Below are 142,582 nucleotides of genomic sequence, written 5' to 3' on the forward strand. Positions count from 1 at the left end.
CAAGCACAACACAAAACAGATTTTTAGACCCGAGTGCAAACTGAAAAACAGATGTATTGTTCAAAGTGCTATAAACAAAATGATGAAGAAAAAATACAGTTGGATGATTAACAAAAATAATTAATTTCATGTGTTCTAGCAAGACTGAGTATCTACAGCCTGTGAGGCTTCAATGAGGCTGAGTGGTGATTAGAGCTGAATATGGTACGGCAGGTATAATGCTCCAGCCCGTTGTCATACCAAATATCTCATTAAAACAGCAACGCGTTGTCGCGGCACTTAACGTCTGATATTGTGTCTAAATGAGACGCAAAGTCACTGCAATGTAAACCCACTCGCTGGCGTCCAGATAACCATGAGTGTGGCTAATGAAAATGATGCAAAGTATGGTTGTTTCTACGAAACGCTTCTTGTATGTGGCCCCACACAAATTTAGTAGCATTAAAAAAAGTAAAGATTAGAGGAAATACAATACCATTAAAGACACTATTTGAAATATATGTCAAAGTAGTCTCAAAAGAGAGGGGGGAGCTGCAGCAGTGGGAAAAGCTCAGTGAGGCTCTGATTTTCACTGAGAGCATGGAATTGAAAAGAGTCATTGTTTAGAGGATCCAAAGGGTTTTGGAGGTGGAATAGGGACTCGGGAGGTTTAAAATATAAACTGGTGGCAGTCCATGCATTGCTTTGACAGCAAGTAAAGGAAGATTCACTTTTGGATGAGCTGGAAGCGAAATAAGGCCAACTGACTGACACATACATTCACAGTAATTAAGTTACAAAGAGATAAAAGCATGTCAAAGGAAACACCTGCAGATCTCTATCGTCCTGTGTTCTGCATCACAGCCACCTGATAACATGCATCTTCACACAACAGCAAACACAGCCAGACAACCTCTGGATTACCCTGAAATCACTGCACCTCCTTCTCCTCCTCCTCTTCCTGCTCTTCCTCCTCCCCAGACTAAGATATGAGATGGCAGTAATTCCTGACATATTTTTATTCACCAACATGACGTAACATTCATCCCACCTTTAATTACACTAATGAACTGAAGCCCATTTAATGTCTTGGTGGTAGAATGAATTAAAAGCGCTGCTGGAAGTTGAGCCCAGTGGAGTGGAGAGATTACCAACACAAAACCTCAGACGGTTATTATTTCACCTCCAGTCTATTAGCTCCTGGATGGTGCAGGGAGAGAAGGAAGGCAAAGGGCTGTGGGGCCACAGGCTTTGTACTCTATGCTAATGTACAGTATGCATTATTATGCTTGGCACTGCATGGCTGAATATAAAAGCAGCAATAAGAGCAGCTGGACCTCTAATCCAGACTGTATATAGGGAGAAAGAGGAGGACAGAGGGAATAGATAGAGGACAGGAAGGAGGAGGGTAGGTATAATAAAGGAATGGTCAGAATCCACAGGGAGTGAGGTGAAGAGAGAGTGAGGGAGGGAACAGAGGAGGAGGAGGGAAAGAGGGAGGCAGGCAGGCAGAGAAGAAGGGTGATGTCACCTCTAACAGGCAGCCAATGAGAGTCAGGGAGGGGGAAAGAGAGCGGCCGGAGGAGGGTGTGTTTTCTATCACTGCAGCATCAGCAGAGAGGAGAGGGACGCAATCAATTTCATAGAGAAGAGGAAGAAAAGGCAGAAGTATATAAGGAAGAGAGGGGGGGAAAGACAAAAGGAGTTTCCAGAGACGGTAAGAGGATCTTTTTGTGATGAGGCGCACAGTTTGTCATGAACAGAATGAGAGCGGCAGAGAACTGGTTAGAGGATTAATTAGGATGTTAGGTGGAGGTGGCTTGTTATGGAATTGCACCGTTGCCTCATCTCCCACGAACAGTTAAAGATGACAGTCTTGTTCACGTAAATAACTTTAACAGCTATTTTTATACGTCTTCTCTCCGGCAATTTGACTTATTCCCATCAGGTGTGTTGATGTTGAGGAAAGTCTGAAATTACAGCTATTTCAACACACTTAGTTTGGAAAAAGAATAATTACACTGATTTTAAAACAAATCTTTATTGACGTGCTAGTGGGCGTTATGATTTATGATACCATACACTGCATCACTTGTAAAAAATAAATTGAGTGTCTTGAAGCCAGGTGTCATGGATAACCTGTTGGTACAGTTTATTTTTAAAGAACATGTTTTTGCTTTTGCTTTTCTGTATTTATGTTGCTGATTGAACATTCAGCGCATTGCATGCAACAGGGTCTCCTCGGACATTAATATTGAATATACAGCAGTGTTCTATGCTATTGTATCATGCCTTTGAATACTTTATCGGCCAGATTATACAATCACTTTACAATTTGTTGCTGTCTGATATCTCTAAAGTTGATATTTGTGTTTTTAGAAAACTGTATGTGATTTGGGTAAAAAAAAAAAAAGGATTTTTAGTTTGTGTTGTGGAATGAACGGCACTTTAAATCTGTTTAATATAGTTCTTCACACAGCCCTTCTTTACAATTTCCCACCAAATTTGAAAAATATATAATGCACTTTAAATCAGCTCCTTTGAAATGTATATTACACGTGCGGTTTTCTGCAAACTGATGGATATTTCTTAGGCAAATGATATGCCTTGGCTCTCCTGCTGCCATGCTACTTTAATTCATTTTCTCTCCACATTCCCCTCCCCCAGCTAATAGCTGAGTGGCTTAATTTTAAGTACTGCCCATGATTACAATGTACTGCTATGATTTTCCTTTATGTGGAGGAAGTAACTCAGACGTATGGTCAGCGACACAGCGGAGGACACAAGCATTTTCTCGTCTCCCTCCTGTAGCTGCAGTAGGTCTGTTTTTCCAAAGCAGAGTAACCTGAAACTATAGTGAAGAAAAACAATCATCTAAAAAAGAAAAGAAGAAAGATTGTGATGTCAACAGGAGACAGAATGAGTGAGATATTTATACGGGAGGAGATGTGAGGGGAAGGGGAAAAAAAGGGTGGGGCTGCGCTCGCAGCAGACTATGTGGAGGTGTGCCCATGAAAAGGAGACACTCACCTGGCTCAATGCCATGCAGCTGCCTGCTGTCACCCTCTGTGGCCTGTTACGCATCTGTTCTGGCCAAAAGCAGAAAATAGACGATGTTCCACCAGTTGTGTTAATGATGTAGAAAACTGAAGCGTCAAAAGCAGCCGCTAAAGCTGTGAGCTTGTTCCGTCTCTCGGTTATTTGTGTATGTCTGGGGTTTTGTTGTATACCTTTGTGCATTTGCTCCTGGCATGCACCCTATACTAAAGATATGACTATACACAAGTATGTCTGCTCATGTCATCTAAGTGCATGTGTGTGCTAGTGGTGCACTGAACCTAGAGTCTCCCTCCCTGCCTCCCCCCATGCTTCCATAGCCTGCAGCTTGTCCCAGATGAACCCAGCCAAGGGACTGGAGGGGAAGGAAGGCACTGCGCCTGACAATGACTTGTTACCATCTGTACGACATCCATAAACATACTGCACTGCACACATTCACACAATAGATCAAGATACAGCTGCTGCTGAAGAGGGCGTGTTGGAGTGAATGAGTATGTGTGCGTGTGTGTGCATCCTCTCCGTGGCAGCAGTGCCCCAGAGACCCACTGCTGGTCACATTACCATACTATTTAATGCAGGAGGGTTTGTATGGCACTGACAGCCCGATCTCTGCAATGTGTCGGGAGCTGCTGGTGTAGCAGGGATGTTGTTGACGGAGTAGCTGGCTAGACTTGGAGTGTACGATTACTCTCGCTACACTATGGTGCAGAATGTAATCTCCCCCTGGACACGGGGTGGTTAATTGAGCTGTTCCATCAAAGACTTGGATGGAAACGGGGATTTATATGAAGAGAGGACAGGGATCTGCAATGGAAAGAGAGAGAAAGGGCAGTGGAGGATGGTGTAAGCAACATAGAAAAGATAACAGAGAAAGAGAAGAAGGTGGACTTCCTTTTGAAATGCAAATCATTGCGTCCTTTAATGCATGTTCACTGCTCTAGGTATTGAAGAAAGTAGCGAGAGAGAGAAGGAGGGATCACATAAGGTATTGCAAAGGGCAAGGTCACAAGGGAGGATGGGCTGTTTCAAAAGAAAGGTGCGTAAGGGGAAAAGATAAAAAGGAGCATTCTGATTGACGGAAAATCTGAAGAGAAAAGCAATGTGCGGTCAGATATTTTTCTCTATACATTTTTTTCGGATGATAATGTCAGAGTCTGGCGTGTTTCCAAACGCCTTTAGTCCTGCAGTTGAGGTGGAGAGCTGGTGTTGTGTAGGAGGAGAAGAGTTATTTGCTCTCCATCTGTTAGGAGCAACTCCAGGGAAGAGCAGTGCTGTGCTAGCCCTTCACTCTTCAGCCACCTGTTATTGCCCCAGGGCACCTTTGCAAGTCATCCTGCTCGACAAACACGATGTATCAACACGCACACATAACCACATCTGAACAGGCACAACTTCTGCAACTCTCACAAAAAAAAAACTCTTCAAACACACGCTGCAGAGATCCTGTTGCAGTGCGCCAAATTAAAGATTCTGTAGTGTTGCCTACCCGGCCTGATTACTTAAACGTCTGCTACTGATCAAAGAGCACACTTTCCACTTTTGGGGATTCAGCCATTAAAGCAGCGGCGGGGTAAAATAAGGGTTAAGAGAGAGAAAACTATCTTTTCGACTAAAGTGTCAACAATAACTGTTTCATCTCTGGTTTCCTTCTCATCCTCCTTTGAGAATGAAGTTGTAAAGTTCCCCAACTCTAAATCGCAGATTCAAAGGCTTGTGAGCGAAACTCCCTCGACTCATCTTTCCGTGTGCGTACGCCTTTTTCAAGCCGTGCATGTGTGCGCGCACAGGGGTTGCATGTGCACCTTCAGGATGCTGTCAAGATGGAGAGTCAGTCCCCTCCCCAACCCCCCTGGTTGCAGCTTGGAGGCTGTTTGATTTAGACTGTGCAGATGGGAGTCAGCCCGCTGGGTGTCACGTAGGGGGGATCGTGTGGACATGGTGTCAGGTTTTGGTGGAGAATACATTGTGGCGATTTAGGGAGCTAAGGGTCAGATGGATTGACAGGTCAGCCACGGGTAAATGATTAGAGAATGGAGGAGGAGGGAAGGAGGCCGGCATAAACGGAGAATGAAATGGGCAGAGGGGAAATGAAGCAGGTAGGGAGGAACCCTAAAGGTGGAAAGGACTGATTTTAAAAGGCAGCAGGGTGGTACAGAGATTGTGGAAATATAAAGGCTGTTATGTAAGATGAGACAAAGTGGAAGAAGTCTGTCTCTGAACCACCTTGTTCCAGCTGTCATTTAGGAGCCCTGTTCTCTCTGCCCAGACAGCTACAGCAAACCTTTGAACCGAGGTAATCCATTTTGTCCTTTTACTTCCTCTGTATTCTTTCCCCGACTCGCCATGCAGCCTTTTGGTTTCACTTGTCATATCACTACTCATGGACCGGCGGACAGAGAAGCCCACATCAGGGTCTTAATCTAAATAGTGACTGAAGCTCCTGATTGTGTTCCCAGACACACAAAGACTCATAAATCCACCCCTATTATACAAATGAAGCTGTGATGAAGACTAGGGCACAAATAGAGGCGTCATGTATGGAAATTCATTTATTTTTGGCAGAGTAAATTACCTTATTACAGCTTTCAGAAGTGATGGCATGCGAGAGTAGAAATTGTAGATTTCCCATCTGTGACAAATATGATATTGGTGGTTAAAATTACAAAACTGGAACCCCAACTGGAACCCCACAGGGGATATTACTTGAAACCAGGACAGAAATTAATTACTGCCAAACCAGTAATGCAATTGAAGGCCCCAGGTATTGGAAAAATAAATCTCAAATTGAGGAAATAAAAGAAATGTATTAATTATTGATGTATTTTATTATTATGGAGCAAAAACAATGTTGAATGAAGGTACAAAACAGAACAAAATAGAAATACTTGATAACGATTATGAATTCGGGGAGATGTGAGACTCATGACTGTACTGGTCTTTCACTTTGTAATGTTGTCCTCATCCCTTTTCTGACAAAATCATGTCTTTGTTTCAGCGAAACTGAGAATTCCCCTTCGTGTCACTCCATCTGGACCACAGTCAGCTCCATCAGAAAGGCTTTTTTGTCCACATCAGTGACTATAATTGGACTAAATCGACCCTTTGTCCAGTGTGTGTCCCAACTACGTCTATGAAGTGTACTGTTGATTTTCAAAGATGTTTCTCTGCGCATTTGTGTGCGTGCATGACTCATCACCAACAGTGACCAGTATGAGATGACCTCAGGAATGAATTATCTAGCCATAAAATACCAAAGTTGGGTTATTGCCTTTCATTTGTGAAAGATGATATGAAGTATCTGATGGCCACATTGCTGAGATACAGTAAGTCTAAAGTTTAATCGCTTCTGGGTAAAATAGCTTCACCATTAGATTATGTTCTGCCATTTCTGGTTCACAAAATGTTATTAATGCTTTCGTTTTGCCTCTCAATATTTCTACGGTAAAGCTCTTTGTCCTTTAATTTAATCTAGAAGCTTATGTTCATTTGGTCTACAACATATCTTCATCTCAGATTGAGTTAGATGAAAAATGAATTACAAAAATAACCTTAATTTTTCTACCGCATATAAATGACATTTTAGTGAATTAGCGTGAATAGCGTCAATAACGTTATAAATGAATGTGTTTATTTGTTATATAAGCTGGTTTATTTGTTAAGCACAATTTGGATCATGACACCATTCTGGCTTTGATTACATGGGACAGGCTGTTTATTAACGGGACATGACAGCATTGGTTTACTGATTTATTGATTTGTTGCTAAGAGGCGAGCTGCATTTTTAATGAAACTTGGGGGCATGATGTATCTCAGAACTGTAGGAAACTTCTGCACTGTTGCTTTGCTCTAAGTTATATCATATTGTTCCACTAAACTTTTGTTTCTAATACTGCTAACTGTGCTCTGTTCCCCCTTGACAATGTTTCTCAATGTCCTTGGCACGACTTTCATTCGCGCTTAGAATGATTTTCCCTTTGCCAAAACTTAAGCTTTGGGGAGAAATATTTATTCTGTGAATATACGAATGGAAAAGCGATGATCGGCCACTCTTCCTATATACAGGTGCATCTTTTGCACAGGTATTTGACAGTTATCAAGTTAAGTCAAATGTATTTCTATAGCACATTTAAGTAAACAAGAGCTGACCATAACTTTACAACAGGAAGAATAAAGCAGGATTGTCTATTTCGTGGCATGGAAACAAGTCTCTGTTAACCAAAGTTGAGGAAGTTATCCTGACAGACATTTGCATTTTGGCACTGACACATTCAAATAGTTTACATGTTCCTTTATGTTCTCGGAAAGCCTGGACTGGGTGGAAACATTGAGGCTTATGCCAGAGCATATCCAGTAATTTGTAGCATCACAGAAGCACAGTCAAGAGTTTGCTGATCAAGATGATGTTCACACACACTTCTTCGTAGACGTCTACGAAAATGAGGTCTTTTGGAGAAAACATTGTCTTTAAATTGTACTGATGAGATGAGAAGCAATGTTTGCTATGTTTCTACCAGAAGACGCATTGCTGGCAGAAGAAACACACAACAACTGTGTTTTTGAGGCATTAGAGTTAGTGTGCTGAATTGAATGTGACTGCTATAGACATTGACTAAGTAGCACACGGTGTGGTTTGATCGTGTTCTGAATCCATCTAAACGCTTATTTATTTGGACTGTTTACGTTTATTGATTTTGTTTCACTTGTCTCTTACCCCACTCTATCGCTCCATGTCCTTTGGATTAACCATGAATGAAATAGATGGGGCATGAAACACAAGCACCCATACACACTTAAACAGACACAGTGGCCTCAAGTATTGTCTGCATCTGTGTCTGTGTGTGTTTCCATGATGTTGTGACTGTAGATTCTAACAGGCGCTTTATCTGCTGTGTCAGCCATGATATATTCATTAGGGTTGGATTACAGAGAGTGGGAGGGGATCAGGTTTTGAGTGGGTTGTAATCCCCCATACACTGGCCTAATTTAATCTCACCTACTGTGCCATCCTATTACACACTACGCCCACCACCATGCATACAGACGCCGGCTGAAGGAGAGCGGGTGAGGGGCACACCAGGTTAAAACAGGGTAATGCCAGACAAGAGCAGGCATGGAGACTAAGAGGGAGGATTGTAAGAGCAGATAAAGAATGAAATTGATTAAGAGCAGCAGGGGAGATTTATGCAGAAGTACTGAGAAACTGTAAATGTCAAGGAGTAAAGAAATGTCAGAGGCAAAGGTGTATACAGATAAGAGTTATAGAGGTGTGCTCTTTGAGATAGTTTTTATGTGTAACAGGAGTTGTGTTGCTTATTTCCCCTCTGGGCAGGCAGCTTCGTCTCTCAGAACGCCCTCATGACTTATTATATAGACTATAAATGCAAGAGACCGTGTGTCTCTAAATGTCTCAAGTTATTTATTTATCTTTTGGCATTTTAGCCTGTATTGAGAGTGACAGTAAAGATAGTCAAAAAACTCTCGGGAAGCGAGATGGAAAACACTTTCACCGTAAAGATCACGTGATTATTCAACCAATGCAGGACTGCATAAAGCCTCAGCTGCCGATGAAACAGAGATTATTATCGCCTCTTGCTTTCTCATCAACACTATCACAATTATAGTTATTGCCATTGCATGTGGTGTGTTCTATTTTACCTGTTTGGTTTTGTTTTTTTACTCAGTCTATATTTCACATATTCGTCATCGGGTTGAAACATTTTACATATTTCAGTTTGGATAACAAGATGCTTAATATATTTCGGGATGCCTCCCCATCTCATTATATTTATTTGGCCAAATTGCAAATAATTTGCATGTCAGGGAGACTGAACACAGTAAAGTAGGGGTTTATATAACCTATTATGCTGTTTTCTTTCCACTTCATGACCCACATCCCTCCTTATCCTTATCTGCTCATAGTCAGAATAAATCAGGCCATGCCAACCTGCTGCACACTCCACGCTACCTGAAGAGATGGATGTCTTTGAATCTGTTCTTGTTAGCCTCTTCTGAATGCAGACTTTTAAATCAGGTGGATGTTGGAGTTGTTTGAGTTTGCTCCCTGAATTGATCAGGGGTAATTGGGCATGGCGCTACAGAGAGAATCCCACAGTGCCCGAGCTGCAATAACGAGACTCTATATTTAGCTATAAAACTGTCTGTTTACATCAGCCACCGTGCTCTGCTGCACAGCGGGAAGAATCGAGCAATTGTGTTTTGTGGCCAAACTTGCAGGTCACACTTTATGTGTAGCAATTTTTGTAAATCATTTATTGAAATCTGTGCTGAAGAGAGGACCCATTGATGTAGCAGGAAGCGATAGGGAGACACGGGGTGAGGCGTCTTGTTAATACGAGGAAAAGATAAAAGGCCCAATCCCCAAGAGAAAACACAGAAGCAACAAGAAGGAAAAATAGATTTATTCAGAGGGCCAGATGTCACATCGGGGGAAGGCGGGAGATGAAGAGAGAGAGAAGACGAAGAGCAGAAAAAAGCCCACACGGAGATAGCAACAGGAGAGAAGAGACAGAACGCCTGGATATTGTTAACGAGCTTAATGAGGTAATAACACACATAAGAAAAGACCTCGCCCTCCAGGCCTAACATGGTAGGGTGGGGCCGGGGTTGCAGGAGAGAAGGTGTAATACTAAGAGAGCAAGAAAGGAAGTTTATCATCAGTAACCTTTAAATAAATGTTAATTTCACTGTTACGGTGTGATCCTGCTCAGGGCAACAAGCAGGATGTGTGAGAGTGTGGAGGTCAAGACGGGGGACAATGATGGAAGATAAAGAGAAGAAGATACAGGGAGCAGAGAGAGAGAGAGAGAGAGAGAGAGAGAGAGAGAGAGAGAGAGAGAGAGAGAGAGAGAGAGAGAGAGAGAGAGAGAGAGAGAGAGAGAGAGAGAGAGAGAGAGAGAGATGGGAGGGTAAGGGAGAGAGATCCTGTAGCGATTGAAATGTCAGCTTGTGCAGGCGGCAGATCCACACCTGCCAATCTCCCACGCACACGCACGCACGCACGCACACACACACACACACACACACACACAGACACACACACACACACCCTCAGGTAGCTCACCATAATCTTCTCAGGCTGTGTACAGAGTGACTCTGTGTCACATATTGAATGAGGAGCCTAATCCCAAACACAAATAGTAGGACTGAACTGACATGAGGAAATCAGCTGGTACGACTTCATTCTCAAGGTGGGCCATTTATCATTCATCTTTAACGTCTTTGTAACTTATTCTCTTCTTCATTCCCACCGTCTCTTCAGTCTTTCCATTTCCCACTACGTCTTCAACTCCTCCTCCATCTAGTACTCTAGAAAGTCTGTGTTTTATTTATGACTTTGGAGAGAACACTGCCTTGACCAACGCTTGGTTCAACAATCCAACAGTAAACGTTAGTGACAGGGCTGTTACTCGCCGTGCGGCCGTCAGACACACAGTTGCCTGTGTTTTGGCCCCTCAGCCGGTCTGTGGGGCCGTCCGCCTCCAGAAGTGACAGAAAAGCTGGTTCCTCCTTTCAGTTTGAATAAAAGGAAAAAACTCTGAGGTGTTTGAGAAATGTTATGGCGCAGAAGCTTTGTTTGTAGGCGAGCGCACGCTGGCTGGAGTTGCTGACACGCACTCGCTGTTCCTATAAAGGAACCTGCACGATCAGCAGGTTTTAAACCATGCTATCATGGGAAGGAAATGATTTAGATATATGCCACTATACAGTTTTTTTTTTATACAGCACATTTCAGCAACAAGACTATTCAAAGTGCTGGACATAAAACATTAAAAAGCCAAAATGCTAAAGAAACATATTATATATAGACATTTAAGCACAAGTTGTAAGCAGTCATTCAAAATTTAATAGTATAGAAAATATAAACAAGCTAAAATACAATAAATCATGCAAATTGCATTGCAGTGTAATAAGTTATTTAATAAAAGCAGCGGAAAACAGAAATAGTCTTCTGTCTATGATTTAGAAGAAAGGGAAGTTGCGGCTCTACTGCAGTTTTCTGAGAGTTTGTTCCAGATATATGGTGCATTAAAGCTGAACACTGCTTCTCCTTGTTTAGGTCTGACTCTCGGAGCAAACAGTCGGTCTCAGAAGAACTGAGATGTCTGCAGAGTTCCCGATGTAGCAGAAGATTATTTTAAATTATTTGACCAATAGGAAGCCAGTGTTTTATTCTGTGAAACACTTAGACTTGCTTTTACGTATAAAAGGAGCTATAAATAACATTACTATATTGTTATTCATATTCTTATTAATAAAACATATTTTTCTCACATATTTGACCGTGGGAGTATATTAGTATTAACAGCTGGCCGTGAGCATCTTTGTTTTGTTTGTGTCTACAGTATAGATGTGGATTGCCAGACCTTTGTTGGACTAACTCGATGGAAAGCTCATCAACCGGTTGTTTAGCCGCAGGGAAAGGTCACCACAGCTTCCTCGGCATCCCTGTGGCCACTCGCTCAGTTTCTATCCGCTTTTCTTTTCCCTCCCGCTCGCTGGAAATAGAGCCGAACCCTTTCTGTCATCTCTTATAACCGAAGCAAAACGGGAGGGAAAGTGAGATGAGAGAAAGCAGTGGACTTCTGGCCACACTGGGGCTTCATTGCACAGGGCAGTACCCCAGGAGGCAGAGGAGGGGGAAAGAAAAGCTGATGCAGGAGGAGGGGAGCGAGGAAGGAGAGATGCAGTGAAGCTCTGCAAAACAATATTAATAGAGCGGCGATATAACAGCTTCCTCACTTCTGTTTTTTTTTTGCTTATTCACTCTGCCTCCTTGAATAGATAATATAAAGACAGATTTACTTGTCACTCCCTATGATGACCTCCCTCCCTCATACACACACACACACGCACACACACGCACACAGACACGTGCAAACACAGACACGTGCAAACACGGGCGGGATGGAACAGGTCTGTTTGCTCTCTTTCATATTGCGCCTTGCTAAAAAAATTGCGGCGCGTTCTGTAAAATGTCACGTCCTTGATCTCTTTACCACTACACACTGGTGTGTGGAGGGGCTGGAGCTGTGTGGAGACACGGGGAGGGGAATCTGCAGAGACAGGGGTCTGCAGCAGAGACGGGTCTGCGCGCCTCAGATAACACTGCAGCCTTTGATGGAGCTCGGCCCTGCTCTGTCGGAGAGCACAAGCCGCCCTGCCTCAAATAGATCTCCGCTGCGGACTCCATTGGTAATGATTGGATTTAGTTACAGAGCAGAAATGGTTTGCTGATGATAATGATAACAGATGCGCTGGGAGTTAGTCAGCCACTTAGGGCCGAGGGACTGTATCGATGCTGCGCCAGGCTGCAAATTTCCCCTAAGACTGGACAGTCTCTCTCAGTCTTGATCCAAGTTGATGGCAGAGGTTGATAGAATGCTACCTGTAATTGTATTGTGTATGATGTCGGCCAGGAGGTTTTAATGAAGATGTAGTGCATCACGGATGGAAGGCAATGTCCCTTAAGCTTCTTTTATTAGGAAGGAGAAGAAGACTGGGAGCGAGGGGTCGGGTGAAAGAGTTCACGGTGAGAAAAAGGGAGTTTTATGTTGAGGAGTGAGAGGCAACCAGCAGGGAGCAGGGAATAGAGAACAGGAGTGAAGGAGATAGAAGAGTACAAATAACAGACAGACTTTCTGCAAAAATGACAGTCAGGAAGGAGGAACTCTTTCAAGAATGAGTAGCATGTAGACGTAGCAGGGGAACTCGAGAAAGCTAGTGATGAGGGAAGAGCAGGAGATGGAGACACAGGAGGCAGGCGATGAAGGTAGAGAGTATAAAGTACAGAGGGAGAGAGGGAGAGCGAGAGAGAGAGAAAGGGGGGGTGAGAAGGATGAACATGTAGGAGGGGGAGGGGAGAGAAATATTTTCTGTGTGGCTGAGCTGGAGTCAGGAGGTTGTCATGGTGATAAGGGGGTGAGGAAAGGAAAGAGAAGCAGGGGTATTCACACCTAGCTCTCTAGACACTGCACACACACACACACACAAACATGTTTTCATGACTTTGGGGACCATACATCGACTTACACTTATTTCCTGGACACTTGCCCTAACCATTACACTAACTTTAACCTGAACCTTACTTGAACTCAAAACCAAGTCTTCACTCTGAAATGTTATGATTGACATAATGAGGACGTGCAAGTCCCCACAATGTGACTGTAAACATATAGTTATGTCCCCACAAGATCAGTAAAACATGTGTGCTCTTACACACACACACACACACACACACACACACACACACACACACACACACACACACAATGACAGAGTCTACAACAAACAAAATGAGTCATGCATAACAATACTGACTCGTCACATCCTAAGTAAACGCACACACACACACACACACACGCACACACACACACACACCTTTGCTCACTAACCAGCAAACGCGCACACAGGTGCAAATAAGCTGAGCCCATGTATGAAGCCCAGGAGCCATTTCACCATGCAAACCCTGTTCCCCGTCCCTCTGCTGGCTTCAACCCTCACTCAGCCGTATTTGAATGTCAGGCAAATCCCTGTAAACTGACTTGTCTCGCCAGACAATTACCTAAACCAACCTTCAGACTGCTGCTGTGTGAATGTGTGTGTGTGTGTGCATGTTTGAGCGACGGTGTGTGTGAGTCTTCAAATATATGAGCTTTGTGTTTTTCCTCATGTGTGTTGATGACACCGAGAGATGAGAGGCAGAAACAAGCTGATGTAGAGACAATAAGCAGCTCCAGTGGGGCATTGTTTTCTAAGCCAGTGCACACACTTATATAATAATTTGTACTTGTATATCGCTTTTCTTAACAAAAAACTTGTGCTCAACAGAACTGCAGTAAAAAAAAAACACATCTCTTCACTGTATTACTGCTGAAAGAAATGTATACGCATCACTTCCCTACAACAGAGGATTTCCAAAGTGTTTAGAAAAGCAGACGTTTATATGAACTGAATAAAGGTTCATCGCTCTGGCCTATAGAGAACATGTTTACAGAGAAAAGTAATTCACTAACATTTGAACTTTTACAATATTAGAAGTTTTGCAAATCTGACTGACATTTTTTTTTATTCGCACTGGCACAATTGACGTGTGGTGAGAGGCTGGAAGCATACAAGAATACAGCCAACACAGCAAAAACAAGACAAATGATTATATTCTTGAACAACGAACAAATCAATAAAATGTCTCACTCTGAACATTGGCCCTTATATAAATTGTGGCTTTCGTTGTTTCCAAAACGAGTGCTGGAAGGTAGAGTTAGGTTATATGAATTCTACACAGTCTATAAAACTGTGATCAATTTTAATTTAGAGAGTTGGAATACTGAATCTGTTCTTCCTCTTCGCTCCTTTTTGTGTTCCTTCTCATCCACAGAAACCACCATCCTCTCTTTCCTCTCTGATTCTACTCGAAAAACATTTACTTGCTGTTTAGGGGCGTTACATCTTCTTCCCCAGCCCCAGAAGACCTTGTATTTGATTAGACAAGAAGCACTTAAGGGGAAGTGCTGCTTGTGCAACTTTTAACAAAGTTAATGGGATTGCCAAGAAGCCGATGTTTGAACTAGTTAATCGTTTTTAAAATGCAAATGGCCTGGTACTGTGAGCTGTCCTACTAAGACGGCATCACCTCCACCTCTAATGTAATCAATTAACCTGTGACATTTGATCGGTTTGCTGGTGCTATTTCAGCAGCTGTTTTGTTTGCTTTTGTTGTAAAGAATTTGCAAAATTATATATTTCTTAGTTAGCATTGCTTTGATTAACAAAGCTACTGTGGCAGTGCGGGTGTGTGTTGGTGCAGTCTGTGCATTGGTGTAAGTATGTGTGATGTATGTTTTTATTCAGAGACTTTGTAATGTTATGTGTGAAGTCAAGCATCAGGATTGGAAAAAAAATAAAACGATCAGCCCACAGTCGAGGTGCCACTAGGCTTCTTCCATGCAAATGTGTTAGCAGAGCACTGTGTGTGACCTTGGTCCGCCAGCAGCTCATTTCCCTGAAGTGGTCGAAAAGACAGGATTACATCCAACCGAAGGAGACCTTGACAAATGTTTCTGGCAACGTCTAAATCTTAGCAATGAGCTGTCTGCAGGAAAGCGCAGGGCAAAACACATATTGTAAAAAGCTGGTGATAAAAACCTGAGACAAATATATTTCTTCAAATCAAAACCATGTCACAATTTTGCATTGGTTAAATTTGTGACATGGTTTTCTTTTTTTCAAACATTTTTGTGGTGGAGGTTGTAGGTCATGTACACACTCCGCCCCTCTCATCGGGGTGTGGCGTGCCGGTTGTCCCTGCGGAGGCAGCCACGTGTGCTTGCGTGTCACACTGGTTGCTGGCAGCTGATTCCTTCAGCGCTGTACGAGCCACTTATCACCTGACCCGAGGGACCGCTCCCGCCTCCTCTCTGTCTGCCGAATGACTGACTGCGCAGCTCCTCCTCAGACATCACTACCTGCAACAGCCAACACCCACCTGCCCCCATCTGCACACTTGATGCAACCCATACACACACACACACACACACACACACACACATAAGGGCACACATATGCTCCCATTCACGCCCGAGGCTTGTTAGATAACCTTAGCGCCTCAGCCTTCTCTTTGATGCTCATGGCTTTCTCCTCAGCTGCTTAATCTTGTACTTAAGCGTGGCTGACTTAAATAACAATGTGACCTGTATGGAAAAACAAAGTAATGTGTTGTGTCCTTTCATGGTATAGTTATTCAAGACTGTGCTTCAGTGGCCCATTTCCCTCTGGTGTTGGTGCATACTGTTTGTGTTGTTCCAGCTGGTTTTTCATCTCCAACAGTGTTAAGCTGCTGCATCTGGTTTCTGGGCTAACACTGATAGATACTATACTGATGTCAGCTTCTTTTTTTACCAGCCTGCCTAGCTCCAGTTTGATCCCCAGAGGCTTTACAAGCACACACACATTACAATTGCCTTTCACATGTCTGATCTCCCTCTAAATTTTCTCTCTGAGGGATAAATGGCTTCATACAAACACCTTTACGGAAGGATCTCCACTGAGTTTCACTTCACACAAACAGCGTATTTCGTCACAGAGGTGAAGAAAAGGAAAAGAAAGTTGTCAGTGAAGGTCAAAATGCACATCAAATAAGAAAAACACAAGCCAGGCTGTTAGCTCCAGAGGAAGAGGAGAAAAGGGGAGAGGCTGACTGTGAGAGATAAAGAGAGAGAGAAAGAAAGAGCTGTCGGACCGAGTAGGAGGCATGAAAGGAAGCAGGGAGGGGAACAAGAGAAGGTCACTCCTAATTGTCCACGTAATTTCATAACACCATAATTGCCCCTATTTACTCAATGCCATTAACTATCCACATGCACTAAACCATTCAAGTATATTCGTAAGCTGTTCTTGGGCTTCATGTGTTGGCATGCTTCTATACTGCACATACGCACAGTGCATAACAATGTGCCTGTGAGGATGCGTTGGGTTCATGGCGGCGCTTGTGTGCATTGCATCTTATATATTCTGCCTGACACGGAGGGTGTGTCCGTAATTACTGCGCTTTGTGCTGCAGGCGCAGAATCTGACTGATGCTGGTGCTAATGAAGCAAATGACGCCCACAGGCAGCAGTGCAAGAAGACTGTGTGCTTGCGTGTGAATGTATGTATGTGAATATATAATACATGACTCTCATTTAGCGTACAGAAACGATTCTATTTGTTTCTTTGTTGTTGTCTATTTTTCTAGTGAGAGCAAGCAGTCTGTTTTCTTCTTTTATTTATTGAGATTACAGTTGAATTAAACACATATCCATATGCAGCACTGCCAACATGTGTGCATTTAAACTTCCTATACAAAAGACTAGTGTCATGATTTTGTCTACGCAAACACAAAAAAATACCATTCTGTTTATTTTCTCTTTTGGTTTATTGATAGCATATATCTCCATTTCCGGTGACTATATAAACTGACAGTAAGCCATAAGCATATTACCTTATCAGTTGTGGACATAAGTGAGCAGCAGCTAACATGCTAGAAGCAGAGAGAGAGCTTGAGGCGGTACTCCATCTGCAAGACCGGCTCCATTAGCTGACAGGAGAGATTAGCTGACCTGTTGACATACAGGCTGATCTTGACTGATACACACACACACACACACACACACACACACACACACACACATACACACACACGCGCATGCACACGCACGCGCACACACAGGGAATATGATACACTATTACATTAGGGGTAACACCCCTGTTTTTGATCGTTGCAGAGCTCTTTCTGGTCAGTGATCCCATAACCAGATCTCTCCCTTTCCACATCTGTCACTTTTTTCCTTTTTGTTTTTTCCATCCTACTTCCTTCTCTCTTTGTTTTCAATTCCTATGAATTTTTTAGACTTTTTGTTGTTGACTTTGTTGTCAATCCCCTGTTTGATCTCCCGCCGGTGATGCCCTTCTTTCTCTTTGTCAGTTTTCTTCCCTCCGTCCCTCGATCCACCTTTCCTCTCTTTCTCCAGCCCTCACGGATGTCTTAATGAGTTCACCGCTTTCTTGTTCAATTATTCACCACTTCTTTTATTCTACTATCCCCACTGTGTCTTTAGGGGGAAAAACATCAATAAATAAATCACGCCAGAGGTAGCTTCTTTTGTAGTCTTGGCATAGGAGGGATGCCGGTGTGCATGTTTTTGTGTACAAAAGAGAGGGACGGTAGAGATTTGTGGAAGACTTTGGAAGTCTTGTACTTCTATTTTGTACTTGAACTTTCAGTTGGATGAGTCAATAAATGATTTTACTTTATAAATCTTTGAGTATCTTAAATGTTATGTGTGTGCACATGGTATACATATGAAGACATCCAGTATTTGTACTTACACCTGTGTGAGTGAGGACGGGCCTGTCAGTGTGCAGCAGCAAGTGAGTGAGTGTGTCTACGTGCGTGTGCATATGTAAGTGATAGCGCAAACCCGTTGGTGTCCATGTGTGTGAATAACTGAATTTGTATGTACAAGGGGGGATGCTGTGTGGAGACCCAGTTGTCATGGCAACCAGGATAGAAAGAGAGAGAGAGAGAGAGTGGGCGGTTGCCCTCACGGCTCCTCTGACAACCTTTATTTTATCCAGCTTTGTGTCACTCCAACATTAACCCCTAACCCTTGACAGAACAGTGGGGGTGCGGCGGGGTCCTTGAAAGTGGTGCAGGCATTTTAAATGAGGAAAAGATGGCGTTTGGGGATCATCTATTGCAGCATTAAACTCTAGTGGGAGTAGCTATCTAACGGCCGAGCTTATGCTAATAGTGGTATTGATAAATGTGCTGTCTGTGTGCCCTGATTCCAGATAATATGTAGCGCTGCAGCTTTTTCTGCCCGTAAATTTCCATTTGCAATTGACCATGGATCATTGGTTTTGAAACACACTTTACTTGGCCTTTTAAACAAAGAGTACCACTATGAGGAAGATATTGGTTTCCCACTGTGCTGTAAGGCCCATTTTCTATTTAGGTTGCAAATATTAAATTAATCAGCCCCATTGACTAATGTGCAAGCCAGAGCGAAAGGTGTTGTATACAGTAAGAAGAGATGCAGAGTAAACGAAATGTACTGTGAAAAGTGATCGGAGGGGAATTGAAGAAAGCTTTTAGTGTCAGCTTCGCAGGGGGCTGAGAAGAAGACTGATAAAAAGGCGACAGGAAAATGGGCACTCATCCTTCTTGGACAGTTCCTATTATAGGGGTTCGCCTCCTAAGTAGAAAACGTGAGGAAGGCTTGTAAGAAATGCAATCTTCACTGCGGTGAATGATGAAAGACATGTCTGTGTTTCGAAGTGAATTGTGGAATCGAGCAGAAACAGGTAGCCAGTGTTATTTCACATGATTTGTGGTATTTTTCTGCTGTAGCGACAAAGTGGGTCTGAGACTTGTCTCACTGCAACAGGCTCATGCATTAAGTATGACCCTGCCAGAGAGAAGAAAGGGAGGGGAGAGAATCAGACGACCACAGACACCAGGTATAGATGGACAGCATCACTCAAGGGCAAAGCAAATGTATGGGGGTGCAAATTAATTATGAATTTGGGTGAATTTAGGGCAAATTGTGCCGACAGGAAGGGGATTTCTATGAATAATTCACTCGGTAGGGGGCCTTATCATCAACCCCCCACCAGCATCACCTTGTTTCTCAGACGTCCCTCATCACTTTTACCATCCATTGACCCTCATAATCTCTCACTGCCTTTCCCGTGTAATGCCTATCAGTCCATTTCTTCCAGTGAGTGCTTCCTTTTGATAAAGTCTAAATCACCCCATCTTCCGCCTGTTCCTCTGTTCGTCTCTTTTCAAGCTGACGCTTCTTCAGACAGACAAACCCTGGGGGGAATCGTAGGGGGTAAAGGGGGGCATGTTTTCATTTATTTTTCTGCCCCCCCCCCCCCCCCCCCCCCATCCCTCTCCCTCCCCTTCTTCAGTCCCTCATCCTCTCCCCCTACACATCTTCACAGCTGGAGGTAGTTAATATTTAAAAGCAAGGCATGACAGGACACAAGACCTGCACACATGTTTGAACATGCACAAACACACACACACACACACACACAGACACAGACACAGACACGCACACACACAAATCCAGTAGAAAAGCACATCTGATTTAAGTACAGAGAAGATTTCAGAATTAATAATTGCATGACTCACAGTGCTGAGAGACAATATACAACATAGTAGCTCCTCACGCGAATACATAAGGATATGAAGCAAACACTAAAAGTCTCTCATGTATATGTGGGTGGGCGGCACGATGGGAATTAGAATATGTGTGAATCTCAAAACACGTCTTGAGGTTTGATCTTGTGTGTGTGTTCTCCTCCTTCCACCAATACGAGAGCCTATTCAGCATTCAAAGTCCTTGGCAGCACCCAACATGTCTACTTAATGCTAATTACTACATTTTGCAGGGGAAGGAAGGGTGCAATTTTCTATCTAATAGATGACATGGGGGGGTACTCGCCACAATGGCGTACAGCAATTAAATTCTTTTAATGATAGCAACAGCCACAGCACAATACAAAATGTTTGGGTTATTTGTGTTTTTGTAAGCAAACCGCCTCAAAGCAAGAATTCATGAATAATTGAAGAAGTTGCAAAATTGACTAGTCGATTTGGCTCGTTTGATACATGGCCTGTTGGCGGCTAATTTTCTGCAGTCAGGTTTTCTTGTAGAAAAAAACGAAACGGCCACGCCCTGAAATCTCAACACAGCGCTGTTCTACAATCTTCCTCTGATTGAACGACTTCTGATGGCGCCTGTTGACATCCTAGCGGTGATAATAGTTTTTAAAAGCACTCTGGAACAGTGGGGGGGGTCATCTCAGCCCAGCTGCAAGCATTCATCCCAGGCATGACCTTTGACCCTGTCCAATGAAGCAGGTAACAGGGCTTGGATTGGATCATTGACAGCTGCACAGCAGAAGTGAAATCAGGCATCTGCTTCGATGTCAGTGACTCTCACCCCTGTGATAATGGAGCTCCACGAGGCTCCATGCCGTGCACACAAGTGTGCCTGTGTGTGTGTTTGTGTGTGTCAGGCCACATCAGTCTGTGCTATCAGCATGTCTGGGTTAGCCTTATTACATGGCAACCTTCCATGCCACTTCTCTCTTTCTGTCTGTCTCAGCCCCTCACTCACTCACAGTCCCTCCTTTGCACTCCCCTCCCAACCCATTATAGTGTTCCCCTTTACTGCTCCTTCTCAACATGACTGGAATATTCTTTGGCAAGGTCTACTTCCTGACTGAGCCACTGGACCGTGCCCTTTTTTCAGTCTGATCTCTTCTGTCAGACCACTCAAGGTGTGTGTCTGTCTCTGTCTGCCTCCCTTTCTGTCGGTCTATAGCAAGCTTCTTTGTTTTTATTTTACCCTCTGAGTGTGTACTCGATCACATGCTGATTTGTGATTGGCGGTATGAAAAGCGGCAGCACGACCACATCGTTAGTCAGCGTCCTGATTTGCTCCACTCGGCTCTCCCTCACCGTTGCTGTAGAAGGGCCACTGATAGGTAACTCCAATAGATCACATTAACACAAGTACTTATACCCTGACTAGCTCCGCTTCATTCACCTGCCTCTAATGGCATTTTGGAGAGGCTGGTTTAAGACTGGAACAATGTAATTGGCCTCCTGTCTCCAGAGAACCACAACCACTAAAGCAGTTGATAAAAGGACAGAAGAAAAGGGAGAAAGTGAACAAACGCTGCACACTGATTGGAAGCGCTAGCACATGTGTGTGTATGTGTGCAATTGAATGGATATATAGGATTAGCATCACAGCTGTCACCCTTTGTCATCCCTCCTCCTCTTCTCATTCCATATTCCTCCACTCCTCCCATCACCTCTCACCCTCCCTCCTCCACTCTGCCTCTCTCCTCCCATCAACTCTCACCCTCCCTCCTCCACTCTGCATCTCTCCTCCCTCACCTCCACTTCTCCTGTGTTCTCCTCTTTAAACCCACTTTTCATTTTTATCTTCTCCTTAAGTCCTCTACTTCACCCTTCCTTCTTCTGCCTCTTTATGTGCCTGTTGTAGAATTGTTCTGACAAAGCAAGCACGTTAACGTAATGGCTCATTTAATCCTAATGCTGTCGGTTTAAACTGCCTTATTACAGGCTCAGCTCTTGTTTGGTCTTTAATTTCATCTAATTTAGCTCTGTTGATGTACACAAATCCCATCTTCCTGTTGCTCTTTTTTAAAAATGTTTAATTTGATTTCTCACTGAGGGACATAGAAATCTCCCTTGCAATTAACTGGCCATCCATTTCCCACTAGATAACAGAAAATTAATAATGATTACATCTCTCCATCCTCCTCTCACCCACCACTCTTCTCCATCATCTTCATCCTCTCTCTTCTCTGACCTCCCCCTACTCTCCAAGGTCATCCATCACTCTGTTGTGACATTGCCAACAAACAGTGGAGAGCAGAGGCAGAACTCTTTCAATCAGGCTGCCATAACTGCAGAGCTGCCAAATAACCTTCCTTTCTTGTCGCCATTTTTCTTTTGTCTCACATCTTAATCATGGTGTGCAATAACAGTTCTTTGTGTGTGATACTGAGTAGTGTAAACAGTCAGCGGGCTGCGCCACGTGGTGTCGCGGGGGAGGACAGCCTGCATGTTGTGGCGCGGACCGGATCCAAGGGTACAGATGGAGAACGGATAGTATCCTAGCAGGGGTGGCTTGCCTCACTCACCACGACTGATAGCATCTTTATCGCACATTTATCACAGCACTATCACCCAAGCATACTATGGACTGTTCAGTTTGTGCAATGCAGCCTGGACCAGCCAACCTAATTATCAACTATTTGTTTGACTATCTCGCGTATTATCTAATTTGACACTTCATCAATCTGCATTGTCTGAGCCCATCTGGGTGATACGAGGCTCCGTACAGCTTCTTCTTGTAGTATTCTGTCCATCTGTCCATCTGACTATAGCTACATATGGGCCACTCTCATGTAATTAAATGGGAATTTTTGTTTGCAGCAACAGGTTCAGTGATAGGCATTGTTGGTGCTTTATGATGGGATGTATTGTTGCCCCTTGATTGGTGTGTTAACTCCATGTCGCGGCCTGTGTTCAGGTCTGACCACATGGTGCAGGGTAATTTTTCTCCCATCCTGACACATGGTCCCTCTCTGCCCCTCCCTCTTGCTTCTCCACTCCTCTCCTGCCCCCACCCTTTCATGTTACAGCGAGAAGACCAGCAGGAGGGCGTTGACCTGACTTATAGAAGAGAGCAAAAAGGAGTGAGGGGGAAAATAGAGAGAAGACCAGAGGGACATACGAGGCAAAGCCGAGGCCTCCTGAAAAAGAAACAAAGCCTCGCGCTCGCTCTGCACAAGTGTGTGTGTGTGCGTGTGTGAGAGAGAGGTTGACCTCCGTTTGCGTTTTACTGTACATTTGTGAGCAGGTGGGACTTTGATGGGACAGTGAGCAATGCCTCACACGCAGCGACAGCAGGTTGGCAGTAGGGGGCGGTGCTCCTCTCCCCTCCTCCCATTCCTCCTCTTCCTCTCTCTGGCTGCCCAGCCCAGCCAAGCAGCCATACACATACCCTCCAACTGTGAGTACAGATTCATATCGTACCATTCATGACAACGTAAGCTGAATGCTTCCATGAGGTTCAAAGATCTGTTTATTGTGTTAATTACATTGTTTAGTCATCAAAGCACGCTAATAATGACCTTTTATCCGGATTCATTTGTGCAAATGAGCAGAATGAACATGTATTTCTCTTTCAGTAATCTAAATATTCAGGGTTGGATTGCTCGATTATGCTCGAAATACCACACTGTCTGAGATTTCATTGGTTAGTGCGCATCTGTGCCTGTGGTGTGTCTAATTACTTTGTAATTGATCCCCTCATACAGCATTGATTAGTCCCACTATTGATTTGGTTTTCTTGGTGCAAACCAGAATCAGATTGGGGAGTAATTTAATCAACAATTGGGATATACAACAACAATCCAGCAAGTTTGTTTTTTTCCTCATTCACTCTTATTCCTTCCTCCTCCTCAATGCAATATGTGGACATTAGACATATAGCTGAGCTTGTGGCCCTGCAGGGAAATTGATCTTCATCTACTCTACTGCGCCAGCCTGGCCACAGAGCTGAGAGAGAGAGGGGGAGAGAGAGAGTGAGAGAGGAAGAGAGGGAGGGAGATAGATAGGCAGAGAGAGAGAGAGAGAGAGAGAGAGAGAGAGAGAGAGAGAGAGAGAGATAGATAGATAGATAGATAGGCAGAGCGAGAGAGAGATAGATAGGCAGAGCGAGAGATAGATAGGCAGAGCGAGAGAGAGAGAGAGAGAGAGAGAGAGAGAGAGAGAGAGAGAGAGAGAGAGAGAGAGAGAGAGAGAGAGAGAGAGAGAGAGAGAGAGAGAGAGAGAGAGAGAGAGAGAGAGATGTTTCCACTGCTGCTTTTGTTCACTCTTTATTTAAGACTATTGCAGTGAGCCACAGTCCTTCACCACCCACACAGACTTCAAAAGTGTGTGTACAAACAAGAGTTTGCACACGCCTGGACACACATGCCTGACCTGTAAAGGTTGATGAAATGCAGTGAATCTCCTGGTCTAATTCCCAAAGGCCGAATCGGTGACATAGAGGTGAGAGGGTTGAGGAGGATGAAGGCAGGATGATGAGGAGGACGATGAGGAGGAAGAATGAGCGGGGTCAAATATGTAAAAGGTCAAGGTGTCCCCTGCCTTTCAATTAGCGAGGCCCCTCCATGTCAATGAGAGTCACTTGGACAGTGATCAGGATCAATAAAGAAGATGTGTTCAAATCTGTGTAAAGGAGGTCGGGATTAAAGCTACGCTCAATTACAGGACATATTACACTGCTTTATCTACCGTGTTTTATAAATGTTGATCAATTATCAGTGTTCAACATCTCTCTGTCTGTCTCTCAGTCTGTCTGTGTGTTCGCTGTCTGTCTGTAATAACTATCTCTTTCTCCTTCTTGTTTACTGTAACTAAAATATTTTTCCCTCATTGCCTTTTCTCTGACCACCACTGGGGCGTTACAGACCACATAAGTGATCGTAAGTGCTTTTAACTTTATTGACTTCTATCTGTCTTAATGCAGGTGCAAATTGTATTGCGAACACTTTCAGAATGCCAGAGAGGTTATTTCCCATCCAGCACACTGAAAGTCCTGTAGGACTGTGCACTTTAATGAGTCAGGCATTAGTGTGCATTATGCTTATGTGTGTCCGTGTTCATGCTTCTGTATCATGCACGTGTGTTTGTATGTGAAGATGTATGTGTGTGTGTTGTACATGCGCCTGTTTCTGTATGCCTGTTTCTGTCTGTGGGTGCGTGTTTATCCTCATCGGCTTCCAGTAGGTGAGATCCCTCTAGGAGCAGGGAGGAGGAAGTGTGAGGAGCTGCTGTCTGTAAGAAGGCAGCAGGGTTGTCAGATCAAAGACACAGGGAAATAAAGAGGAGTTAAAGTACTAAGCACCGGCTCCTCTCCTCCTCCTCCTCCTCCTCTGCCAATAATGGAGCTGCGCCCGCAGCCCAAACTTCAATTTGATCAGCTGAGGAAATGGGCTTATTGCCTCTGTCAGTGGGAATTCTTTCATTAAATTCCCTCACTCTCCCATCCGTTTCTTTCTGAATCTCTGTGAGTCTACCTCTTGTTTGTTTTTTCCCCCTCTTCCCTCTGTCTCCATTTGCTCTGTTGCTGTGTGTGGGCTCTCTCTTTGCTGTACTTCCAACCATCTCCTCGGTCTGCTTTACTCTCCATCTCCTTCTTCCCCTCATCTCCCGCAACCCCCATCCATCCTGTGTGCTCCTTTACCCATTTACTGGGATAATATAAATTCATCTTGGGCTCTGTCTCTTTCCCTTGAAGCCACATTTTGTAAGACTCTACAAACTACTATCAAGCTTTGACCTCTATTTCACTGCAAACCGCCCAAAGTCACTGAGCTATGTGGAGAAAAAGATTTACATTTCTGTCTATAGGTATTGAAAAACAGAACATAAAAATACGACATGGGCCATAAAGCATGTGGAAAAATCGAACATGCTGGTTCAATACAGTATTCACAGCAAATCCCAGCATGTTGGTTTTTACGAGTCTCTTATTGAGGCATTGCTTTATGGCTGTTGTGATGGCCATTATGTTTTTTTCTCTTCAAAATCCCTGCTTCATTTCCCCGCAGACTCTTTCCCTTTCCCACAGGGAGCACTGTGCCAAATATCTCTTTTATACATGAACTTAAATTATGCTACAATAATTTCCTCTCATCTAAACGCATTTTCGCTGTCTGCTTCCTTTCTCTCACTTTTTTCCTCGGCCTACATTTCATCTCTTTCTATGAAGAGAATTTTTTAAAGTGATATTGACTGAATATACTTATCGACAGCTGTTAAACTAAGACAATTAGTGGTATCACAAGTTATTCTGTGCTGTTTGTTAAGCCATTGACCACAGCTATATAAAAATGTATGTTTCAATGGGATAATATATGTGTTTATGTCAGCGCTGGAGTTATTACAGCAGCATGCGGAATGAAAGCAGGTCATGCGAAAACTGACGCACTATTTGGACTGTGTGCATGTGTCTCTATCTATTTAAACCAATAGGTGTGTAGTAGCGCATACATGCCTGCGCTGTAACTGTTGTTGTGACAGCATTAACTCTCTTTCTGGCCGCTACAGTGAAGAGGCCTCCAATGATCATCACACAGCCGGAGTCTGTCACCGTCTTCAGTGTTGAAGACCTCGTCATGAGCTGTGAAGCCACTGGCAACCCTCAACCCATGTTAGTCAACACACACACACACACACACACACACACACACACACACACACACACACACACACACACACACACACACACACACACACACACACACACACACACACACACAGTCTGAAGATCTTATATTGGTTATTAGCGACTAGTTATCTTTTGAGACAGCTGAGAACATTGACCTTCCCTCTCCTTGTTCAGCTGACATCTATGCATTAGTATTACATGAGAGCACAGCTTTTCCCAGTCACAGTTCTCATTTCAACAAGGGATGAATGTCATTAAGCCCTCGAGCAATCTTTTCAGAGTGTCTTAGCAGCTCTGAAGTGGAAAACTGCTCCAATTGGCACGGAAAAGATGAATATCGCAATTACACAGCACACACTCATGAGTCCCACTGGGGCATCTCCTGTACATTTTGCATTAATTCATTCGTACCCTCAGATTCAGTGACATGGAAGGACATTTCGTGTGTGTTTAAAAACTGCTTTTTCAAAGGCGTGGGTTTTTTTTTCTGTGGCTTTGATTATTTGAGTGAATATTCTCCCATCATCAGCATTACTGTTTCATTTTTTCGTCGCTCAAGTTTCCGATGGACAAAGGATGGAGAGGAGTTCGACCCAGGCAGTGACCCGGAGCTGAAGGTTTCTGAGCGCTCTGGCTCATTTGCATTCTACACACTCAGTAACACCATGGAGAGCGTGAAGCAGTACCAAGCCAAATACATCTGCTATGCATCCAATGAGCTCGGGACAGCCGTCTCTAACGAGGCCCTCCTCAGCACTGATGGTAAGAACATGCTGTTTACTTCTAAAGCGACCACTGACCAGTGAACAAGAAAGAGTCATTCATTTTGATGGTGCATTTGAATATTCAAATCATGCTCCGTGAATATTTACGGGTTTGGTATCATTTGGCTTTCGCCTTGAGAGACAAATCGAATCACTTTAGTAAGTATTATCAAACTAGATGTGTTTTTAAAACAAACTGCGTCACGTTAGGAGAGTTATGCGTCTTTTATGGATGTCAGTTCCAGAGTTTGAGCACCTGTAAATGCCTTCAAAGTCCAGATTAGAGAAGCGAGACATGTGGATGGTTTTAATCAGAGATAACAGAGTGATTCACAAAGCCGCGAGCGGAGCCAACGCATAAACCTTTTCCTCGCCCGGCTTAACAGAGAGCCCATTTGTTAGCAGATGGAGGCTCACACCCAGAACATAACATAATAATCAGCATATACATGCACACACGCGCACACATGGGCCCTTGGGGCAAAAGTAAAGAGCACCTCCGTGTATCCATCCACCTGTGTGACTAGCTCTCTCCTGGGCGACCTCCTTCCATCACAGTTTCCCTGACAACGGTTTCCCCAGAAACGCTCTTGAGTTGATGTAATGTGAAGCGCTCTTCAGCAGCTCCTGCGGGGTTATCAACGATGGGCAAAAGGGAGATGGAGAGGAGACATGTGACTCACAAATCACATAATTTTACAAGGCAAAAGACAACTTGGCGCCTCCTCACACGCTGCTCCTCAGATTATGAAGTTTAAAAAAATGAATTGTGTGTTTTAAGTTGACTTGTGATATGGGTTGTCTCAGAAGATCTTCAAATGGCGCTGTAAATGTGTGTAAAGGTGTTTGTATGAACAGATGTGTGTTTCTTCACTGCTTGCCTTTAGTTCCCCCGACCCAGCAGAAAGAAAAGAAGGATCATGTGAAGGCTGATGAGGGGAACAGTATTGTTCTGAAGTGTAACCCCCCGCAGAGCTCCATGGAGCCTATTATTCACTGGATGGACTGGAGTGAGTACATTACCTTTCCATCGCTCCTTCCATTACATCCTTCCTGTTTCCTCAATACATCTGCTACTTTGTAAATCTATCTGTCCTTTGTGCTCCACTAGTGAGGTAGAGACGATTGTTCATTTCTGAAACAATATAACATTTTTTCCTATATTCGTCCACGATATCCTTTCATGCATTGATCTGTCCCTGGATGTTTTTTTTAATGTCTTCAGTACAGTTTCAAGGTGTCATTTTTACCCCTTTACTCAGACGTGTCTTCATATCATTTTTCTATTCCTCTCTTTGTCTCATTGTATCTCTATGCCTCCTTATTCTATTTCCGCTCTCTATTCGATCCTCTTGTTAAGCTCCTCATTCTCTCTCTCTTGTTTCCCATTCCCCCGCTGCCTCAATCTGTCATAAATCTTTCTCTCATATCCACTCTCTCTCTCTCCACAGGACTACACCATATCCAGCTAAGTGAACGGGTGGTTGTGGGGAAGGATGGCAACCTATACTTTGCCCATTTGACAACTGAGGACAGCAGGAATGACTACACCTGCAATGTCCAGTACCTGGCGACACGCACCATTCTGGCAAAGGAACCCATCACTCTGACAGTAAACCCTTGTGAGTTTTGGTCTGGATCAACTGACAGTAGACTGATCTGACCTAAACTGAGTTCCAGAAATGCATCTTTAAGCAAAGACTGTTTATATCTAAAGCAACAAAGTTTGATGGGCCATTTCACCATTTGCCATGAGAATCTCTCCACAAGTTGTTGAGATATCTCTGTCTGAAGCAAGTGGTGGATAAACCAACCATTCAACAGAGCAGCAATGCCATCCCCTGAGCCATGCTGCCAGTATGGCTAATATATATTATAATTTGGGTAAACAAACCTTTAAGATAATTTGTTTTGTAAAGTACTTTTATTTTGAAAGAAGGCTTGTACGGATTGTTGAAAACATCATCCTATTTTTTATACAGGAGAAATCTGTTACAGTAAAACACAGTATTTGAAAAGACCTCAAACTCAAACCAAAGTCATCTCACCCCCATGTGGTGGCATGTTGTGCTGACCAAAGCAGTGTCTTATCCAGTAGACGGTCCCAGAGCCGCCGGGGGGCCCTTCACCTCCTCAATCCAGTGGTAATGAGATGCAGCTCACACTGAGATGTGGCTGCCAGCATCTGTGTCCCAGTAGAGGTCAGAAAGATGAGCACATGTTAACACGAGACCTGTGTGTGTGTATGTGTGTGTGCGTGTGTAAAATCTAAGGTAAAGTCTTCTCCACATGATTCTAGACGCTGCATATGTTTGTGTTTGTGTGTGTCATATTCTCTAAAGTGGCTGCTGCGTTAGCACCACAGCAATTTTATAACTACCCATACATATGCATGACTCTTTTGTTCCGTCTTTATGTTTCCGCCTCTCTAGCAAACTCTCTACTGCGGAACAGGAGGCCCCACATGATGAGACCTACTGGTACCCAAAGCACTTACCATTCCCTCAAGGGCCAGACCGTAGAGCTTGAGTGCATCGTCCAAGGCCTGTGAGTGTCTGTGTGTGCACATATTTTTCCCACCATCATTCAGAAAACTTAAGCCGCACCTTTATATCAATCTTACCTAAGTCTCATCCGTTCCACTCCCCTCCTTGTACGTCCCATCTCTCTGTTCAATGCGTTGCTTCATCTGTTGCATCCCTCCATCCACATCCTGATTCCTGCTATCTCTTCTTTTCCTCTCTCCTCTCAAGTCCAACTCCCAAAGTTTCTTGGCTTAGGGCGGACGGCGAGATGTCTGAATCTCGGATCATTAAAGATATGTTTAACCGCCGCCTGCGCTTCAATAATATCTCAGAGAGTGATGCTGGCGAGTACCAGTGTATGGCTGAGAACTCCCAAGGGAAGGCCACACACACTTACACTGTGACTGTGGAAGGTATGACACACACACACACACACACGCACACGCACACGCACACGCACACACAGGCCGTGTCTACTACCGCGCACTTCTAGCACTGACTTTCAGTGCTTAGTGCGCCACACTGACAAAACCAGCAGAATTCAGTGCACTGAAAGTACCCGGATGGCGCACTGCAAACGGTCAAAAAATGTAGTGTAAAGTGATGGACACTACTCGCACTGAACGGGCGCCATCTTGGCTACGTGGCGGAAGAGGAGGAGCCATTTCGCCAGCTTTTTATTAATTTATTTATATCCTCCTGCCGCGATTGTGGAGGTGTCGCAGTTTCCACATAGGTTGGAGAAAGATTTGCGGACGTCACTTCCGGCTTAATTTTCGCGGGTGCCGCGAACAGATTTGCGTCCGTCACTTCCGCCAATTGGTTAACGTAAGTGTTCCATTTGATACAGCACTTATCAGCGTTATAGTGCACAGTATTGCAGTGTACTTCGTAAAGTGTTCGGTAGTAGACACACATACTATATATATATATATATATATATATATATATATATATATATATATATATATATATATATATATATATATATATATATATATATATTGATTGATTGATTGATTGATTGATTGATTGATTGATTGATTGATTGCTTGTGGGTGAAGGGTGATTTTAGCATACTATTATAACTACAATAATATATAATACCAGTTGGCATACTAGCTTCACCGTTAGCAATTGATTAAAAAAACATGATCTTCTAGTAATTTAGGAAAGAACTTTCATAAAGTTATGGTACTTTCAGTCCCTACTATGGTTCAAACTCCTGCACTTCACATGATTCCACCTGATAGTATCTTTCACTTGATCCCTGCCAAGTATTCACATCTTTTAAAGGACGTGCCCTTGTTTACAGGCTTTCTGTAAAATTATTGTTTTCCAAGCCCAAGCTAAGATACCTGGATGATAAGACTGTTACAACTGTTACAAACCAAGTAGTTCTTCCTATAAATGTACCTGCACTTTAAACAATGTGTTTCCTTTTAAGCTCAACAAAACAGTATGGCGATCAGTTGCTTCATTTTAGAGACTTGTTGGGTGTGACCTATCAATCTCAACCCATCCGTCTCACTGAGAGCTACCATGTGGAAAGGTTTGAAAATGTTTAACTGAAGAATGTAATGTTTTGCTTGTGCTGTGTGTAATTGATATATTGTGGCCCTTGTAGCGGCTCCCCACTGGGTCAAGGAGCCAGCCAGCCAGCTATACGCTCCAGGCGAGACTGTCAAGCTACACTGCCAGGCGGATGGCATCCCCACTCCTACTATCAGTTGGACCATCAATGGCATCGCCCTGTCAGGTCAGCGCATACACTCAACCGCGCTAGTACAGATTGTACTGGGGCTGGGCAAAGTTGAAATAATTTAACTGAATAATCGCAGTATTTTTCTGCGGTTAATCATATTATGCGCCAAATTCAATAATGAAGTAAAAAACTAGTGTATTGCGCGCTTTTATTTTAAAGTAATGTTATCAGAACAATATAACAGCACTGTGGAGAAACAGCAAGTTAACATACATACATACATACATACATGTATAAATCAGTTTTCCTTTTTTCTTTTCTTTTTTTACCAGAAAAAAACATTTGTTTTTAATCAGACTCCGGGGTCAGGAACTTTGCGCATGCGCGATTAACTTTCAATCTGGACGTGGAGCTTGCCACTAGAATTCATGCCTGTGAGTGTGTGTGAAGCGGCTCGTGACAGCACCGCTGCTCGCTGAGAACTGCAAGTCGTCAACACCGCCGGTCGGTGAGGCTACGGAAGCGCGCATACATAAATCACCTTCAAAGTAAAAGCAGTGTCGCTGTATTGCATTTATGGCGTGCAACTTATTTATTTATTATGTTTGATTGACCTCACACGGGCCGGACTGGGAGAGCTGTAAGACGCCCAGGTCTGAACTTCGCCATCTGGAGAGATTTAAAGTGCAGCACCTGTGTGTGTCGGCCATGAGACCCTCGCAATGCAAAAAAAAAATGAAGTTAAGGCATGATCAAATAGTTGACACCGTTAAAGGATTGCTGGATTCACGCTGCGTTAACGCGTTATCTTGCCCAGCCCTAAAACGTACCTCAACAAACAACTTTGTGCAATGTGGATGTGCTGACTGCATGTTTTTTAAATAGCAACCGACAAGGACCCCAGACGTTCTCTGAGCATGAGCGGATCTCTAGTACTACATGATGTCAACCTGGGAGACACTGCCATCTATCAGTGTCAGGCCTCCAACAAGCATGGAACCATCCTCACCAACACCAACGTCTATGTCATCGGTGAATGTTTGTTTTGTCACTTATAAAAAAGATATGTAGGTGTCGGTCTGTGTGTGTCTCATTTCTCTTTGTGTGCGTTGTTTCAGAGCTGCCTCCCCAGATCCTAACTGAGGATGGAATTACATACACATTTATAGAGGGCCACAAAGCTTTACTGGAGTGTGAGACCTTTGGCTCTCCTAAACCTAAAGTCACATGGTGAGGCAAATTACCTCCTTATTTCATTGTGTTTGAGAGCATTGTATTGTAAAATGAATTCTAATGTCTTGTCAGGCAGATTTTTATTTTCATAAATTTTGCGGAGGTGATATAATTGCGTAGGTAGTTTATATGCATAAATTAACAGCTAAATACTGTTACATCTGGGTTATTACTGTGAATTCTCTCAGTTTGGCAGCTGCCCAACAAGGCTTTGTTCTTTTGGTGAAATAGTGTCAATTAAACTGAATTCATTAGCCCCTGCGGGAGCTGAAAAGGTTTATTTGTTTCTCTGTTTGCAAGGTTTATAATGTGTGCTTTTGTGTGCACGTGTGTGACTTTTCCAGGGAGAGCAGCAGCACCTCCTCCCTTCTGGACGATCCCAGATTGAAGCCGCTCACCAACGGAGCGCTTGAGATCTCTAATGTCACACATGATGACGGGGGCTTCTACACATGCTCCGTACAGCACACCAACTTGTCTGTCAATGCCGAGCTGGAAGTGCTCAGTGAGTATATGCACACGGTGTCCCTTAGCAGCTGATGTCCTTTAGCATCTGATGTTAGTTGCACCTCTTGCGGGTTGTTTCAGCATTGTGTGTCTGCTTGCTTTTTCCTTCAGACAGGACAGTGATCCTGTCGCCTCCGCAGGCTCTGAAGGCGCTGCGTGGAGAAACAGCAATCTTCACTTGTCTGTCCCTTGTGGACCCAAAACTCGGCTTTCCACTCATTCAGTGGAGAAAGAACAATCAAAAGATCACTGAGTCCCACACTGACGGAAAGTAAGACCAAAGTGTATGCATTAGAGCTGAGCAAAATGAGAATAATGTTAGAAATGATTGCATTTGTTTAGTTGTTTTAAGCCAAATTAGGAACAGTAGATACACATTAGCTTTAGATAGATACCGTATAAACATTACATTTCTTTTCCCATATAATGTTTATCTGTATTGTTCCTGTTACATAAACAAACAAATAAATGGCTTATCATGTTGATGGTGGAGACATAAGACAAAGATAACAATGATGACATTAATTCTTCAGATACACAATGGATGGACCAGACCTGAAAATAACTAATGTGGAAGAAGATGATGAGGGTGTGTACACCTGTCAGGTCATCACTAAGCACGACATGGCTGAAGCCAGTGGCACCCTCACTTTATGGGGTAAGATCAATAAATATGTACTGTATGACTTCCAATGATTTTTTTATGTATATATATATATATATATATATATATATATATATATATATATATATATATATATATATATATATGTATATGTATATGTATATATATATATATATATGTATATGTATATATATATATGTATATGTATATATGTTAAAGCTTGTAATGTGTCGACAAGCAGTGTGCAGCATTGTAGTGATGACATTATTGTTGTCCCCCTCAGATCGTCCAGACCCTCCTGTCCTGCTCCAGATCCTTGATCCTAAGCATCGTTCAGTCACCCTCAGCTGGACTCCTGGAGACGACCACAACAGCGCTGTGCTAGGTTTGCAGACAAACATACACAGACACACGTGCTCCCGAGACGCATACACATATGCACACATCTGTCTCGTTCGTTCTCGGTTTTGCTTCTCTGCAATGCTATTTTTAAGCTATGCTTTTGTATGAATAGGGATTTAATTTTTGAGACTTGGGTGTCTTTAGAATATTTTCAATTGTGCCATCAAGTGAGGACATGCACTTACCATACTGCACACACACACACACACACACACACTCACACACACACACACACACACACACACACACACGGAAGCAGACATACAATTTTCATCTTGTCGAACTCCAACACTCCAGAACAACAAACCCATATCTTCATCTCCCCCCCGGCAAAATGAAAGGCTGCTTTGTTTTCATTACTTTGACAGGATTATCATTATTTGATCTGCAGCGTCAGACTTTTGTAAAGCTCAAAGTGTCTCGGTATGACTTCATCGCTACCGAGTGTTGATTTTATGTTTCGATTGCTTTCTTATTGTTTATATAATGTCTTTCTCCATCCCTCCTTGATTCTCTCTTTCTCACCCTGCAGAGTATATCATTGAGTTTGAGGACCAAGGTTCGCAAGAGAGAGGTTGGGAAGAGCTGAAGAGAGTAGCAGGAAACAAGACACGGGCTAGCCTCCCTCTGTGGCCCTACATGTCTTACCGTTTCCGGATCATTGCCATCAATTATGTGGGAAAGAGCATCTCCAGCAAGCCATCTGAAATCCACAATACAGCCGCTGATGGTGAGAGCCAGTGTATTAAAGCCACAAGTTGTCCCACTCAACGTGAACTCAGAATAAAACTATAATTAACTTGTTTCCAATCACAGCTCCAGACATTAACCCTGAAGATGTTAGAAGTGAGTCCAAAGACCCAGAGACTCTATACATCAGCTGGGAGGTACATTTGTTTCCTCAATGTCCTAATTATCTAAAGCAGCATCAAATGCATCGTCTGGAGAAACATCCATTACATTTTCTCTGCATCTGACTTTGCATGTTGCTGTAACTGCAGGAGCTAGACAAACGTGACTTCAATGGACCTGACTTCAAGTATCGGGTTCTGTGGAGGCAAGTGGTGGGCAGCGGACCCAGCTGGCACACCAACTACACAACAGCACCTCCCTTCATTGTCAATGACATTGGCGACTTTTGTGCCTTCGAAATCAAAGTTCAGGCTGTTAATGAGATGGGGGAGGCGCCTGAGCCTGATCCCGTCATCGGTTACTCAGGGGAAGATGGTAAAAAAATTCATATGAAATCAAAAGCTTTTCTTGTACTAGAAATATTTCTACTTTGTATTCATTCTCACCTTTCACCCTCCTGTCTGTTGTTGTTTCTCAGTTCCATTGGAGGCTCCAATGAATGTGGGTATTGATTTAATGAACAGCACTACCATCACAGTGAACTGGGCAGCAGTGAACAAAAACACGGTCAGAGGACACCTGCTCGGATACAAGGTACTGCTCCTGTATTCTCCTCTGTTGTTTCATATTCAGCCCTGTCCTCGTGAATAATACATATTTTGGGTTTACAGCGGAGGCAACCAGACCTTAGCTTGGCAAGGGCTTCAGAGTTCTCTTTAGTGTCAAGGTTGTGATGAGAAAAACATTTTTTTTTAGATATCTTTATAATGTATCACTGTAGTCACAAATGCTTCCCTTTTTCTCTTTTGGGTCTTTGGTGCACATCTATTTAATGTCATAAGAACATTTCTTGATATACGATTAATTAATTATAAGAAGGGTATGACATTTGTTTTATTTAAAATGTAACTCAAAAACTTATCCATGATTTCCTCATCCATCATTTCCCAATGACTGATTTTGTGACTCCAGGTCACCTTGACCAGAACTGGCTCCAGGAGCCACCACAGAGGCCGGAGGACCAGGGAGCCAGAGAGCACTTTGGTGGTGGAGACTGGGCCCAACGAGGAGGTGAAGGTGATCAGTAACCTCAGACCGTACTCCCACTACGTGCTGGTCGTCACTGTATTCAACCTCAAGGGAGAGGGACCGCCCTCTGAGCCGCTGTCCTTCAAGACTCAAGAAGGAGGTATGACTGAAAATGAGAGGAAGAATTGATAGTGGGAGAGGGAAGGTTATGGATAAAGTGGATTGACGTGATTTTAAATATAGACATGGAGAGGAATGAATAATGGATTTTAAAGAGGAAATTACACCGTATCCAGAGAGTGAGTGGGTGGAGGGTCATGAAGAGAAGGAGGGTGATTGATGCAGGGATTATTGCAGATATTATTGAGCAGGTAGTTGTTGGTAAATAGGTGACAGATCAAAATAGTATAACGGTCAATTTTACAGTAAACAAAGGGAATTTTAATCTGGTATGTTTGTGTTGCTGTTAGTTCCTGGTCCTCCTATGTCCCTGGTGCTGAACAGCCCATCAGAGACAGAAATGACCCTCCACTGGACGCCACCTGCTCAGCCCAATGGAGTCCTCATTGGATATCTACTACAGTACCAACAGAGTGAGTATTGTTTGCACACCTGTCTCACAAAAGAAACAACATCAGGCACATCAATTGTTTTGTTTAATAAGTGCTTCTTCTATGCTGCATTAAAAACGCCATGAATGTAATGATACAATACAATTCCAGCAAAATCAATATTACTGACAAATGTCAAATAACAGCCTGTTAATGATGCTCATCAGTCAGTCGATGTGTCACTCAAAACAATGTGTTGAAGATCAAATTGTGATTGAATGTTTTTTTCTGCTGGGATGTGGTCAGTTGTGGAGAGTGATGACAGCCCCATGCAGGTACAGATAATAGACGACCCCTTAGTCGCCCACCTCACCCTGAGGGCCCTGGACCCCCACAGCCAGTACCGCTTCTTCTTGAGGGGGCGCACCGCTGCAGGGGACGGAGAGCTCATCATGAGGGAGGGTGCCACCACACTGGATGGAGGTACAAAGCCGATTCACAGAGGTCTTCACACTCACAGATCTGTCACAAATAGGATCAGATTGTACTCGATTAAGAGTTTGATTCCTCTGCCTGAATGTTTGCAGCACCTCCTGCCACCATCGACATGTCTCCTGGTGAAAACTTCGTTAACCTCAGCTGGGTGGCCAAGAAGAGACACAGGAACGTTAGCTTCCAGATCTACTATCTCAACAAAAATGGTATATTTTCTAATAAGCACATCACACAAACCCTAATTATAGTCAACCTTTTAAAACTACAAATCTTGCTGGGGAATAGATTCACATTCCTAAATGAGAAAAAATAATTCAAAGTTCTTGTCATGTCTATGCAGGTGCCAATAAATGGGAGAAAACAGAGAAGGTGAACTCCTCCCAGTCTTTCTACCAGCTCCAGGGCCTGACTCCTGGCTCTCATTATCGTCTACGCTTTACCTACAGCAACAACACCTTTTTGGAGAAAAAGTTTGACACACTAGGAACAGGTACTATAAGTATTACCGTTACGCCTTCATTCATCCTCTTTTCTTTCATCTTCTCTGCTCTCTCCTGTGGGCTTCCCACATCTAAATATAAAGCCTGATCCTACAGAGAGTGCCTTGCAGTTCTCTCCACTGCCTGTGAAGTGCTTTCAAAGACTCTCATGAAAAGAAAGCTTGGTTAGCTATATGCAATGATCCATTACTTGTTTGTTTGGTGTATTGTGCTGTATTCTTTGGTTCCCGGGTGTGCAATGCCACCCTGTCAGACTACATATTGCTCTGACTCTTTCGCTCTAGATTCTTTCTCTTTTATCTTTGCTTCTCTTAGCGTTTTAATCCTTTCCACTCCTCTTGTACTTTCATCCAGTTTCCTCATAACAAACGTACACTCACTTCTCCCCACCTCACTCGTCTTTTCTCTCAGAAGAAGTAACTGAGGTGCAGCCCAGTTTTGCAACGCAAGGCTGGTTCATCGGTGTTGTGAGCGCCATCGTGCTGCTGCTGCTGATCCTGCTTATCCTCTGCTTCATCAAGAGGAGTAAAGGGGGGAAGTATTCAGGCAAGTGCAGCCTTGAGCAACTTACTTTTTTAAAGAATGCACTATATCCAGTCCATCATCTAAGTCTGTCTGTAAGAACAAAACAGTGTTAGACAACTGCTGTGTCAAACACTGAACAGTCTGCTGCAGCCATAAAGCTGTCTAATAATGACAGTGACATTGCGGTAGAAAAGAAGCCTAGCAGTCACAAGAATGCACCACAGTAAACAAGATCATTCTTACTGGAAAGAAAACAGTAAATTAAGATTGCACCATGTTTAAAATTCTTTGTGTGATCCTTACAGTGGCTCCGTATCTAAATAATTGACCGCTTCTTTTCACTTGGCCATCTTTTTTTCCTTGCAGCTTCCACATCGAACATGTAGTGAAACAGAGCTCTAAGCTTGCACTTCCTTACTGTGACAGTAAGAGGCTCTGAAAAGAACTGTGAAAAGATAATCACAAACCACTAGAGTAACTGCGACCTGCAGGCTACTGTCTGACTGGTCAAAGAAAAGCACCGGCCTTACATCCCTTTCCACATGAGGGAGAAACAAGTGGCTGGCTCCTTTTAAAGTAGACTTAATTGTCTCTGCTAAAAGCAAGGACTAATTGAATAATACATCCAACCATACCCTCTGGCATTATACTTCTGAGAGATTAATTATTTAAATTGTAACAGTAATATTCAGAGTGCTATCACTTATGCCTTAACATCAAACTTTAAACTCCATAAATACACCGATTCTGTGTACAGATAGTCCAAATCGTTTTGCTCCACAAACCTTTATTTCTTCACTGGGTGTTATCTTGTTGTGGGACAGAATGTCATTATCAATGTCTGAGGCAGTGGTTTAGAGAGAAACATGGATGAGATCTCACTGATAATAAAATCCAATAATCTCCTCCTCAGTGAAAGATAAAGAAGAGGGTCCGATGGACTCAGAAGCACGGCCTATGAAGGATGAGACTTTTGGAGAGTATAGGTTTGTCATCTGAATGCACATGCTTTCTTTTTTGGTGTTACATTATGCTTCTATACATCATTTAATATACATCATTTAAATTCTAACTCCCAGCCTTGATTGCCTCAGCACTGTTTGCTTTTCCTAACCCTGTGTGTTCCTTTCATTGTCCCTCTTCTCCCAAATGCCTGCTCCTACTATGCAGATCTCTAGAAAGGTATGCTGTGATGTGATTTGCGATGCCAAACCTGCTTTTTAGTTATCCCTGCCAATGCCTTACTTACCTAATAACTTCCCTGTAAAATTTGGTATAATCACAGTGTGTTGTCTTGTATATGGCCTGCAACTAACAATCATTTTACATTTTGTATAAATTGCTTAATCGTGTGATCTGTAAAATGTTAGAAAGCAGACCAAAATAACAATCCCAGAATGCTATGGCCCTGAGGGACTTCAATAAAAGTCTTCTTTTGTCCGTCCAACAGTCCCAAACTCCAAAATAAGAAATGTACTATACAGTAACACCAAGAAAAATTGCACATTTGCACATTTTAGAACCTAGAACTATAAACACGGGGTACTTTGGCTTATTGAAATGCTGAGTCGATCATCAACATAGTCAATCAACCAATCAATGAATTGACTCATGGTTTCAATTTGATGTATTTTCAGCTTGCATATTTCCTTTTACCGGCTATATGATAACATTTCTTGCTTTTACTTCTTCTGTGCTCTCACATGCTGTAGTGACCTCGAGGAGAAACGCACGGCCAGCCAGCCGTCCCTCGGCGAGGAGAGCAAGCTGTGCAGCGAGGACAACCTGGACTTCAACGGCAGCAGTGCCATAACTACCGAGCTCAACATGGATGAGTCTCTGGTTAGCCAGTTCAGTCGTCCCAGCGAGGGTCCGGAGGCGCTGCATGGCCTGCCAGACAACTCCCCACTCAATCCCAGCGCTGTCTCCCCCGCCACCAATGGCATGCCCAACTCGGTCACCATCCTCGATTAACCCCACACGTCCATCGGGGGCCATTCGACCAAAACATGTCAACCCATATGTGCCCATACATTCCTGTTCCCCACTGACTTGCTGATCTGTAGTTTAATGACTAATATACAATCAATGTATTGACTATTGAGATGTCCCTGGCAGTCATCTGATCGACTGGACTGTTTTGACCAAAGGAGTGTCCAAAGTAGTGGACAATGTGATACAAGTTTGACTGACCTGAAGATGTCGTTTGACCCCCCAACCCTGCTTTTATCTGTGTAGTTTACAACATATCTTAACGACTGAGATTCATTTCCCTACCTTTCTTCTCTTTCTTTCTCTCCTCAGACAACTTTGTAGAAAGCTAAAGAGAGAATGTTGTACAGGTAGTAGTGCAAAGAGGAGGATGATAGTAGAGCCTAGCGTGGGGGGGAAAGGCAGCATATGCTGCTGTAAAGTCTTGGATATTTATCATGCCTTATATTATTTTACACATTTGTATGTCTAATGCCATTTGATGTCTCAGATTGTACTTGCCAGTGACATTTTTCTTTTATTCAAAAAAAGATGTGTTTGAATGCAAAACATCCTTTTTTTATTACCCATTTTTATTTCTATCATCACTTTTTAATATTGTTTTCTACACTATTTCTATAAAACTCCTGACTTTTCTCAGTTGACATATTTCACAGATCAAGATGTTTTCATTGAAACTAAGTAAAGCCAAGTTTCTGACTATAAATAACATTGGATGCATTATGGGAACTTGCTGTGAACATGCTGAGTAGCATCTGGTGTATATAGCTGCATCTACATCTATCTATTTAGCCATAATACAGTATTATAGATATGTACATGCTCCTTATAAGTTCCTGTGCCTGCTGGGTCTGTATAGAGCACCAGATTGATGTCATTACTCTCTCGCCTTCCCACCAGAAGTGTAATGTCATTTTTGGAAATGATAATGTAATTTTTTGTGTCGAGACCTTTGTGTAGCTTTCTGTATCTGTCTTTGTCTCTTTCTACACTGTATTAAAAACATTGTTGTCTCTAATTAACAATCTTTTCATACCTGTCCATCTCATGTTTCACAAATGGTTTGAGGAGCAGTATTTATGTAAATTTACAGATCAGGGAGTGCAGTCTTGTGGGCAAACACTCTCATGTTTTATTTTCAGACCCTCATCAATGCAAGTTGATATTACAGACAGGCGGAATGATTGCCAGTTGATGTATAATAAAGCAAGCAGTTGGTATTTACATCAAACACAGAGAATGTATTCTTTTCCGAGCTGGGTAGACATTGTATTTACATGCTACTGATTAAAAAAAATCTGAGATACAAGGTACTAGAGTGGTTTGAGTATAACTGTTTTTGTCTCCACAGAATGTAAATACCCTTATAATATTGTTTTGATGAAGCCAATTGTGTTTGATATAAAAATGTGCAAGTTTGAAACCACTTAACTTAAAATGTTAAATCGTTGCAAGTTGTCATTTTTCTTCTTTGTACTATAAATTCAAACTTTAAACTTTTGACCAATTATTGCAGTGATATTTGGCTGTTTTAAGCAACAAAAAAAAGTAAAAGGTAAAAAAAAAAAAAAAGAATTGTTCTATGGATGTTTGCAAACATTTTGAATTAAAAAACGTATTTATTAGTTGCGCTTAGTGATAGTAGTAGTTTCATAACAATGAAAGCTATATGCATTCATACCCATAACCATCTTGCAATGAATCGCAGCGCAGTGAATATCTGTGGAGTTTTTGTTTGATGCTGATATGAGAGTCAAAGATGCAGTTAGCTGGTTTGTGCATACAACAGGGAGTACCTATATGCAACCTTGCTGCCTCACTTCTCCCAATTTAAATAAAAGCTTGACACTGGCCAAACTCCACTTGACAGTCCCTGAGGTAAAGTGTATGGGTTGTCTTAACAGGCTGTGATAAGCTGTTGTTGGTTACACAGACACACTCAGGACAATAAAGCTTTTGAAAATCTATTTTCATACAGGAGTAATGAATGATGCAAAATATGCCAATATTCCAACTTAACTATCTGCTGCTCAACATCTGTGTTTGTCAGTGTTCGGAGCAAATGTTAGCTTTGAATGAAGAATAAGTGTACACACACAGATACTCACTCAGCTGCCACTCAGTCTTTGCTTTTCATGTGTCGAGGGTAAGGCTGAGGACACTGGTCTTTGCTTTCCCACTGTTGTTTTTCCCCTTTTTTATGTGTAAAAAAAGAGAATTCAGAACCAAGGAAAAAAACAGACTGATTTGAAAAACCAATGCCTGAGTGGGAGAGGAGGGGAACTGAAAATAATGGAGAAAATAAAGGAGGAAATAGTGGTTGGAAGTGTGTGTTGCTGCCGTGTGTAGATGTGCCTCTTTGTGTTCTGTGCTGTGCACAATGGGACTGATGGTATCTCTATGTATCATGGGGTGAACGACAGGATGTGGGTGGACGTGTAGCACATATGGGGCCAACATAACTGTAACTGCACTATGAATCTACCACTGTAACTGGTTTTATGACTGAAAAATTAAATATGTGGAACAATCTGTACCAAAATTACAAAAAGGGTCCCTTTTTTGTCATCAGTATCTGTAGATAAAATCAATGCATGTGTGTCACTAAGCAGGATTTATTGATTCAACAGCATTCAATGTATATTGAGCGTGAGTGTAACAATCAATATATTTTATTAGTACATTGTCACAAAGAGACAAGCCTGTGTACGGTGTGTCAGCGGGAGCTGCTGTTGAATTGATGAAAGTAGTCCTTGCTGGGTTTGTTGGTGTATAGCTTCTTGTTCAGGTACTCCTGGCTGGGACACACAGAGACACACACAAACACACAGTGAGTAACTGTCCCCAAAAATGGTTATTTAAATCTGAATCTTACATCAGAGTAACTACACCCAAAATACATTTGGTGCCTGATTAGTCAGTGCTCACTATGCCTGTTGCTCTCTGGCCAGCTGCATGTTGTAACGGTCTGTTTGAATCCTCATCTCTCTCCTCAGCTCCACTGCTCTGCTGTCCTCATCCTCTGCTTTTCTGGACAGCTTCAGGAGCTGGAGTTCCCAAGCTGCATCTTGAAACTTCTCAGCTTCACGTTGTCTCTAAAGATGGAAAAGAAAGAAAGGTCTAAATGCTAAACCTAAGCGGAAGTGTTATATGGCATAGTGCATTTAAAACCTTTTTTTCTTATGGTTTTTTTTATGAACGAGTGCTTAAGGACCTGGGCCTTAGAACAAGACTCATTGTCTGCATGAGGAATCTGAGGAATTCCAAGATTATACATAGGATAAGAAAAACATATTTCTTCTATCAAAATTAGGTATATTTTTTAGACTTTCTTTTTTCTATTTTATAGTTTCAGCCTCTTAAAAGTATCTAAATACTTAAAAAAAAAAAACAATAATACCTCTCTGGTCAGAAAGATGGACGATGGAACAGAATAAATTAGAAGATAAATATAATGATTGTTAAACAGAGGGAATACATTTAGGCAGAATGCTATTCCTCTCTCTGATAATAAACTTTCTTTCAAATTGACACCTGTTAGTGGTTTAATGTTACGGGGTCATCAATCAAAAGGTCGGGAATGAAAGCTTTGAAAGATTTCTGCACAAAGAGAGACACGAAGAGGAGCTTGCAGCAAAGCACGATGTGACTTGACCGTGAATTGCTCACCGTAACCTGTGTGTGGTAGAGCATTGTCTCCTAGAGTCACTCCAGTACCTGTCTCTCAAGACGCTGTTCTTCTCTCTCCTTGTGGATGGCGCTCAGTTGCTCAGGGCTCATACCCTTCCATCTGTCTACCAGCCTCCCTCCTCCCACCTCTCTCGCCGCTGCCTCTGCACACTCTGTCATCATGTCGGATGTCAGAGTGTGCTGTATCTCTGCAAGATTCTCCCTCTCCTCTCTCCTTTGCTGCTTCTTCAGTGTCTCTGTCTGCTCCACAGCCTGTGAGGAGCAGGACATGGTGAGGCTTTACCACTGATGTAAGGACAGTCGAATAATCATTGTCTTGGTGGTTAGACTAGTAGGAGCTTTATGAAACCCGACCGTAAATATGTGGTTATTTCTAACATAGAGCGAAGAGTCAGCCATATGGCGAATATCCTCCTGAGAGATCCACTCAGTCTGTTGTATTTGCTTGTGCATTGTGCATGAGAGTTGTTATTAGAGAAACCACATAATTGTCATGAAAAATACCATGACCTGAAGGATTTATAATGATGCCTCCCAATGGAGGATTCAGTCAAGTGCGTTCAGTCAAATCAGGGCAGCGCTGAATGGAGGCTTTTAAAAACAGACAGGGCCCACGCATACATCACAGCAGTTTAACCATCCATGTTGCTTGATATCAACTAAAAATGATGGCCACCCTCCTGCAGTAAGTGTGTGTACGCATCACTTAACATCTTCAATTAGCATTTTCAATTTCTAAATCCCACCTGAGAACACCATGTCAGGGCTCAAAACCCCAGTGGATTTTGCTTTGAGCATCCACATCAGCATGTGGTGTGTGCATCTGTGTGTCCATCTGTGTGTGCATTGTGCACATGTGTGTACTGTACCAGAGCTTGATTGTAGTTGCTGAGTGCGAGGCGGGCAGCTTTCTTACACTCCTCCTCTTGTGCACGTAGCTGAAGCCCCCTACAGTCCTGATGCACCAGCTCTTTGCTCACCAGCATCTCTGTAACATGTTTTTTTTCACACCTGCATTAGCTGTTGCCTATTGTACAAGGCTCTCTCTTTGATGACACACTCACACATTCATAACAGCTCTTTGGGATGAGCATCCATCAATGCCACCTGGCAATAAAGGCTGTGCGTAGGAGTGTGTGATTGTTTGTGCAGGAATGCATGAAGCATGTGTGTGTATTACAGAGGCTGTAGTATACAGCATATTAGCTCACAAGTAATAACAGAGTACGTGTGCTTGTGTTTGTCTCTTTTCACCTCTGTGTTTGTCTCTCAAGAGCCTTCTCTCATTTTCTTCCTTCTGTGCTCGCAGATCTCTGTCTGTCTTTTTCTTTTGTTCTCTCTTCCTCTGCTCTTCTCCAATATCCTCTCCCTGTATAAAATTTAAAAAATGGTTAAGGAGGAGTAACGCGATTATTTGTTTAATCATTTGCTGGATGTTGTTCGTTTTTTGATTCACATAAGTTCCTACCTGAAATATTTGCATACTGGCAGGCCCTAGCTCACTCTCTGGAATGGTGGTGCTGAATGCCCCCTTCAGGTCACACTGGACATTAGCATCACGTGTGTCCTCTACACGTTGATGAGTGGCCCAATAATGGGTCAGTCCGGTGTGCAAATCTGCTCGCTTCTTTCTTTCATCAATGCCTTGCTGAAGCAGTATTTGATCATGACATGTTCGAAGCTTATCTACAATGCAATAAAAACAAAGACACTTGTGATCAATGCTTAACGTTTGTGGCGAACAGCGATTTCATAAATGGAGATTACCAACGACAGTATTCTAAGAGAAGATTCAGTATTTCTAGGTGATTAATGGTTGTGTTTAACTGATTTAATTATGACCCCTCTCTGGCTCTCTTCATGCTCATAATTTACCGAAAGCTTTGTCTCGTTGTTTCTCTATGGTTTGCTGATGTTTTTTCTCCTGGACCTGTTGGTTGAGAGCATCAAGGTCTAAGCCCAACACGCGCCACCGAGTGTTGAAGATCCGGGCCTTGCGTGCCGTTTCTGCAGACCTTCGCATCTCCACAGCATTTTCTATGGATGGGTCTATAGGCAAATCCACTTTGTGCATTTTCTCAGTTTCTAAAGAACATAGAGGGAGGAGACACAGCACTACAGCACTGATTATTATGGCTGATACCATTACAGGAAAATAATTACTGTGTTAAATAAACCACCAGGCCCTGATATATTCATCTTCTGCTAGATTTGACCCTATTCTGACCTGACAACACCACACCTGTAGAGGTTTGAACCATATTGGATGCATGTTTCTCAATTAAAAGACAAAGATCATGGATTTTAAGAAGTACTTACCTCTGACGTACCAAATTTTACCGAACAATCTGCTTAATTTAAGTAATGACTTGTGTCCAGTGTGGCCCTGACACAGTCGGGTGAATCTGATTCTGTTGTGTTTGGATGCCCTTAGTAACCATGGTAACCCACGGGCGGTACGTGCAGTTGCGTGCCTCGTGCTTTTTAACAAAGATGACTGGACCGAAACCAAACATCAAGACTCAATTAAACTATCATACACTGTTGTGGAACTCATATGACCTACTTTAACGTTAGTTGTAGCACAAGTGGCACAATACTGTGGTCATGAGAACAGTTGCGTTGGTCTCGCGATAAACTGCGAGATTTCGTGGCTCGCGCGCTCAAGGGTCTTCCTGTGAGATTGTAAAATGGCGCATTGTTGTCACCGCCGCATCACGTCTATTTGTTTAAGATTATGAAGCTATTTAGACTATTGAAGTAGATATGCACTTCATAATGTAACGTATGCATAGAGCAGAAATATATTGAACAGAGAGGGTCATTTTTTTGCGTGACTACATCGTCTTCGAGATTGCTTGTTTAGTAAACATTGGTTCGTACCGTTAGCTAGCTAGCTAACATTTTACGAGCTGCAGCTATAACACTCACTGCAGGTTTTCCCCCCACAACAGCGTCATTACTATCACAAAGATGGGTTATTTAAGACTGATTGAGATCGAAAACTTCAAGTCGTACAAAGGAAGACAGATCATTGGACCATTTCACAAGTTTACTGCGATCATCGGACCCAATGGATCCGGTATGTTATGATTGCACATATTAACGGACGGCTAATGCAAACTTCTTGCGAGCGTTAGCGAACTGTAAACACCGTGCAACCATGCCCGACTCTTCTAAACATTTGATATCATAACTTGTATCTTAAATATGCAGTTGGACTACGTTACCTGTTGTTCTAATCATCCGACCAGCTGACGTTACCATTCTGCACTATTTATTTTAATGTGTTTTGTGACTATCAACTTGTGCAATGTTTGTAGTGGTCATGATCAGTTTTGTTTCTGTAAACGGTTAATATGTAATAAGTAATAGTCGATCATATTTTTGAACTATATGGATCATGTTTGGGAGTTACATAGTTACAAATGAGGAGAACGAACTCTTGGAAATACTCCTTCTTATGACCTCCTTCCAATACAATGCCACTAACTACTTCCTTGTAAATGATGTTACCAGATATTACAATCCTAACCTTTCTGACAAAATGTAAACTAAACAAATGAACAAGTAACTCATATTTGTTTTTTCATATTAGATCTGTATAAGTTACTAAAATTCTGAATGTTGTTGTTGTAGGAAAGTCCAATCTTATGGATGCCATCAGCTTCGTGTTGGCAGAGAAGACCAGCAACCTGCGTGTGAAGACTCTTAAGGATCTTATCCATGGAGCACCCGTAGGAAAGCCAGCTGCCAACAGAGCTTTTGTCAGCATGGTGTACCAGGAAGATAACGGAGAGGAGCGTACCTTCACAAGGGGAATCATTGGTATGAACTGCCATTGTTTGATCATATGCTTCATCATTAATGCCATGTGTATATATTAATGCCATATTTGTGAAAAGCAAAACAGCATTTTCACAACTATCTTTTGTAATTTATTGGAAAGTAATGCAGTGTGTTCATCAGCCTATAAATGCACAGCTGCACATCCACAATAATGCTACTGCCAGAGTGCCTAATTTCCAAACTCGAACTACAGTTTTGTCAATCAATTATCAAAACTATTTAGGCAACACATTCCATTATGTAATTATGTTTATTAAAATACTGTTGTCTTTCTTTCATTAAACAAGGTAAATAAAAGACTCTTGCTGCCAACCTTTACGGGACTTTAATATATTCATGTGCTGTCTTTTTATGTCCTTTATTGTGCTCGTGGCGTGTGCACCAGGTTCCTCCTCTGAGTATCGTATCAACAGCAAGGTGGTGGGCCTGCCTGAGTACAGTGAAGAGCTGGAAAAACTTGGCATTCTGATCAAGGCTAGGAACTTCCTGGTCTTCCAGGTGAGACTGAAATCCTAAAAAATCCTCTTGGATGATTTTATTCATTTAGGTTCTTTCATAATGCTTCTGTAGTAAGGTTTGTGATCAGACAGTTATATTTAACAATAATCTCGGAACACTTAATACCTTTTTTGCAGTTGCTTATTGCAGATGAAGATTGCAAAAATAATATTACATTCTTGGTGATGAAAAGTAATTGTTAAACTGCCCTGGTAGTGGGTTAGCGTTGTTTTCTTTAATGCCCCTGCTCATGGGGGTGTGGTAAATACAACCATGCATGATTTTTTTTTCATGTGCTAAGTTAATATCCGGTAACATGGTGTTGGTAGTTGCTATTGTTAATTGTTATTTCCGGCTTATTCTTCTTTCAGGGAGCTGTGGAGTCTATTGCCATGAAGAACCCCAAGGAGCGTACAGCTCTGTTTGAGGAAATCTCACGTTCTGGAGACCTGGCACAGGAGTACGACCGTAGGAAGAAGGAAATGGTTAAAGCAGAAGAGGACACACAGTTCAATTACCATCGTAAGAAAAACATTGCTGCTGAGCGCAAAGAAGCCAAGCAAGAGAAAGAGGAGGTGTGTACAATTCTATGAATTTGTGTTCAACTTTAATTTGAAATGAAATGCTTCATGTAAAATCTATGTCTTGTGTGAGGAATTTGACTTGCTGGGAAGTTTAGTTGTTGAGATATGCTTCCAAATGGTTTACAATTCGATTACCGAGATTGATTTGCTGTTTATCCTGTGTTGTCTGCCTCTCCTCCTATCTTTCCACTAGGCTGAGCGTTACCAGCGTCTGAAAGATGAAGTGGCCAGGGCAAGTGTTCAATTGCAACTTTTCAAGTTGTACCACAATGAGACTGAGATTGAGAAGCTGAACAAAGAGCTGGGTCAGCGGAACAAGGAGATTGATAAGGACCGTAAAAAGATGGACCATGTGGAGGAGGAGCTGAAGGACAAGAAGAAGGAGCTGGGCAGACTGATGAGAGAGCAGCAGACCGTAGAAAAAGAAATCAAGTAAGTTACAGTTATGTGATAGCCCACTCACAGCTGGCTTGATGTTCTCCTCAGATGATGTATAACTAATGCCATTTAGGACCTAGGGCTTTGTTAACTAATTGACTCCTCTGCCCACAGAGAGAAAGACTCTGAATTGAACCAAAAGAGGCCACAGTACATCAAGGCCAAAGAGAACACTTCTCATAAGATCAAGAAGCTTGAGGCGGCGCGCAAGTCATTGCAAAATGCCCAGAAGATGTACAAGAAACGCAAGGCGGACATGGATGAGCTGGATGATGAAATGAAGGCAGTGGAGCTGGCCAAGCAAGACTTTGAGGAGCGCATGGAGGAGGAGGCACAGAGCCAGGGCCAGGACCTCACCCTGGAGGAAAACCAGGTCTGATGTTAGAACTTTAGACACATTTGAATGCCCCTCTATACATAATATGTGAGGATTCAATAATGTATTATTACAAGATTTAATTTGGTAGATAAACTTTAAATACTGAGACTAACTCTAAATGTATAATGTTATAAGATTGCAGTAAAAATGTCTGACTATTATACTACCTGACTACTATACTTATCAAAGTATCTCAAAATATATTCATGCTGCCACATGTAAATTTCATGTTTTGGTGTGTGAATTGTAGCTAACACTTTTGTTATGATATTATATAAAGTTGAGCTTTAAGTTAGGATGGCTTTCTATCAACCACTGTTTCTCCCCTCACAGGTCAAGCAGTACCATCGTCTGAAGGAGGAGGCTAGTAAACGTGCTGCCACACTGGCACAGGAGCTGGAGAAGTTCAACCGCGACCAGAAGGCCGACCAGGACCGCCTCGACTTAGAGGAGAGGAAGAAAGTGGAGACAGAGGTAAATAAATACTAGAAGCAGACTCAATTGATTTAACAGATTTGAATGCATACAGTCATATATTTCATTGTTTCTCTCCAGGCCAAAATCAAACAGAAGATACGTGAAATTGAAGAAAACCAGAAACGTATTGAAAAATTAGAGGATTACATTACCACCAGCAGGTATGCCGCTCTCATTTTTGGAGTGTTATAACAGTGCTATGTTCAGCTTATTAATTTACTAGGCTTTTCCCATTATGCTCTTTTATTTCATGCTTTGTTCGTTACCCCTCAGGCAGTCACTGGATGAGCAGAAGCGAATGGAGGAGGAGCTGACCGAAGAGGTGGAGGGTGCCAAGAGAAGAATTGATGAGATCAACACGGAGCTTAACCAGGTGCTTAATACATCTACAAAGAAATACAAAGCAAATTACTCTAAATGTTGTCATCTTGGCTGACTATGTTTGAGTTTATGATTAAAGGCGTTACCATGTACCAGCGTCTTAAGCGAGACCTCTTGCTGCATCTATAGCTACTCCATCCATGCCCTGGAAATGATTGGGAGAAAATTAAATTTCTCCATGTGAATCAATAGATGTTTCTCACTGCAGACATTTCCACAGGGAAAAACACAAATGTGATCAATACAATAAAGGATACTTAAGTGTGCCAGTAATCCATGCCAGTGGGCCAACATGCACCCATTACTGGCACACCTAACCATCATCTAACTGCCTGGCACTGACATTCCTGTTGTTAATGTTGTTCGCTACATCTGTGTGTGACAAGTGAAAATGTCAACTGTGGAAAAGTATCTAATGAATCCCACTATTATTGGCTATTGCTGTAGGTAATGGAGCAGCTGGGAGACGCCAGAATCGACAGGCAGGAGAACAGTCGCCAGCAGCGCAAGGCTGAGATCATGGAGAGTATCAAAAGACTCTACCCTGGCTCTGTGGTAAGACAACTGTGACAGTATTCAGCACACAATTATGTAATTTTCCAATCATTTCAGGACTGCAATTTTTTTTGTTTCGCCACTTTATTCAATAACAATGTTGACTGAACTGAGATTACTAAAACTGCTCTCCTCTCTTTCGGCAGTATGGTCGCCTAATCGACCTGTGCCAGCCCACTCAGAAGAAGTATCAGATTGCTGTGACTAAAGTGTTGGGCAAGAACATGGACGCCATCATTGTTGACTCAGAGAAGACTGGCAGAGATTGTATTCAATACATCAAGGAGCAGAGAGGAGAGCCCGAAACCTTCCTTCCTCTGGACTACCTCGAGGTGAATACTTTAAAGTACAGCTGATTGCTCACTTTGAATGGTTTAAGTACACACTATCAAGAGGCAGTACTAAATGAAAACATCAAACTTGGAGAAAAAGAGATTGGTCAGACATAAAAATGTGTTTAGTCTAGTGGTAAAAGTCATATTTTGGTGCGAGTTTAAGAAAGTGGAAAAAGAACCCGAACGCATAATGATGCGTTTCTTTTTTACATTTTGCCTAGAAACACAAACTGTCATGGCCTTTATTTAAGCCCAAGAGAACTGCACTTCAAAGAAAAACGTCAAATAAAAAAATGATTTGCGGTTAAGTTTTTACATCCAGCTATAACAGGTTATTATTTTCTCGCTTAAAATCAGACCAGTTTCCTGCTGAAAAAGACACTGGAGTTTTAAATGTGCTTTTCTCTTTTCTTATTTCAGGTGAAACCAACGGATGAGAAACTGAGAGAGCTGCGAGGAGCAAAACTGGTTATTGATGTGATTCGTTATGAGCCTCCCCACATCAAGAAAGCCCTCCAGTATGCTTGTGGAAATGCTCTGGTCTGTGAGAACGTAGAGGATGCACGAAGGATCGCTTTCGGAGGGCCATACAGACACAAGGTATTTAACTTAATTTAGATCTAGAATCAACATTTTTGTGCCAGGAAGATGGAAAAATTGGACGTCTAAAATGTCCACCTGATGATTTGATAGATGATAATGTTGTCTGTTCTTCCACCTAACCTCTCCCTTTGTCCTTGCGTCCAGACGGTAGCCCTGGATGGTACTCTGTTCCAGAAGTCTGGAGTCATCTCTGGAGGAGCCAGTGACCTAAAGGCCAAGGCCAGGCGCTGGGATGAGAAGGCAGTGGACAAGCTCAAGGAGAAGAAAGAGAAACTCACTGAAGAGCTCAAGGTAACTTTCAGCATACCTTGCGCAACTTCAAAATGAGAATTTTTTTTTTTTTTTTAATCTATAGGCAGTGACTGCAGTTTAATAGATTATCATTTGAAATAAATTCACGACAATTTCCAATTAATGTGTTTTCTTTGTAGGAGCAAATGAAGGCCAAGAGGAAGGAGGCAGAGCTGCGCCAGGTTCAGTCTCAGGCCCACGGTCTGCAGATGAGACTTAAGTACTCCCAGAGTGATCTGGAACAGACAAAAACCCGTCACCTCTCACTTAACATGCAGGTACAGTACAGCCTGTCGTATATTTCTCTCACTGATTCTTATTGCTATAGTGGCGGTTGCATTTAAACTTGATTGATTTGTGTCATGCAGGAGAAGTCTAAACTCGAGAGCGAATTGGCAAACTTTGGCCCTCGCATCAACGACATCAAGAGGATCGTCCAGTCCCGTGAGAAGGAGATCACTGATCTGCGAGACCGCATGAACCTGGTGAGACTGACACGAAGCGAGCTCCATTTAGAAGCCCGTCGGTGAATATGTAGTATTTCAGTAACGTCAATATAAATGTTTTTGTTTTCCAGGTGGAGGATGAGGTGTTTATTGAATTCTGTAAGGAGATTGGAGTGAGGAACATCAGAGAGTTTGAGGAGGAGAAGGTGAAGCGGCAGAATGAGATCGCAAAGAAGCGGTGAGTGTAGTGATTAGTCCGTTTAAGTGTCCAGTGTGGCCACATTGTTCTTTAAATTGTTTCTGGTTTTCTATGTTGTTTTAACCTTACACACAACCTTCTGCTTCAGCCTTGAGTTTGAGACCCAGAAGACCCGCCTGGGCATCCAGGTCGACTATGAGAAGAATCAGTTGAAAGAGGACCAGGAGAAAGTTATGATGTGGGAGCAGACGGTCAAGAAGGACGAGGCTGAAATAGAGCGACTGAAGAAAGTAAATACATAAAGTGAAGGATGAAAACTTTACTCATAATGTAGTTTGTCCTCAATTTTGACATCAAATACATTTTCACTTGTTCACTTGTGTTTCTTTGTCGTCTGCCTGCAGGAGGAGCACAGACACATGAAGATCATTGATGAGACGATGGCACAACTGCAGGACCTTAAGAACCAGCATCTCACCAAGAAATCTGAAGTCAACGATAAGAACCATGATATGGAAGAGATCCGCAAAAAACTGGGTGGCGCCAATAAGTCAGTGGCTGCGAACATACATCCATTTTATTTTTTTTATGTCCTATGATGTATGTGATGGATATATTATGTGATAAATATTACAAATGTTTTTGTGTCTTGCAGGGAGTTGACTCAGCTCCAGAAGGAAGTGACGGCCATCGAGACCAAACTGGAGCAGAAGCGCAGCGACCGTCACAACTTGCTTCAAGCCTGCAAAATGCAGGACATCAGGTTGCCTCTTCGTTCTGGAACGATGGACGATATCAGCCAGGGAGAGGTACACACAAACACACTCCTACAGGCCCTAACCTTTACACTATTGGGAGTCATAAAATTACATCTTTCTTTTTTTTTCTTTTAACCAGGGAAGCGCTCAGTCAGAAGAGCCGAGCAGCCAGAGGACGACGTCCAGCACGGTTCTCGCTAAAGAGGCTCTCATAGAGATTGACTACAGCAGCCTGACTGAAGACCTTAAGGTAGCACACATGGAACGATGCTGTATATTTAAACTGTTCACCCTGACCACCTCCCTCATGTGAAGAGATGTGATGTATTTAGTTAAAGGCATTCTTTATTCTAAACCACTTGATCGTCGCAGTTTCTCTAGATTTTATGGCACTTGTTCAGCGGTTCAGGAAACGCACACACCAATATGCGTTGTAAATCATCTCGCATGGTGCTACTCTGCCAGTCAAATATGTGTATTACGATTAAAATCATTGAGTGAGATATAAACACACACGGGAGAGATGGCACCAGTGGCCAAACAGTTGCAGAGGTTCGGGAGTCGGTATTATTTCACATGGCTCGCTCGAAAAAGTTGAGCGTTTAATCATGAATGGACAGACTCCAGAATGGACAGACTCTGTCTCATGATTATGAGATAGTATCTCATAATTTGAGATACTGACTTATGATTATGACTTAGCATCTCATAATTATGAGATAGTGAGTCGAAATTATGACTTAGCATCTCATAATTATGAGATTAGGTCATTATGAGATCGTAGCAGTTGAAGCACCACCACGAGCACAAATATTTTGAGCACATGTACCCACTCAAATCTGAAATGAAGGCCTTTTAAGAGCCCATATGATCGATCCACCAGATTCCTAATGCATTCATTCACTAAAAACAAACAAAGATGTAAGCAGAGCTGAAACAAGTGGATTCCATAACCACAGATCTAGTCCCTGTACACCGTTTTATCTCTTTTTAGAAGATGAAAATAATATGGATATTGTGGGTTTTTTGTATTGAAATCACTTCACATCTATATGAACTGAATTTAATTCTGTAGGGCAAAGACAATTTATTCATTTCTCATTCGAGTATATATTATTTATAATGTATTCATTTGAAAACTCACCATCAATATTGTTGAGAGATTAGTTAACTGCACTTTCTTTATTCATAGACTTTGATACAACAATGAGGCTACTTCAATACACATGGCACTAAATCATAGTGAAAGTTTAACATCCTGATGGTCCGGACCTTTGCGTGTGGACATTTTCTCTAACTGGACCTAGTTTAATTTAAATTGAATCCCTCTGTCTTACAGGATGCACTGTGCGAGGAGGAGATCAAGGCGGAGACAAACACACTGCAGCAGCGTCTGAACGAGCAGCAAAGTATCCTTCAGAGGATCAGTGCACCCAACATGAAGGCCATGGAGAAGCTCGAGAGCGTCAGGGACAAGTTCCAAGAGACCAGTGATGGTGAGACGGGAGGATAATGTTAGAGGAGGGCTTTAAAGGACAGAAAGACAGACGTGATGCTTGTTACAGTTCATTTCTGGAGCTCCTTATAATGTTATCCTTTTTTCTCTTTCTCTTCCTCAGAGTTTGAGGCGGCCCGTAAGAGAGCCAAGAAGGCCAAGCAAGCCTTTGAGCAGATCAAGAAGGAAAGATTTGATCGTTTCAATAACTGCTTTGAGTCTGTGGCCACCAACATTGATGAGATCTACAAGGCCCTCTCACGCAACAGCAGTGCCCAGGTTTTGCCAACTTAAAACACACATCACCGAACACGCATGTATTGTGAAGCCACAACTTCTACAATGATTGTGTCCCTCTTCTTTAGGCTTTCCTAGGCCCAGAAAACCCAGAGGAGCCATACCTGGATGGAATCAACTACAACTGTGTGGCTCCGGGAAAGAGGTTCAGACCCATGGACAACCTGTCTGGAGGAGAGAAGACTGTTGCTGCCCTGGCTCTACTCTTTGCTATTCACAGGTGAAACCATGGACGAGCCCATAGTCTTAATACATGTTTATGTTATTAATTATTTTGCGTTCAACAGTAGTGATATTGTCAACAACATATTTATTGCGTGTCTTTAGCTACAAACCCGCTCCCTTCTTTGTCCTGGATGAGATTGATGCTGCTCTGGACAACACTAACATCGGAAAGGTCTGTAAAATTATAATTGTTTCAGTGACTTGAGCGTTTTATCAATGTAATTTTTGATGTAATCGTGCCACTATAACTCATCAGTTCCATTTCTGCCTTCAAGGTTGCCAATTATATCAAAGACCAGTCAGTGCTGAACTTCCAGGCCATCGTCATTTCTCTGAAAGAGGAATTCTACACCAAGGCAGACTCGCTCATTGGTGTTTACCCAGAGGTGTGTGGCTCATTATTGTCTCTACAAAATACAGTGCAAAATACTAAATGACATACAGCCATGACGCTTTAAACATTGTATTTTATACTGGATATGCTGATGTTAAAAACTCTTAAAATGTCTGTTACAGACAATAACATTTTTTTTTTTTACATCTACAACCACATGTCAGATTAGTGCAACAGTGGATAGTGCACGCGGGTCAATTCAGTGTAAATTTGGCAACAACTTAAATCAACAACAAAAAAAGCATATTTAGGACCAAGTCAAGTAAATTGATTTTGTATATCACTTTAAATTAATGTTATGTACAACTGGGAAGTAAGCAAACATGTGCTAAATTATATACATTAATGTCATTGATAAATAATGAGTCTTATTGTACCTAATGGTATAAGCATAAGAAATATATTGAATCGCATTCTATATCACATTAAAAAAGTAAAAAATATAACTACACATAATTGGGTAAACACTTTGGAAATTGTGTATTTTAGATTTAGAATAAGTAATAAGTCAAATTTGGAACGTCTAATTTTAACCATGGAATATTTTGAGCTGTTAAATTAATCCACATCTTAAACATCTGCTGGACAAATGATTAAAGTATTAACTGCTTTTCTTTCTCTTTTACTCACAGCAAGGAGATTGTGTCATCAGTAAAGTGCTTACTTTTGACCTCTCCCAGTATCCTGATGCCAACCCAAATCCGAATGAATAAAACGAGCCAACACCAGCTTTTTGGCAAATGGGGCAAGCAAATTATTTTTGCTCCACTCTCTGGATTGCTAACCTATTCTGTATTCACAGATCATGTATTCATTAGGTCCCACATGTTATTTCCTTTTCTTTTTTTAAAATATAATTATGTATTTTTGGGTATGCTAGAGTAGTAAAATAGTGAGGTTTTTTGTTGTTGTTGGGGGTTGTTGTATAGTCAGCGACAACCAGGATGTATGTACATTTATAAAAGCCCGCCCTTTCTCAATTTGGCAATACAAGAGTGATTATAATAATCCATAAAAAAAAAACATTATAATCAACTGTAAATGAGGAGGAATCAAACCTTTTTCATAGACTGTAGAATTTGTATTATGTGGTAAAATGTGGCGAATTTACCTGGAACAAGTTTTTGTTCTCAGAGCTTTTATACTATTTACGGCCCTCTTTTCCATTGTGTGCTTTAAATACTTGCCTCTCATTTATTGTGTGTACTATGATATGTATTGCGTATGCATTTTCATGTGCTACTTTTTTTTTTTTTTTTTTAGTCCAATCAGAAAACTGTTACAATACGGTGGATACATTCCCTTGTGTGATGGCTAAATAAAACCCTTAGTTAGCTGCAACTGGCGGCGCTATATTGAGATCATGGAGTTTTATCAAGGATGTCGTCAGATAATGATGTCAAAGAAAATGTGCTGAGGTTATTTGGCTGTATGAATAACGACAGTCTCTTTATATTCCTTGAGTGTTGAACTATAGCAGCTTTAGGAAAATGGAAAAGAGGCATTACTGTTCGGCCTGCTTCATTGATTGACTTACTTCAATAAATACAATTTGAAAGATTTAAGCCGCTTCTTTATCGTGTTTACTTTAACACTGTAATGCAAACAGCTGGTGCTTTTGACAGATCTTTTCCTTCCAATAATTTTAACCTGTAGTGCAGAATGCATCTTACTGCATTCGTTTCCACGCCATGAGGGGGAGTCTGTGCTTTGCTGCACTATTTTTAGAGGGTCTCAGTTTTCACACTGACTTCTGCTGAGGGCAGCATGCAAAGAACGCACCCATCTTTTCACTGTGCCTGTGTCTGCACTAACTGTTCGAGGCATTTCTGTTTTTTGTTTGTATTATTATTATATGAATCAAACTCACCTGTTGCGCATGTGTTGGTTCCCTTCCCCTTAACAGCCTGGTATCCCAGATGTCCATCTTTGGTTTGCAGAAAGAAAACTAACACAGAAGTGAATGTGTTGGATGATTTATTTCTTTTGCCAATGTAACATCAACCATAATGGCATAGATCCAGAAGTAAAGGAGACTTGGGGTTGAGCAACAAAGTTCACTTAAACCATCTCCAAAATCGTGCAACATAGTGTATGTATAACAGCAAAATACAGGCTGATCAGATATTAATGTTAGAAAAAAGTCCTTTTGGGCCTCTTATTGAATTAGGCAAAAATATGTAAATCTAAATCCACATACTCCAGGTATGAAGATACATTATGGCTGAAACTTGGTGACACTAACTCAAAGGTGTGACATTTATGTAAATTCCAAATGCAGCAGTAGAGAGACTTAGTGACTTGGAAAAGAAATCACTTTCACTGCCTTGACTACAACATGGCTTTACAATGAACAAATACTTAAATACAGCTACATCTTTAGACAATATTCTGAGATTATATGTACCTCTATGTCCATAAAAAAATAAGTTTCCTCTCTAAAATCCGCTAATACCAACTGCACACAAGAACAGTGGAGAGCAGGAGGAAAATCCGTAAACCTCAGTATTAAAAGACAAAGTCCGAACTGATCAGAAGATGGTTCTTTGCCAACACCGTGCCCCTTTTTTAAAAGCATGAACTGCTTATTCAGTTGAACCTTTCTGGAGAACCTTTCTGCACAGAAACTCGGTCTTCGTCCTTTCCCACAGTCTTCACACTAGCGTCGGCTGCCTGCTCCCTTTATTCAGGGAGTTGTTTTAAGTGTTCAGCGAGTCGACAGTAAGACACTCTGCTCACTCCCGTAAGTCGTGTGGAATGGATAACTTCAAGAAGCGTTGCAAAGAAAGAAGTGCGTCATTCTGTTTGCTCTGAGATAAGTTAGTATTTTTATTACAGGGCTTTCAATAAATCTGAAAATAAGATGTTTGATCATCAGATGTATTGTTTCTCGTTGGTTAAGTTTCAAACACACTTAACAATACATTAAACCTGAGCCAACCTGCCTTTAGGCCTTGAGCCAGGCTGTACAGACTCTAAAAGGGCAACACGCTGAGTGAGGTGAGGTGGAGCTACCTGCAGGGTGTAAAAATTATAAGATCTCCACATAAACTCAAGTGCCATCTTCTAAACGTTGGAGTCTTCCTCCTGTAAGGAGGGAATCAGGGGGATTGGACGTCTCTTTCTCCTCACAGCCGGATCCGGCTGGCCGGTCACCTGTGCCGCCACGGCAGGAGGGACGGGGATCTGACGTCTCTTTTTGACAGAGGTGACGCTGCCGGCACGTTCGCCGAGGATGCCCTGAGCCACGCTTTCCATCTCACCAACAGTTGTGTGCATGGCATCAGCCATCTCCTCCTTAGCCACAGAGACGAAGCCGGGGTCGTTGGCCAGGGAGGCCAGGCCGCCCTTCACAAGCGCCTGAAGGAAAACGCAGTGTCCGAGCTTACATACGGTAACGCGTTCTTGATATTACTGGTAATACATCAACCATTGACCCGGAGGTAAGGTATATTGTCTGCATACAATTTCAGACATGACATTTGGAATAATCTTGATAATGATTTGATATTTTATTGAATCCCGCAGATAAAAGGCACAGGGAGCGTTTAAAAAAAAGGGAAAATACAGCCACATTTTAAATGTATTTGAATAATTTTTAGCTTTAATTTATAGTTTTTAACAATGATTTTCTTACACTACCATTAATGTGGTTAACTATAACATTTTACTCTACATTTATTTGGTTTGTAATTAACAATATTAACTTATTTGTGTGGTTAGGACTGGCGCTGAAAAAGGAGTTAGGCTCATGATTGAGTCAGAGATCCCTGTTCACTCACCTCCTGGACCAGCTGGTCCGCTGCAGTGCTGGAGCTCTGACTCTGACTGTCACCATAGTTAGGGTCATAAGGGAACTGCAAAAAAAAAAGATATGCATCCATACTTTGTCTACAGAAGCTGTTCATCATTGTTTATGAGTCCTTAGATAACATATTACCTGCATTTTGTCTGTTCTCACCCTGAAGTTCCAGGAGCGCTGGTTACCTTAACAAGGGGAAATAAAGAAAAACTGAATGAATAATTATGAAGAGCAGAGAAATTCATCTCTTTATCATTGTGCATGGTTCCAACTTATTTACCAGATTGTACATGAACATTATTTTATATATATGTATATATATATATATACTATATTTGTGGATCTGGCATTGGCAGTGGGTAAACAAAAAACATAATATGTTTTATTATTGTAAATGAGTATTAATTCATTCTTTCAACAAAAAGTGTTATGGGGCTTGGTCAACATATAAAATGTTAAAAAATGAAAATACTTCCTCACCTTTCATGAGATTCACATTTTTTGTCTGCATTATTCTTAAATACTAATACATCTTACTGTTCCTAGATGAATGTATTATTAGCTCGTCGATCATCTGTACGTTATGAATTACCTGGCTCAGAATCCTCACTGAAATTGTAAAACTCGTCGGGACTGCCGTCTCGATCCAATGAATATCTGAAAGACAACTCAAACTGTCACACACCGGACACGTTTACTCTGAGCGTGTGTCATTTAGTCTGTGTGTTTGTGACACTCACTCTGCAAAGGCGTTGTTGTTGGTGTTGCTTTTCGGTGCGGTTGTGGGGAAAAACTCAGTCGTGGGCAGCAAGCCAGCAGAGTTTGGTGGAGACTCAGGCTGGCTTTCCGAGAACTTGAGGGGACGCTGGTTGGTCATCTGCTGGGACTGAGTGTTGACCGGCTCAGTAGAGAATGAGTCCACCCGATTACCAAACAGACCGTGTGTACGCTGGAAAGACAAGCACACATGGATAATATCAAAAAAATCTAATTGACCAGTCACACAGTGTTTTGCATGTATAGCTGTTCTCCCAAGTTGCAGACAGTTTCTCCCACCTGGTAGATGCCCTCCTCCCCAGCCTCCTCCATAGCTTTGTCCATCTCTTCCTCATTCTGCAGGTCTCCAGAAATGGCCCTGTGCATCTCTGGAGCAACCTCTTCGTCGATACTTCTCAGACCCGCCTAGTAAAACATGGAGGATGCGGCAGAATGGAGAGCATAATGAAAATGGCAGCGTGTTAACAAGGAGGGGCAGAAGATGAAAATTAAGTTAAGAAATAAGGGTCCTAATTATTGCTAAATGAAATAAGTTTTAAGACCCTGCATAAATGATATGATAAGTCGTATAGTGTACATTAAATGTGTTGTAACTCTGTTATAATGTTCATTCTATACACATCTATTGTACTTCTGTCTGTCCAGGAAGGGGATCCTCCTCTGTTGCTCTCGCTAAGGCTAACAATTTGTGATTTTTGGGCTACACAAAATAATGCATGCTTTTCTGATTTTTTTTGTGATTTAGTTAATAAGCATTCATTTCCTGTTTGACAATGTTTACATGACAATAATTATGTGATTTTGACCCCATAATGATGGCTCACCTGGATCTCTGGGCCCGAGGCATTCTTCTTAGAGGGCCGGTAGCCATAGTACTCCTCCTGACGCTTCAAAAACTTGCGGAAATGATCCTGGATTAGGAAGGTGGAGTAGAATTTCCCCACAGTCACCTCGTCATCTGTAACCAGACAAGTCCCAGTGCTGTCAGTGTGAAAAATAACGGTTTACTTTGTAAAGGTGCAATTAGAGTGTTTCTATTTATCTTGAAAGACTCACCTCCAATAGGTGGGATGACCTGGTCTAACAGTTTCATACTTGTGCGTTTCCAGATTGACTTTATAATGGCTCTCAGCTCCTCGTTGGCCTGCTCAAAGTTACCTGTTCAAAAGAATCTATGAAACATCTGAGGGCACTATTGCATTTACATTAAGTTGAAGTAACAAATAAACCATTTTTGAAGCTGTGTACCTTCTGTTTTGATCTTGAGTGCCGTCCGGACGAGAGCAAACAGGGTGGCATTAAAGGTGACGGTGCCATCACTGTTCAGAGGCATGTTCATGCCAATCAAGCGCTGTGGACAGGAAGTTGCTTTTTAAAACTGCTACTAGTCTACCCACCCACTCTTTTGAAATGAGCTATTATCATGCTTTATCATTTATACTTTACACTCATTATTTGTATTCCTTTTAATGCTATATGATATGGTTGAGCTTGTATTTTGAATTGGTACATTTTACTTTCACAAACGTGATCCACATCTAAACCGAATCAGTGTAGTATGCCAAATGTCAGGTTGTCGTACATACATTCACAAATATTCACAAATACACAAAAATGTCTAAATTTAAACCTAAACAATTTAACCTAATCTTTTCTAAAATATCCACGATTACATTGTGATGTGGACAATATTAATAGTTTTCATTGGGATATTTAATATGCTATGATCTCACTTTTTGTGTAGTGTGTGTCTCTATGCTATTAAAGTACAATGTTCATCTACATTGATGTTACTGTTAATGTTATCATCCAACATACATAAAACCCTTCTCTCTGCCGGTCTGGTGAGTTTGTATATAGTTGCACTACATACTGTAAGTACCTTGCATGCAGCACGATGAGGACAGAACTTGCCGAAGCCGAGCGGCGGCTGGAGGCTTCGCAGCAGCGTCACCACGTCCAGATGCTTGATTCTCCCCCTTGTAATTCAGATAAAAAGATCATTTTCAGGGGCATCAACTTGAATCTGGTCTATTTCTTGTGCTGACTGAGCATAAATAAATCAAGTTTCAGTGTTTAGGCTTACGTGGCTTCAGGGTCATATTCAGCCCAGGTCTTCTTAAACTCATCCAGATGGTGTGGACCAAGAAGAGACCAATCACGGGTGAGGTAGTCGAAGTTGTCCATGATGACAGCTACAAACAGGTTGAGGATCTGAGGTAGGTAAGAAAAATAGACACTCATTCACGCAGTTTTAAACTGTCTGGACATAGTTTTTTTTTTAAATTATTATACATTGATGTTGACATACACTACTGTTTGGAGTCACCCAGACAAGTTTTCAGTTCCTTTTACAAGTTCTCGCCTTGAATAGCCTTCATTTCTAAGAACAAGAATAGACTGGCGAGTCTCACATGAAAGTTGTCTTTTGCTGGCCACTTTGAGAGTATAATCAAACCCACAAATGTGATGCTCCAGATCCTCAACTAGCTCAAAGGAAGGCCAGTTTTATAGCTTCTCTCACCAGCAGAACTGTTTTCAGCTGTGATAACATCATTACACAAGGCAATTAGCAAACACAATGTAGCATTAGAACCTAGAATAGTCATTTACCACATTAACAATGTACAGAGTGTATTTCTGATTAATTTAATGGTATCTTGATTTAAAAAAAACAACTGCTTTTCTTTGAAAAAGAACGACATTTCTAAGTGACCCTAAACTTTTGAACGTTAGTGTACAACAACAGATAATATTTAAGATTAAAGATAAATTGATTGCTGCTTACCAAGAAGGCGCAGAGACAGTAGAAGCTGAGGAAGTAGAAGACGGCGAAGTTGGACCCGCAGGTGTACTCCTCGCCTGGCAGGAAGTCAGACTTGGGGTCGCACTTCTTCCCATACATTGAAGCCATCATGACCTCCTGCCAAGCCTCTCCAGTAGCACATCTGGGTATGTAAACCAAAGTGAGATTCTGGCTCAGTTTTTGACGTTGCAGCCAATGAGCTCTCAACCAATGACGCTCGCTTGAAGACTCACCGGAATAACATCAGAACAGCCTGAGGGAATGTCTGGAAGTTGTTGTTGCGGTTGACATGGGTGCCATCCACTAGGGCTACTTTTCCAAAGATCTGAAGGGTTGTTCAGCGGATGCACCGGAAATTGTCGGACAAATACAGAAACTTAGTGGCATTTATTCAAAAATATATGAACAATGTACAGAGGTTTAAATGTTTTTTAACGCCTCCAGTACCTGCATCCCAATGACGGCGTAGATAAAGAACAGCATTAGGATGAGCAAAGCTACATGAGGAAGAGCCTGTTGACAAAAACACAAACAGCAGGTCAATCATTGATATTTCCACTTTTAACATGTTTTTAATAACCTGAGTGTGACAGACCTGGAAGGATTTAATGAAGGTCCACAGCAGGTTACGGATGCCCTCCGAACGATTCAACAGCTTAACCAGACGCATGACACGGAAGAGTCGGAAGAACGTGATGGAAACTGAAGCATTTTCAGACGCCTACAGACACAAAGACCGGAGGATTTGAGGAAAAGAAAACTTGAAAAGATAAAAGAAAAACATTAATGGTTAGGTTTAAACTTACCGCAATTGCTTGCATAGGATTTGTTTCCTGCACAAAGTAGATGAAAAGATTACTGAAGTTACATGAGTTATGTTTGATAGACGTTGTGATATCATTATTAAGAGGTAGATAGCAGACGTAGCACTGACCTGTTAAACATTAAGTTATGATTAACGATTACAAATCAGGGTTAATATTAGAGAGCGATGTTTCCACCTTTGATGAGTTACAAAGCCTCCAGGTCTTAGTTGCTGAAGACCAGAGGAACAACTGCAATTTATATCTCATGCAAAATAAACTCTATAAAAACTTTATTGCGAAAATATTAAAGCTGAAGTACAGAACTTTTTCTCCCCCCTCTGGCAGCGAGAGTAATAACCATATGGGAGAGACTAGCGACAGAGCAGCAGCTAGGAGTCTGACATATGGCGAAACATCCGAGAAAGCATCTAGGAACGGTTTCTGAAGTGGATGCTCCAGATAATAAAGAAATATGTTTCAAAAGGAAGAATTAAAGTGAAAAAAAATTACAGAGGTAGATTTAAAGAAAACGCTCCTGTGGGCGGGGACAAGGCAGCAAGCTCACTTACAACATGCGTCAACATAAGTTGCCACAACTCGAGTACACTGCGAAATACAGTCAGCTTTCCCTGATAAAAGTCACGTACAGTCAAACCAGCCATCATCAATATTTACTGCGCTGTGCTGATATAGTTAATGTTGAGCCCTTATAGTATTTTACCTGAACACAACATATCAAACACCTGCAGGTCTTATCTTACGTTTGCACAGCAAGATTAGACAGCACAAGCGCAGATGGTTCACCGGAAGTTTGAGCCACACACTTGGTCCAGTAGCACGACAGTTTAGTGGGGAACACGGTGGAGTGCTCACACAGCAAGACTCATGCAGCAGTGCAGTGCAGTGAAGATCAGATATTTACAGCACAGCCATGGAGACAGTACAGTCCTCCACTGGCAGCCAGGGCGCTCTGTGGAGGATAGACAGATGAGGAGTGAGGTGCGTGGTTGTAAGATAATTGAGAGGGAAAATAAGCAAAAGAAGAAGAGAAAGGGGGGATAGTAGATAAAGAAGAAACAGGAGAGGATGTGAAACGAGGCAAAGAAAACCGAAAATACAACAAGCTTGTGTTTATGGATGGAAAAGGTGAGGACAATGCAGTGCAACAATGGAGAGAAACAGTGACTAGAAAGAAAAAACAGTGTATGTGTTGCATAACCACATAACATAACACTAAAATCCTTATTGATATGGTGCTCTTTTTAATTTTGAGTGCTCGGACAACACACAAACATAAAATCACATACACTATTGTCATGAATAATTGTGGGAATAATGGAAAGTTTGGTGGTTTGGTAATGGAAATGGCGATGCTTCAGAGGTCGCACAAGGCACTGAGGAGAGAGAGATGGCCAACGGCAGGACTGACCACATTCTGTGAGCTAGTTGTTGGCAAAAATCAGCTGTTGGGCCACGCTTATATGCTTCTGCGTCAGAGCATTGAATAAATACAATCAGTCGATTCAAATCGAATCAAACTATTGACTGAGAATGTCTCACAGAGACAAAACCAGGGACTTTCATATACAACTCCTGCAATGGGAATATGCAAATCTGTGGAATTCTTTGGAATAGAAGACGTTTAAAAGTTCTCGCATACTCACGTCGACTTCGCTAAGGATGACATCAACGACACTGCCGATGACAATGACGAAGTCAAAGACGTTCCAGGGGTCTCCAAAGTAGCCCTGCATAGACAGATGCAGCATTGCTGACAGCAGGACATTGGATTGGGCGGATCATTATTTGAACTTCAAGGTGTGAGGCTGTTACCCTCGCTTTGAACGCCATGAGCTTCAGAATCATCTCCACGGTGAAAAGCACGGTGAAGATCAAGTTCAGAGTGTCGGACAGCTTGGTCACATGGTTGGACTGGTTACAGTGCTGTTCAAAGTGGAATGATGTGAAATAATCATTTTTAAAAACTATTCATTTAATGCAGTTTTAATACTAAATGTAGCTTTATTGAAGGTGATTAAACCTAACTTGAAGTAAATGAAAAAGATAAACCGGCTTAAAGCCCATTCATTTTTTCTTCAAAACAATTAATTATTCATAACTGAACATATTATATAAGAGTTTAAAAAATACATCTTTTGACATTTCTTTTGTCAGAGGCAGAAGATCCTCGATTATTGTTTTGCCGGTTGAGTGTGAGGTTTCTACCACAAACATTTGGTGTTATTATTGTGGTTGCCGCCACCTCCCTTTAGTACATGCTGAACATTCTTTTATTGAGTACTATGTTATTACAAACATTAATCATTTCTATGTTTGGAAAAAATTAATAATTACCCTTTAATAACCAATAAATCAGGTCCATAATGGCAATTTAAAAATGGGATCTCACCCTCTTAGTGTTTTGTCTGGTTCCCTCCAGTTAAATACTAAAATGTTTTCTGAAAGTGCAAAGTAAGGTTTTGTAAATTAATTAAAAAAGACTTTGTAGGGCGCGCTGCATTAATGCGCTCTTAATCCCCCTCAATCAGTCTGTGACTTTGCTGGAAATCAATATGTATGTATTATGAATACAGTTTCAAAATGTCCCCTCTTCTTAATAATTAAATGATAACTGCTTGTAGGTTACAACATAATCTGAATTGACATACCTGCATCCCCAGACACAAGGTGTTGAGCATAATTAGGAAGAACATGAGGTATTCAAAGTAGCAGGAAGTGACAATGTACCAGACTTTGTACTGGTTTGGGTTTTTGGGGATGTAGCACCTCAGGGGCCGCGCCTTCAGGGCGTACTGCACACATTGGCGCTGAATGGGAGGCACGAGGTGGGTTGTCAGCAAAACATATTCAACCATTGAGCAACATGTTTTAGATTTTACTGGAAACATTTGGTGTCTTACTGCACCTGGTTTTTGTCCAGCTCGCAGTCTTTGTACTCCTGTTCACCCTGCTCCTGGAAAGTGACAATGACGAAGCCCACAAAGATGTTCATCATGAAGAAGGCAATGAGGATGATGTAGACGATGAAGAAGATGGACACATCTACGCGATTGTTGAAGACCGGACCCATGTCTTCTATGTCTGAATCAATGGCTCTGTATAACAGTCTGGAAACAAATGGAGTGATGAGGGAACATTTCAAGACAAAGATCAAAGACGAGATATACCAGAAGGCTAATTTGTGTAGATAAAATGTATCATTCAGTGGATACTAAGTGGATTATTGCCGTCTCTGGATCCAGGAAATGGAATAACTTCCAACTCAATACCGACTTAATAAGATATTCTGTCATCTAACTCAATAACACAGATGTCACAAAAAAAAATGCAATTCATCAAATGAAATTGTAGACTGTGCTTACTTTGGCCAGCCCTCAAATGTGGAGACAGTGAAGAGAGCCAGCATGCCATTGAGCACATTGTCAAAGTTGAAGTCATTGTTGAGCCATTCTCTCTCAGCCAGCACTGTATCCTGAAGGGAATTCTCCATATGCTTGACGAAGAGTCCCCTGAGAGCAAACACAGAGAATGGAGACTCTAGAATAGCGTTACAGTTTTAATCGAGTACATCTACGATGTGTGAAAGATGTCTCCCTTACTGGCATTCCTCTCCTGTCATTTTTGACGTGTCTGTGCAGCTGTAGAATTTACCCTAAGGGAACGGATTAAGGACACATTTAACACGCGAGCAGCCAGGCATCCATAGCTTTAGTAGATTAAACAGGAAATAGAACCGTAACAGTATTGTGGTACATTCAGTGTCAACATCATCTTTTAAAAAATTACCTTGAAGAGCTGCACTCCGATACAGGCAAACATGAAATTTAGCAGCATGGTGACCAGGACGATGTTGCCGATGGTTTTGATGGCCACAAACACACATTGGACCACATGCTGTAAAGAAAGACAGAAAATGACCACTTAATACTTCATACATGAACTAAACTCTGGTACAATTTTGAGATCTTGTATTTTACATGTATTTCATTGTAAGATAAACGACGACTCAACCACATACAACAGATTTAAATATTGTACTTTTTAGGCTCTTTTAAAACATATAATTACCAGCACGTTTTCAGGCTAATATTTAACATAAAAACCTTCGATTAGCTTATAAAATACAAAGCACTGTTAAATATGCCAGTGCTTACAACCGTAGTTGCTTGTGAACATTCAAAAAGCAGTGACTTGAATGGCCTTCTGTCGTGTGGCAGATGTCTGATTCACAGAGGCCATTTCTTCTGTTGAACAACTACTGTTACTTTTGATGTTTTGACTAAAGTATTATTTTGAATGCATAACTTTTACTTGTGATTGAGTATTTTTTATATTTTTGTCTTGTAATATTCAGTAAAAAATATGATGACTTCTTCTCCCACTGATATCCACAGGGGGGATTACTGTATACGTGCACGTGTTGTACCTTTAATCCTTTGGCTCTGTTGATGGCCCTGAGAGGCCTCAGCACCCTCAGCACCCTGAGAATCTTCACCACAGAGATGGCACTGGATCTAGAAACAACACATAAACACAATAAATCTTTAAATGTGCATGTGGCTCATATCTATCTAATGGGGCAATCTCAAAATGTTTACTCACTCCATCCCCATAGAAAGCAGAGAGACCGTAACCACAATCAGATCCAGGATGTTGAAGGAGTTACGGCAGAAGGAGCCTTCGTGCATGAATGCTCCATATACTGTCATCTGTCATTCAAATACAGAGAGTGACATCAAACAGATTTGAGGTCAAGCTTTTCATTTAGTCAAAAGAACATGTGTTGCATTAAATGTCAAATACAACGGTAAAAAGTAGTTGATTAATCAATCGGCCAAACGACAGAACATTAATCTGATGCCTAATTATTGACAGATTAATCAAGAATAAAAGTTATTTCTATTTGCTGCACTATCGTTGTTTATTTACAGCAGGACTGACACACAGTTCATTGACGTTAGTGTTTATCACTCAGTAAGGCAATACATACTATCATTGTAAATGAAGTAGGTTCCCAGTGATTCTTGTGAAACATTTAAGGCCTTCAAAGAAACCTGCCTCATCCTTCTCCAACATAAAACAATCTCATTCTTATGACGTAAGATTATAGTGACCTGTGATACATTTAATGCCGTTTCAAGTATAACATTAGAGATTTAACTCTTACGTAAGAATTGTTCAGTTCTGTAATGTCTCGGACAAAATGCACAGAATATCAGAAAACAATGTATCATCAGCTTCAGAACAAAACTATATCTGTTGTCTAGTTTCTTGACAACCCAAACAGAGCAGCACATAAAAAAACACAGCACATTACCTTGAGTACAATCTCAATGGTGAACACAGTGGTGAAGACAATGTCAGCATAGGCCAATATCTGTAGGGAAAGCACAAAGGTTTGCTCTCACATTTTGGTCTTCTTTCAACCGATAACGCTCTCTGTGTCGTGGTCGACCTGGTTGTTACCTTGTTTCTGTAGGACTTGGGATCGATGGGGTCCTCGGCTGCCAGGGAGATGGAGGAGAGCAGGATGAACAACAGGATTAAATTGGTGAAGGCGGAGGCGTTGATGATCTTGTAGCACAGTTTACGGATCCTGGATACCAACAGATATGTAAAGACATGAGTGAGTTCAATCAATTCACTGTTTGTTTTTAATACAGATAAATAACCATTGTTATCTTCAGGTTGGTTTGGCTCGTTCTTACTTGTTCTGAGGGCCAAAAATGAAAAAGGAGCTGGCTTCAGGCAACGGAACGGCTTCTTCCTTCAGCTGCAGGTCGGCCATTGGTCGAGGCCGAGGACTGATGGGGATTTCCGGCTCTACTTCCTCGTCATCACCTGGAAAAAAAATAGATTCACATTTCTACAGTGCAATGACAAATTCACTTTAACACTGGTTGGTAGTAGTTGTGTTGCAGCATTACAGAAGATAATAAAAAAAACTAAGATAGTTGGAATAAGGGAAATCGCTCGATATTGAATCATGTTATAGACCTTATATGGTAGTCACCAGAGTAGTGTGAAAAGAGCCTAACTTTAGACTCTGCTATAACTTTGACTGAGTCTAATAATAATGAGGGGCTACTATACTTATACTGTAACTTAGCCAATAAAGCTGCACTGGTAAACAGCCAGTGTAATTAATATCAATTCCTGCGATCAGTGACTGCCTCCTACCACAACTACATTGCTGAGAAATGTGAGAGGATGAATAGTTTGAGTCGAGGTTTAGACATTTGTTACCTGGGAAGTCGTCAGGTGGGAAAGGATCTTTCACTTCATTGACATTGGACTCAAACTCATCAATTTTGAGCTAAAAAAAACAAACAAACATGTATTATAGCAACGTATGCTCTTGATTAATATGTAATACTAGTAAACAGTAAATGTCTGATAGTACACCAGAAATAATGCTAACCTTGGCTGTTGTGGGCATGCCCTCCATCTTGGCTCTCTGCTCTGCCAGTTTCTTAGCAATCCTCTCCCGGTCCTCATCAGTCTTCTCAGGCATTTTGGACCTGAAGAGTAGGAAAAAAGAGGGAACATAGTAAAGTCTAGCTTTGAAAAGATGTATCCTTATGTATTTGTTTATTCACCTTCGCAACTTTTTTTTCAACTTCTCCTCCGCCTTTTCTTTCTGAGCTGAAGTCAAACTTTCAGCCTCTGCCAAGTTGTCGACGGCAATGGCCAAGAAGACATTGAGGAGGATATCTGATTGTGCTAAGCTCAGGAGAAATAACATCTGAGTTTTCTTTCTTTGTTATTGCTAAGTATCCATTGCAGGCTTTAGCAGTACTAGTGGCATTGTTCTATACTTTAGATGGGAACGTTGGAAATGATCGAATGGCCGCCCCTCTTTGGTCCAGATCGCAATATCCTAACAACACAAACTCTGTGTCACAAACCATGTGGCGGGTCGGTTTATAAACTCGGGTAATTGATATACAATGCAGTACAAATATTTATGAGTCCCAGATAATGTATCCAAACTTGGTGATCCGCTAACTTTTCATTTCGTGCGACAATGAGATTGACTTGAGAATTCGATGGACAACTATTGCATTGATTGCCATGAAATCGTGTTCACACATTCATGTCCCTTCAGGATGAATCATCATAAAGGTGTTCCACTGTCCTTTCATCCAGCACCATCATGTGGTAAAAACTCAGCTCTCTAATTTATTTAATGTTTATTAGTCAATGTTACCAAACTAAGCCAGGAGCATGCCTGTAGACTCTTGTCACGTCACACTGTGCGTGTATGTGAAGGATACAGTTTCCACAGACAAAAAGGATGATAAAGTAGATGGCAACCAGGATGCCAGGAAATTCAGGCCCTCCATAGGCCATAATGCCATTGTTCATTATCGTGGTCCAGTCCTCTCCTGTTAGGATCTGAGAGAAAGCCATTTGTTTATAAAAGATGATTCATTAGCGCCAGGTATGAAAGCATGATGTAGATGCTGGTTAATGAAATTAATGATACAGCATGGATCATTAAAATCAGGCAAAAAAGGTTTAACAAAATCAAAGTTGGCATCGCTAAGAGTTTAAAGCAGAGCCTCTATTGTCTCGCCTCAGTGTCTCTTCTCACCTGGAACACACTGATGAGGGCCTGAGGGAAGTTGTCAAAGTTACTGCGTCGGGGTCGGTGGTCGGTAAAATTGAATTTCCCCCCGAACACCTGCATTCCAAGGAGTGAGAAAATGACGATGAAGAGGAAGAGAAGAAGGAGCAGAGAGGCAATGGAGCGCACAGAGTTGAGGAGAGAAGCCACAAGATTACTCAAAGGGGTCCAGTACCTGCAAAACAGTTAGAAGAAAGGAAGCGTTACATTACATTGACTCCCACTTAATGCAACATGATCCTTTGAGGGGACATGACTTACTTTGTGACTTTAAGGATCCTCAGCAATCGGATACACCTGAGTACAGAGAATCCCAAGGGAGCCACAGCTCCTGCAGAGAACATGATCATCTCCAGGATACCGCTCAGCACCACAAAGAAGTCAAAGCGGTTGAATAGGGACATGAAATATCCTCGTGGACCCAGGGCATACATCTTCACAAACATCTCTATGACAAACAGCACCAGCAGCATACGACTGGCCACATCTGAGGAGATGAAAGAGGAGAGAGTCGAATGGATGGAGCAGTGAGCGACAGAATTGAAATTTAAAAAGAATTATAATAGTTATATATTTTATTCACCAACCTTGTACAGCCGTGAGCCATTCAGGCTGGTGGTGGTACTCTGTTGCTATGGTCAGGGTGTTGAGGAGAACGAGAAACATCACGAGCCAGTAAAAATTCTTGGTTTTCACATACACCAGACACTTCATCCTGAAGAACCGGTTCCAGCGACGGGCCAGGCGACTAAACACAAGAATAACCCTGGCTTACTGTGTGGAGTCGCGTGACTATTGCATGTAAATATTGATTCATTTACAGAACTGCAGACTCACTAGTAGTAGACAATGCGGCTTTTGCCTTCCAGGTTGTACAGGCTGTCTGCGTCAGAGTCGCTGGTTAAAGGCAGGAGTCCTAACAAGAGAAGAACAGTTGTGAAACAATACCTCTACAAGGGATGTCCTGAGGTGGATAGTAGTGCTGACCTTTGCCCTCTCGATCAGAATCCAGGACTTCAGCGTAAGTGATCCACTCCATGTAGCCGTGCACGTCTTCATCCAGTTGCTGACACTCTCGCAACTTCTGGAACTCTCCACGGGACCTGGCCTTCTCTCGCTCTTTAGTAAATTCTCTGAGTGGAAAGTCAACGAAAGTTAAAAAAACAAAGCACATGTGGTTATTGTTTGCTTGTTCACGTGAAGAGGCCAGATTCACACATCAGAAGATCATATTTGTCTTACCCACTGAGCACGCCCAGGACCAAATTAAGCACAAAAAAGGAACCCAGCAGAATGAGGGGAACAAAGTAGATCCAGGGCCATTCATTTCCCATGGCGTCATTAACCTGAAACACAACTATTTGTCAGCCACAAACAATGAATTATGTGAGGTATACTTTACATAATACATACCTAAATTGTAGACGTATATAAAGGTGTTGGTGGCAAGAGCACAAACATTAAAACTAAAAAAAACCCTAGGAGATGTTCAAGCAGTCACTGACCCAGTAGAGAACTTTGGTCCATCCCTCCATGGTGATACATTGGTAGACTGTAAGCATGGCGAAGCCAATGTTATCAAAGTGGGTGATGCCATTATTGGGACCCTCCCATCCTGGCCGACACTCAGAGCCGTTGATCAGGCAGCGGCGTCCGTTACCAGCCTGAGCACAGGGTGACAGCAGCTCGCCTTCTGCTATGGAATAGATGTCTGTGTGCCAAAGAGAAGAAATACACACATTTATATGTATTTTCGTAAAATTATAGCTGGTAATATAGTTTAAGGTATGACTACAAATTAAAAAATGTCGTATTGTCCCCTATATTCATACTTGTGCCAGTGTAATAGCAGGTTTTATGCATTTTGCACTTGAATAGCTCCAGTCCCATGATGGCATAGATGGTGACCAGTAAAAAGACCAGAAGGGCAATGTGCAGCAGAGGCAGCATGGCTTTCAGGATGGAGTTCATCACCACCTGCAAGCCTGAATGTGAACAGTAAAACCATTACAACAGAACACAATCTCAGCTTTCTTCACACAAACAGGATTTCCACATTAATCACACAGTGTTACACGGACAGAAGGTTTTTTCTGCAGTATTTTTTGATTCCATAAGAGGATCTTACTGGGGACTCCAGAGACGAGACGTAAGGGCCGGAGCACTCTGAAGGCTCTCAGGGCCTTCATGTCAAACCCTCCGCCTTTCTCCATTGGCACACCTGCTATCTTATTAATGGTATCCAAGGCAAAGGTGAAGAGACTGTAGAACATATTATACAACCATAAGTGTCTAGCCCTCCTCAATACAAAATAAGTATTCAGTAGAACAATACTCCAGTTATGATGTTACTATAAGATATACAATGTTAATGGCAGTTTTATAGATGTGGTAACACTGTGGTAGAGATATTACCACATGCAGCTTGGAGCTCATCTTACCCCATGAAGACGATGACAAAGTCCAATATGTTCCAACAGTTACGTAAATAGGCGCCTTCATGGAACACAAGCCCATACGCCACTATCTTCAGAAAGCACTCTAACGTGAAGATGATCAGGAAGATGTACTCCAAACTCTCCTGCAGCAAGACAAACACATGCCTGGAAATTACATTGTATAAAGCTCACACCTTATAGGTTCAATTCTCAAGTAAAGTAACGAGTGATTAGAGTGAACGACAACTTTGGCATTCAAGCACTTGCTACGGCGAATGGCAGCAGATGTTGCTGGTAATAGATGAACTCATTTGCTTCAGTAGCCTCATAGCTAATTGTGATGCAAATTAAACATTATCTCAATTTAAACAGGGGAGTGAAACGAGACACAACTTACAAGCTTTGTCTGGCAGTTTAAGATTAAGCAAACTGTTGCCAGATATTTGAAACGTTTAGTTCAGAAGTGGTAAACAGATACATATCAGGTTTATCAAATAAAATCATCTGTTTGCAAATCGGGCTTGTATCTGTGTATTTAGCATCGTGGTTGATATTTTCAGAGACAAACCACAGACAGACACAGGGTTGAGTATGACGAGTGAATAAAGAAAATGGAACGCACACAAGAGCAACTAACATAATTGCAACGTCAGGATATAGTGTTATTTTGCTACCAAAACACTCCATAACACACATTTGTGTCCATGATTAGATCCACACTACTGCTTTTGCTATTCATTGCTGATGTAAATACAAATGTTGTAGGAGAAGAAGCTGTAATATGAGAAGAGTACATGAAAGCTCCCAGGGAATCCATCCACAACTTCACGTCTCATCAAAGTTCACTTGAAGTACAGCGTAATATAAATGTTCTGTGATGTGCTGTTTGTTTCCCTTTTGTTTTCCTTTTCAACGAATCAGGTCAATAATTTTTGGCTGAACCGTCCAACAGCAGGCCCCAAGCCCAAATCAGTTATAAAGGCCAAGCTCGCAGACTTTAACAACACCACATATATTTATTGACTAAATCAAGAAATGGAGCTGAGGAACAAGCAGAGCTGCGTTTTTACATTGTCGTGTATCAATGTTACGAGCCATCGCATTTAGTATCTGAGTGGACAGTAAATGTGGTTACATAAAGCACCATTTGTGGACTCTCTTGTATCGACCTGCGTCACGGAGTGACACTGCCTGGGCCGACCTACTTCTGACAGCGACAGGGGGAGCATCTCTCCTTACATCGTTCACCTCTGAGGAATGGCTCAGTAAGAAGTAAGGAGGATTTGGTAGAAGGCTAGTGAGCGGGCCAAAGCAAAGATATTAAAGAAATGGGGTCAGTTTCAGGCTCAGATACCTGAGGACCTGATGAATTTAGCTGTCAATCAGGTGGAAACCAAGCGAGTGCTGTGTGGAGTTTCTTGACTGAAGGGAGGAAAACTAATGATGGCTGGCTGTGGACGCTATTGTGATTTAAGCCTGGGGCCAAGCCTTTCAGACCCACATATCAAGTCAATATCATAACACCTGTGTCAATACGACCTCAACTATCTAGACATTGTCAATTGGTGTGCGCTGTGCAAGAGCAAACATATTTATTTTGCTCACATAAACACACAGACATTTTGATCATCCCTGGGTGCTATTCGTTCACCTTTAATACACTACACCCTCACAGCATATATAATACCACCTGAAAACATAACAGCAGCATTCAGTGGTCAAACACCTGCCACTGGATAGTTTGCTCTCCTTTAACACAAGAGACTTTATGAATCTTCTGCCATCTCGAGTGACAGGAGTCAGGAAACCCAAAGGCTTTTTAAAAAAATGTTTTTTCACAGAATACATAACAAATATTTCTTGAATTATTGTGTTTTGCATGTATTAAACAAATAAAAAAGGCAAGGCAAACCATAAAAGATCATCCACTCAGATATAACAATCCTAAAAGTATGCATATTATAACCAGTTTGGAGGCATTTAAATTCATGAATTTATAAAAACAGACATCACAAGCCATTTCTGCACATCTTTGTATTTAGTAAAAGTATCCATGTAGGTGAAAACATCCTCACACACAACAAAGTACCACATGTTGGTACTTAATTTTCATGTTTTAGTACCTTTGTCTTTTTTCACAGCCAGTTTCTGAGTTGGATGATAAACTAATAGCACAGTTGTTATCTGGCATGCTCCTCTGCAGACACAGATGGGATTCCAAATCAAGAACTGAGTTGTGTCTAATGGGGTTTGGCACTCAGATCCGTGACCAGCTGAGACTCTTAGATATGACGTGTCTAAATATGCCGGCTCAACGCAGCTATATGAATGCGTTAAACACAGCTGAACAGTCATCCTGTGGTCACGGTAAAAATCCATATGTGAAAAGCCAAAGCTCCTTGTGGAGTGGTGAGTCATAAGTCAAAGAAAGGGTTTGTGTTCACACTCATACTCACCAAGTTTACGTTGGTGTTATTGCTGTCTTCTTCAGGCATGGGCGTGAACACGGCCAAAGCAATACAGTTTGCAAAGATGGTCAATAAGATGATGATCTCAAAGGTTCTGGATGGGGAAACTCAGGATCATAACAACAACACAAAGAGGACCAGCAAACTCCCAGTTACCAACAAAAGGAATGTTGACAAAGAGATACAATATACTCAGAGTAATATAATTAATATGATGATAATATTTGAGCTAATTGTGTCCTTGTGTAAGAAACACTGTTAGAAAATGCATTGTTAATTTCATTATCTGCATGTTTTGTAATTGGATGTAACAAATCAAATGAAATAATCCAAAATATAATAATGAAACTCAACAAACTCTTATATTAATAAGTGCCTCTAAATGTTGCCTGAAACATCATCTGTGTGGTAGTCCACTGGTTAGCCACAGGCCATGTAACCTTGTCTGCTGTGCTGCTCCATTCTTGTCCATAGAGGGCGCTCTAAGAGAATTCCCCTGCCAGGTCAGCATCATGTCTCCCTTTGATGCCGCTCGACAGCTGCACAGCCCAAGAATATGACCAAAGCATTTAAACACGGGCTACTCATCAGAACCAAATAACACTTTGGTTATTCTATATTGAATATTAATTCATCCTAAATTCTGTGAGCATGGATATACTTTGTTTAAAGTACAATTAGTTGATTTTGAATGGTTCAGTCTATTTCTGATATTTAGCTCGAAACACACCATCAATACTTATTGTTACAGAATAACATAGCAATGTGATTCATCTAACTCATGACCTGACTGACAATATGGAGACAAGTTCAGTGAAACTGTTGCGAAACAACATACATATTTACACCTAATGTTAAAGATATACACTCATCCCTGTTCGATTGTGACATCAGGGCAGTCACTAGATATGATTAGTTCTTTCTATTTTAGAAGTAAAATATGTATTTTCCAGGAATGGACCTCAGGCTAAAAGCAGGAAACCCCCTATAGGGGCCATAACATCACTCAGTAGCTTGTCTTGTGCTCAGGCTTCAAGCACTTCAGCGCGGCTATTTCCACATTAAAAGCAGAATGTCAGCTATCAGGACACCCACAGGCAGCTTCATTAATGGACTGCCAGATGTAAATAGATTGGCTTCAGAAGCTTTCCAAGTGAAAATACGAAGGCTACAAACTTGACATTGATATAGAGCTGCCAAATACATAACAAAAGCCTTAACACTTCAGGGATCGCCTTAACACAGATTTGAGAGAGGCTTGGCTTGGGCATGCTTACACAGGTGAACTACATGACTGATAATTATCGGGCCTGCAGACACATCATTTATGTGACTCTCAGAGTTCTAACCCAGAGACCTACATGCTGTTAAAACCTTAAGTATCATACAGACTGTATATTCAGGAGTAAAATAAGCCAATGTCTTCTGAATATTAAACACCTCAAAGTCTGTGAGCTGTGTATTATGTAGGCAGGTGTGTGTATGTAAGATATAAAGGATACTTCCACTCCACAATGCTGGTGCAGGCCTTGCGGAAGGGGTTTTTGAGGTTGAAGAGGAAGAGGGTTCTCGCAGGTCGAGGGTTTCCCCCTGTGGCCTGTAGCTTCTTCAGCTTCTCTCTCTGTTTCCTCTTCAGCTCCTCTTCATTCATGATGACCAGCTTGTCATCTGCATTGGCCGCCATCTCGACGCCTCGGCCGGAGAAAAGCTCTTAGTCCTGTAGAAGTGTGTCTCCTTACGGAATAATTCCAAACTGAGGCGCTTTATATGTCCCGGTTGCGAAGGCCCCCCGAGTTCCAGACCTGCCGATCCCGTGTGCGCTCCTCCGCCGCCTTCTTTCCCCTCTCCTTCTGACTCCGTCTCCCTCACGCAGAGCCACAGGCCTCTCCTCCTAGCTGAGGGCCTCTGACAGAAAAAAACCCCGGCAGAGAAAAATAACAGGAGCCCAGCGTGGCTGGAGGAGCAGTTGGCCCTGCTGTAGTTTAAATTTAGACTGTGAACCACTGACAGGCCATGCTTGGGGATGGTTAGGAGAGGGCGGGGGTGGAGGGCGTAAGGTAGACGATGGGAGTAGATGTGATGAAGAGGAGGTTGGGTCAGGGCACATAGTTTAGGGGCCTTAGCGTAGCAGCAGAACGTCACCAGTAGCCCAATGAAGCGGCTCTCCTTTTTCATAACAGATTCATCTGCTCTGCTGCTGAACCCCAAAACTGAAAGAAGAGAGGAACAGAAAATACACGGATATTTCTGCATCCGAATCTCAAACTTTCAAATACTGTTTACATGTTGGACATTCTCCATCTGGATCCTTGGGCATAGAAATGTGGGGCTGGGTGACGTGATGAGTAACACTTGCTAACTGATGTTCAATGATAAACCTTAATGTGCTCAAGCGGGAGTGTCCCGCTACCCGAGTGGTTAGAGTGGCATCCACCTTCAACTCGCTTCTGGCCTTGGAACCTTTGTTGCACATTATTCTCTCTCCCCATTTCTACACTGTCCTCTGTGAAATAAGGGCAAAACAAATTCTTAAAAAACGAAAATTGCCTACAATCACTCATTTGCACAACTGAATTTTGATGTTTTAGTGAAAAAAATATGTACAAGCGCTTCTTACTTTTGTGTTTGTACAACACGAGCCCACTTATTGTGTACTCTGTCACCCTCTACTGTCACTCAGCTATAGCACTGGATTCTGCAGCAAACATCCAGAGAAAAAGAACAAGTATTTCTATTTTTTTTATTTCACATCAAGCCGATTGTATAAACATGAGCAGTGAAACAATCCAGTGAGTCTGGAGAAATATATAATAACAAAACTCTGACACCAGTTTTATGAAATTATATTACATCAATCAATCAAAAACGCTTATATAACAATACAAACCACGAGAGGCAAATAAACTGCAGCAGTTCACATTGTGCATGAGATAATGTGAGCCATTTTGTTCTATTAAACGCTCCCCAACAGGCATCTTCAGGAGTTGGATGCAACAGGGAATTCACTGACACATAATGATACACATCAGGGCCAAGAGGCATCCTGATTCTGCCACACTTAACCACATGATCAGCAGCTTCACTGATTTAAGACCTCCTCCAGTAGTAGAGATTGGATTACACTGATGATAGCTTCAAAGCTTTGAGGAATGACCCGTCCATTTCTCTCTTTGCATGGAAAGGTATGTTCACAAAAATGTGACTTTGTGCCAACTTCACTGAACAAACCTCTTTGCAATCAGTTCCTACATGAACATTCAAGAAGAAAAATGATTATACTAAAAACTAATACTCCTAAAACTAATGAATTGGTAGACCTTTCTATCGGTTATATTTTACACGATGTGATATGCTGACATTTAGGATCCATGTTTTGCACTCGACTAACACATTCACCCTCTCGAGGAAAGAAACAGAAAAAGGCAAATATTGGGACTCTTAAATGTAGCAAGGTCAAAGCTTTAAAATGACAAACCCTAAAATGTATGATACATTAATTACTCTATTAATCCAAACTATACAAAATATGCCCAGCAATGGGAGACAAATAAATAATAATGATCATAAATAAATTATTATTAGCGCTAAACTCGAAGATGTGCTATGCTTGACAATAGCAAAAGGTAGAGTACTATTTCTACCCAAATAGCTAAATAAACTATTCACATACACAAAGTGTTCCTGTTCTGAGGTAACTTCATAAATTATGCTATGAGAAAAACATCTGAACAATATACCAAATTAACAAGAAGCTAAAAAATAAGTGATCACGATTAAGCTTAAAAAATATTCAGTTTTGCTTATTATAGACAAATGCCAAGACATTGAAAAACTGTTGCATTGCAAATTGCTGAAATGGTTGAGATGGTTTCTAGCTGGAACCATTACGTCACCATGCATTTTTTTTACCACTGCAACTATGACTAAAATGTTACATATAATGAATAAAAATAATCCCCTTGTTAGTTCAGCATGTTTAAATGTTTTCTTTGCCAGGAAATGCATATTCAGAGGGTGCAGTACTCAGCGTTAACAAAGAGGTTAGTAATAGTGCAGCTGGTGAAAGTGGAGTCGCGCTGAGCCCAGGTCAGTTACCTATTCTAAACCTTCTTTGAGATCAGCTGTGGGGTTTAACTCAGCATCTTGTGGCGGTCAAAAACGGTCTTGCGTTGTTCCTGGACCTGCTTTTTCCAGCGCTGCTGTGCCCCCTCAACCCGCTCCAGCACCGTGTTCCCTTTGGCTAGGGCATTGTCCACCGGCGGACGCATCTCCTGAACCCACAAAAATAAAGAATACATTTGAAATCCAAGGATTTGACATTCAACTGATATACAATGAAGGCATGTACTGAGTGCAATGTGCGAAATACAAAATAGATCCAGGTTTGGATGGGACCTTCCTTGCCACCAGGTATTTATTTCACCCACTGGTTGTATACGTTTGATTACACTTGTTCTTTGTTTGAATGGTTACCTCAGAGTCCTCCTCATTGTGCAGTGGCTGGGTGTAGGCGTCATGCTTGCGAATAAGAGGATCAACTAGCAGCAGGAACAGCATATAGAGCAGCAACGCCCCCACAACAGACAGGTAAATGATGATGGTTACCTGGGACAGACGGAAAGGAAAACATTCAGAAACACGTACAAGTTACCACGCTGGTATCACCACTAACATTGTTTCCTGCTCACCTTCAACAGATCTTAGCAATTAAATCATATCTGTATTGGTTATTAATTATTGTGACAGCAATATTGTTTGTTGAGTGTGAAGCTACACTGCTAAAAAGAAATAAAGGAACACTTTGAAAACACATGAAATCTCAATGTGTAGACCAATCTGGGAGGACATCCCAGCACAATGTGTTTGTATTCAAGCACATTGTGTGGGGGGCACACAAGATATCGAGAAGCATTTTGAGTTGCAGAAATTGAATTGTGGCAAAATGGACTAGCTTGCCACATCATTATTTTCACTCTGATTTTCGGAGTGTCTATGAAAATAAGCCCTCTGTAGGCTGAAACTTTTATTTCCACCAAAAGATGTGAAATGATCTCATTCCCAAGACGTTAAACTATCCATATCAGGACAGATATCCAATGTAATTTTTTTCTACATTGAGATCTGGGTTGTTTTCAAAGTGTTCCTTTAATTTTTTTGAGCAGTGTATTTCCGTTTTAGGAAACAAAAATCATAAAATGAAAGTAAGTTTCACCACTTCCTAATGTTGATGTGTTCCAGCAGTCAGGACTCTGACACTATTGCACACTTCTCTCATTTTGTTATTGTTGATTAAGCAGATGAAAGAGACTTCCAAATGCTATACATTTCTCATGTTATGTGCATGAAATAAAATAACATATACTTTATATATTATATAATTTGCACTTTTTCCTACGTTGTACTGCAGCCGCTGAACAGCGATTTTACTCAGGATGAATAAATCATATTTCATGACACCAACCCTGTTATTCTTGCTTCGTATGATTCAAGATCACAGATTGAATGGGGGTATGTTCCAAGTCACTACAATCCTAAAGAAAGCTAGTGGTACCTTGATGGTGTTGCTGCTTCGTTCCTCGTACTTGCACTCACACAACAGGCAGTAAGCCTCCACGTCATGGCCGGGCACCGGCATGGGCTCCACTACATGGAGGCAATTACTGTAAAACACACCAAAGAGTCGGGATGGATGGTGCAACAGTCAATCACGTTTCTCTACGACCGAACGACTAAATAAAAGGTTTCTCTTACCAATCCTTCTGAGATACATTTCTGTTGTATATGTGGCCAGTGATGTTTCTGTATGGCGGGCAGATGCATTTGCAGCGGACATCCTCAAAGTTCTGTAATTGTAAAAAAGAATGTAGTAAAAGTCAGCACAAACATGACAAACTGCTTTCTTAAATGCCTCAGTGCACCTCTTTGTTGTCATGCTATATTTTCTCCAAAGCACTAGCCCTTTCTCTGCATTAACATAACTGAGTTGTAAAAACATTTGATATGCTAGCTTTGAAAGGCAACATGTTTTAATTGACGCTGTTACATTAGAGTCAAGTATATCCTTTAAGATGCTTCACTTTTTATCAAACCAATTTTTTTTTTACAGAAACTGAAGAATTCAATGCAAACTTTACTTTTTGTAGGACACTCTGGTCTATTCATTTTGGCCTTGCCTGCATAAAAACTGAAACAATGTTTTTCGGATATTATTGACTCTCAATTTAAAATACTTCAGATACACCAATTACACATTTTATCAACTGTACTCAGATAATTTACTCTGATCAATTCATGAATAAATACAAACGTTCAAGAAAGAAGCCAAACTATTATTATAAATGTCAAACAGTACATTTCATGCTGAAATGTATCTAAAAAAGCTGCTGGAGCGGATAACCCCTGAACACAAACACACAGCTGTTTTGTCTTTAGATTTTAAACATGTACAGTAGTTATGTCGTGTGTTACATTATATTTCTGTCTCAAATTAAGGCTGAACACACAAGGTTACTCTGGATATTAACATCAACAAAAAAATAATAATTCATAAGATAAAGTGCATTAAAACGTTGCAGAATAACACACTCTTTTGTTCCACTCTCAATATTAATTAAACCAAAACGTGCTGTTTAGTCTCCTTTACAAGGGGATTTCGTTTAAGGACATTTACCTTCGCCTGCACAAGAACAACAGCATCCAGCAGCAACCAGATCACCAGTGCGGGCACAACACAAGTCCAGGATCTTTTCCTTCCAGACGACATCTTCCCAGAAGGGACGGGGTGCAGAATCACCTGCAGCACCAAAACAGACTCATTGTTACCAGCCAGACAGGAGGACAAACAGCGCGGTCCTCTGCAGAGTCACTGCCTCGTGAAGGACACCAAACATGCAGTTCACTTACGTTGTAACGGCAGCTGGAGGGTTTATCGCTGCTTTGCCTCCAGGATGGAGCGACGAACCAGCAGCTGTATTTAGAAGAAAGATCGCCAACAGAAATGTAACACTTCCGTATTCCGGGTTGTCGTCATACGTCACCTTGCGTGACGCAGTTTCAGGATGAAACATGCAGCGACGCTGCCACCTACTGGACACAACCAGAACAGACGTGTGCTGTCAGTAAGCTGCATCATCGTAATGAGGGAGGATTTGAATACCCACCGAGGTTCCCATCATGCATGGGACTCTTACAGAGTCTACAATTAAAAGTGTGTTGTTGTTTTAAAAAAAATCTGCAAATATAATTAGCATAATAAGTAAACTAGTAACGTCGGGCCAAATAAAATGTTCGTCACTAACTTTTCCAAATAATATTTGAGCCTGTCTGCTTTCTTGATCGGTTTTACTGTTGTGTTTAGAAACATTGCTCATGCAAACGCCGTAAACTTGAAGCAGCATTAGAAATATACTGTAGTATTTTTATTTAATATGACTCCCTCCCTGTATTATTATTATTATTATTATTATTATTATTATTATTATTATTATTAATAATAATAATAATACTTTAATTTTATAAAGCGCTTTCCTAAGTACTCAAAGACGCTTATTAAGAACCAACAGTTTGAGTGTGATAGCAGGTTCACATCCTGTGTATTAGTACTGAGGCTAACCATTTTTAACTTGGGCCGTATATGAATTCTGCCTTGAGGTTTATAGCAATGAACAATACAACACCAGCAATACGAGTACTTTTAATACTCGGTTTATATGTTTTTCTTTTGGTATTTCAGGGTTTTTCTGTTTTAAAGACAGAACCTTCACTTGAATATGCGTGCATAAGAGTATTGCTTCTCTATACTGCCTTCACAGTTTCTCCCCGCACACACAGAAACACACCTCAAGTGACTCTTTTATTTTATAAGGATCTTGTGTAACAATCATAATTTATTCAGTCACATTTATGATAACATAACACCTATATTCTGTATTATTCTACACACACGGCCTTGGGATTTGTTACTCATCAGAATGTTTTCCCATATCTTGCAGTCAAAACAGTTGTTATTTTTTAATGTCAGATCATGCCTCCCTGGTGAAATTTGAAATGTAAGCCCCAGCTTCTTGACCAAATCAATACCTCTATTTCCTGGTAATCCAACTTTCACATCTCTCTGTAAGATACTCATACCTTTATTAAGCCATACAAATCAATGCCTCACACATTCAGCCTGAACCACTTGAGCTTGTGGTCACAGAGATCAATTGAGACCCTGGTTATTTCTCTAATGAGCTATGACACCGGTGTGAACAACACAACCCCATCCTCTGTGTAACCTCAAACATGCATGTGCCACTCGATTCCACTCAAAACCAGTGCAACGGTTACCTTTCTTTCATTCATTACTTCATTCATTCAATCATGCTTGCATTCATTCATCTCTGTAATAATTACTGTGTCTCTGTTGTCATGATGCATATAGTAAAATAAACCAGCTCATAAACTGGCTTCAGTTTGTGACTTATGTGAGCCCTCCTCTTGTTTTTCATTCTCTCAGTCCTGTCATTGCAAGCCACTTAGTTCTCTGTCTTTTCTGATGCATGGCTGCCCTTTACACCCTTAGGCCAATTACAGCATCAATGACAGTGGCCAGAGCTCAGTGCCAGGTCTCATTATCGCTTCAGAGCTCTCATGAAGAAGAAAAAAGGTGATTCATTTCCTTTTTAGGTAGATGGAACTGATATTATTCATTTCAGAAAGAAATGAAATCGAGTTACCATATGCAAAATAGTTTATTAGCTCTAAACAAAACTGTCAAAACATCTGCATCAATTACAAAGTTTGTGGGCAGGGATTGCACACAGTCTGATTATAAAAGAGCAAAAGAAAATTATCCCTAGTGGAAACAGTGCAGAGAAATCTACCGTATGAACAAACTCAAAGATGTCAAGTTCTCTTATTTGTCAAGGTACCTGAAGTTATTGACTGAATCACATTATTCAAGCATTACTTTTCATGGGACTGATAACCGCAGGCAGTTTGCCCACTAGGAGATGCTATAAGGCCCAAGGCAAAGCAAACTGAATCCAGACCGGCAGACTTTAGTTTAAACAGACTTTGGAGTGGTAGAGGGATACAGATGAGATGTAGGAAGATAACGTAAAACAAGATTTTGTGAAATCCACAGGTGAAGCTATATAAAAACTAACATTTTATTATTTTAATTGCATTACTGGCAGGTCTGGAGCACCACAGAAGTGACTCAACAACATTTATCATGAATATATATATATATATATATATATATATATATATATATATATATATATATATATATATATATATATATAATATATGTTCTAACAAAAATGTTATGTGGTATATAGCATACAAATAAAGTCATACATGTCCGACGTAAAGAAGATGCCTGTGTCTGTCCTTATTTTTGCCCTTTCAATAAACCCCTCCACCTTTCAGCATTGTTCTTTTTGACCTTTATCACATCATCTGCAGTATCTTTTTGTTCTCCTCCCATCTTCTGTATCATGCTTTTGTTGAGGACACCGTTTGAATAACAAGGCTATTTCTTTGTGTTAACTGCTCTCCTCTCTGGCGTTGCATTGTGGGCAGCAGGACTATTCTAATAGACACACATGGTAATTGCAGTAGTAGGAGGCAGCAGACAGTGGTGGTCCAGGGACAGCACAAAACTATAAATCACAACTCCTGGTTCCGCCCTCGTGAGCGTAGCCGATCACGCTCAACCAAAAAGCAATTCTGCCAACATGTGTTTGCACATTTGTCTTCATCAGCCACTGGCTTGTTTTGGGCCCTCGCGACGGAATTTTCTTTCAAACGTGGACTCCTTCTCAAGTGTTACAGTCAGCGTCATCAGGCTCAACAATTAGCCACACTTGAGCTGTAGCGAGCATCATGATTCTACACAAGCAGAAAACAATAACATAAAAGGGTGAAGAGGGTACTCTGTGTTTACTTTAAACACTGTGAAGTAAACAACAAAACAAAAACAAGAATGAAACCATAAAATAAAACAAAATATCACCTCAAACCTCTTTCATTTTCGGGGTAGTTTTCTGTTTCAAAGGTAAGATGAGCCGCGTCCAAATCAAAGCGGTGGCAATAGCAAAGGTGTTAGAAAAGTAGGCAGTGATGGTGATTCAGAGTACAGTGTGTCCTCCCCTGCTTTACCGATACGGACAGCTGCCTGTCAGCCAGCTGAGCCCATGCAGAGAAGAGGTGTCTGCTGAGGAGCTGGTGTCAGCAAGGTGAGAGCTGAGCCCAGCTGAGCTGAGCTGAGCTGAGCTGAAATGGATGCAGAAGAGAAAGCGTCTCCTGCCTCTGAGGGACACAGATTTTCAGCAAGGAAACAGACTGCTGGAGCAGGAGACTCAGCCAGACAGAACATGAAAGGCAAGAGCGGCCATGACACATGATGGACACAAACGCAGGGAGAGAAGCTGCCTCCTCTTCCTCCCCTTTTCCCCCCTGCTCGCTATTCCTCTCCTTCCGCAGTGCTGCACCGAAACGGGACCCCGAAAGAAGAGGGGAAAGGGAAAGGAGAGATGATGCTTGAAACACAGTGCCTCCCAGTTGAACCCTAGCCCCCTGTAATGTGTGGTCTTTGATGTTGCCCAAGATGTTTAGAGAGATGCGGGGAAGCTTCAAAGAGAGCTAAAGGCCAATCATAGAATTGTGGCATGTTGGTCGGGAAAAAAACCAACAAGCTGCCAGAAATCCACATGCATCCTTCAAGAGAGACCAGGGGTCAGGCAAGAAGACAGCTGAAAACAATAGCGAGAAATGAAAGGTGACATGAATTGAAAGGTAGATAAATAGCTGCAGGGGAGGAAAGAAGTTTGTTGTTAGTATAAAAGGATGCGATGTAGGCTTTGGTCTCGGAAAAGCTGCCAGTTGGTTTAACAAGGTTTGGCAGGCCAGTCAATAGACTGTCAGCCATTAATGTCCACATTTCAGTGACACCAGCGCCCAGCATACAACTGATTTATACAACCAGCGATGCATAGAATGCTTAATAGAAATGCTACCCGGCCGATTAAAACGGATAACAGAACTGATGCATGTTTGTCACCTATTTATCACTCTCACCGAACCATATATAAATCATAAGTGACACCGTTTCTGTGTCAGCTGCCTCCAATAATAAAGCTATAAATGGTAAAATGTCACAAAGAGTCAAGGGTCGGATAAAACTACGGCAGATCAGAAAAACGTCAAGTCTAATCCTTCCAAAAAGGACCTCGGCCATGATGTTTCCTGCCTGTGGTGGGGGAGGGGCTCTTCATGTTGTAGAGGGGCTTTTCCTTAATGGGATGGTGATGAGTCCTGTGATGAAGTCGATGCCTCTGCGTTAAGCTATCTCCAGAGATTCCCATGTTGTGGCAGGGTGTTATCCACCTGCCTCAGCTACAGGCCACATCTGCAGGCATGATGGGTTTTGTCTGCAGGGGCCTCCTCCTCCAAATGCCACTGTGACTCACCTTCCTCTGTTTCGGCATTTACTCCAATCTGACCTGGCAGCTGGGTGGTGTGGCACCATGGACTAGCCCCTGGCAAATTCACAAACACAAACCTAAAACAATTGTATACTTAAGACATCAAAGCTATAGAGTACACACAGCATGGCTGAATAACAGAAAGCCGTCTTCTGTAGACAAGGAAAACATTGAAAGGGTGCTTTTTCTCTCTTTGAGACCATAGTGGCTCGCAGTGAATCAGATGTAAACAGAGGGATCTGAGACAAAACGTGTCATCTCACAGCTTCAGAAATCAATAGAGCCCCACGTTCTCCCTCTGATCTCAACACACGTGCGGATTATGCTTGGGCTGACTGGGTTTGACAAGGGAGCAGGGACGTAGAAGTAAAGGAGGACGGGACAAAGAAAAGAAAGGGCGAGGCATGAGGATTGAGTAAGGGGACATCTCCCATGAAGTACAGGAGCGTTGATCAATTCAGATTTTCATATCCCTCTTTTTGTCCATAGATTTCTGCCCACACACCCTACGATGGACTGATGAATCCAGAGCTTTACCACAGGTGTCCGGTACAATGCCTGCATCATTGCTATTGCACTTTGTCCATCTCAAAGTCCATTATACCTTTGCTCGTGAACAAGACCATTAGATATTTGACCTCCCTCGCTTTGGGCAGTGAATCACTGTTGAGCCAACAGAACAACATCATGGTACCAAGTACACTTATAAACCACCATATACGCTCAAATAGTGTTTATTATGGCCAATCCACAGCGAGCACAGAAGTCCACAAACAAAGCACCACTTGGTGACAGATTAGTTAGACTGTTCCTAAACTGCCTTCAGGTTTCACCATTGTACTTTCTTTTTCCAGCCTGATTCGTAGAATGTCTTTGCGTCAAACGAATTCCCTCGCAGTTAGGTATAGGCACCTTCTATCGGCTCTCACTTTGTCTCTGCTCTTTATTGACTTTATTCAATAGACTACCCTAAAAGAGGAGTGAAGAGGCTATTTAAGAGACCTAAGCAAAAAAAAAAACAAGCATTGTGAAAAGACAAGGGAAGCTGAGCGAGAGAGGTGGAGGTTTAGAGAGATAGAAAGAATCTGAGAAAGAAAAGGGGAAAAGAAAGAAAAACCAGGAGAGGGTGGGGTTAGAGGTAGACGCTCCACTGCCTGGCTGACAAACAGAGGGTCCCTCCAGAGCCAAGCAGATGAGAAGGAGAGGAGGAGAAAGGGAGAGGGGTGAGAGAAAAGGAGGGGAGTTTGATGTGGGCAGTCAACCCCACCACCCTCCAACAGCCTTCTCTGTCTTCCTCCACCCCCCCAGCGGAAAATCTATGCCTGCTCTCTTAGTATTCCTCCCATTTCTTGTGAAGGCTCTGCGGAGGAGAGAGCAGACAAGTGGACTGCTAGTGAGGCCCTGGCCAGCCGTGTGTGATGCTAGCTGGGAGTTTTTTCTCTTCTTCCATTTTAGGATGGAGTGTTTGCTCAGTGCTGACAGGACAGACAAAGCTTCCAGCCGCTAGGGACCTTCAGTGGACACGTCCTCCCTGTACACCACTAAGTTAGGCTTAGGAAAAGAGTGTGCTGTACGTTAACCTGACTAACGACTCAAGTGACTCGCGTTAGGGAAATCTTCCATCTTGCCGGTTGCCATTGGGATTGTTATGAAAAAAACACTTGCAATTGAAGGAAGATTGGTGTGCTGCAGAAGAGTTGTCTGCTGTTTTAATCTGAATGGACTTCACATTGATCTGCACCTTGCTGGGTATTCTCAAAGTTTAAAAACATACTTTACTGATTATCTTCATAGTCAGCTAGAACCAGCTCGAAAACACTCCTTGTATACTTTCTGCACACATTCAAAAATCTAATTCAGGGCGCAAATAAGAAGCCAACGTGGATGTTGTGCAAAATAAAATGTAAATGTCCTTCATCAAAATGTTGCCTCTCAGCTGAAATCTCTCATGAAATAAATGTTTGTAGACCAAATGCTGTGGTTTATTACCAAAAAAGGCTCACATGAAACCGAAGAGAGGACACCATTCTGCTTTTCATCTGTTATTTTACTGGGATAACTCGTCTGTTGCCATTTCTTTGTGTTACAGGCTTGCCTACAGCGTGCAGTGAAATGATGATGTAATTTAATTGCTAATTTCATTCAACATCTACAACAATATCTTTCCTTTTTTAATGCATGATGATATTTTCATATAACAATGATATTTGGCTGGCGGAAAAGTCTTAAATCAATTACAAACATCTTTGGATAATAGTGATAATCGATAATATGAGGTTTCTGGTTTCAATCTCCAGACATTAGTAGAAAATGTATGTGGTGAAAATCAACTTTAATCAACTGCTTTTACAAACAGTTAACCATTGTTCTCTGACAAATATTGCAGTGTTATTGAACAACGGTGTACCTATAATCTCCAATACCACTGATGCACCATGGTTGCTAAACCACAGACACATAATACTTTGTTGTCCTCAACATCCTCTTCCAAAGTATCCTGCTTCTCTGTCACCTTGAGCCCAGTTCGTCATGCTTGTGTGATCGCTTGAAAGGTCACAGCTTGTAGCTACTGTCATTAGCTGTCACTCTTCCACACTTCCTCTCGCTCCCTGCCTTTCTCCTCCTTCAAGTCGCTCTCTGTCACGCACTTCTTTCTTCTCTGGAACACAGATCAAAGTGCCATCTTTAGTTGGACTTTGAAGGTTCAGGGAAGCTATTGAAGAACGAGCCTGCTATGTTTCTGTGTGCATGATGTGCAGATGTGCAGCGAGTTGACACACGTTGATCATGGTGGCTTCTTCTGGGAGCACTGTATCGTTAGTTGCTATCGTGTATCAGTCAGTATGCTAGTTGTAATTACCGTTGTGCTTGATACAGGGTGTCTACGGCTATCTGAGGATCCATCGCTTGAGGGCTGAGAAGGCAAGTCAACAGCAGCTAAACAAGGTTTAATATTTAGAATAGCAGTTCGAACTTGAATGCATTTTTGTTCAGGGACATGAAAAACAGAAGTATAATATTGTTTTTTTTTTTTTTTTTTTAAATGTGAACACAATTAATTAACGGAATTCTGCTTGATCATGCCGATAAACAAGAGAGGAAATTTAGCTTGATGCTGGAAATCCAACTGAATGAAATGACAAAGATACAGAAGTGTCTTACATTCCACCACACACAGTGTGACCGCATGTGTTTAATTGAAACATGTTGGAGTGAGAGGAAGGAGAGAAAGACGAGAATAAGTAAAGAGACAGCAAACACAGGTGTGGCGTTTTATCTGTTGGGGAGGTGAGGGGTAATCACTGCAAATTTTAATCAGTTTAGTTCAATTATTCATGGTCAGGGGCCTAGCGAGCTGATTTCCAAAATGCCCCTTCTCTCTCTCTCTGACAGCCCTGTATGAATTATTCAGACTGCATTTACACAGAGAAGTCCATCTCTGATACCTGATCAGTCAGTTAGAAACATTATGCAACAGGGAATGTCAATTAGAAATGTGTCTCGAGGTATGTGCACAATAAAAAGAAAAACAAAGCCACTCAAGGACAAGCAAGAGGATAACGCACACACGCATGCACGCACGCATGCACACACACAAACACACACACGCACACACACACACACACACACACACACACACACAGTCTTGAAGAACAGCAAATGTCATGGTGTCCACAATTCATTCATCAGTGTATCTATTTGCTGAGTGAACTCCACATATGTGCACTGCATCAAACTAGAAACTAAATCTTGCTCCATGTTCATGCTTTAATCATTTCCCGAGTAACTCCTCCCTCCTACTCATTGCAAAACACCTTTTCCAGCAACTGAATGATTCTTGTGCCTCATTTTCACCCTCATCAAATAACCCATGTCCTCTTAGAGTTCATTCATTGGCTGCCGCGGGCTGTTTGCAGTTAGATTAAAAACCTAGTGCAGGTTTAAAGCCCACACTCCCTTACCTCAAGGCCGTATGCACCAGCCACTGCCAGCCATTTAGCTCTCCTTTCCCCGGTCATTTTTCCACATGGTTACCACTCTTCTTCCCGCTGGCTAGAAGGAACTTCTCTCTCTACTCTAAGAAGAGTCACACCCCATCATCTATCCTTTACTTTTAAGCATATGTATACAATAACTGCTTTTATCCAACGTGTTAGCACTTTTTTAGGTTAAATGCTGAGAGTTGTAGGCAGCGTTCATTGAATTATTGCAAACTGCTTACAGGCCGAGCACAAAGAGATGTCTAAGGAGATGGGATAGACAGACAGACAATCACAAGACAAGTTATGAAATAATTACATATATACATTTCTTTGTATCCCCCCCAAAGGTTGTCGTCACAAATTGAGTGAAAGTGTGAACTTCATGGGGTAGGTAGAGAAAAGGTCAAGAGATCACCAGGGTCAGTAGGATGCATCCTATGGAAATCCTGATTGCTGATACCAAATTGTGTTTCAATTCATCACAAAGTTAAAAAAACAAACAAGAAAAAAGTCATTAGCTTTCATCTTCTAGTGACCTTGGATGTTATAAATTCCATGGAAATCTATCCGTTTAATAATAATATGTTATACACAGAGTGAACCGAAGTCTGACCAATTAACTGACCAGCTTACCAACATTGTTAAAAGGCCCTACAAAGCCTAAAGGGAACACTACTTATATGCTACATGCTACATGCTACATGCGGCCTCATTCCATGACTTTTGAGGACATGCTTCCCCAAAAGTCCGTCTGAGACCTCACTAGTACAAGGACAGAGGCGGTAGAAGGATGAATGTCCGGGAGAAAAGGGGTGGTCAGGCAGAGACAAATACACAGCAGGAGAAATGAGAAAGTGTAATTCCTGCTCAGCACAATTTATCATGCTGTACCTGACAGCCACCAACCATAAGTCACCCAAAAATCACTCTCAATAATTCAGTGGGATCACTTGTGTCCTCCCTTCCTCCCTGCCTGCCCTTGTGACGCAGTCCCAAGACACAAAGTCAAACCTGCATGCCCATTAACACTCTTCATGAATGCAATTGGTTGAGACCAAGTTGGACTTGACTGACTGTATCGCAGCGGTGCATGACAACAGGTTAGAAGGAGGAGTGTTGCTCATTCCTCCCAGTGTTTCTTGCCGATCCCGCGGCTCACCGGCTGGACTAAGACGCTATCACAATTGACATCTCCATGGGAACGTCTGACTGAATCAATTTACTGCTGTTTCCTTACATTTAAAAAAATATCCTGTGGTACTGCGGAGACACTCGCGATCAGCCGATGCTATTAACTGTATCTTGGCTTTCCAACTATTTCATAGACAGATAAGACCACAGATCAATGATCATTTTGCAAGTGTATGTAAGTCTGCAGGATGAAAAGATATCACAGGTAGTACATTATATAAGATAAGACGTTCCTTTATTAATTGCAGGATTACTGCAGCAGACAGGTAAAGTGCAAACAAGAGATACATAGTAACATAATCATAAAAAACAAGTAATATAAATAAACTAATAAACAGTAAATAATCCACAATAGCAATATTTTATATACAGACAGAATAAAATAAAACTGTGTTTCTATTGCCCCAGTTGAAGTGATTAAAGTGACCAAAGTGATTGAAGTCTATTTTTGTGGTCAACTGCGAGCTCAGTTGGTTGTGCAGCCCGACAGCCGCAGGAATATTACAAACGCAAGTTGTTGATTACAGGTGAGAAATAACTGAAGGACTTGATCATGATTGAAAGAGATTATGAGGCAGATAAATATATAATTTCCCCAACAGCATATGTCTCGGGTGGGATAGCAGGCCAGTCCATTCATCCTCGTCACGCTGCTGTCAAGGCCCCACTGCATACGAGTGATGACCACTCATGTCAAACCAAGCGCTGTCTGTCTCCCTTTGAATGACAGCAATGTAGAGTGTGTCTGTACTGAAGGACGGATCAATTTCTTTCACTCTGTCCTCTATGTCTCAATGTGTTCCCTTGTCATACCTTGAAAATAACTGTAATATTTTCTACCCTAGAAGCTTTGGGTGTTTTTACCATCACTATCTGAATCTGAATCCACATCTTTAGACCGGTAGGGTTTTAGCTGTGATAACTCTCCCTGCTGTGTGTCGACCTTTTCTCTCTGTGTGTGTGTGTGTCCATCATTTCTTTTGTCTGTGATTGCTGGCTTGGGTGATCGTGTGTGCGGCGTGTGTATTTCCCAGCATGGCACAGGAGGGAATCGCCACCAACTTGGGGATGCTCTGAAAATGTCATTGTTTGGTTGTGCACAACTTTCCGACGCAGTTTATACAGCAGTGATGATTTCTCTTCCCCAGCGTAGCCTTCTGCTTTGTCTGCCCGGAATCAGGAATGGTAAATAAGTGGTAATGGGAGAGAATGGGAGGGGAAGTCAGCCAACGTCTTTCTGTCATCACTTTAGAAGGTTGCGACCCTAAAGCACTGTGGCACAGAGCTGCTAAATTATTCAGGCTGTGTCTCAAGCCCCGATCTCTGGAGAAGACGGCCCTGTGATTGCTTGGAGCGGACTGACTGACATTTGCACATGAAAATCGCCTCTGTTTCCCCCAAACACCCATTCTGCTCAAAGGAAACATTAGAGGGACCCTGGTTCTGTGTGATGGGGGCTCTGGGTTGTGGGATGGTTGGTGGCAGAGGGAGCTTTGCTTTTTCACACTCAACTCCTGAAGAAACAAAGTACAAGAAAAGTTCAGTCGTGTGGTGAAATTGCAATTTAGGGTGAATTAATGTCCTAAAAGTGTCAATATATTTGCGCATTAATGCAGCATGGACATTGGAGTGGCAGAGCGAGACCTAGGGGACTAGTTGACTCATAAATCATCTTTCTGAGTTGGGTCAAGGGCCATTTGACTGAGACATGGGAGGAAATGTGATTTTAGTTATCAAAATATTTTCTCACCAATGATGCAATAATACATTGTAGATATCCCAGCACACCTATTGATTAAATGCCAACATTTTGTGTACATAGAAATTTCAGATGCCTGGGATTTATGCAAAAAAAAAAGAATCAATGTGTTGCAAAAGGCCATTGCAAGCAATCTTAGTGAGCGGTTGTACATCTCTATAATGATGCATTATACTGTACAAGACTCATTCATGTAGCAAGGCTGGCAAAGAACATTCTTTATAAAACATCCTCAGTAGATTGTTACCAAAATAGTCTATACAATCCAAGTTGTTAACTGTTATTTGGCCATTTAAAGCTGAAGAGCTTTTGAGTAATCAGGCTCCTTCCACAGTGCAGTTAAATTGAACAAGCAGGAGTGTGTGTGTGTGTGTGTGTGTGTGTGTGTGTGTGTGTGTGTGTGTGTGTGTGTGTGTGTGTGTGTGTGTGTGTGAGGGGAGAGTGAGAACATCCCTCTGTATGCTGGACCATGTCTCTGAGCTGAAGGCGAACAGAGCTGGGGTGAGGGGTGGGAGGTGGTGGGGAGGTACAGGGGATAACTGGCCCTGCTGGGATGGAGAAGGAGGGTGGGAGAAAAGGAGGAGAGGGTGGAGCATCGGACAGATGACAAATTGTGATTAATAAATGTGGTTTAGGACAGCAGTGTGGAGGGTTGTTATTAATAGGGAGAATTAGAGTGGCTGTGCAACTCAATCTGCACACTGTCACTCTGCATCAGGCCCCATAATCAGAACGTAATGAAACAGCACAGCACCAGGATGTAGACATCTGTTTACAAATAAACTGTACAGTAAACACACATGCCAGGTAAGTCAGGGAGAAAATAAGACATTTATGTTAAGCTGCAAGCACAATGTAATGCATGGTCTGGTGGGCCTGCAACTTCATCTCTGAATTATTTTGCCATAAATGGGAAATATTGTCTGTGCTTTTACTTCATGCTATATTCTTATTTTCAAGGGTCAAACCAAACACAATCATCATATGCAGATATGTGACTCTTCATGTACAGACGTCAATGTAAATTCAGCACCCTAGGTGTAATTTATAGCATCTTTCTATTCAACTTTACAGTTCTTATAGATTCTCTGGCTTTGGTCTTTTCTCAAAACACCTCTTTATGTCCCTAATGACCGCTAAATTGATTTACAAGAGAGTAATCTCTCGCAGCAAAGAATGGGAGCTTGATAGCTGGATTCCTGTCATTGTTAACTGTGGAAGACGTGAGTGGTGGTCCCCCGGGAACTCCGGCCCTGCGGCAGCAACGGCCTCTTGGGGACTATATGTCATCATCCCTCAGAGCTGATGCTCAGTATGTGCTGGTCACACTCCATGCGCTGGTGTGGATTGTGTGACAGTGCCCCCGTCTTAAAACAAAACACAATATGTCAAATATACCTGACTGGGGTAGCCGAGATTGTTGCACCTATTACCATTCTGCTTGCGAGAAACATTTGTTTTGTTGTATGACAAAATTATATTTTTAAAGAGTTGTGTAAATGTTGCTGTGAATGGCTGAATTGAAGAATTAGTGGTGTCTTTAACACAGTATGCAGACAAACCAGCCGGAGTAGAAAAGAAATATAACATGAGTAATGTGACCATAAATAAGTTCCTGCTTCTTTCTTACTTGTTTACACAGAACAGAAGAGAGAAAAGCTCGGCCTCGAATTATGCAGGCGTGTGCACAAAAGACAGAGATTTATTCTTGGTGTGTCATTATATATGAAATTAATTATTAAACAAACTGATTATTCAAACAGCCCAGTACTGATTCTCCCATGGACCGTTTTCTATTTGTGACAGTGGAGACTGTGCGAGTCAAAGTAAAGTCAAGTGACACAATAAAGCAATTGCACTGAATAAAAAAAGGCATTTCATCAACATAATGCATAATGTTGAAATTTTGGCGAGTGTGAATACTAAGGGGAACAAATCAAGAAGAGAATAGGGAGAGAGGGAGACAGACAGCTGAAAGACATGCACATATTTCAATATTAATCACCTCAGTAATATTTTAACAGGCTTTAAAAATCCAATCCTGAGCATATTGCCTCTGATGTTGGCAATGATTATCTGCCCCATGCTGCTTAGGACCTCTGAGCACTGTTTTAGTGGGACAGACTGACCGACCATGCAAACTGGGACCGACACCTTCAACTCCCATTTACGCTCAGCTATATACCAACATTTCCCAAAGGAAATATCACAGGCCATCGCTCCTCAAATTTTCCCCCGGTGGTCGAAATTCTGTAATCAAGACTCATAAGAGAAACGATCTCTTTCAGAGTTTTATTCTTGAGAATCGTTTCACTTGCAAGTGGGCAACAATCAATTGAACGATCGATCATGAGAAACCGATGAACTGCCGCATTGTGTTATTGCTGATGAACTCATGCTTAAGGGTCATTTATACTCCTGTGTGACGCAGAGACGCAAGACACGCAATGGCCCCCTTGCGTAGTCCCATCAGCCATCTTGTGTGCTCCTGTTCGTCTCGCATTTCCGGTTTCGTAGCATGATACCGCTGTTTTTGAAAGCCGTGGCAGAAACACAAGCAATGGATCCCGTTAAAGAACGTTTGGCTGAAGAGGTCCACAAATATGAGCATTCATATAACCCGTCTTAGACGGAGTATAAGGACACGCAGATGGCGGTAATTCCTGGAGGGAGATATCGGTGAACGTCGGTGTGCAGGTCGACTCTAAACGCTCCTTGCGCCACCTACTGTTCTGGCGTATGGAAAAGGCACGGGAACTATAAACCAAAACGAGTCCGTCGATGCAACTGCGTGGCCAGCCGCAGTTGTAGTTGCAAGAGTGTCTATCGCCCTTTACACAACTTCATCCGAACCCTCACAAGGTAAATGCATTCCTCTTATAACACCAAATGAATGTTTTATGTTTAGTATTTTTCCACCCATACCAACTCATCCTTGGAAAACTACCTTAATGATTATCTGCCTCTCCATGTCCGGTGGGATCAGGTCGGTTGATCCCTACATGGCCAGACAGTGGTCATCATATCTGAGGAGAGTGAGGTCCAAGAGGTTGAGTTAATAAAAAAAGAATGTCATCAAATATGTAGACCTATTCCCCTTGCTCCCAATGCTTCAATCATCAAACTTCAAACTCGCAGATTTGAGATTGTGCGTGTCAGACAGGTGACGCAAAACTCTGAGGAAATAGTGATACGAGTTAAAAATCTGCCCAAGATGTAACAGAAATGGAAGACGATCAGGAAACATTTCTGTCCACATGGCATCACATTATTTCCCGACTGTCACTGCAACAGCGAGAGAATTGATGCAAGAATACCAAACATGGCCTTCCATTGCTAATGGTGCAAAAACAGTTTGCCCATCTATACCTGCGTATGTCTATATGTGTGCATGTGTGTATGTGCGTATAGCAGAGTGCAAGCAGTGTATGTGTTTGTGTGTGAGGTTTTAGGTTAAGGAAAAAGAGCAGCACAGTGTGTGGGGCAGGGTGTCTCGCTAATGAGGCTTTATAGCTGTGGGATGCGAGTCACACACACAGACTATGGTCTGGGGAACATTTAGTGTCTCCTCCATTCCTCACACATCATGCTGAGGCATCTTTTACTTAGTCAACGTCCTCTGTTCTCCCTTCCGCGGTGCACAGAAGATGAAAACATCTGCCTTTGTTCTGCAACATTTTATCAAACATTTCTTCTCGCTCAGTTTCCCTCCCACAACAGGTGAATGTCAGGCTAACAAGATGCAGATGGGAGGCATGTTGTCCAGTCCGCATGTGTTGGTTGCCAGTGAATAACAATGTTACTTGACACAACATTACAATAAAAAAAAAATGCTCCTATGATGTAAAGGAGAGGGAGAGAGGGGCGAGAGAGAGAGAGAGAGAGAGAGAGAGAGAGAGAGAGAGAGAGAGAGAGAGAGAGAGAGAGAGAGAGAGAGAGAGATCTAACAGGTGTCGACGAGGGCTGCCCATTGACCACACTGCGATAAGCGATACAGTCTCAGCCACTCTGGACGGAGGCGTCTGGTTGCCGCGCACCTCTCATTCGGAATTGCGTCAAAGTGCTCTAACAGGTATTTTCTGGGCTTAATTTCGTGTGAAGTTAGCGGAATTTAAACTCTATTTTCTACCTGGGAAGAACAGAAGGGATTAGGCGCTGATTAGGAAACTCTCCTCACTTTCCTGGCGTCTCCTGCGCGCCCGTCGGCTCTCCGGCTCTCCGGCTCTCCTTTCAAAGTCTTTTAGTCATTTTGAACATTTTGGTGGTGTGAACGGATTCACAGAAACATGTTATCTGCTTTAAACATATTTTTGCATCATGAAGAGCAGATGGTGAGTTTTCTTTATTCACTTACGTTTGTTTTAAGTCTTTTAAATTGAAACATGATCCTGATGCGTTGTAGATAATCTCGTGTTTAATGAAATGTACATAAGCTCATGAGAAATTCAATCAAATTAAATACAACGACTAATTTCCTTATTCCTAAAATAAAACATGAATCCCATCATTTAAAACCTATTTTTTTTGTTTTATTTTGTCTCTGTATCATTTGATTTGAATCATTCTTTGAATTAATGCAAACATATTACAGTTAAAACATGTAAATGCCAATCAGGACAAATCAATTTAAGGTGTCTGTGCTCTTTTTCCTCTTTTTCTTTTCCAGATGCAAAGATAGCCGCAGTGGAGGAATCTATTAAAAGTGTTATTGGTTTCCTGAAAACGGCACATTTTTTAATGTGGACAGTTACATGTGAATTGTGTCAGGAAAACATATCTGATCTCTGAACTTTTGTCACCAGTCATGGCATTAAGTGGAACGTCCACATGAAGTGAAATCTTGAGGGTTGTATGGAGGCAAGATGATTTTTCTTTGAAAAAACTTCAAATTATACTCATCCAGCAAAATACAATACAACAATACCTCCACCCCCTCCTCAGTGAGCTGAATTTGACACCATTCCTCGTGTCCGCATACTTTTAATAAGCTTTGCTTCCACAACAACCCTCTCAGTGCCAGTCATGCTTTCTGTCTGATGCTGAGAAAACAAACTGAACTGGAGGACAACGTGGGAAGTCAAAAGAATTTCAACCAGACTTTATCAGTTAAATTGTGTTTTTTTTGTACTGTGTCACCACAACTCTGAGAAATCCCGATTTTTGTGTTTATTTCCTTGAACACAGTGATGTGTAAAGTTTTTATCGTTTTAACTATAGGCTTTAAAATATTGTGATCCTGGTTTCTGGACGTGTCTACTTTTTTTTAAGGATCCTCTCATCCGCTTGTTTCCCTCCTGGCTGGCTTCCATTTTGTGTTCTGTCTCACTTAACGCAGTGATACACGGTTTTCTTTCCACTCCTCTCGACATCCTTCTGCACCTCTTTACCCCAAACTGGTTCCCTGAGAGGCTTCATCCTGGCCGGCACTATTCCAGTCAAGGGGGAAGAGGACTTCCTGACGCTGGCCGCTTCACGGCTCAGCCGCAGGAAACGCGTCATTGGAGCTGCTGTAGGTGTGGCCATGGTTCTAATACTGTTGGTGGCCATTCCCCTGCTGGTCCATACAACCAAAGGGGGGAACGCCGAAAACGCAGGGAGCCATTACGAAATGCTTGGAAGCTGCAGGATGGTTTGTGACCCCTACGCCACGTCTCAGCCTGGCCAGGAGCTGACAGCTGTGTCTCCACCACCCCAGGATTACTCGGGGAAGAAGCTTAAGTCTGGGTTTCGTGGGCCTCCAGGAATCCCTGGGCCTCAAGGATCCCGTGGACCACCAGGAGAGCCAGGCAAACCAGGGCCACAGGGGCCTGCAGGTCCAGGTCCTGGTGGCTACTCTCCCTCAATCTACACTCCCAAAATCGCCTTTTACGCAGGGCTGCGCAAGCAGCATGAGGGGAGTGAAATACTGAAGTTTGACGACGTGGTGACCAATGTAGGTAACTACTATGAACCCAGCACCGGCAAGTTCACCTGTCCTCTGCCGGGCATCTACTTCTTCACCTACCATGTTCTAATGAGAGGTGGTGATGGGACCAGCATGTGGGCAGACCTGAAGAAGAACGGATTGGTAAGATAATGTGTGCATGTGTGTGTGTGTGTGTGTGTGTGTGTGTGTGTGTGTGTGTGTGTGTGTACAATAGAGGGTCTGCATGCATATGAATGTATGTATGCACACACACGACCATGCAACAGATTCTTTTTTCACAGTTGACCATCCTATAGTGTTCACCTCAGTAACATTGAGCTCTTCAGATTCGGAGCACATTCCACTTAGCAGGTGGCAACATGACAGCCAAAGAATGGAAGAGCAATCTTTCTTCTCATTAAGGGAAATTCATGCTATACAGTCTAAAATCCCAGCTACGGATATTTGCATTCTCATACACACTTTGGCTAAATGACAAGTGGCAGAATGCCGGTGCCGCCAAAAGGAACAGTCTAATTAGTAAGTATCATACACAGAGCTTGATTATCTCCTAAACAGAAGTGCAAAAGAGCACAGGAGAAATGTCTGTCAGTACGTGGGCCAGTCAGTTTACATCTCAGCTAAATAAATAATGAATGTAAAATTGACAGTCCACTCATCCACTCGCTCATTCCCCAGACACTAATTAAAGACACATGGGCTGATGGGAGGAAGAAGAGAGGAGAGGTGGGAGGAATTACAGGGATTTCATCAGAGGACTCCAAATTCAGGAAACATTCTTCAAGTTGTTTTTTTACATTCATTCATTCATCAAGGACTTCAAATGCAAATACTCTCTGCTCAGACCGCTGTTTCTAGACAAGTAGAGCACCAAGGACTCTCAGACCGTGCACACAGATAATACACTTTCATACGCACTGTATGGTTTAATTCGGCAGTTGTAAATGAGGTTAATTTTGAATATCAAATTTAGACTAGATTTGGTGCGATAATGGTGAGTTTGTGTTTAAGGCGGCCAACTTAATGCCTCGAATTATCATGCGTCATCTTAACCCGCTCAATAGTTTTACATCTTAAATTAGATCCCATGAACTCCTGCTATACTTTCCTCCACATACCGCTCCCAAGCTCGTTCATTGATTCTCTATTAATTATCCTTTCACTCAAGTCAATCATTTAACCTTGATCTATCCGAAACCCGTCAGGTGGCCTTCTTAAACTGTACTGTTGTAGAGCGCTCTAAACAAACAGAGCTGCTGGTAGATGACAATGGAGAGTCTAGGAAGTGCTGAGGCTTTCTTGGATATCTTTCTGCCCACTGGGTATGTTTTAAACACAACAAAGAAGGATTGCCGTCGCCGCAATTTTGCTACCTTCCCTTTCCGCTTGCGTCGTAACTTTGACACCTTAACAGATACGGTCATTTGTAACGTTGGGTTTGTTAGGCAGCCGGTTTTAGTGCACGTCTCGGACAGGCTCAGCGAGAATGAATATAACACAAGAGACCTGACATGACATAGACATGCCGAGGCGTCCACTCTGAGACAGTGAAAGTGAGGAGGAAAACAAGACAAGTGAGTTGATGGGAAGATCAGGGGTGGAGCAGAGGAAGATAGATGACTTAATGGAGGTATGGAGACAGTGGGCTGGTAGACGAGGCATCAGGGAGGCTGGTAGTGAAGGCCGGGATGAGATCAGGCATGATGACCAATGGACACCCCCTCAACACGTCTCGGCTTGACAAGTGATCAAGGTCGGCTAGAGAAAGAGAGAAAATTGGTTTACAAACTGTATTTATGCACCGATTGCAGATAAGAAGTTTGAAGTGAAACAGCAAATTAATTAGTTCTGGATGCCGATAGATGTCCTCAAGGAATTGATATAACTCCTGTATCTTTGCTAATGACGTTTGAATAGGCACACTGCCTGCTGTTGGACTCATGTGACATGAGTGTGGTGGAGTGCGATGCCAGGATCTCAGGAGGATGTGCTGACTGCGGCAGAGCTTCTATGTGATTCCTAGATCCAATACCTATTACCTTCACTAAATCCCCTCTCTGTAAAGCCTACCTGCTCACACTTCAATCTAACTTTCACAAATCATCAGCAGCATCATGACAAGGTTTCGGAGATAGGGGATTTGGGATTGTAGAGGTTCACACTTCAGTTGCGTCTATGTTTGTAATGCAATGGTAATTGACCGACTGTACAATTTCAATGTGGACGTTTGCTCCACACAGTTGGACCCCATTCACCTTTTTTTAAATGTTGAATGCATAGTTAGGAAACAGAAGGCACACAATGCCAAATGTGATAATCAAGTTTAGAAAGACGATGCATTCATCATTATAATACTTAATGATTGAATCTTTATTTAGCCTGAGTCAAAACAAATAGTTATAAATGTCTTTCCCGATTGGTGTCACTGCTATTATAAATGTGTTTAATCAGTCTATTCCTAAATCACTGTCACGGATTTATGAGTTGGATGCTACTTAGTATTCCAGATAGGTGGCAAATTTTATTAGGACGCTCAATGCTAATGTTGGTATGCTGGATGCTATGAAGGTTGGTAATACGTCATGCGCACCTTCTTTAAAAATCTCTTCCTTCCTCCTCATTAAGTGGTTGGCGAACTGTTCACCTTCTCATTTATATTCCCATAGTGTCCCACTGTATTTCTATGATGAATATTCTTATTACAATGTACAATGTAGACAAATAGATACTGGCTCGGCTCCCATTTTATTTCTCCCTTATTTCTTTTCACCAGACTCTTTTAATAGCTCAGTTAAAGGTCAAGTTGTTTCACACAGTAGTGTTAAAATGTCATTAGTCGCTGTAATGACCGGTACCTGTATTAACTTCCCCAGTACAGAGACATAGATATGCTACAGGTGAAACATAATTAGCCTCAGAGTGAGGGAAAGTGTTAGATATATAACATAATTTCGCTCTAAGAAGATAATTCAGACAGGATGATGTCTTTCAGTCCATACGAGATCTAAATTATAAAAATATGCCTCTGATAATAATTCAAATAAGTCAATCCCTTTCATACTGTCCAAAGGTTTTGTCATTATAGCGCAGCAGACTGCAGCCTGTAACACTGGATGGCAGGTAATAGCAATCTAAGGTACGGTGCAATGCTACAGTCTCTTGTCACCACGTAATCCCTGGGGTCCCAGAGGAAAGGGAAAACCTATTCAATAAATATTCTATTTCCACAACATTGCCCCCCACCACCCATCACCAACTCTCCTGCTATGTGCTGGAGTCCCTTAGGTAAGTTTAACAGCTACTTTTCTATTGTCTCCACTCTAAGAGGTCAGTATATCACAGTGAATGAATCTTGTCAGTTTTATTACCAGTGAAGCACAGACCCACAGATAAAAACAAGGCTTCATATACCCCCACATCTCACCGGTCTCACAAAATAGCCTTGCTTGATCAGCCTGTTACTCTAGGCCTCCTCCCCTTTCCTCAAGCCCCTGGCTCTTGTTTGTGCCCCCCCACCCCCTCCCAACCCCTTCTTTTTGTCTATCCTCGTCTGTCTTCAGCGCTGCAGCTCCCCTTGTATAGACGATGACACTGCAGCTGCTCCGCACACATCCACCAAGCCCTCCCTACTCCCTCCTCCTTGCCTGTGGCCCCCTCTGCTCCCAGGCGTGTTTACTGGAGGCCCTATAATGAAAGGGCGAGGCAGAGACAGAGACAGCCACGGGCAAACCCTGGGGGCCCCTGCCTCACGGCTCACAACCCTTCAAGCTCCGGGATCAGCACAGTGTGCTGCCTGGTTCACACGGATCAGGCTGTGTCCTCCTGCCGTATCCCTCTCCTCCGTCGGCTTCCTGTCCTAATCCCACCACGGCACTCTCATGCCTGTCTGTCTGGCATCTGCATTAAATGGACGGCTTGCATTATTCCTTCACGTACAGGAACATCAGCTGATGCACCAATTCACATATGGTATATTGGCAAAATGACATACTATACTATACTGACTGATGAATATTATTCTCTTGTGAGGGTATCCTGCCGCACTTTCCTGCATTCAGTCATGAGAATCAGAGAAGACCTGCGGTGGGAAAGATCTCTACATCTCCCTTGGTTTACACTGTTTGGATAAAATAATGAGCAGGATGACATATGCCGTGTGTCAATAAGAAGTCACAACAACAGCAGAGCTGTCAGCTGCAGCCAAAGATGCAAATTTGATATTGGCTGTCACTACACATGTCAAGCAGAACAACAATATAACCTTTTCAGATGACAATGGATTGGGGTCGTTATTTGAGAGATGGTCCAGGGGGCCACAGAAGAGTAGATTATGTCCATTGTTTAGCAATATTAATTGGGCTGCCTGGGTAACACAAGGGTACACACAACCTAAAGAAATGATATAGCTCTTATTATATAACAGATAATCAACAGTCAATGTTCCTTTTGACCTATGAACTGTTCTGCATATCACACAGATGTGATGCTGTCCACAGACAAAGTCCTCAAAACCGCTTCAGTAGATGACATACAAACAGACGCACAAGGTGAAAACGATACCAGCCACACATTGTCGTGGATATAAAGGATGTCAAATAACACAAGAATATTTCCATGAAGTGATAAAATAATTCAGTTGCTATATTTATTGGTCAGGACGATGTAGTGTCCACACATAGGGTCTTTTTTGATCTAGACTATGTTTTAGTTTCAATCAACATTATTTTATTTCACTCATTACAAAACAGAGTATATGTTTATTTATGTCTCTGACACAGGTGCATTGAGTATATCTACATTCCATATATATCTCGTTCTAATTTAATATCCAGATCCATACTATTCACTATATTAACTAATTATATATGTGATGTGAATTAATAATATACAAAATAATATACAAGGTTCTTGTCGTATGAACAGGTGCACCTGCATGCACAGGCATGCATTTCACTCCTCCACATCCGAGACCGTCTTTGGCTAGACAGAAGTTACTATATCCGATTTTCACTTCCTCCGTTTCTTCCCGCTGAGACAATGTTTAGTTCAATTCTATTTTTGTTCACTTTCACTACACGGCTACAGTGCACACTTGTCCATTGCAATGATACAAGTTCTAGCTCTGCAGTGAGTGGGGCGATCAGGCTCGGTAGTTAGCAGGGTCGTCTTTCAATCTGAAGATCCGGTGGTTCGAGCCCCGGCTCCGCAGGTCCACGTCGATGTGTCCTCGAGCAAGACACTTAACCCCAAATTGCTCCCCGACTCAGTGTATAAATGTAAGTCGCTTGCGATAAAAGCGTCAGTTAAATGTAATGCAGTGAGAATTATGCCAGTTTTAGGATGCCTAAAAACACCCCTGTTAACTCTAAGTTGTCGTAGTGTAACACTTCTCTGCTCCCTTAATTCATCTGTTTTAGAACGGACAGCGATGTGCTTAACCACCGGTCACCAACATGCAGTATCTCGGTTGCAACATTTCTGACCTTACAGATAGTGTCCATGAAATTGAACACAACTCCAGGGTAGATGGATAGATGGTGAACAATCTGGCTCAGTAAGACAATGACAAAATGGATAGGTGCACAGGGATATGAGCATACTTTTTCTGTGACAGTAATTCAGGCCTTGTTGCTCAGTGATTGACTGTTTTCAAATTGATGCATGCTCATTTGGGAGAAAGAGGCCCCAGTGATGGGACTGACATGATGGTTGTTGAGTTGCAGATCATATTCGTTGGCTGTCATGGAGATGTGAGCAGCTTGTCTGGCTGCTGACATGGATTGAGTGCTCCCACCGCAGATGGACACTGAGCCAGACACAAGGCCACTGATGGCTGACATATGTCTGATGATTTGCGCTGCTCCACCAGAAATATTGATAGATCGTACTTAGAAAATTTTTAGGAACGCAACTTAATGTACAATTACACTTTTCCATCATTCTATCTATCTATCTATCTATCTATCTATCTATCTATCTATCTATCTATCTATCTATCTATCTATCTATCTATCTATCTCTACACTATTTACTCCACGCCCTCTCCATGTACATGCCAATTTTAAAAAGCATGAAATAATGCAGCGCTATATGCTTGGTATGTGGCCATCCAAGCATGCATTTTTTTTTTGAATGTCTACAATGAGTAAACCCAATTAAATGTGTTAACAAACAAGTAAAGATCCACTGCTGCTTGGTCAATAACACCGAACCCACACAGAGCATGCAAATGTGAAACTGTCTGGCTTCGGCATCGCCACTCAATATCATGCATATTGAACTGGCCCAAGGATCACAAGCAACAGGTCAATAGTTGAGCTGGATAGTGATGCTGTTTCTCGGCTGAGCTAGTTTCCCCACGGACGACTTGTTGTCCCCAAGGATTTTGCTTATCTTCACGACCCGATCAGATCTCCATCCTTTGCTGGGCGCCTCAGCCGATCAATAACAGACAGAGTGGTCGTGTTCTCAGTCCACCTCTGAGGTCACAGGTCACAATCCCATCCATCTGTTTATCTAGCAAGAATGCGGAGGTGAAGTCATATTTACGAGTGTCTCATTTGAAGGCTGTTAATAATTGATGATGACCCAGCCTAAAAAGATAATGCGATAAAGGAATGAGTTAGTGGTTTTGCTGAGTTCCTGGAGCTGTTGAGTAAGTGGCGATGACATTTTCAAGTGTTTGTCCAGTTTCCTGCATGTTCTAATTGCCAATGCGTTTGTCCTCTGTGGGTGACAGGTAAGAGCCAGCGCCATCGCTCAGGACGCTGATCAGAATTATGACTACGCATCCAACAGTGTGATCCTGCATTTGGACGTGGGTGATGAGGTGTGTGTGCAGCTGGACGGAGGGAAGGTCCACGGAGGAAACACAAACAAGTACAGCACCTTCTCCGGTTTCCTCATCTACCCGGACTGAATCTAACCTCACAGAGAATGGACACCAACACACACTCAAACATTATCACACTGGCACAGACATGTTCGTATGCAAATCAATGCACATATACAGACATGCAGACACTTGATTGATTCCTGCATGGACAGACACACATACACACACACTAACGCAAGCAAACACACACATACAGACATGCTGAGGTTACAACGTACGACAAAAGCGCTGATCGAGTGAAAGTCAGAGAGAAGTGGAATTAAGTTGAGTTGTGTGATTTTGAGCAAATTATCATGAGCAACTGTAATTATTGGCGCCCTTTGTGCAAATATGAATAATAGAAGATGTACAGTATAGGTGCACATAACAATTGCACGTTGCAGCTCAGACATATCTAAAATACTATGATGTGATCCATATTAACTGACTTTGTGAGAACTAGACTATAACACTCTCAGCATAATTGTTTTTCAATGCAATAATGGTGTTGAGGTTGCCATCAATCACGATGACTTCGCTGACCTCCGACCTCTCATCATTGTGAAATATTTTTCCTGAAAGTGAATTACGGCAGTTGAAATGAAATCCCTGTTGTGGCTCACTCTGTATTTGGGCCGTACTGATCAAAAAAGGCCATCTAAATAAACCCAGATGTTTGACCTCTCTTTCCTGTTTCCAGCACAAAGCAGGATATCGCAGCAAGACAAAACAAAACGTAGTACAAGGCATCGCCTTTTATGGATGGCACTTGCGTGTGATGAAGTTTTAATTGACAAGTGCATTATTGACAATAGAGAGTGTGTGTGTGTGTGTGTGTGTGTTCAGTAGTATGAGTGGATACATAGATATTGTGATATGAGGCAGTAAAAAGTAACAACTGCAGTGTTTTACTTACATTAAATGTTGTACAATACATTACAGGCACGTTACTGTTATTACACTGCCATACCTACTTAGTACTTTATTTTTGAGAGACCCTGTCAAAATATTATCATACAGTATGTATCAACACTGTAATCCTGGGATGGGCTATCTGGAATGTTGAATAGGCTGAGTAGACAACTGCTATTAAACATATCTATACCTACCATGTCTGTGTTTGTGCATGTTGTTTTGTGTGGGGAAGGTCAGGGCTGAATAAAGCCATGCGTGTTCAACATAAATCGTCATAAATACATGCAGACCCTTGTTTAGTTTTATTATGACACGGTTTTGTGGAGTTACAGCTGAGATCCTACCAGTAGTGGCTGACCACAGCCTCTGTCTGCTACAACATGGATTTCCAATAGGTCTTAAGACAAAAACATTAAGACCGCTATATTGATCTCTGCTCATATAATACACCAAGGATCTACAAAATCCAGCCGATGTATACGAGTTAAATCTTACAATATATAGTCATCAATTGTACAAACAAACCAAATTGGTTCAGGGTTTGATGGATGTGGCTTGACATTTATTAGCATTTTGACCCAAGATCATTTGTTTGCAAGCCCCATCACGATACATAAATCCAGGGAATTTGTGAAAACCCCCTTATTAAATAATATTGGTACATTTCTCTCAATTGACTAACACACTCACACTTATACAGCTTCTTTGTGAAACTATATTTCTAAATATATATTGTTTATCTTTACAGAGTAATGGGAAATCCAATAAAATGTATCACAAAAAAAATTGACTGTTTTTATTAATGATGTTGGAGAAAAAGACAAACATGTCCATGACAATTATAGTGCATTCAAATGTCTTGTTTTATCTGACCAAGACATTCTGTTTGCCATTGGAAACAAAATAAAACCTTACATTTGAGAAGCTGGGGTCTGTGGATATTTAGATGTTTTCCATGAAAATGCAATATTTTGATAAATGGTTCAAACAGACAAATTGATTATTTTCTATTGACTATGAGCAGTTATTTTGCCAACGTCCTAATCATCAGTATTTTCCAATATTGGAGACGTGTTAAAAAAAATGTAAAAAGGTTTTAGGTATAGTTTATTTTTGTATGCAATTTTCTCACAATTAGTTCTTTATTTAAATTACATATTTGTAATATATTTAGTCTTTTGGTTTATGAATGGTCTATTAACAGTTATTTGGCATAACAGAACTGATGAACACTGGATTAGAGCTGTAAGTGTGATTTCATATTACACACGCCTGTGCAAAAACAACCTAATACTGCTTACGAAATTATAACTATGTGACACAAAAGTAGCGGCAGTTGATGCAAATTTCCACACTATGCATCGTTTTGTCACCAGTTCATTCAAGGGATACAAATTTCCAATATTGCCACTTTTACAGCTCCTTAAACATGGAGAGGGAGCGAGAGACAGACATGAAGAGACAGACATCATCTCCATGTTAACGAAAATGAATCTTGAATACCTCTTAGATTTCTGGCAAAAAAGCAAAGTGTCTAATTAAAGAAGAGAGCTGTCGGCATTCTAGACTTAAAGGATTTGGTGAATCTGTTGCTCCTGAGCGGAGGAAGAGGGCTGCAGCCGAGCCGTGCCTGGGCCCAGCCCCCGGCTCGCTCTACTGGCAGATTCCAGTTGAAAGTTAATTGGACGGGGAGAGGTCTGAGACAGGCTGCGCTGAGGCCCATTAGTGATTCCCCTGTCGAATGCAGAGCCACGAGGATCACAGACTCACAAATAGGAGGATTAAAATAATCAATAGCCTTGACTTCCATCGACCACACACATACACACTGAGTAATTAGTGGACAACCCATTCAGCAGTGGACTATGACACCCTCCCGAACCAGAGCCCACACACACACACACACACACACTCCAATAAGCTGTGGTCCCTAATGAGGAAATAGTTGTGGCTGCTTGTGAGGAAAAGGTCAGGAAGCCACCAAACAGCCTTCTACTGCCCATATCATGGTGCTTTGTCACCAAATCATTCCTTGGATAATTTAATGCCTGGCCATAAAAAGAAAATGAAGAATTAAACATTTTTTGGCTGATATTTGAGTTTGCAATGTCTCTAAACAGTGGCAACCAATAAGAGATGACATTGACTTGAGCACCAATGCTTAAATTCATAATGACCTTTAAATTCTTTATTTAGCAAAAAAAAAAGAAAATATAAAAGCATTAAAAGCAGATTAAGATATGACCCGCTAAACAATAAATTGGTCCTTCTGACTCGCTGATTGCAGCCGCAACATTGCCCTCTTGTGTCGATGGAAGAGACGAGGCAGGCAGAGCGCGCACCTTACTTTATCAAAAACAAAGCAGCTACAACAAAAATTAGTTTTCAGGAAAAACATTTATTTAAATGAAGCCAAAAAAACAGGGTGAATTAAAAACATGGGAGCCCATTTGAAATGTTTTTTTTTACTTCATAATAGTATGGTTTTGAATATACTGGTTTACTGCATGATTGGAGGAACATAATCCTCAGCCAAAGAAATTCTTAGCCAATGATACAGTAGGTTGCTGACAGCTGGATACCATACATGCATGTATTTATTATATATAAATGTCCCACCCAATGTTGGATGGGCCATATAATATCCAATATTACCACACTAGTGTCAATAATTACAGGATATCATTATGAATTTATGTCCTCCTAAGTGCTGCATCTTAGAATGTAAACGCAAACAATGGAAGCATTAAGACATCTGTATGCATACAAGTTGGTCTTATATGTAAATGGCCTTGCCGGCAATAGACAGGGCCATTTTTGGTCTTTTTAGGGAATGTAAAGGCACTTCGTAAATCAAACAAATGTGGAAAACCAATCCATGGAAAAGGTTGGGAAGCAGGTGTTGCAGACGCTAACTCAAAAAGGGGGTACATGTGACAGGGTAGAAAAAGTTGGATGCTCTTCATCTTCACCCATTCATGACCATTCTGACGAGTTCTGCAATAGAAGAGACAAGAGAGACAAGTGTGAGAGTGGTGGTCTAGATCCGGGATGGGAGATGCAGCATTTGGAGGCAGATCCCCCATATTCTGTTCACCCAGATGAGAGAAGGGTTGACGACGGTACTGCGAGAAAGAGGTGAGGTGATCATCTCTATCTGCTATTTAGCCAAAGCATATGGCCATGTCTATGATCCAAGAAGAGCTGGTTAGAGAAGCCATCCTCGCTGTATGCTTTCCTCTAGTTGAGAAGCATAGAAAAAGGGGAGAAGGTCAAAGGAGCTACGTCCAGCCAGACAGCGGCCAGCTACAAATTCAGCTTCCATAAGTAGAGAGGAGAAAATAATCAGCACAAGAGCAACTCATTGCATTTCTTTGGTTAGTAGAAAAAGGGACTGGTCCACTCCCAAAGTTGTTGGCTATATTCCTATGTAAAGAACATGTCTGCAATGTAATGAACGGTTTATTATATCTGTTTGAATAGAGCATCACCTCTAACACCAACAGAGAAAAAAAGCCTATTTGAATAGCGGTAATGACATGCAAATGAGATTAGAAGAGCCGTCTTGTGACCTCCACACCCATCAGCTCAAATAACTCGACAGTGGCTAGGTTTTCCCCGAATGAGACCAGTCACTTCCCTGTGTGTCCATCATATCCCCATATGGGGAGCTCAGACACATGCAGAGGGGCATGCGGCAGCCAGGGGCCAAGACAGCGGGCTGTAGGAGGGACAGACAGAACAGCGGGAGGCTACACATGGGTCAGAGCCTCAGGATTAAATATGAGAGGGACCACAAGGCTTTCCCACAGGCAACTTCAGGTCAAATCTACTTTGCAACAGCACATTGTTCCTTTAAGCAAATTATGATGAGCAAAACTACAGCTAATAAGTGTGAGGGGGGTCTAATGGGAGTGAATTATTTAACAACTAAATTGCAGGAAAGCCTGGAGGTGCAATCTCATGGTATACCAAATGCCCGTACCAGCCCTCAGCCTGACATGATGTGGCGGACAAATGCTGTGGAGGAAGAACAGTTGACACACCGTTATGCATGGCTTCTTACAGCAGTCAATTAACCACAAGTGAAAAGACACATAAAAGACATGGAACAGGACGGATACCCACATCGTAAGACGCAATCAAGCATTAGTTAACTGTAGTGGCAGTTTAGTAGTTTAAAAAGGGTGTTGACAATGAGTGCCTTCAGGACAGTATTTTCCCCAGGTTGACTGCTTTAAACACAACAGAAGAATTTCAGCCTGAATGCATGTTGTTGTTGTTTTCAGTGAAACTTCATTGAAACAAAGCAGCAGATATTGGTGATGGGGGCAATATGTTAGCAGACTGCCTGTGTTTGAATGCCATCTTGCTGCTCACATACACACAGTGTGTAAAAAGCCCTGTCCTCACTGAAACAGAGGAGAGAAACTAGAATGATATGCAGTAAAGACTGAGCTGAAATAAAAGGATTGTATATAAATGAAGTAATTAAAATATATACATTTCTTTCTTTCAGCGGAGTGGGAGGACAACCCATTGGTGGCAATAGAAGAGAAAACATTGTAGGTTTTACAAAAACCTGAAACTATATTTTCACATAATTGTAGCGCCAAGTAGAATGTAAGTGCTGACTGTAGTTTCAATACCACATTACCAAGACTCGGTATCAGGTTTCATTGACAGTAGCAGGTATTTGGCAACAGGATTGCCACACACCATCGGCAAATCATGGCAAGTATCACATTATTGTGTATTTCTTTCCCTCTTACCTTCATAGTTGATGCAGCCATTGGCATCTTCGTGTCCTGCCAAGAGTGTCTCAACTTCCTCCTCTGACATTTTCTCCCCTGAAAAAGAAAGAATACATATTATATGAGTGTAATTACCATGATTTAAAATAATAATAATAATAATAATAAGTTGATTAAAAAAAAGGTTTCTCAAATGAACAAGTCATACAATTACAGAGGTAAGTAAAATATAAATAACAAATGCAACTTGCCTAGCGTGGTGAGGACATGACGAAGCTCTGCTCCCATTACTGTGCCGTTGCCCTCCTTGTCAAAGACACGCAGTCCCTCCACAAAGTCCTCCATGGAGCCCTGATCTTTATTCTTAGCGATGGCCTGGAACATGGGCAGGAACTGCTCAAAGTCAAGCATCTTGAGGTTCATCTCTGTAAAAAATAAATATGAGAGTTAAAAAAAATAAATAAATAAAAAATCACTTGAACATTTTTGACAATTTAATCTTCAATGTACATCGAAAGAGAGGTAACTCCCTTTACGTCTATTTGTTTCCCTCTCACCCTCAGCCTTGGGGTTGCCCAGGACCTTAAGGACCTCGGCATTGACAGGGTTCTGTCCCAGGGCCCGCATGACATCACCACACTGGCTGAAGCTAATCTTGCCATCTCCTGTCCTGTCGAACAGCAAGAATGCCTCCTTAAACTCTGCAGGGTACACAAACATATGACGAGTTAGGGTAGGGATATGAATTATTGTAAAATAAAAATGAAGAGGTCAGCAAACATGTATGAAGGAATGATATGGAGATCATAAGAGACCTGGACATAAATGAAATCAGAAAAGCCAGTAAATGAGAACAGGCAGACAATAAAAGCAAATATGTTGACATGATCTTGTTTTCTGCTGGTAGGCAGCTACAGTTAAAGTGAGCAGACAGGACACACAGCACTACACAGATAAACTTGCGTATGTTTCATATGCCAAGATAACTCTTGCTGGTCTCTCCAGGATACAATATATATTAATACATTGGACATATCTTTTGCCAAGCCCAAACTCATGTTCCATGAAAATGGTTTGTTGAAATGCTCAAAGCATTGTATACGTCTCATTACTAGAACCATTTGCATAGGAGATTGTGACGCAACCACTAAAAAAAACACACTTGTTCTATTACTCTGCTGTTTGACAAGGCACACACCCTTCTAACTTCCTCAATTCAGCAAATACTGCACATCCACTTTAGTCCTGTTGTTGGTCGATTACTTTTTTTTTTTACTAAAAAAAAAAACACAGTGAAACAACATTACCAGTGCAAATCTACATGTTCTGTCATTGTTGTGTAGTTTGAACATGCAAACACATGGACATTTAGTTTCCAAAGATATCTAATATGTTAGAATACAGTAGAATTAAGTTAACATTTTAATGATATATGCATTAAATAGAGAACCAAAACACACAGGTATGGATATAGTAAGTTAGATTTTCTTTAACTAAAACGAAGAAGAAGTTAATGGTTAACGTTAGGGGAATTGTAATTGAGATGGCCAAGATCCTAAATGCTTTAGACCTAAACAACAGCACGCACATTTCCTGCAGATCCTCAACATTAGATAATAGCTTCAAACATGTATTTCAAACACTTAAATGACAGTAAGTGGTGCTAACCCCTGTTTCAAATATTTAAAAAAGTTGCCCTGGATCTTACCGATGGTAAAAAAAAAATAAAAAAAAAACTGAATTTAAAAGCTGTAAACACCTAAATATATCACCTGATAAATAAATATTTAATACATATTGAAAGATGTTTTATATTAATTGTGGGGAAGTTTTAAAATGAAGAAATGCCAAAAACTGTACATCATTTTATAAATTCAGTCAGACCTGCATGAATACAAAATAAAATATATTTGATCAATGTAAAAGTTATACAATATTTCAACTGATCATTTTCAGTCAAGGTTTGTATCAATCCATCAAGAGCCATCTTTAATATGTTGCCCATTTTAGGATAGCAAGCAAAGCATTCATGCGAGTAGTTCTCACTGTTTTAGTTATACCTATTACCAGATTCATAACATGTCTTCATGACAGGATGGTGTTGAAAGTTGCTACTGTTCTAAGATCTAGTAATCAGGAAGACATGAAGTCGGACTACACAACATCCAGGCAACATTCGGTTCCTAATGTTATGGGACAAGCTGTTTCCCAAAAAGCTCAGGCAGGCACTGTTGTGGAGTTTCTTCCTGTTCTGAGGAATGTGCCTCTTCCCTTCTGGCGTGAGAGCACTTTTCCCAACACCATATTTGGTAGTTGAGGAGTGGAGCAAAGTAGGAGGAGAGCGAGAGTAGCTACAACCCTTTATGACAACTGCGATTAAACAAACCAGCCCCAGGACAAAAACATGCATCACTGTCTCCAGTACCAAAAAAGGGCACGCTGGAAGAAGCTTCGCTTGGAAGATAAAAGGCGAAGTTCATGGCAAACTGACAACCTGGACTGAATTGTGATAACACATATGAGCATTGGCTACATTTGGCTTTGTATGTTCTGCTAATGCATGATTGAACACGTACAAAAGAAATGCAACACACGATCAAAGCTGCCAAGTAATATAACATTATATGCAAAATGTGCATGACTTTTGACGGACCAAACAACAGTGAGAGCGACTCTACTTCACAGTTGAAACAGGTTAGGTTGACCCAAAAGTAACATGCAGATCACACCCTAAACACTCCGATCGAGATAGCCATCAGTTTAATGCTGAGGCGGTCCCCTTTCACTGACTTACCATGAATCTGATCCAGGTTAAATTCAATCTGGAAAGGACAAGCAGTTGCAAGTGGAAAGTGATGAAACAGTAAAGAAATTAAGAAGGATAACTGAGCCTACAAAACACGACAGCTATGACAGGCGGGCAGAGAGCAGGGTGATAGTGGAGATACAGGGCAAAGTGTCATCCCAACAAAGCAAGAATGAAAGCATGCAAAAGAAGCGAGATCTGGAAAAATGTCCCGACACAAAATAAAACTCACCAATAATTTGATCTTCCGAGAAGTCAGACTGTTCAAAGAGAAAGTAGGCTACATGATTATGGGTCCCTTTGCTCTCCAGTCAATTGCTAGCTGGGTTAACTTTAACGGCGTTTCAACATATTAGTTCGGATAGTTAGATATTACTCAAACAATACATTGCGACACATTAGATCATTCAGCAACGATTGGTATACACGCGGGTGTTTAGACGACATAAACGAGCTTGTCGTGTGAATGTCAACTTTAATCCATCTACCGTGCGAGCTAATGTTAGCTTATCAAAAGTTGCACTTCCGCTAGCAGCCCGCGAGCCAACTCCGACATTTCAACTCAACTTATCATATTTGAAAAAGCTAAACGATTTCTTAGACAATAATCTAGTTACACAATGCAAATTGCAACGCTAGTGGAGTCGAGGGGAGCAAATAAAAAACCCACCATGGCTGTGTTGGCTGAGGTGTGTCCGAGGAGTCGGCAAACCAAAGAATGTGTGACGGCTCGAAGAGAAGGGCTGGGTGAGAAGGAGAAAACCGAGCTGACTATGGCAGCCGTGCGTCATGACGTAGCACGCACGACGTCCATGCACAAGGGCGAACAACTACACTCCATATAAAGGAATGGAGAGCAAGGTATGTCTATGGCTTGTGATACAGTACATTGATTCTATGCTTTAACGCTGCTTGAACTTCTCATTTTATGGTTGAGGTGACAGGCATATAATCCGCAGTTTACTTCAATGTAAGAGCTAAATTTACTCCTTAACAGACAAAAGCAAGAATGCCACAATGTCACCTATTTTGATCATTCTGAATTTAAATAAAAATTAATGGATTTAAATACGTAAAGCCCCCCTCCATTCATTAATGTATTGCTTTGCTTATGAGTCAAAGGTGAGTGAGATTTTGTGACATCACAACTATTGTTAATGGGACATTGTAATTCTCCAATGCACATAGAAAGTGCACTAATTCAATCAGTGTCAATTAGTTAAATACTTTCAGCAGAAATAGGCTAGTGCATATTCATGGTTTCTGAATGAAGAACTTTTCAGGTTCACTGTTTTTATTGAAAAACCATATCAGACACAAATTATCATTCCGAGGACAATATTTTATCTCAGAGGGGATGTTACATTTCAGCGACCTTCCCTTAACCTTACAAAGTAGGCAGTGAGTCTAGAACCCTATGCTAAGTGATGCGTGTTCTGAATAAGACATGGTTTTCAAAGATGTTTTAAAGAATCTTTGTTCCTTTGTGGTGTGCTTTTGACTTTGATCCCACTTGAGAAAATGAATGCATGATTGCACTGGATGACTCTTAGCAGCATGTCTAAAGCCCAGTGTTTGTCCGGCAGGAACTCTGGCCTATTGTCATGTCCGTGTTCCCACTGTGAGCAGAAGTGGATGTCTTAACAATGGCCCACGTATCCTCGCAGGCTAAATAGGACAGCCTCGCTCCATAACATTGTGTAACAGCAACACAGTGCAACACTTAACGCACTGGAGAATGGCAGCAAAGCTAAAGCACGAACAAAGATAAAGAACATTAACACAAAGTCTAATGTGGGTATAGTTTGAGTTTCATCAACACATCTTTACGTTCATGTTTTGTCAAATTGATCTCTTTGACCTGAGAACACCAATGGCTTAGATGCAATGTTAACAGGATTTATTTGGTCAAGGTATAATAATTTACAAAATTCCTATATTTATTTATATTTTAATGCAAATTAAATGTATCAACTTCATTTCCAGAGTATACAATATAAATTACACCATTTCTCTTTTATCAATCCCTTATTATCTTATGTGTTGTAAAACATAAGCAGACAACATGTATAACGACAAACACATGATATAAATCTGTCATATGACAGTAAACAAAGTGCCTCAGGTTGATCATGTTATATCTCACAAACTGTACGTGGAGGTCGATTCTCTTTGCAGCTAGTTAGCTTTGAAAAATGGGTCAAGTAAAACCTCTCTAAATTATTAATCAAGTGAAGAATAAAAATGTCCTCACTTTGAGTTTCAAATGAGAGATTTTGTTTGGTATTTTACTTCTTGTAATAATGCTAATAAGGTGTGTGGGTCACCTTAATTTGATGGAATCTCCATCTTGATGAAATAAATAGAACAGACTGTGGCAGAAAACAGCCTATTTCTCCCTAAGGAGGCCACTGACTGACACGCTCACTTTCAGTGCCCCATTTCGTTGCTTAGTTTAGATTCAATCTCCTTCCAGATTGATGCTGACAGTTTATCAGCAGCAGTATCATAGACAGCTACTTTGCAACTAATCAGCATATGAACAGAATTTAATGACAAACAAAATGCTGTTTTAAATGTACCCTCTTGCTAAGATGACTAAACACTGGACATGAAGATGAGATGAATAGTGCATAGCTTTTCTAAATATAGTCCTAATTTATGAATGCCCCACATTAGCTTTGTCATAAAACGCTTACCGTAGATTACTCCACTCACCTCCAAAGCAGTGGGGTCAAATGGTGAATCTGAAGGACGCAGCATCCTTGGTTTCTGCTCTGGAGACGGTTTTGGATCTGCAGGGAGGCAGGGGTATGGAGGACCCAGTCTGGGTTGAGTCACTGATGAAGGAGACTTCTTAATGGAGGATTCTTTTTTCGGAGCCATTCTTAATGTCCTGGGAAGCTAAAAACTTTAAATCTCTGCACCAGCTGCTGGTATACCGGCTGCTGAGAGGAGGTATCAAGCTATGAATAAAGTGTGTCAGTTGTGCATATCTCGTGGAGCTGTGGGGAGAGGAGGAGAGAAGCAGGTTGATGATGCCGATGATGCTCAGCGACTATGAAGCAGAGGTGGACATACAAAATAACATGTGCGGGGTAAGTATTTGAGTATGAAGAGGGGGATCAATTTAAAAAGTAGGCTTAGCTGTAGGGGTTAAAACCCCAGGTAAGAGACACATAGTAAAATATAACATAACAAGTAATACAAATAAACAGTCAAACACTAATAAAAACAGTAAATAATCCACAATAGCAATATTGTGTACACAATTATATACACAGATGGAATGAAATGGATGTGACCAAAGTGATGGAAATCTTTACTGCGAGCTCAGTTGGTTGTGCAGCCTGACAGCAGCAGGAAGGAAGGACCCGTCCTGCACCAGGGAGGAATCAGCTGGTGACTGAAGGAGCTGTGCAGAGCTGCCAGAATGCCCTGCATGTTTGGACTTATTATAAGAGAATAATAAGAGAGTCTCATGTTCTGTGTCGCATTACAAATCAGCATGCCGCTGACATATTGTTCTAGAGTGAATACATTACCATCTTTGTTTCTGCCACCAGATCTATTACTCTCTTTCTCTGCAGACTTGCTGACCCTAATGCCACATGCTCATGAACCAGGACCCTCAGTGAGAAAGCATTTACGATGACTCAAAGACTCAAAGTTCTGTTTGTTGTGTTTAGATGTTGCTGTTTGCTTTTCCTCATTTCCCTCCTTGTCCTTTAAATAGTTATGGTATCGCATGCTATTTATGACAGAATACACAAACACATTTCTTTTCCCGTTTACATTTAGTCAATTTGATTAAGTTCACTTTTCTTAAAGATTTACATGTTATGCTATTATATACTTCCACTACACTAAATTTCAGAGGTACATTATTAAAATAAGATAACAAATAAGATGAAGATAACATTAAATTAATCAGAAATACACTCTATACATTGTTAATGTGGTAAATAACTATTCTAGGTGGAATTGTCTGGTTTTTAATGAAATATGTACATAGGTGTTTGGAGGCTCATTTCCAGCAACTATCTATGTTTTCTGATGGTACATTGTGTTTGCCAATCGCCTTAAAAGACTGATTAAAAAACCCTTGAAAACCCTTGTTTAATGATGTTGGCACAGCTGAAAACAGTTCTGCTGATGAGAGAAGTTTTAAAACTGGCCTTCCTTTGAGCTAGTTGAGTATCTGGAGCATCACATTTGTGGGTTTGATTGTACAGAAAGGGAGAACTTTCATGTGAAACTCGCCAGTCTGTTCTTGTTCTTAAAAATGAAGTCAATTCCATGCCAGAACTTGCAAAGAAACTGAAAATTTGTCTAGGTGACCCCAAACTGTTGACAGTTGCATTCTGCTGCATACTTTAACCCTCCAACTTTCACTAGATTTTGCTCATAATACTTACAGATTTTTTAAAAGTAAACTTGAATTGTTTATTATTATTATTATTATTATTATTATTATTATTATTATTATTATTATTATTATTATTATTTATTATTGCATCACTGTAGATTTACCTACTTAATAGTGTATTAAAGGACTTAAATATACCACAACCTTAACCAGTAAAATACAATAGATATATTCATGCAGCAGTAATATAAAACCAGAAACCACCGCGACACAGCCAAAGTGAGACAGTAGTTCAGAATAGTGCCGCTAGGTGTCAGTGTTATATAACAGGAAGACACGACCACGTACTGCTTTGGGCTTCAACTCGCTTCAACTCAATACAAAAATAATCTGTTATTTATTTCAGGCGCAGGTCTCCTTCATCATGCACGTTTGATAGAACAGAGACCCTGTGACTAAAAATACAAAACAGTATTTAAACAATAACAAAAACAACAAAAAGGCATCTCTATCTTGCTGTCTGTGTGTCCATCCAGAGGTTGTAGGCTACATTTATTAAAGTACTGTACTTTTGAGGTACTTGTACTTCACTTGAGTAGTTATATTTTCTGCGCCTTTATACTGTTGCACGACAACATTTCAGAGGGAAACACGTTTTACTCGATTAAATGTATTTGAAAACTTTAATAGTTTCTTCACAGATTCACATTATTTATACAAATGATAAGAAACACATCAATTTTTAAATATCGATTATAATACTATAATATGATATAACCTACATAATTAAGATATATATGGGCCATTCTGCACAATCCTTTTTCTATCTGTCCTTTTTCTTTCGGAGGGACCAGGACTAATTTCTCTGCTCTGCTGAAGTATAATGATCTGGTCCGTCTATTGCTTTAAGAGTGACGCACTAGTTCGATGTTAAATTATTTAATTTAACGTTACTGCAGAGATAACATATTTACAACTTCTGGCGTCACTCTACCCGTTCCTCCAATAATCAATGCTCCCCACTCCTCAGTTGATTTTGGGAACAATCCATCGCGCGCTCAATGGGCCTTGAAATTACCGTTTATATGGGTCGAGCGTCAAAACAATAGCGACATAAGACCCTTGCTGCGAGACCAACGGCACTCTTGGCGCTAATAATAGCGGATCGAACATGCAAAATGAGGAAAAAATACCCCCCCCCCCCACACACACACAAAAAAAGTCATCCTCATCCACATAACAGGAAATGAACCGACACCATAGTTTTTATTGTTTTATTTTTTGAAACGTTAATATATTCTGTCAGCCTGCAGCTTAATGCCAGCTGATTGCCGATGAGTCTGCCGAGCAGACAGCTCAGTGGCATGCAGTTTAAGAAGATTAGCAGTACCTCACGTTTTCCTCATCATGTTCAACAATAATCCACCACAAGATGAGAGGCTAATAATAACAATAGTAATATTCTAAATGTCTGCTTTAAAATCGATTACCTATAGTTTACCATAATTAGTAAATTGAAATATTATCCCATCCAGATGTCTGCATAGTTCTTAACATGTCTGAAATGAATTTATAAATTACTAGACACTTAATTGGAAACACTATTTCCCTTTCTGTAATTTTGTGGGCATTGTTGTGAACGCAAATTCAATTACTCCAACTCAAAGGAAATGTTTCAACAGATCCTCTGAGGTGCCCAACTGACTAATGAAATTATGGCAGTTCTCCCACTTTAATGTCATTCAAAGTCCTCCATGCTACAGCAAATCTCCAAACCACCTGATTTATTTTTAATGATATTACACCCCTCAGTCGGCTGTGTCATGGTAATAATAGGGGCTGCTCCAGCTGCCTCTAGATCACATTAGCCAGGCTTAATATTGACAGTGCTGGGCCTACTAAACAATGAGGCTATGGGGATAGGCGGCTTAGAGGCTGCCTAGCCAATGGGCATACTGCAGGAGGTAGAGGTGGTGCAGGCCAGGATGCTCCAGTTCCCTATGCCCTGGAGGACTGGCACCATCATTAGGCAGCATCTTCTATAGTCCTGTGGAGCTTTAAACCCACCACTAGATCCAGATCCCAGACATCAAAAACATACTGACAAGGGATCATAAACCTAGTGGCAACTTGATTCCCTGCTATTCTTTTATCAGATGACAAGACCTGCCAGGACAATAGCTCAGCTGCTGCACCTTGCGTAGGTTCCTGCTGTTTCAAACGCTCTGGACGGCTCAGGGGAAACTTTTCTGCAGGTTCATTTTGTGACAACATGAAATCAGCTGTTGAACGTTCATCTTCAAGACACACAAATGACAGCAACTCCTGATTCCTGTATAGAAATGAAAAATAAATATATGACATGTATGAAAAATTCCTAATATTTTGTTGTTTTGGGTCACGTCCACCAAAATGCAAGAAAAACATTTTGCAATCTGATTTGATTAGAAAAGTGCTTTTTTTCCGTTAGACTAATTTATGTTGCAGGCTTGTCTAGTTTTTTTGTATTTGCATAATGGTCACACTGGGAATCGGAGGCCACTTGTGGGACACTTGCACCTGATCACAGAGACACTATGGCTCTTTGCCAATCACACCTCCACCATTGAATCTCCCAATTAAAAAATCACCTGGATTTGTTCTTGGATTTGTCAGGTTGTAGGACATCAGTTTGATGCCCCTGTACGCTGAGTTTTTTCTTCTGTCCCAAATTGTTATTTGGATCGGTGGGGATTTTGCACGGGGGCCCACAGATTACCGTCGTTGATTAGTGGTTGGGTGTAATCCTTTCAGCCCCTCTCTCTCCAAAACACCCTTGGGATATGCCCGTCTCCCTGTGGACCGGCAGCATGGCAGATGGATCCTCCTCCCCCCTCTTCTGCCCCCTCTAACAGCACACCCAAAAACACTGTTGATGTCCTGGGACGGAGGTTGTAAAGTATCCTGAATATGAAACCACAGGCACCTTTGTTTAGTGGCTCTCTCCCCACTTAGTGAGAATTGCCCTCAGGCCTGATTCCCATTCTGTAGCTACATTTCTGCCCAATTGGAATGTTTTCCAAATCCATTAGCCCAAAGGAAGAGGAATAAGTTGCACAAAATCTGATCATATTGCCTGGATGAGATTCTGCTGGATCTTATCACGACTCACTTTGTAAACTAGACAACGCTAAGGTGTTGACATCTTAGTTTAATGGATGAAAAAGCAATTTGCCCAAAGGATAGGTCTCAAGTCAAAACATGGGATTATATTCCAACACAAGGAGAGATAAGTGTCCACTCGTCTGTGGGGCATCAATTCACAGACATGCCTTTTTTGAGTGAGTCATTTTTTATATAATCTATATTGTGCACATTGTGTGTAAGGATCTAATACACATTGGCTGCATATTGCACGATGAAAACCTGCCACCGTAAACTTTCATTTATGTTTTGAGCCTAACGAATAATAAAGTTTGATCTCCACGTAAAGAAAAACAAATAACATTATATAAAGAAAAAAAATGTTGGCTTGAGTTTTCACTTTAAAAATGAGTCAACATTTAGACTTAGCTAAATATCTCACTTCTGTTTTGCAGTGAAAAATTAACAAAGAATGGTGTCCGAACTAAAGTTACCAACAGGAGAGTTAATTGACTTTTTAAAGATCATGATTCACAACTGTCTGTGTGTTTATGTGTGCAGACCATTGGTGTTCCCCTGTGTGCAGCAGAGTCAGTATGCTGTCAGTCTCTCCCTCAGCAAAGTCTGCTATATTCAGCCTCAGTGAGCAGCAAATGGAGAGAACTGAGCCCTGGGACTTCTTAACACACACACACACACACACACACACACACACACACACACACACACACACACACACACACACACACACACACACACACACACACACACACACACACACACACACACACACACACACACACACACACACACACACACACACACACACACACACACACACACAGTTCAGCAATAAAACGGAAAAACTTGAAAACAGTCAGATAAAGTGCATACTTTTCTCAAAAGTGTTAGACTTGGAAAATGATTGAAACGACCAACTTCTTTTTGGTTTCGACAACAATACAATGCAATCTCTCTCTCCATCCCGTGCCAGATGACTCCCACCCCTTACCACGCCAACCCCTCTTGCAAATCCACGCTCCCTCCATCTTTTATGATCACTACAAGGGGCTCAGCTTTCAGAAGCGGTGCAGGGAGCATGTGTGTAGAGATTTAATTCCTATTGTATTCGTGCAGTCTTGGTGTGTGTGAGTGTGTCTGTGTTTTAGCGAAAGAGGGAGAGGGAGATAGAGATGAGGAAAAAGACAGGAACAAGGACCCATCTGTCAGCGCAGCGCACAAATCCCTCCCATACCACTTTGAGTCCCAGGGGACCAGAGCGAGAGACAACTCACTTGTGGCAGCGTTTTTTGGAAGGACGGAGGTTACCCCCATTAATAGCACTGGAATAGCTAATGTAAGACTGGTAGGCCCACTCTTTTGGTCAAAGACTTGTATTGAACTCATATCTAAATTCAACATCTTCAGGCTTACTGTCATAAACTCAAAACTAAATTAGGAATATTTTCCTATATTGGCTACACATTTGAAGTCAGTAATTAACTGCATAACTTTGTTAAAAGCTATATTTGTTGGATAAATATGTTGGAGTACCCAGGTTAAAATCATGCAAACTCATCAAAAGTTGCTTCAGATCAGATGTGTCCACCGTGACCTCTTCCAGAAGGCTGGCTATATGTTACTGCTTAAATGGGAGCAGGACTCGATTCCCTATCTGTACTCAGTCAGTCAGTCATTGGGGAAACCAATGGGGATTGTGGGAGACTGCGAGATTCTAATTCCCTACGCAGGCTGCAGGTGTGGTGAAGCCATGCTCACACTCTTGGGACAGAAGGGTATAGTGTATGTGTGTTGCGTGTTATGAGGTGCATATACCTGGGGACACACCACTTTAGACACGTCACATTAGAGTTGTTGCTGTACACATGGAATGGAGCAATACACACGTATATACACACACTCACACTCACACTCACACCCACACCCACACCCACACACACACACACACACACACACACACACACACACACGGCAGGGCTCCTCCTTCTCTCTGTCCACATGCCTGTATGGCCAGTGCACTGACCAGGAGTGATTAGGGCCGTTAGCGAGGTGGATAAACGCTGTTTGAGCACGAGACATCATCTTGGGCAAGCGGTGACGCGTGAGCATCCAAGCAACAGATGCCCCCCCCTCCCTCCCCTCCCCCCAACGCTTCCTATATCCAGCCATCTGTTAGGGTCTGTTCAATTAATCGTTGGATAAGTGCCTGTTTTTACGCGATGTTGCAGATTAGCCACGTGACCACATCTTATATCTCAGACATGCAAATGCATCGCACACTCAGAAACACGGAGAACCAAAAGTGCAGTTGGCAAAGTTCAGTCTGAATCTCGAACACAGCTGTGCGCAATCGCGCGCACAATGGTATCAATGCGGGGGCACGTGCACCTCGCAAGACCCCGGCTGTCAATGGCCAGCGACAACAATAGACCCCCACTGCGCTGCAGCTCGCCACGCACGAGGACGGGCGGGAGTTTATTATGCCGTGGTATTTATAGTCAGAAATGGGGAAAATGCTCAATATTGAGAAACGATTAGTGTAGAAACAACAAAGGACATATAGTCGTTTGTACGAAAAAAATCACGTCTAGTGTCTATGCTCAACTTGTATTATACAAAAAACAGACAAAAAGAAAACATGAGATGAATAAATAGATGAACTACAAATTGAGAATTAACATATTCCGTGTTGACAAATTAGTTATCAATTACATGCATGGCTAGTTAATTCGGAATTACTGTATTTATATGTCCTCTGCCTGCATGGGTCAGTTGGGCCTATACCATAAAGTACCTGCATGTTCATAATGGCTTCAATCGATTCAATAATCAGATGGCCCTTAGGGATAGAATATGACGCTAAAAATGGAAGAAAACAATTGAATAAGTGGGTGAACAACGCACACACCTGCTCTCTGCACACGAAGCTGTCAACTTCACTTATATACGCGCACATGGAAGAGCGTCTCTTTACTCAGCGAAGACCAGGCCTACACTGTGGTTAATTAAGTGGAAAATTCCTAATCCAAGCGACTAATGAAGACAATCGATTAAAATGGTTAAAACATGGGCTTAAAACATAATATCGGATTGTATTGGGTTAGTGTCATATCCAAGTGGGAAGATAGGATAATAACGCGTTGGGGATATGTTTAAATGCAATATGTTAACGAGTGTATCCTAAACATTTTGACAGATTATAAAGTGTGAGATGGAGCTTAAACAAATTGCCAATGTTGGGTAAATAATCTGAGGCTGCAAAGATATGTGCGCTATAAACTCCAATGAAGCTACTCATTTAGTATGACTATATTTAAGTGTTTTCCAATGTGTTCTCATTTTCTGCACTGAACCAAAACCTCCCAGTGTTAGAGGAACTCATGACTTACAAACAGAACACTATACACGCGCACACGGGGAGAGAACACTGTCTGCACGCGCACACGGGGGGTGCACTCTGTCCCTCATTCATTTGCTGGATGAAACTTCTGGCCACGAGCCCGCCACGCGCGTTTGGCTGAGTTGGAAGTGGGTAGGGCCCCCGAGGGAGGGGCTTACCCGGTTAAAGGCCAGGATATCAGACCGGTCGTGTCATTTGTAGATGAAAGTTCCACGCGCACTGATGGTTATCTGAGGAGCAGAGAAGTTTGGGACAGTGGTGGATGCACGAAGAGAGAAACTCAAGTTCTCTGGACTAATCACTCAGCTGCAGATCTTTTTTATTAGACTGGTGTTCCTTTTTACTTTGCACAGACTGAGCAGTAAATACAAACAGGTGAGTTTACACATTTTTTTCAACATCACTTATGAAGAAAAATGGCCCAAATTGATCTTATTAGTGATCCAAAATCGTGCTCCCAAAGTTGTCCTCTTAGAGGCAGAAGCAACATTGAATATTGTTAAGTTCAATAAACTGAAATAAAAATCGTAAATGTGTTGTGTTCTAGCCTAATTAAGTTTGGTTACATATAGTCCAGACACAATTCTCCAGCTAAAGTTCTAATTTAATAAATTACAGCTTTTGTCCCACTTTTGTGCATTAGTGCACAATAGGACAGTTTTGTTCTTTCAAAACAATAGCAAATAATCTGTCCGAGGACATAAAATAAACAAAAAACAATCTATTCACTTTGTTTATTCTAATGTTTGGGCTACATGGATTATTGTTGCATTATTCTTCAAGATTTTAAAAAACAAAACGTGTGTGTTTTGTATGTTGCTGATTTAATCTTTGAGCTTTATGTTGAGTAAATCCTGTTGTGTCCCAGATTGACAGGGTCTCTACAGATCTGTAGTGACTATAGAGTATAACAACATGGGGGATATTCCTATTATTTTCCTTAATATCAGAATATCACCCTTTGATGCATTTGAGATAACTACTGGGCTTCTTCCAAACAGCTTGCTCTTTAAAAGATGAGTTGATCAGAATTTAGTGCGGAAATTAGAAGAGCTCATTCTGTTATTCATGGTACAACATCTTACCATTACATATACATTTTAGGGAGAAGCATCATGCATTAAACATTTAGCTCTTAAAATATTACACTCTTGAGGTTACTGACTTTTTGTGCTGTTTCTTTTTTTTTCAGATCAAAATGATGACCAAACAATTTGGAAAGAGTGGCGATGTGAGTGAGCTGGTGAGCTCCCTTGGCTGGCTGGAGGAGGAGGATGACGGCAGTTCTCAGGATGGAGAGGAAAGCCATGGCATGACTGTTGGTGGACGAATCCGCTCCTGCACAGAACTAGGCAGTGAGGACATGGAGGAAGAAGAGGAGGAGGAAGACGAGGATGATGATGGGGAGCAGGAGATCGGACCAAATGGAGAACAAGCTCCCAAAAGGAGAGGCCCTAAGAAGAAGAAGATGACCAAAGCAAGAAAAGAGAGATGTCGTACCCGGCGAGTCAAAGCCAACGCTAGAGAACGTTCCCGTATGCACGGGCTGAACGATGCCCTGGAAAGTCTGCGCGGAGTGATGCCCTGCTTCTCCAAGACACAGAAGCTGTCGAAGATTGAGACCTTGCGGCTGGCACGCAACTATATCTGGGCTCTGTCGGAGTCGCTCGAGAGTGGCCAGTCCCCTGAGAGTCACGGCTTTGTGGAGATGATGTGTAAAGGTCTGTCTCAGCCCACCAGTAACCTCGTGGCCGGCTGCTTGCAGCTGGGACCCAGTCCAATAATGCTCAACAAGATGGACGATAAGTGTGGCGGCCCGGGGGTGGGTGGTGTTGGGGGTCAGGTTAGCCATCCCCTCAGCTACCCGTCTCCAGGCCTTCCCAGCCCCCCCTATGGCTCCCTGGAGGCTTCCCACCTCCTCCACATGAAGGGATTCAAGGGGTACGACAACCCCTCCCCTAACGAGTGCAGCAGTGGCACTCCGCCATATGATGGACCCCTCACTCCCCCTCTGAGCATCAGTGGCAACTTTGCCCTGAAGCAGGAGCCCTCTCCCTGTGAGTCAGATAGAAACTACACATCCCACCCTGGCCACCACGCCCACTACCTCTCGTCCCACCATTACCCCACTTCCACAACTGGCGGCCTACCCGGAGGGCCTCAGGGCCATCCACTTTTTCAAGCGTCACGCTATGAGCTGCCCCTGGACGTGGCCTTTGACCCCTTCACTCCCTCTCACCTGGTCGCCTCTCAGATGGGCAGCATGTGAGATGTGACCATAAACACTTAAAAGAGGCCCAGTGATTGACTCTGCTATGAAATTGGCCGGAAGATGGTATAGGTAAATGGTTTGCATTATGTTGTCTAGAAATCTGAGAGAGCACTGAACGCTCAGAGAGAGACTCACCACCTCAACTCAATCTACCTGACATCATTTTTTAATATTGTATTTATTCTTTTTTGTTATGATTATAATTGATTTAGTTTTTAATTATTTCTAAAGAAGTTGTCCCCTCAGTTGTTAGTGATGAAAGATTATTTGACTGAATCAAATATCCACACTAAAAGCATTACACAGATGCTTCAGGTGTAGAAAATGAACAAAGATGACTTTCTTAGAAGTGCACGTCTGCATATTAACAGAAATTGAACAAAAAGTCATAACCTAAATTATGCACTGAGGCCTACAGTCAATGTCCCCCTTGCCAGAAGAAAACCCAATGCATTTATTTATATCTGTATTTAATATTTATTTTGATCATGTCTTGTCCTTTTTATATTTTTCAGTTTTACTGTTCACTTGGTTTTGTTGTCAGTCACTAGAAGCTGTACTGTATTTAATTTATTTATTTGAAGGCTTTCAGGTACTTGTTTATTTGGTGTTACAGTTTTTGTCATACTGTACTGTTGTAAATATTTTACTGTTTCGCACTTAATTGAATAAATATTCTTATATTATATACTATTCCCATATTTTGCCACGTGTTTTCTTATATGCGGTCATCCAGTTCCTACATTTCAGTCAAACAGAAAGGGCACGTCTCCCAATAGAGCGCAGGGTACCTATATGCAGTTACATCAAATTCAAGTGGACACCAGTTAAATAACAATAATGTACTTAGACTTCTATAATAATAAAGCTCTGTTTACATAAGCATCTTGAAATTCTTGGCAGCCTTCAAACTATACTGAAGTCACCACAAGGCAGAAGAGTGATTTTGATAATTTTCTATTTCACAACAAAATCCAAATTAGCTAAACTCATTTCTAAATAGTGTAATCATATTAACAGGTAACTCAATACCAGCTCATCACGGTCTCATAATAAAGTTCCAGGTGTTTTACTGAATTCATGCAATATGGCAGTGATTAAAGTGCATGTTTCCAACATTAACATGCATAAGAATATTGCTCAGTACTTTTGAGGTATATCGCCTGAAAAACAAAAACACAATAAAAAAACAAAATATATAATCTTGGACTAAAGAAAATGAAATTGAAGTGGCCCAGATTCTTTTAACAACAAACATGGACACATTTATATAAGAAATTAAGACAACGTTTCTGGAATAAAGGAGATCTTTGTGACAATAAGTCTGTTGCAGGCGTCTGTGTGTGTATGATGTCATTCAGGGGTTTTCTCTGGGGTTTCTATCAGGTCAGACAGGACGCTGTTGTGGGCCATGGGAAAACAGCTCTGGGGAACAGGTGAATGTGTCACAGAGGCCTTTTTGGTCTTTCTCACACATGTCCCATTTTCCCATCTAGTTCATGCCAAAACACTGTAGGGCAGAGCTCATTGTCAAATAGTTCATCCACAATAACTTAGAGAGAGAAAAGCACTAGATTTCTGTTCAGACACAGTATATGATGTTGTAAATCAATTGGTCAGATACCTTTTTTTATTATTAATCAAAAAAGAATGTTACCTCAACGTACAAATTACATAATTAAACATTTTTCTCAAGTTTTTGGGAAAAGTAAATTAACTATACAGTATTCTGATGCCGACTCACAGACCAGCTCAAACAGGCAAGGTCCCAAACTTAGTTATATCACTCAACTAACGACAAAAAGCTTCATTTTGACTTCAATGATTGTGTTGAAAGAAATGATTGCACTTGAAATAAACAAAGAGCGGGGTGGCAGAGTGTAAGATGAAGAGGTGAGAGTAAGAGCTGGTGTGTTCAAGTGTGTTTATCATTGTGGTTCTTTAGGCAATTGTAAGAAGGGTAAGGTGCCTCAGAGGCTGTTGTCCAAGAGGACTTCCCCCTCTTCAGCTACCTCTCCAAAGGTTTGTCTTTTTCAGTCCTGGCAACAGGGGAGAAAGGCTCGAAGAGAAAAAGGGAATGATTGTTTTACTGGGCGCCACTGGTCCATTGTGAACGCAGCCTGTTCTTTCTCTTGACCCGTGACCTGTATTGTTGTTGGGCTTCTCGTTTGGGGCGGGCAGACAGCTGGGGGAACTGCAGGGGGGTGGGTGGGGTGGGGTGGGGTGAGGAGGGGGGCTGATGGACAGCTGGGCCAATTTGGAGAGAGAGAGAGAAGAGAGTGGGAGCATGAGAGAGAGGGATGATAGAGGGAACAGGGAATTAGTGTTGGGGGGGAAAAAAGTAGAGGAAAGAAAAGGAGAGGGCAGAAGAGTTGACTCAGGTCTCGCTCCCCATTCATAAGTTTGTGCTGCGTCCTCCTGTGTGTCCGCCTTGGCATAGGAATGACACATAGCTCTGCACACAGGCGGACATTTGGCCTGTGAGAAAGTACTGGCAGAGTTAGCTGCCGTTCACCCTCTTTGTGTCTTTGCTGTTTTGTTATGGCAAAAACGGTGGGGGGCAGGGTATGGGATTATCCTCCTGCGTCCAAATACATGAGTGGGTGGATATAGAAATAATCCACATAAATTAACTTTGGATACAAGATTACAAAACAGAGAGATGCAGGACAGTCTCTGGGGATTGGGACATGGCGCTGGACAGGAATTCACATCCAGTTTGATACAATTCAGGAAGATATATGTATTTTCTTTAGCTCAGACTTTTAGGTTTAATAGGTTTTGTATAATGTGGGATAATTTGTGAAAATGAAAATCAATTAAATAATTGAAAAAGTGAAACCACTAATCCAGTCGTTATGTACTTTACAGTACAGATCTCAAACACAGATTGAGTGTATCAAGTGTCTCTCATCTATGAGAAGGGCATGAGGTCTCTCAATGGGAAGGAAACACATGCTCTGTCATGCCATCTTGGCCGAGGCAGCAGACAGCGACCTGTGGCTGTATCCCTCGGGACAGTGAGGTCACGTCAGATATCATCAGCCCACAGAGAATTATGGTGCAGCACTCCAACTCTTGATTACTGAACTGTTGTGGTCTTTGTGGTTTCATTTTGATTTACATTAAAGCCTAGATACCAAAGGCATGAGCTCTAATGATTCATACAATAATGTTATAGTAAATTTGTTTTGGCAGAGGAGGAGAACATTACCAACAATAAAAGAAAAAAATAGTTTTTGAAGTGCAGATTGAAGCCTTCTCTTGGTCCCATTCTATCTATCCTTCTCCCTTGTGTGGATATTTTAGTTTCTGTGTGCAGTACATTTAATCCACTGGCCAAACAAGAGTGGCTCCCACTAAAATGAAAAGGCCCTGATCCATAGGAGCTAGATAGAAGGATAAAGCATTGTCATAGGATTGTATTAATGGGGCCATAGGATGCTGGAAGGCTTTAATCAGTGTGCCAGTAATCCTTCTGCCTTTAAACTGGGGCCGACACAGTGATCCCCACCCCCTTCTTGGGCAACAGTGCGCATGCACACATATGTACACACACACACACACACACACACACACACACACACACACACACACACACACACACCTCTGTGGGCAGCATAGGGATACAAGGTCCCAGGTTGAGGGTGGAGCACCCCGAAAAGGAGACGCCCTGAACTTAGTGGAGCAGCTGGTAGAAGAAAGACTGAGAAGATGGATGGAGAGACAGATGTGGGAAAAGACCGAAAACAATAAAAGATGGTGAGGCTGGTTTTCTGAAACGAAATAGACATTGGGTTGGTCACGGGCAACATGGTGGAAGTAATTAAATACAAATGAATACAACTTTTTCTGAATGAACATCGGAGTAGAGTATCATTTAAAAACTGAACTCTTGTGAGACAGGAAAAGAATGAATTCCAACTTGAATAAATATCCGAGTTCCATCAATAAAAGCAGCACTTTAAACATATGATGGAGGTTTAAGATCATTGTGTTATTATGGTAAAGGAAATAATCCATAGAAAAATGGTATAACGTGACAGCTTGTTCTACCGATGCAAAAGAGAAAAAGGAGATGTACATGGCTGGGGAGAAAAGGGGCAGTTCGTAGACTCATTACCAATAGGAGTGGGTGTAAAAGGTGACATTGTGTGCATGAGGATAAGGGGTGGTCCTTCTCCTCCCAGAGTTCTCTGAGAGCATTAGGGTGTAGGAGTTAAAGAGCTTCTAATGGGATCTGGATGCTGTCGTGTTTACCCTGGCCCCCTCCCCCTCCTGCACGCCCACTGCATTGTGGAAGTTGCTGGGCTTTGGGACACCACAATGGGCTGAGTGTAGGGACAGATGGAGGTCCCTTTCGAACAGGGGACAAAAAACATCCAAGGTAGGAGGGCTGTGGTATCTGAGAGAACAAGCAGCCAGCATACCCTACTGCCAGAGACGTGAGAGAACATTAGAGATGGAGGAAAAACTGAAAAGGGGATTCGTAATGATAATGCAACAGAGTGTAAGGAGTCCCGTTGTCCTGGTACACCGTCAGGCTTTGGTACAGGTTTACTGTGGCTTATTAGACTGGCTTCTGCACTTTTGTACATACTATACCTTGTGTATCCCCATAAGTAACTTTTTAGAGTGGAACAAGCTAGCAAAAGATAAAATTAGTGAGAAAAAAGTTTAAAATCTAAGTGCTCATAATATGCTGCTTCTTTAAGCACAGTTTGAGGGTCAAACCTAAATTAGGCAGGAGCGTGAATGCTGATTCATTTAGAGAAGTGCAGTGTATGGAGCATCAGGGGACGGGGTTTGGTGGTAGATGCTGATGAGAAGCATTGGAGGAGGGTAGAGGGAGGTACCAGGCACAGGAGCGACAGATGGGGCCTGATGGAAAGCTCAGGTTGTAAACTTTCTGTTGGGAACATCTGTCCGTTTGTCCATCTGCTACACTCACTGTTTACAGTTTGTTTAGCAGAAACCCATTAATTAGAAAACTGCCGTCCAGTCATTGTTGCACCCTTTGTCTGTATATTAATTAGATGAGAAAACAACCAAATCCATGTGCAGTAGTGCAATGCAGAGTCCTATTACCTTAATGACTAATTCTAAATACCTTTTAATTGTTTTTTTTAGTAAAAGGCTATAAAACTGGGGTGGGTTTAAAACATATGAAGCCAAACTCCCACCGTAGTTATGATCCAATCCACACTATTGTGCCATTCCCACAGATAAACCCATCACATCTGTGTCGCTGTGGCATAGTAGTCACGCTGTTCATTTTCAGGAACACACAAATAAGTGGATTGAAATGGGAAGCAGGTATAAACCCTGATTAGAGATACATTAGCAATTACTATAAACACTACTTATAATCTGTGCACTTATGCAAATACCACAACACTCAATGAGCTAAATGTCAAAACCAACATCTCATCAGGTAACTGCAATTAGTATTCGGAACATTTAGTGGATGTACCTCAACATACAATCATATTCAGCTTTATTGGCCATGGAATTTGACCGTGGTTTCACTTAGCTCTTTTTACCTGTACACTATACAACAAGATAAATATAAAGACAAAAAAGACATCAGTAGTCAAAAAAGTTCAAATAGTGCAGATGAAGGTGTACAAGACATCAACATGTATCTACAATGAAAATGTTCACCAATGAAAGCAAAAATGTGAATGAGGGAATATACAGAATTGATTAAAGAGCCTAAAAACAGAAGCATATCAGTTTGATTAGAACTGTTACATCACCTACGGGTATTTTACTTCTTGGGGTAAAAATAGTCTCTTCAATTTGCTCTGCAGGGAGTGGATAAAGGAGAATTAAGCAGCTGATCTGGGCTCAGTGGCCAGAGTGTTACATTAAACAGTAATCCAGAACAGTGGATGGTTAGAGAAGGGATAGCCTCTTTTAATCCTGCACTCCATCCAACTCCCCCATCACCCAACACACACACACACTGAGCCCAACATCTTTTGGCCACATAACAAAACAAAACCAAAAAAAAAAAAAACTTTACACCAACTTTTGCAAATAAAAGTTTTGAGATGTGAAAGAGCAGTGAAGCATTAGTGTGCAGGGGCATTCTTGGAGTGTTTACTGCATGAGCACCTTCCCCCCTAGCCCGCCCATTGTCAGCAGCATCCTTGAGGGTTTCCTAAATCTTAGTCCTGGTCACAGGGTTAGGCAAGTGTCCTGGTGAGCCTTCTCAGTGCACACTGTCCCACTATATGTAACAGATGTTACTGGGGCAACAGTTGGTATTAAAAGGGAGGGGCTTCAGGCCATCTGTCGAGGGTCAAGGTTTGAAAAGGGGTGGTAGAGATGGTGGCACGTTCAGGAAAATGGTAAGTATTTGCTTGAAAAGAGTGAATATAGTCCACATTGTAATCCAGCTCAATGTGTGCTTTTATCAAAGATTGTCTTTGTGAAGGTTTTGAGTGCAAGATGTGAAACTCCAGAGAGCGCTTGTCTGGGGAAAACTTCAGCTTCAGTGCAAAAGCACCATCTTGTGGTTAAAGACAATACTACAAACAGTACAATATTCCTCACAACTTTATTGATATTGTAAACTGCTATTACAAACTATTGAGTCAAGAGTAAAGGCTGGTGCTACATCCTTACAATTAAATTAATATAAAACAGGAAGTTTGTTTGCAACCGTATCACATAGTGTCCAACTGAGATTTAAGGCTCTCAAGCATGCGGTCTATGCCATCCCGCAGATATGCCATCTTCTGATGACAAACCTTTCTCTGGGGATAAAAAAAAACAAAAAACACGAAAAGCAACTGGGCATGTGAACAATCACTACAAAATGATTTAAACAAAACCTCACTTTATCACACAACACAGATTGTAGGGACACTCACAAGGTAGACCTTTAACCTCTCTTTTTCCATATGATAGTAGTCCGCCACAGTCAGCTCAATGAAGTCTTTCTTCATGGTTAAGAATCCACAGTTAGGGTTACGTTTTGAGTGTTCAGTCCTGGGCAGAAAAATCGTTGTGTAAGAAATTTGTGGAAGGGATAACATCTGCACGTTTGAATCCTTAACCCCAAATCCCACCAACTGGTGGAGTACCTTTTGTCACATCATTCCAATTTAAAAAGGACTATTTCAGTAACTTTGCTTCATACCATTGTTCTATCAGAGCGTAAAAGAGCAGAGACACACAGCTGGAATAATCCAACCATGACACTACAAATGTCACTATTCCTTTTGAATTCATAAGTTGTAGTTAATGAGCTCCAAGGCAAGGATGTCTCATTTTGTTAAATGAGTCCTTGCTTCTCCCATGTGTAGGAGTATGATGCAATGAAAGGAGGCAAGGAAAGACACATTAGCTTAATGAAAAGCACCCACAAATTTCCTCATGGGTACTGCCTCAATTTTGGTTTTGAAATGAGCCCCTTTTAAATGCATCCAACTCAACTGGGGTACAATCTTCTGTAAAAACCCAAGGTTTTAAAGAAAATAGCATCACACTGATTAAGATGAACAGCCATACAATATAATTATATGGTGTTGTACTAAAATGAGTCTTGTAAAGGCTACAGGCAGCACTGAGTATTATAGTCAAAAATAATCTCAGATCTGAAGCTATACTCAACCCTCTTACACTACTATAATATTCTTCAGTGAGTCAAAGATTACATGAAGGTAGGTTAGATAAAAAGGTAGAGGCCTGAGGAAGTTGACATGCTTTGTTTACCAAGGATCGTCATCTGGTTCCCAGCCCTCAAGCTCAAGCAGACAGAAGAAACAGCAAGCAACATCAGGCTCATTCTCACTCGGGCAGTGAACAAATCCAGCCTTGGCCATCTGCAAAGACAAACAAGGCAGCAATAGATGTTTTAATGTGTACACAATACTGTTAAAAAAAAGCACTACATTAAAGAATGTTATGAGCTGATAACTTAATGACAAATATGAACAAAAGATTATAGCTGCAGGGAGATTAGAGTCAGTGAGATCAACACCAGCCGATGATCTCATTTTGCTCTTGGGCGAGGTGGGGGTGGCAACATGGCATATAGTGTTGCTCATCAAGTGGGGTGTCAGCAGCCCATTCATCACATGACAAGGGTGGCAAAGTGAAGGGTCAGTGAACGAGACTCCTGATGCAATGAAACTGAATCTGACACCTGCTTAACCATCTATCATAAGCCGTGACAGCCTTGGATAAAAGGCTGTAGTATAGGATCATGTAACTTGAAGTGTAAACATGGTTTGGGTAAATCAAAAATTATTTTCAGCAGCCATAGTCATGTACATTAACATTCACATACATTAACTGTATGTTAATAGATTTTTTTCCTTCTTTTTCTTGGGGGTTAAGAGCTGACAGATGGTGAGTAACTAAATCAAGAGGAAACCTCCCTCACATTAACCCAGTCTGACCTCCTGCTGTGTCTTCCAGTAGTGGAATGTAACCAAGCAGCTACTCAACTACTGTATGCAATTACAATTGTGATGCAATGCCAACTGTCTTCTAGCTACTCATCCTGAGTATTTCCATGTGATGCTACTTTACACTTCTACTACATTTTAGAAACTAATATTGTACTGTTACTACTTTTTAAACTGTACAAGTTAAACTGAAGAATTACATTTGAGCAACATGTAAATCAATAAGATGTATTGTCATGGAAGAAGCTTCGGTATATTGATTATTAGCATATGGAGTTTACTCTCTGGTATTGAATTTATTCTACCACTGGTGCTTTGATTCGAGTCAAAGTCCTCTTTTTAAAACATTGTACCCATTGCATTTAAAATAATTGTCAACCATAAATATTTCTGAAAGCCTTTTATGATTCTGTTCTGCAGCGTCAAGACTCGGCAGCCTTCTTACCTTCACAGGTGTGCAGTTGCACTCCTCTCGAAACGGCCAGTCTGCAAAACTTTGTTCGCGTATTTCATGACTGTACATTTTGTCATAAGTGGAAAACCTGGCGGACAGAACATGAATGATGGGCATAGCTTCAGCATAAAACTTGCTCGACTCAATCTATAGTGGATGCCGATGTGAACATGTGCTGACGCTAATGGCACGCTTGCACAGGTGTTTCCAGTTTGGGCTGATTAAAGTCTGCGCTGCAGCGCAGGTTGAAGGTGGGCGGGACTCTGTCGGTACGTCACAACGTAAGGTCACCGGGCTTCATTGAGGAAAGGTCAAATCAAGCAAAGTTCAGCAGGGCGCTGCCTCTATCCAGCCCCATTTATTTTGACTTCTTTTTTTTGTAGACGTGTATATTTACACATATTGTCCAGAAAAACATTACTTAAATACTTATATATCACACATTTTGGATCTCTAAATATTCATCTAATTTTTTTTCTAATTATTATTACTGTTTTTCGAATCGTTCTTTATTGCACACAAATAGTTTTCCAACAGGAATTCCACACTATGAGCATGTGACGAAGAAAACCTGTTACAAAGTAAATCTGCAAAAAACTAAGTTCAGCTGAAAATAACATTTCAGCAGTCTGGGTTAGACAAATCCAGAGGATGTGTTTCAAAGCCTTTTTACCAAATTCCCTTTTCTCTCATCTGAGTTGATCCACTGAAGCATTGATGTTACTTAAACATACACAAATGTATTTTCCTTCATCAAATATTAATGCCAGACCCAGACTGCTTTAAAAACGTTGTCCTCATGAAGCACAAGTGGATGAACTGAACTCCCCCTTTTGGCATTGAGAGATATTTGTGATATTTTATTATTTCTTTACTCCTGTTCCTAATATGCAATGAACCATCCAAAAGAGGTAAACATTGAAACTAAAGACTTTAAATTTAAAGTTCAAACAAAAGGGTTGAAGTGTGTGATGGCGTATTTATTTTACTTAATGTCTGAGATACAGTCTATGTTAAAAGCCGTGTGACATCACAGATTTGTATAAGTAGGCCACAAACATGATCAATCTTTCTTATTTAAAGTATTCTCATTGGCTTTTCAGGCTGGAATTGCAGTTTCTAGCTGCATTTTTTTATGAAACAAAAATGAAGACATAATAGCCAATCAGTCAACTGTCCAATTTAATGGTTTGTGGTTTAAACTTTATTAGCCTGTGAGAGACCAAGCCAGTCCTGGTAAGCAGTGTGTCCCTGTAACTCTACCCTTCAGGCCTCTTGGTGCTGAAATGTGCTTACAACTGTAAACTGCTGTCCTTTTCCCCTTCTAACCTTATCTTCCAGCAGAGCGCCTGGGGAGAGCTGAGATGCAGTTTGCCTGCTTATAAAGCTGAGAGTGTGTGATTTTTAAACTGTATATGGAGATGCAGTGTAAGGGCTTATTCGCTACTAAGTTGGAGTACACATTTTATGTCATGTTACTAGCTCCTGGCCTGTATTTAAACATGTGTGTTACTGTTGTCAATCAAAATCTTTCCAAATACATCAAAATGTTTTTTTCTTGTTTTTTTCCCTCCACACTGTTGTACCATATGTGTAAGGTGTAATGTGTATCTGTCCGTCCTCTGTCATTCTCAGCAATAATAGCAATACAAAGATTTACCATTTGTCTTTAAAACGTTGCTAGACACCAATTTCTGATACAACTGCCCTCACTTATTAGGGCTTGCCACGATTAGCTACTTGACCCGAGTTTTGTTTTCACACAGGGCTGAGGGGGAAAGAGAGAGAGCGAGGGAGGAGATGGGATGCAGAGAGGTGGAGGGAAGCTGATAGATGTGTTTGTGGTCGCTATTTCCACATGTCCTTTACATCGCCAGGCATAGTGCTATGCTGTTCGCGTACACAGCTCTTGGAATCTTTTTGAATTAATAAAAACAGTTGAGGATCCTTCTTGATATTTTTCCTCCTCACCAGTTTCATGCTGGGAGGTATTTTACAGTGGAATCAATTGATTTTAAGTGTGGCTGGATAGGAGATTGGACTCACTCAACAAGGAGCTGCAGGAGGACTCGAGTTGCAATGTGGAGCACAGGTGAGAAAGGAGCCTATTACCATCTGATGCTACATACTCTGTGTCCTTCTATTACTGTCTCTGTGTGACGCAAGAAATACATCTTTTTTTTTAGTCCATTGATGTTTGTAACTACATTAAGTTGACTAGTGTGTGAGTTGTTGGTGCTGTACAATGCTTCGATGCAGCAAAAAAACTTTACAATTGTTTTAATGAATGATCGGACAAATGTAAGCAATTGATCTTCATATCCAGGTTTTATTCTTCACTCAAATATACGCATTTCCCTTCAGATGACAACTGTTCTGACAGCTCCACCTGTCCTCTGCTACCCGCACACAGACTGAACACCACACATTTGGGGTGAAGCTGATTTTAACTTCAGCGTATGTGTTCTCCCAACAAAACGATTGTGCAAAGGAGACACCCTTTTGAAGTAGGGATGCAGTTCATCTGCCACGTCACTCTCAGTTGAGGAATGTCTGAGCTTGTGACTGTGATCTATAGAGAAAATGATTATTTGCTGTCCTTTAAAATACACACAACATTGTGTTGGCCTAAATGATTTAGTCAAGAAAAAGCAACAGTGAAGTTGTGTAGGAGTATGGACTACAGTTATGGCGCAAATGTGTGATCTGAGTGGTTGGAAAGAAAGACGTCCTGTCCTCTGGCGCTGGTGTAAAAATGTCAGGGACGTGTGAGAGTGTGGCAGTCAACATCAACATTCTTCATCTCTATACACAGGCGTGGATTCACAAGACAGTCACACCCACCTGTGTACACACATCATGCGTCCTGAAAAACCTGCAGACTCTCTCAATCTTTTTCTTTTTGTGAAGCTTTATTGACATGGCATTTTAACATTATTTTTACATTACATTTCATTTCGCTGATGCTGACAATAAGTGATTGTACAATTTTGATCAACAAGCATGTATTGAAGGGATACACATGTAAAAAGGCTGCAACTTATTTTCCTGAAAGATTATTATTGTGATTAGTGGATTAATCAGTTGGCTTCCAAAATGTCACAAAGCAAGAAAAAAATCACGAAACCAATAAATGTTTGGCATTTGTGCTTGAGCTATAAGTTCAAAATATTAAAATAAATAAATATATGTTTGCTAACACCTTGACTGAATGCATTGAGTATATGAAAACACTTTAAAGTGAGAAACAATCAGAAATGTATAGCTGGAAACATTTCCTGCACATGTCCACACCTGATCAATAGTCTAAATTTAGCGAGATGATTATCCCTCACAGTTGCAAACTGATATGCTCAACTGTCAGACTTGTAGACTCAGGCCACTTCAAGGGCAATGCAGAGGCCCCTTGATTACACTTAACAGTTTGTTATGTGTGCTATGCATGCTCTTAATGAACCCATTAAATAGACTCCTATGATGTGCTCATTATTTGGTAATTATAGGGTTTTCATTCCTTTAAGGTAGCTCAAATTTCATAGTCTCATAAGCTGTAATGTATTGCCCGGAAACTTTATGAAATGCTTTGCCACATTATGACGGGAAGTGCAAGCATGCTGATACCCAGAGCTTGCCTCACCCTCTCACCTTTGACATTCATAGGCAGCCTCTAAATTCACCACCACAGTGCCAGGAGACATCCAAACCATGATATATGACCAAGGGGCGGACCCTGTATCAACAGAAATCCTTTTCATGACATCAAGCTTACAAAATAGAGGAAGAAAAAGGATGAACTAACGTTTCTGGAAAGTCTCATAACGCCTGTGGGCCCGGGGTCATGAAATATGACTGGAATTTATGATCAACAGCAGTTGTATTTTGACACTGCTTTTGCGCTGTTGTGAGGAAGTGAGTTACACTTTGTCGAACAGATTTCAGTGAGTGTACATTTATTGTTTTCTATTTGCAGTAAGGAATCAGGAAAACAAATCATCTGAATTGAAACATTTGATGTCGCTCTCTCTCTTGATAAATCTCAAACATGCACGAGCAGACTAAATCTTCATTTGTTCTTCATACTTATAGCAGTCGTTCAAG

At 41.6% G+C, this 142,582-nt stretch overlaps 9 protein-coding genes across 15 annotated transcripts; 4 read left to right on the top strand and 5 right to left on the bottom strand.

Moving 5' to 3' along the window:
• Positions 1-1,569: 1,569 nt before the first annotated feature.
• Positions 1,570-41,949, top strand: l1cama (L1 cell adhesion molecule, paralog a). Of its 2 annotated transcripts, XM_068598575.1 has the most exons (29): positions 1,570-1,696; positions 22,795-23,165; positions 24,631-24,645; positions 26,273-26,375; positions 26,953-27,155; positions 28,045-28,167; positions 28,609-28,779; positions 29,590-29,704; positions 29,911-30,095; positions 31,310-31,441; positions 32,273-32,419; positions 32,506-32,617; positions 32,965-33,125; positions 33,239-33,398; positions 33,661-33,785; positions 34,036-34,137; positions 34,687-34,884; positions 34,971-35,041; positions 35,156-35,381; positions 35,485-35,600; positions 35,979-36,195; positions 36,506-36,628; positions 36,893-37,069; positions 37,174-37,287; positions 37,422-37,571; positions 37,993-38,127; positions 39,020-39,092; positions 39,277-39,288; positions 39,819-41,949. In XM_068598575.1, the coding sequence occupies exons 2-29, from the start codon at positions 23,039-23,041 to the stop codon at positions 40,078-40,080; spliced, it is 3,855 nt and encodes a 1,284-aa protein (XP_068454676.1). In that variant the 5' UTR covers positions 1,570-1,696; positions 22,795-23,038; the 3' UTR covers positions 40,081-41,949. The 2 variants fall into 2 exon arrangements, with proteins under 2 accessions (XP_068454676.1, XP_068454677.1); XM_068598576.1 differs by lacking the exon at positions 39,277-39,288.
• Positions 41,950-42,752: 803 nt separating this feature from the next.
• On the bottom strand, positions 42,753-46,385 carry ribc1 (RIB43A domain with coiled-coils 1). Of its 3 annotated transcripts, none has more exons than XM_068598580.1 (8): positions 46,119-46,385; positions 45,664-45,873; positions 45,257-45,474; positions 45,043-45,157; positions 44,658-44,776; positions 43,816-44,040; positions 43,027-43,193; positions 42,753-42,896 (listed from the first exon to the last, which is right to left on the bottom strand). In XM_068598580.1, the coding sequence occupies exons 2-8, from the start codon at positions 45,860-45,862 to the stop codon at positions 42,815-42,817; spliced, it is 1,125 nt and encodes a 374-aa protein (XP_068454681.1). In that variant the 5' UTR covers positions 45,863-45,873; positions 46,119-46,385; the 3' UTR covers positions 42,753-42,814. The 3 variants fall into 3 exon arrangements, with proteins under 3 accessions (XP_068454681.1, XP_068454680.1, XP_068454679.1); XM_068598579.1 differs by having other exon boundaries at positions 45,664-45,903; positions 46,108-46,384; XM_068598578.1 differs by having other exon boundaries at positions 46,108-46,383.
• Positions 46,386-46,453: 68 nt separating this feature from the next.
• smc1a (structural maintenance of chromosomes 1A) lies at positions 46,454-57,557 on the top strand. Its single transcript, XM_068598577.1, has 26 exons — positions 46,454-46,870; positions 47,428-47,616; positions 48,023-48,135; positions 48,507-48,710; positions 48,913-49,151; positions 49,272-49,530; positions 49,870-50,010; positions 50,092-50,174; positions 50,287-50,386; positions 50,842-50,949; positions 51,096-51,281; positions 51,705-51,884; positions 52,032-52,178; positions 52,319-52,456; positions 52,547-52,663; positions 52,756-52,862; positions 52,972-53,113; positions 53,228-53,373; positions 53,479-53,632; positions 53,721-53,831; positions 54,921-55,077; positions 55,201-55,355; positions 55,442-55,593; positions 55,701-55,770; positions 55,874-55,984; positions 56,625-57,557. The coding sequence occupies exons 1-26, from the start codon at positions 46,762-46,764 to the stop codon at positions 56,703-56,705; spliced, it is 3,699 nt and encodes a 1,232-aa protein (XP_068454678.1). The 5' UTR covers positions 46,454-46,761; the 3' UTR covers positions 56,706-57,557.
• A 399-nt stretch (positions 57,558-57,956) lies between these two features.
• Positions 57,957-78,654, bottom strand: LOC137801150 (dihydropyridine-sensitive L-type skeletal muscle calcium channel subunit alpha-1-like). Its single transcript, XM_068598581.1, has 45 exons — positions 78,243-78,654; positions 76,729-76,834; positions 74,276-74,415; positions 73,963-74,096; positions 73,667-73,819; positions 73,340-73,545; positions 73,077-73,180; positions 72,822-72,967; positions 72,672-72,750; positions 72,422-72,582; positions 72,096-72,321; positions 71,802-72,009; positions 71,482-71,602; positions 70,804-70,918; positions 70,626-70,725; positions 70,451-70,520; positions 69,913-70,045; positions 69,671-69,800; positions 69,522-69,581; positions 68,807-68,913; positions 68,631-68,718; positions 67,991-68,098; positions 67,804-67,856; positions 67,567-67,713; positions 67,110-67,311; positions 66,853-67,011; positions 66,017-66,127; positions 65,848-65,931; positions 65,106-65,153; positions 64,184-64,210; positions 63,973-64,098; positions 63,825-63,890; positions 63,611-63,702; positions 63,360-63,519; positions 62,658-62,785; positions 62,454-62,550; positions 61,820-61,922; positions 61,628-61,729; positions 61,396-61,529; positions 60,851-60,976; positions 60,535-60,743; positions 60,387-60,451; positions 59,933-59,979; positions 59,775-59,849; positions 57,957-59,352 (listed from the first exon to the last, which is right to left on the bottom strand). The coding sequence occupies exons 1-45, from the start codon at positions 78,422-78,424 to the stop codon at positions 59,059-59,061; spliced, it is 5,532 nt and encodes a 1,843-aa protein (XP_068454682.1). The 5' UTR covers positions 78,425-78,654; the 3' UTR covers positions 57,957-59,058.
• An 830-nt stretch (positions 78,655-79,484) lies between these two features.
• On the bottom strand, positions 79,485-83,751 carry tmem9 (transmembrane protein 9). Its single transcript, XM_068597613.1, has 6 exons — positions 83,644-83,751; positions 83,411-83,533; positions 82,492-82,583; positions 82,292-82,400; positions 81,214-81,345; positions 79,485-81,011 (listed from the first exon to the last, which is right to left on the bottom strand). Exons 2-6 carry the CDS (start codon positions 83,501-83,503, stop codon positions 80,871-80,873), a joined length of 567 nt encoding a protein of 188 aa, XP_068453714.1. The 5' UTR covers positions 83,504-83,533; positions 83,644-83,751; the 3' UTR covers positions 79,485-80,870.
• A 16,911-nt stretch (positions 83,752-100,662) lies between these two features.
• c1ql4a (complement component 1, q subcomponent-like 4) lies at positions 100,663-109,002 on the top strand. The gene is made up of 2 exons (XM_068597773.1): positions 100,663-101,214; positions 107,813-109,002. The coding sequence occupies exons 1-2, from the start codon at positions 100,669-100,671 to the stop codon at positions 107,990-107,992; spliced, it is 726 nt and encodes a 241-aa protein (XP_068453874.1). The 5' UTR covers positions 100,663-100,668; the 3' UTR covers positions 107,993-109,002.
• A 2,238-nt stretch (positions 109,003-111,240) lies between these two features.
• Positions 111,241-119,348, bottom strand: zgc:153867 (uncharacterized protein LOC337226 homolog). Of its 4 annotated transcripts, XM_068597033.1 has the most exons (8): positions 119,141-119,223; positions 117,093-117,165; positions 116,655-116,682; positions 114,174-114,317; positions 113,868-114,041; positions 113,635-113,712; positions 112,848-112,882; positions 111,241-111,859 (listed from the first exon to the last, which is right to left on the bottom strand). In XM_068597033.1, exons 2-7 carry the CDS (start codon positions 117,093-117,095, stop codon positions 112,854-112,856), a joined length of 456 nt encoding a protein of 151 aa, XP_068453134.1. In that variant the 5' UTR covers positions 117,096-117,165; positions 119,141-119,223; the 3' UTR covers positions 111,241-111,859; positions 112,848-112,853. The 4 variants fall into 4 exon arrangements, with proteins under 4 accessions (XP_068453134.1, XP_068453132.1, XP_068453133.1 ...); XM_068597031.1 differs by lacking the exons at positions 116,655-116,682; positions 117,093-117,165 and adding an exon at positions 116,411-116,438 and having other exon boundaries at positions 119,141-119,348; XM_068597032.1 differs by lacking the exon at positions 112,848-112,882.
• An 8,226-nt stretch (positions 119,349-127,574) lies between these two features.
• Positions 127,575-130,041, top strand: neurod4 (neuronal differentiation 4). Its single transcript, XM_068598046.1, has 2 exons — positions 127,575-127,710; positions 128,528-130,041. Exon 2 carries the CDS (start codon positions 128,534-128,536, stop codon positions 129,602-129,604), a length of 1,071 nt encoding a protein of 356 aa, XP_068454147.1. The 5' UTR covers positions 127,575-127,710; positions 128,528-128,533; the 3' UTR covers positions 129,605-130,041.
• A 6,173-nt stretch (positions 130,042-136,214) lies between these two features.
• birc5b (baculoviral IAP repeat containing 5b) lies at positions 136,215-138,622 on the bottom strand. Its single transcript, XM_068598376.1, has 4 exons — positions 138,476-138,622; positions 137,333-137,442; positions 136,489-136,606; positions 136,215-136,371 (listed from the first exon to the last, which is right to left on the bottom strand). The coding sequence occupies exons 1-4, from the start codon at positions 138,599-138,601 to the stop codon at positions 136,282-136,284; spliced, it is 444 nt and encodes a 147-aa protein (XP_068454477.1). The 5' UTR covers positions 138,602-138,622; the 3' UTR covers positions 136,215-136,281.
• Positions 138,623-142,582: the final 3,960 nt, after the last annotated feature.

The sequence above is a fragment of the Clinocottus analis genome, unplaced genomic scaffold, assembly GCF_023055335.1.
Source record: "Clinocottus analis isolate CAN_PGR_092001 unplaced genomic scaffold, fCliAna1.0.p SCAF_4, whole genome shotgun sequence".
NCBI lineage: Eukaryota > Metazoa > Chordata > Actinopteri > Perciformes > Cottidae > Clinocottus > Clinocottus analis.

What these genes read in the sequence shown, in the direction of transcription:
- l1cama (XM_068598575.1), top strand. Translation starts at nt 23,039, where the DNA reads ATGCCTCACACGCAGCGACAGCAGGTTGGCAGTAGGGGGCGGTGCTCC. An exon ending in CACTCTGACAGTAAACCCTT is followed by an intron (nt 28,780 to 29,589) that starts GTGAGTTTTGGT and finishes CCGCCTCTCTAG; the next exon opens with CAAACTCTCTACTGCGGAAC. An exon ending in CCACAATACAGCCGCTGATG is followed by an intron (nt 34,885 to 34,970) that starts GTGAGAGCCAGT and finishes TTCCAATCACAG; the next exon opens with CTCCAGACATTAACCCTGAA.
- ribc1 (XM_068598580.1), bottom strand. Translation starts at nt 45,862, where the DNA reads ATGCACAAAGTGGATTTGCCTATAGACCCATCCATAGAAAATGCTGTG. An exon ending in ACAACGAGACAAAGCTTTCG is followed by an intron (nt 45,475 to 45,663) that starts GTAAATTATGAG and finishes ATTGCATTGTAG; the next exon opens with ATAAGCTTCGAACATGTCAT. An exon ending in GCAACTACAATCAAGCTCTG is followed by an intron (nt 44,041 to 44,657) that starts GTACAGTACACA and finishes TGCTCCTCACAG; the next exon opens with GCTGTGGAGCAGACAGAGAC.
- smc1a (XM_068598577.1), top strand. Translation starts at nt 46,762, where the DNA reads ATGGGTTATTTAAGACTGATTGAGATCGAAAACTTCAAGTCGTACAAA. An exon ending in CTTCACAAGGGGAATCATTG is followed by an intron (nt 47,617 to 48,022) that starts GTATGAACTGCC and finishes CGTGTGCACCAG; the next exon opens with GTTCCTCCTCTGAGTATCGT. An exon ending in GAGGGCCATACAGACACAAG is followed by an intron (nt 51,885 to 52,031) that starts GTATTTAACTTA and finishes CCTTGCGTCCAG; the next exon opens with ACGGTAGCCCTGGATGGTAC.
- LOC137801150 (XM_068598581.1), bottom strand. Translation starts at nt 78,424, where the DNA reads ATGGCGGCCAATGCAGATGACAAGCTGGTCATCATGAATGAAGAGGAG. An exon ending in GGACCAAAGTTCTCTACTGG is followed by an intron (nt 73,181 to 73,339) that starts GTCAGTGACTGC and finishes GTTGTGTTTCAG; the next exon opens with GTTAATGACGCCATGGGAAA. An exon ending in CCCTCATCAGTGTGTTCCAG is followed by an intron (nt 71,603 to 71,801) that starts GTGAGAAGAGAC and finishes GCTTTCTCTCAG; the next exon opens with ATCCTAACAGGAGAGGACTG.
- tmem9 (XM_068597613.1), bottom strand. Translation starts at nt 83,503, where the DNA reads ATGTCGTCTGGAAGGAAAAGATCCTGGACTTGTGTTGTGCCCGCACTG. An exon ending in GAAGCAGCAACACCATCAAG is followed by an intron (nt 81,346 to 82,291) that starts GTACCACTAGCT and finishes CGTCTGTCCCAG; the next exon opens with GTAACCATCATCATTTACCT. An exon ending in ACAATGAGGAGGACTCTGAG is followed by an intron (nt 81,012 to 81,213) that starts GTAACCATTCAA and finishes TTGTGGGTTCAG; the next exon opens with GAGATGCGTCCGCCGGTGGA.
- c1ql4a (XM_068597773.1), top strand. Translation starts at nt 100,669, where the DNA reads ATGGTTCTAATACTGTTGGTGGCCATTCCCCTGCTGGTCCATACAACC. An exon ending in ACCTGAAGAAGAACGGATTG is followed by an intron (nt 101,215 to 107,812) that starts GTAAGATAATGT and finishes TGTGGGTGACAG; the next exon opens with GTAAGAGCCAGCGCCATCGC.
- zgc:153867 (XM_068597031.1), bottom strand. Translation starts at nt 119,308, where the DNA reads ATGGCTCCGAAAAAAGAATCCTCCATTAAGAAGTCTCCTTCATCAGTG. An exon ending in TAACCTGGATCAGATTCATG is followed by an intron (nt 114,318 to 116,410) that starts GTAAGTCAGTGA and finishes TGTACCCTGCAG; the next exon opens with AGTTTAAGGAGGCATTCTTG. An exon ending in TGGCTGCATCAACTATGAAG is followed by an intron (nt 112,883 to 113,634) that starts GTAAGAGGGAAA and finishes CTTCCTCCACAG; the next exon opens with CATTTGTCCGCCACATCATG.
- neurod4 (XM_068598046.1), top strand. Translation starts at nt 128,534, where the DNA reads ATGATGACCAAACAATTTGGAAAGAGTGGCGATGTGAGTGAGCTGGTG.
- birc5b (XM_068598376.1), bottom strand. Translation starts at nt 138,601, where the DNA reads ATGCCCATCATTCATGTTCTGTCCGCCAGGTTTTCCACTTATGACAAA. An exon ending in GCAACTGCACACCTGTGAAG is followed by an intron (nt 137,443 to 138,475) that starts GTAAGAAGGCTG and finishes TTGTCTTTGCAG; the next exon opens with ATGGCCAAGGCTGGATTTGT. An exon ending in GAACCAGATGACGATCCTTG is followed by an intron (nt 136,607 to 137,332) that starts GTAAACAAAGCA and finishes TTTTCTGCCCAG; the next exon opens with GACTGAACACTCAAAACGTA.